This window comes from Nicotiana tomentosiformis, chromosome 1 (genome assembly GCF_000390325.3).
Source record: "Nicotiana tomentosiformis chromosome 1, ASM39032v3, whole genome shotgun sequence".
In the NCBI taxonomy this organism is placed as follows: Eukaryota; Viridiplantae; Streptophyta; class Magnoliopsida; order Solanales; family Solanaceae; genus Nicotiana; species Nicotiana tomentosiformis.
Genome location: NC_090812.1, coordinates 1,481,741 through 1,625,919, shown reverse-complemented (window position 1 = coordinate 1,625,919; position 144,179 = coordinate 1,481,741). Strand labels below are relative to the sequence as shown.

The following is a 144,179-nucleotide window of genomic DNA, read 5'->3' as shown; positions in this document are numbered from 1 at the left end:
ACCATGGGTATGGTGAGTTATCAAATGTTATATTCTATGACATTGAGCTAAGTGGGGGAGTCCGCTATCGACGATTTGATTGCATGGTTATGTGTTGTATTGGTTTTGGTTGGAGGCACACTTGTGGATCGGTTATGGCTTGCAGAGTTTGGTTTTGAGGATGACTCGAGTAAGGGAATTTCTGGATACGGGCTATACTACACTTTATAGGTATATGGAAATCATGTAAAGATTGGAGTTGTTAATCGTGACGGATGTAGTGTACACGGTGTAGGAATTAGCTCGGTTGCGTTAAGGTGTGGATTGATTCTTTGGGTGTTGTTGAGCTAATGGGGCACATGTCGTTCGACCCGTCTGGGCGGTGCAATTGAGATTTGAGCAGAGTGGATGACTCCCAAGAAAGTTCTAATGGATTCAATATTTTTATGTGGCAATTGTGAATTTTTTTTCCGGATTTGTCTATGACTAGGATCTAAGATTTGCATTGGATGGTGTCGAGACTCACTGTATTTTTTATAGCATTATGGATTTTATATTTCGGTATGTGGAGGAAACGACTTTAGATTCACATAAGGTTTCTTCAGAGTGGGTGTCTCAGTTGTGATTCGTTTGGGTGCTTAAGAGGGAATACAACGGCCTATGGGCCTTAGGGCGGTGTGATTTATGATAGTATCTCTTGTGGGGAACTTTGGGTAAGGATCGTGGTATTGTAGCAAGGAGAAGTGTCAACTTGAGGGTAATTCGGAAGAAACTCGGAGAAAATAGGACATCATGGTAGTAGGTTGGATCAGTACGGTAATGGATATGATCGGTTCTTGGGGTACTTATGATGTGGTGAGGCTCTACAGGTGTTTTGGTGTCAATATTCATGGGTTTGGCGACCTGCGTGGATTGGTTGAGTTAGAGATATTCAATTCTAATGGCTTGGTTATGTGCAAATGGATTTCAAAGTGTTCTCAATGGTTTCTACCACGGTTCGAGGTGTATATTTCCTGATGGCGTGGGGAGCATGTTGCATGTTGTGATTTTCTCTTGGATGAGATCAAATAGAAGGTTCCTGGCTAATTGACAATGTATTCTGCTGGTGACTCATAATTGCTTATGAGATTCTCATACTTTTCATATGATGGCATGATAGATGCGATGTGTTGTGTAGGATTGAGATTGCATGTGCAAGGTCACAATTAAGTTTTGATGGGAAAGTCATGAATTCTTAGACAACATGGATGCTTTCAGATGACTAGATGAATGTTGTATGTACTTGGTAACTCCTGAGAAGGGTGTGCATTTCAGAAGGCGCACTGTGTGTCGACTTACAGATGCTTCAATGGTATTGTGGTACTAGCCTGGTTGACCGACTGCTGATATTCAAATTTTTCTATGTGGCACGGGAGAATTATAAAAGTATTCCCCGTGGGATGATCGTGTATGAGAGATGTGTTAGACATTCGGGCGGTGGAGTTGGGATCAGATCTATTTGTGGGTGACCAGAGTGGATTTGGGGTCTATTGGTAGGCCCAATGAGGATGTATATTCTACACTGGGTCGGATTAGTTGACTATGTACTGTTATTATCAAGGGATGTGCAATTCGATTAGAGATGAGCTTATTCGTGTTCTGATATGTTCTATGGGTTACCCTTCTATGCCACAAGGGGTTGTGATATGTTGGTTATAAGCACACATGGTGCGGTTCTATTTGAGTCTTGTAGCGGGATTTGAGCGAGATTGTTATTGGGGTGTGAACTGTTTGATGGCACCTTGGTTATGGTCTTCCCGATCTGTGGTATATTGAGTTGTTTGCTTCTCCATAGTTATGGTCATGCGTTTGTGTACTTGGTGTCGAATTGCCTATGGTTGTTGATTTTGAGCATTAAGTCTCGAGGTATTTTATGTGGATCAGCATTTGGATGGGGTCACACATTGCAGCTGGTTATGTTGGGATATCACCATTTTGTGTTAGATTTGTGTGTATTTGTTCTACTATGTAAGATGGGTTTGTAGCATTGTGGTTGTGGTGGTACTTGTTGGACTTGCGGGATGGTTCTCTCGTTTGAGTCATTTTCCATGAGTTAGTACATTTGGGTTGTTGCTTATTGGTGCAGGAATGGCGTGGGTTGTGTTTTAGGTTGTATTGATGTGGCATGTGACTAGAGTGGTGGTGTGATGAGATAAGGTCACCGGACTTAGAATGGGTGCTATCAGATTTATTTGCGGTATATTTGGAAGGATAATGTCGTTGATCAGCTTAGATGGAGCTCTATGACTTGTTGATATGATAAGTGGTGATGAGTTTCTGCGTGCTTATTTCATCATTGGCAGTGTACGAAGGTTTTAGAATGAAGTTTTGTTTGATATGAGGGTTATTACCGGTCAGCGATTTTTGCTTTTGCAAACCTAGGGCCGCTTCTGCGGCGTCGCTTTTGCGATCACAACTAACAAGACGAACTCTCGTATCTGCGGAACAATATCCGCTTCTGCGACATCGCATGTACGAGCTCCTTTTCGCTCCTGCGCAAGACCCCGCTTCTGCGCCCCAATGCACCATACATGCGCCTTCGCAGGTGCAAAGAAACCTCCGCTTCTGTGACTCCTGCTCCCAGCAGCATTCCCGCCTCTACGATTCCACTGCCACTTTTGCATCTCCGCACCTGCGCCCATAGCTCCGCAGGTGCAGTCACACCAGAAGCCCAGCCACACCAGCCTAGCAGAAAATGATCCAAACGAATCGAACGTCGTCCCAAACTCCTCCGAGCCACTCGGGACCCCGTACGAATATACCAACAAGTCCCGTAACATAACACATACCTACTCGAGGCCTCAAATCGCATATAACAATATCGAAATGATGAATCGCACCTCAAATTGAACTTAATGACCTCTTGAACATTCAACTTCTAAAACTCGTGCTGAAACATATCAAATCAACTCGGAATGTACTCAAATTTTGCACTCAAGTCCCAAATGACATAACGAAGCTATTAAAATTCATGGAACCACAGTTTGAATCTGATATCATCAAAGTCAATTCCCGATCAAACTTATGAACTTTCCAAACCTTCAAATTTCCAACTTTTGCCAATTAGCACTGAATCTTTCTAGAAATATCCAAATACAAATCTGGGCATACGCCCAAGTCCAAAATCACCATCCGGACCTAACTGAACCCGCAAAACTTCGTTCCGGGGTCAAATTCACAAAAGTCAAACTTTGTCAACTCTCCCAACTTAAAGCTTAAATCATGAAATTCATTATTCCAAATCGATTCTGAATAACCTGAAAACCAAAATCGATGATTCACATAAGTCATAATACATCATACGTATCTACTCATGCCCTCAAACTACCGAGCGAAGTGCAAATGCTCAAAATGACCGGTCGGGTCTTTACATCCTCCCCCACTTAAACATATGTTCGTCCTCAAACATGCCGAGAGTCGTTCCAAAGCCATCAAACCACCGTGTAACCTTACCACGCACATACTCGGGGGTGATCCCACGTCACCCTATTCCATATAGGCCCGACAACACAACATCACTAGAGATCATTACTTCGACCTTAGCCCGTAAAACTAAGAATCAAATTTACAACATCCGTGATTTCATATAAGACCTAAATCCCTCATCTACACACTGTATAAGCCTGAAAAAGATGTATCAAGCCATAACCATAGCCCAATATGCAATCACATGATATACCACATAACTCATATGGTCATAGCAATAATTTTCGACCATAATAACTGCTCGAAGCAAACCCACTGAGGTCATTTTTACTGTCCAATTATATGTTAAGTTGAAATTTCACACTCTATCATATACATTCACTGCATATCATATCTCAGTCTCCGTTGTTATTTATTGATACATCATATCATCATTTTGGGCTAGTTTCATGACATTGTGAGCTTGAGAGACTGAAGAGATTGATGACTGAGTGAGGTCGAGGGCCTGATTGTGAGGTTATTGATATTATAGCATGTGAGTTATCCGTGCGGATTCAGATATTGATACTATGGCATGTGAGTTGTCCGTGCAGAATGTGAGTTATCCGTGCGGATCCAGATATTGATACTATGGCACGTGAGTTGTCCGTGCTGATTCATGCCACGATTGGCTCATTATAGCACTTGGACTGAAGGAGCCCCTCCGAAGTCTGCACACCTACAGTGAGTGTAGGTACCTATATAGTGCGAGTGCCGAGTGATTGGGAGGACTGAGTGGATTGATACTCCGTGAGTATGCATATGGTTATTCACTATGTTGTACTGCATTCGACATGCACACTTAACATATAGGCATAGATATGCATTTTTCCTCATGTTGTACGGTATCAATCATTCATGACTTCTCATACACATTGACATGTAGGCATAGAGATATACTTTTCCTCATGCCATTTGATAATGAAACGTTTACATATTGAAAAGCTTTAGAAATAAAATCACGATTTAGGGTTTACTAAAAAAGAATCACCATCTCCAACACCCCCCCCCCCCCCAAGTTGGAAAGGGGGAGCACACTCCCAACTTGCCGATGATAGAGTGATGGACAGAACCAGAAAGAGCTTTCGTAAAGACGTTGACGAGCTGAGAGGTTGAAGGCACAAAGTGAAGGGAAATCAAACCGACCAAAAATTATTGCCGGACAAAATGGCAATCTAGTTCGACATGCTTCATCCTTTCATGGAAGACAAAGTTTTTAGCTATGTGAAGCGTTGCTTGACTGTCAGAGTAAACGGCCACCGAAAGAGATGGATGAACAGAGAGATCTTGTAGAGGACGTACCAAGCAAGTGACTTCGGAGACAACTCTCATCATAGAGCGGTACTCGGCTTACGCAGAAGAAAGGAAAACCAAAGCTTGCTTTTTAGGTTTCCAAGAAATAGGAGAACCTCTGAGGCTGATAAAATACCCACTAACGGAACATCTAGTGTCTGGACAAGACCCCCCAATCAGAATCGCAAAAAGCCAAAAGCTTTAAAGAAGGATCTAAGTTGAAAAGAGACTAGGCCCAGGAGTAGCAAGAAGATAACGAAGACAGTGAATCCGTGCATCAAAATGCGATTGGAGAGGAGATTGCATGAATTGACTGAGCCACTGCACTGCGAAAGAGATACTTGGGCGAGTATGGGTCAAAAAATTTAATTTCCTCACAAGATGTCGATAGATGGTGGGATCTGAAAGAAGCTGGCTAAAATTTGCCTTTAGCTTTGTATACGGATCAAGTGGTGAAAAAATAGGCTTTAAAGTGAGGCAATCAAACTCAAAGAGAAGCTCCAAGGTAAAATTCCGCCGACTCAAAATTAAACCTTGTTGTTCCCTTATGATTTCCATTCCTAGGAAGAAATGTGCTTCCCCCAAAATCCTTAATTTTAAATTCTGAATAAAGAAAAGTATTTAAAGCAAGCAATTCAATAGGATCATCACCAGTAAGTAGTATATCATCAACATAAACAGCAACAATGGAGATACCAGAATCAGTCCTTTTAAAAAATAAAGAATAATCGTTGAGAGAATGAGAGTATCCTTTGAAATTGAGGGGGGTAGTGAGCCTGGCATACCATTTTCGGGAAGCTTGCTTCAACCCATATAAGGATTTTCTTAACCTGCAAACATGATTAGGACTAGGACTAAGCATTCCTTGAGGTATTTTCATGTATACTTCTTCCTGCAAACCACCGTGGAGAAAAGCGTTATTAACATCTAATTGAAAAATAGACCACCCTTTTTTTACTGCCACTACCATAAGGCATCTCACTACGGTCATTTTGACCACATGGGAAAAGGTTTCTGTAAAATCAATTCCTTCTCTTTGAACATCACCCCGGATGACTAGCGTGGCTTTGAATCTCTCCACAACACCATCTGACCTATATTTCACTTTGTAGACCTATTTACAAGGCAAGGCCTTCAAACCCTTGAGCAATTCAACTACCTCCCAGGTTTTGTTAGCTTCTAAGGGTTCAAATTCCTTGGCCATAGCTTGCTGCCAATCAGGATGTACCATTACCTGGCTATAGGAATTAGGTTAAGAAATATGGGAAGTGGAATTCAAATTGTAACTAAGGGTAGAGAAGGGGCCCATTTATTGTGCAAAGCTGGTTCAAGAGGAGCAGCTAAAATAGAAAAAGTGGCCTGATTGGTGCACAATGTAGAAAAAAGGAAAATATTCTCATAGAAGACCACATCTCTGGAATCAAACAACTTCATAGTGCTAAGATTTAAAAGCTTATAGCCTTTCTTTCCAAAATGGTATCCCAAGAAAACACACCTAACATACCTAGGATTAAATTTAGGCATGTGAGAGTTCAAAGTAGAAGAATAAGATAGACAGCCAAAGGCCCTAAGAATGGTAAGATCAGGATCCTTTCCAAATAATATTTGGTAAGGGGACTCAAGACCTAAGACCTTAGAAGGAAACCTGTTTATGAGAAAAGTAGCAGTTAAAAGATATTCCCCCAATAGATAATAGAGAGATGTGATTGAAATAATAAAGCTCTACTAGTTTCTAGGAGATGTTTATGCCTTCTCTCGACCACTCCATTTAGTTGTGGGGGTGTTGACACAAGATGCTTGATGTAGGATCCCTTGGGAGGAGAAAAAATCAGAAGAAGAGGAACTACTCCCTAATTCTAAGGTATTGTCAGATCTAATCATCTTGACTTTAGTGTGAAACTGCCTTTCTACCATAATAAGAAAGGTTTTAAAATAGTGAAAGCCTTGATTTTTGTTTTGAGCAAATAGGTCCATGTTCCCTTGCTAAAATCATCAATAGTAGTAAGGAAGTACTTGTATCCATCATAGCCGAACATTACCGTAAAACTAAACTTTTGGCGACCTCCAACAATTGCTCTAAGATGAGCTAGCTTGAATATTACCATAAAACTTCCTATCCAATATATTTGATCATGGGATGATGCTTCTTATTTGACATGTTTGAACCTTCAATCCCCATAGGTTACTACCAATAGTGCTGATATGGTTAATCATTGTGATGACATCATTGATTCGACAAATGAGGCATAGAGTTTCCTAGTAGGCATTGGGGGCTTTTGTATCTATACCCGGTTTTGGGGTCACAATTGAACTTATACCCATTTTGCAAAAATATTTGCAAGCGTACCCACTTTACGATCAACTTCAGTCTTATCAGGTCTGAAGTTAAAAAAATTAGTCTGAAGTGAAAAAATTATACTTCAAATGCACTTAAGGCCAAATAGGTCTGAAGTGCAACCAATGGTTTAATGCACTTAAGGTTAATAAGTTTGAAGTGAAAAATTACACTTCAGATGCACTCAAGACCAATAAGTCTGAAGTGAAAAATTGTACTTCAGATGCACTTAAGGCCAAAAAGTATGAAGTGCAACAAACGTTTTCATTCACTTAAGGCCAATAAGTATGAAGTGAAAATTTGCACTTCAGATGCACTTAAGGCCAAATAGGTCTGAAGTGTAACCAATGGTTTCATACACTTAAGGCCAATAAGTCTGAAGTGAAAATTTGCACTTCAGATGCACTTAAGGCCAAATAGGTCTGAAGTGTAACCAATGGTTTCATCCACTTAAGGCTTATAAGTCTGAAGTTAAAAATTGCACTTCAGATGCACTTGAGGCCAAAAGGTCTGAAGTGCAACAAACGTTTTGCTACACTTAAGGGCAATAAGTCTGAAGTAAAAAATTACACTTCATATGCACTTAAGGCTAAAAGGTCTGACGTGCAACAAACGTTTTGCTTGACTTAAGGCCAATAAGTCTGAAGTGAAAAATTGCACTTCAGATGCACTTAAGGCCAAAAGGTCTGAAGTGCAACAAACGTTTTGATACACTTAAGGCCAATAAGTCTTAAGTGAAAAATTATACTTCAAATGCACTTAAGGCCAAAAGGTCTGAAGTGCAACCAACATTTTTATGCACGTAAGGCCAAATAGGCCCGAAGTGCAAATTGCCCAGAAATAGAAATTTGTTCTTCGAATTATAACAATCCAATATACGATGTAATAGCTAAATCTACTCTAATTGAGCTCAAATTTGAAATATAACCTCCAAATATCATCAGGAACAAACCCCAATCATCTATTTGTCAAAACAACAATAAATCTAATGAACCCATTTTTCAATTAAGAAAAAGAAAAAGAAGAAACCTTAAGTAATAGTAAAAAATAAAGTATCATAACAGCTCACCATTTTAAAATATCATAAACTACATTGAAATATGTTCTCAACCATCATATAAAATTATTGTCACCAGAAGAAGAAGAAGGAGAAGGAGAAGAAGGAGAAGAAGAAGAAGAAAACGAAGGATGAGAATGAGGAGGAGAAAGAGGCATGAAGTTGTTTAAAAAGTGGGTACAAGTTAAAACTTTTTTTAAAAGTGGGTATAGATTAAATGGGGGCAACCAAATAGGGCGCCCCGTGCAATTTTTACTAGGCATTGATAATGTAGGGACCATGTTCATGATTCTGAGATTTAAAAGAAATGAGTCATTTTAGACATGTGACATATGTGAGGCATGGTCGGGAGGATAAAGACATTAGCGTTAGTTGTTCTTGGAAGACTATGAGCCATGAAAGGGATAGTAACAATTGTTTCATTCCATATGTGCCTTGTTCGGCAATAGTCGACCTCAAAGAGAAATAGCCAAGTACGTGACACCAGTCTCCTCTTGGAATGTAGGGAAAATAAGTTTAACTCAAAATGAGAATAGTCTGGCACCCTGAATGTGATATGGATTTCAAAATACATGGAGTTGCATTACACTCTTAAACGTAACTAACACAAGGAGTAGATATGCCACAAGCCCATGAGAATGTAAAAAAGAAGTTGAACACTTGTGAGATTATTATCATTCTGATAGCTTAACCCTTCACAATAGCTGATCCTATATGAGAGGACTAGAGATACAACAAACTTGTCTTTCACATCAATATGGTCATGATATGTGTTAGAATTTTAATCATCCACCTGAGGTTGGAAGGGAAAGGTCGCGATAAGGCTACTTAACTTTCAACCACACGCGAGCAAAACCATGTAGGTAGGACATCTTAACATTGGGATGAAATCATGTATTGACTAGAGAGAATGAACACTTTGCTATGAGCTAGACATGTTTCTACCATAACAACTTTCAAGTTGCCATATCATGCCACTTCATGGGCAACTACAATACTAGGAAAAAAGTGAGTTACTCACCGATGCATGCTCTAGGTGGACCTGAAAATTATATTGAGTTGGGCGAACAAAAGATCTTCTTGTGACAAATTCACGAAAACCTCAAATTCCCAAGAAAATTTATACAGACAAGTGACCATTTCAATTGACACATACATATATGATAGCTGCTAAGATATGCCCTTATGTTACTAAACAGTGAAAATGATTCATGATAATAGTAAAGTGACTGTTTAAACCATATGAGTCAGAAGGTTCTGTAAGAAATTCATCAGGTATAGTCCTTTGTTGGGAATTTATGGAAACAAGTGGAAAGCATTAGCCCAATTCAAGGAAATCACTATAGAACTCAATTTCTCAAGAGCATGTAAACATAAGGAATCGTGATAAAGAGGCTTCACAAATGATAGGTTTCATTCAAAGGGTAGACAAAGAGAACGACTCATAAAGTTGTTCCGGTTCTATCCCAAATTCCATAGCACTATAAGGAATGACATATGACAAGCTAGAACCAGGATCAATAAGGGCATATACATCATGAGATTTGAGAGTCAATATACATGTAACCACATCTAGAGAAGCCTCCAACTTTTGACGCCTCCACATAGCATAAAATCTGATGGGCCCTCCCGAGCTCTGAATACCACCCCTAGCCGCTCCACGCCCTGCGGATGGTATAGTGTCTCTAGCTGGGGAGGCGTTGTGGATGTAGTAGCTGCATAATTGGATGGTTGTGTCACACCCCCGCCTATGCTCTAGCGAGACGAATGACAATCTCTCTGAAGGTGACCCCTCATACCACACTTGTAGCATACATTAGTACCGTAATGACATACTCCTGAATGACTTCTCCCACACTTCACACAACGGGGATGCGGTCCGCTAAACTGACTCGCCCCACTAAACTGATATTCACCTTTTTTGCATACATCATAAGTATCCCCCTTATCCCTCCTCCAAGTTTCCAATGCGAGAGTAATAATTCCAGCACCGGATTGATGTGTGGGCCTTTGAAATTTTCCAAACCTGCCACCCCTAATATGCTGTTGAGCATACTCACCACACGATGCCAAATATTCCTTCCCGCACATCGAGCAGACCGGGATGGGTGTACCCAACCTAGGGAATTTGTTCTTCATGTGCCCCCACTTTCCATAACCATAACATATTTCAGAAGTCATCTAACATCTCCCCAAGTGACGCTTCTTGCAAACCAAACAATCCGTCTCATTAGTACCAACAACCCTTTTTCGTTTCTCAGACACACTCACCACTCGATCTGGTGGTGCGGTGACATTGGTAGGAACAATGACGCTTCCCCTAGAAACAAGTTCTTCCAATCCCTCCACTGCTCGACGCATTCTCCTAACGAACTCTTGGGTAATCTTCCCCAGATTCAATGGCGGGGTCATTCCCTCATCGCTGCTTCGAACTCATAGATTACTCATCTAGAAAGTGAGACATAACGAGGAAATTAGCTTCCTAACTTGAGCTCTATCGCACGATTGGAGTATCAAAGAAGTATGAAATTCCTAAATGTCCAGGTAGCCTCCTCATTATAGATGTGGTCGACAACACATCGATAAGAAGGACTCTACTAGACACGGCTCTGAGACATCCTAGGACACTTTAAAACCTTAGGCTCTCATACCAAGTTTTTCACGCCCCGAAATCGGGGAGCGCGATCGGCTCTCAACCGAGTGAACCCGGCCGAGCAAGCCTGTTAGATTTCCTTCTACCCAACTCATCCATGAATAAAGAGGAGATGAACTCCATTAATCAAACATTTAAAAGATTTCATTAACAACTCTCATTTCATATCTATTAGCAACTTCATTCATAATTTCCAAAGTATTATAAGTTTATAGATATAATAAAAAATATTTTTGCCAAATACCAACATTTCTACTTCAATTCCCTACATCAAACACCACCCACAACCTGTCTACGGAGCCTCTAAGTACAACAAAAGAGTAATATGGGAATGCCGACAACAAAGCCCCGGCTATACCTCAAAATACAAAGTACAACATCAAATGATATTAGGCCCGGAATAAAGTATGGCTCACCAAAAACCTGCTGAATTGGGAGTAACTGCTAACGAGGACCAAAGTTTCCCGCTAATGAATCGCCCGCATCCATTGAAGATGCAACACCCCATGCAAAAGGGACATTAGTACATATGGAATAGCACTAGTATGTAAAACTAACTGTCCTCTTTCAAAATAGAATGCCAATTTAAGAAAGGGGAAACCATAGAAGCAGCAAGTCACAATCAACAATATCTAAATGCCAGTTAAAACATAACAATTTTCAAAATACAAAATTAATATATATTTTTGGTTGGAAGATCATTAACATAGATATACCACCGTATTTTTAGCACGGAGTCCGATCATGCCCGATCGGCTAGGCCATCTCCCCACGAACAATGTGGTTTGACATATGATGCAAAAAAAAGGTGTTACCAAGAGTAGTACCACCATGTGTGCAACATGGCGTCCGATCTCCACCCGATCAGCTAGGCCGCCTTCCCACATATGTCGTGTGGGTTGACTTTTCCAATTCACAGCTAATATCAACCTCATCCCAATTAAGGGGAGTAACCACAATCACATCAATATTTCAGTCTCATCCCAAACAAGGGGAATAATCATAATCTCCCCTACACCGGCACATGTAGTTTCGGGCATGGGCCTTATGACCCGCCCTTCCTCGGTTTGCTAATGATACTTTTGCACACAAGGTAACATAGATACAAATATATTTACCTCATCATATTTCACATTGTATAAATCTTCACTAGTATTTTCAACCAATCACAATAACAATATTTCCTTGGCTCTTTTGGTCATTCACAAGATTCTTTATTCATGGCACGATGGCCGTATTTCATATTCCACACTTTCATATCTTCCCTTCCATGGATCATCATCATAAATATCAACATATATAATATTCCAGAAATCACAACTTTAAGTTCATTAGTAATGAAGGCTTTAAACATATTATATTTTCTTTCCAATAAATGGAGTAAAATGATTGGCAATCGAAGCACAAGTTAAAATCATAAACAAGTAGCATATCATTTATTCTTGAAATACTTTTCCCCAAAAAAAGGTAATACACAATTTCCACTCACGAATATGTAAGAATGCAAAACACATTGAAAATACTTACAAAGCATAACATTAGTTAAAATAGCCACATTGGGGCACGACTTGAGTACATAAGCTTTTAGGCACTTCTATTTTCGAAGTCATTTTAAAACAGTTGAATCAAGGCTTATTTCTTGGCACCACTAGCCACAAGTATAACTTTCATTCTTGGCATGTTGGCCACACTCTATATCCCCAATTCACTTATTTCATTTTCAAGAATCTTTATAGATTATCAACAACAAGACATTTCCAATCAAGACTTTAGGTACACATATGAGCAATTAAGAGTCTTAAGTATATCGAGTTTTTCTCACTCAATTTGGCATACTAGCTTTCATTTGAAACACGACTCAAAGCCATAATATTTTAATACGCAACCCATACTCTGAATATATATCTTTCGACATAAGGCTCATTCAGAATAGTCAAGTTTGTAAGGAATAACTCGAAACAGAGGAATTAGGAACTTGAGCCAACCATGTTTGAAACTTACGGGAACATCATGGAATTCATTTCTAAAAGAGTGGTTTAGCCAACATACCTGGAATTCGCCCCTTAATAATACTATGACGTTCCACCACACAAAACAACTTCAATCTACAACAATGCAACACAATTGCACCAATATTAGCAAGATTTCTAAACTTTAAGTCATTTAGACTTTTTATCAAACATCTAGTGTGCATATCTTTCTACAACCCCCTTCAATGGAATTTTTTCACCTACCAACCACCTTCCACACCAATTATTCACCTCATAATCGCCTCTAGGCCATCCACAACTTCCATTAACACATGCATGCACAATAATTTAATACCAAACCATCAATATCATCAATTAAACCATTTTACAATCTCTACAACACCAACACAACCTAAGTTAGGCACTTATGGCTTCCAATCACCATCCCATAAATCATAACACATATTTTATACATAAATAATCACCATAGACTAGTTAGATATGGTGGACATACTTCTTGTAGACCAAATTTTGAAAGACAACTTTTGGGGTGTCCTTGAGATTTTGAAGAAATCCTATGCAATCCAATCAAAACCTTGATGTAACTAGTGATTGAGAAGTGAAATCATCATAAAAACACATTTAAAAACTCACCTTAGGTGTGTATTGGAAGCCTTGGTCGGATGGGTGATGGAGAGAAAGCCCTAGTCTTGAAGAAATGACTTAGCCCCTCTCTCTACCCAGTCTTGGGGGTATTTAATGGGCTCCTATGTGCGCAGTCGTGCACCTGGGCAAGTGACCGCGCACCTGAGGCAGAATACCCTCTAATATGCGCGACCATGCATATGGCATAGGTCCGGTATAATGGCCATAACTTTCCATAGAAACATCCAAATGACAAACAATTTGATGTGTTGGAAACTATACTCAAAGGGTTTTAATTTGATAGGTATACCACCTCCTAAGTATTTATAGTTTGGTATCAGCGTACGTTTTAAGTAGGACCTTGTGCGAATTAAGACATCCTTTCCATTTAATATATCCAACTTGTTCCACACTACTTCTTGCAATTCACAAAACTCCTTAGTAAGTTCCAACACACCTTAAACATACATTTTTATTTAAAAATGATGTGACTCTATACCATAGGTCTCCTTTAATACTAAAATACGTTATTTCCAAATACCGCAGGCGCGCTTTAAAAACTTAAATCATTAGGAAATTTTTAACGGGGCCTTGCATTTCCTCCTCAACTTCTAAATTTGGTGGATGTATTGTTGTTGTTGGCGGTGGTGGCGCATCTATGACATTTGAACCTTGACGAGACCTTTCAACAAGAACTTCAACCCCTTCTTCAAACTCATTTTCAGTCACAAATATCTTCAAACAATGCCACACCATCAATTATAACATCAAGGAGGTACGAATGCAAATCATCGTCATTCTTAATGAAGGAAGGAGGAACCTTGTCCCTCTTTGGCACAGAATTAAGCATATAAGTAATATTCAAATGCCTCGGGGAACATGTTAGTTTTTCATGTTTAATGACAACATCAACAAATTCGTCAAATGTACAATTGCTAGGTATACATATAGGTATTGTAACCTTTTGTATAGGAATTCCAATTCCAACTACTTGGCCCCTCAACCCATTCACTAGAATATATACCGCATACTAATATATAATCTCCCATCAGTCTATACTGAACCCGCGGTCTAATCTAACAGTGGTCTTGTGATGACCTGATAGGTCATTTTGAGTTTTAGCCTTTATTTTCGTATTTCGAGATCTCGATTAGATCCGTTTAGCATTCCTAGATTTGCATGCATATTCCATTTCTTATTCCGAATTTTTTTAATGTGAAAAACTGAAGAAAATATGAATTTTAGCCTTAAAATAATTTGAGTTGACTACAATCAACATTTTGTATAAACATACCCGGATCAGTATTTTGAAAATTTTAATAGGTCTATATTGTGATTTGGGACTTGGGTATATGCACAAAATTAAATTCGGAAGCCCCTAACTTGTTCTGACATAATTGTTTGAAAGGTAGTAATTTGAAGGTTTAAAGAATTTCAAAGTTTTGACTGTAGGTTGACTTTATAGCTACCGGGTCTGAATTTCTATTCTGAAACTTGGTATAGGTTTATTTTATTATTTATGACTTGTCTGCAAAATTTAGTACAAAACGGAGTTGATTTGATATGATTCGGACGCTCAGTGATGAATTTGAAAGTTCTTAAGTTTCTTTGAAATTTTTATGCATTTTGATGTTCGATTCGTAGTTCTACGTGTTATTTTGATCGTGCGAGCGAGTTTGTATGATATTATTACACTTGTGTGCATGTTTGGTTTGGAGCCCAAGGGGGCTCGGGTGAGTTTCAGATAGGCTACAAGTTATTTTTTGACTTATGGGTTGCAACTTCAACTGTTTTTCTGGTGTATGATGCACTGTACTTCGCGATCGCGAAGGGGAAGTTGGGCTGGGGGCGGATTCCTTCATCGCGAATGTGAAGCATGGGGAGGGGGGGAGTTACTCTTCGCGAACGTGACCAATCTCTCACGAACGCGTAGGGTTATGAGATTCTAGGGGAGATAGTCAGATTCTCTAAGCGAATGCGAGCCCAGGCTCGCGAACGCGAAGGACATGGGAGACATGCCATCGCGAACACGAAGGCCATTTGGGATACTGCTTTTCGCGATTGCGTCAGGCCCTTCACGAATGCAAAGAAGGCCTGGCGCCCAGTGATTTAAAAGTCCCAAAGCCGGGATTTATCCCATTTTTCACCATTTCCAAGTTTGAGCTCGGTCTAGAGGCGATTTTGAAGAGGATTTTCATCCCAACTTCATAGGTTAGTAGATCTTAACTTGTTTTCTTCCATTTTCACAAACACTCATTGATTTTAATCTTTAATCTATGCCTTTTCATGGTAGAAATAAAAGATTTAGGTATAAATTGAGGTCAGATTTCGAAACTAATCACATAACCGGGCTTAGAGATGAATGAGTAATTGAGTTTTGGTCAGAATCTCGGGTTTTGATCAAGCGGATTGGGAATTGAATTTTGTTAATTTTTTTTAAAATCATTAAAGATTAAATCTTTTTCATTCGTGGGTAGTTTTTAACGCTTATTTTAAATTGCTTGAACTATATTTGGTTAGATTTGATTGGTTTGGAGGTTAATTCTAGAGGAAATGCCTCAGTTGAGTTTTGATTTACTTGTGAAGTGAGTAAGTATTGGATTTAACCTTGATTTGAGGGAATTAAAAAATTTTAAACTATGTATTGTGTGGATTATGTGAGAAAACAGCGTATATGCGAGGTGACAAGTGTATATACGCTGTCAAGATATCTGTTTTCCCATGTTTTTCATTATTTCATGAATTATCTTGTTCCATGCCTTAATTGTTACATGCTTTATTTGACTTTTATGCCATAATTGTTATTTGTCATTTAATTATTCTCGTACTAAATTGATCGTCCCTTCCATGACTCAATGCTTATTTGCTACTTACCTTTAATTGTTTTACTTGCACATTTTGATTGTCACGTATTTTACTTGTCCTATTATTTTTTGTAATAATTATTGCATTCTATGATGTAGTTTCATTTGCGTTTCGTTTAGTTTGTTAGATACCGATAAACTTGTAAGGTTAAAACTTCGAATTTGTGAGATTTTTTTTATTATTATGTGATCCTTTATTGCCTTATACCTTTACTCTCTTGATGTAGAAATTCTCGTAAATTGGGCTATCAGATTGTTTATGTTAATTGAAATTATTTGTGGAGCGGGTTGCACGCCGCAACAAAAGTTAAAAGGTAATGAATTGAAATGGTGGAATAAGGACGGATTTTAACATTGATAAATAATGATATAGTAGGATCGGGTTGCACGCCGCAACAGATTGTATATATGGTACTTGACATTGATAAATGATGATATAGTGGAATCGGGTTGCGCGCCGCAACAGCTTGTATATGTTGTAGTTATTGTTATTTTTTAGTTGGCCTCGACATTTTTATATGATATTATGAGACTGTTATTCTGGGATTTCTAATAATGAGGTTTGAGTTCATTTTCATGAGTTAATTGCTTCACTTTCACTTCCTGCTTCTTTTTTTGTTGTTGTTGTTGTTATTATTATTATTATTATTATTATTATTATTATTATTATTATTATTATTATTATTATTATTATTATTATTATTATTATTATTATTATTATTATTATTATTATTATTATTATTATTATTATTATTATTATTATTATTATTATTATTATTATTATTATTATTATTATTATTATTACTGCGTACAGGTTATTGTAAGTGGCCCGTTTTAGCCTCGTCACTACTTCATAGAGGTTAGACTCGATACTTACTGAGTACATGGGGTCAATTGTACTCATATTATACTTTGCACTTCTTGTGCAGATACCAGAGTTGGTCCTAGCGGCGCTCAGTAGCTTTTGCTCGGATTTAGTCACTGTCGGAGACTTGAGGTATAGTTATACGGTATCCGCAACCCTTAAGTCCCATTCCCTTCTATCTTTATTGTTTTATTGTGGTTCAAAATATTGTATTTTGTTCATACCTTGTTTGTAGCACTCTAGATGTTCATGTACTCGTTACTCCAGGTTCTGGGTTATGTTTGGACTTCGTTGTTCGATATTATTTTACTCTACTTCAGACTTATATCGTTATCATTGATAATATTTTGTTATCAATGGTTAAAATCAGTTAATTTTTTATTTCATGTCGGCTTGTCTAGCAAGTAGATGTTAGGCGCCATCATGACCCCGAGGTTGGGATTCTGGGTCGTGATAAGTCTATTGTACACTAGTGATCGAGCACTGTACAGAATTTTTTTACAAAAATCCAAATTAACAATGACAAAGAAGATGAGATGAAAACACTTACCAGATGAAGGAGTTACATAATATACTACCTAGCATGAATTATCAATCTAATGTATTGGCACTTTTATCCCCAAATTCAACAAATCCCCCCTCTCCCCCCAAAACTCCCAATTTTTCGATTTCTTCTCCGTAAATGATAAATCAAAAGAATGAAACTTTGAGAGGAATGGAGAAGAAGGGAGACGACCTATGTGTGTTGAATGCAAGAAAAACAAGCTACAATGGAAGAATAAGCCTGAGAAATGGGGATTGGGATGGCAGATGACGCGTGAAGGGATGGAATTATTTTTTAAATCTGGTAATATTAGAATTATATAGGTTGAGATCAAAGTGTAATAAGTGAAACTTTAAGGATAAAGACCGAACTTCCCCCTTTTATTTTATAGTCCCACTTAAGCATGAAGGTCAATCATACAGAAATTAAAACTTGAAGGTCACTTGGCCAATTTAAGTTTGAAATGAGGTCACTTCGCTAGCTACCCATAGTTTCTTGCTGTAGAGGAGATGTGGTTCCTTGAGCCACTCACCATCATGATTGAACCTCATATCAACACTAACTATTTTAATAACCTAAAAATAATTAAGTAAACAATATTAATAATCTGGATAATATTGAAAAGAAGAAAGCAAAATACTAAATAAAATAACTGAAAATAGGAACCACAGGAATAAACAAAACCAACAAGGGACCCCATCTAGATAGATACATCATCAATTGAAAATAAATAAAACAACAAGGAGCCACTTCTATAAAGATACATACAAGTACTTTAGAACCAACAAACCAACAAGGGGCCATATTAATGATTGGTGCATATTAAATTTTTTGAAAGGGAACCATATTTTTACACACATACCCGACATAAATCAAATACTTGTTGACAAACAACATGTACAAAGGGAGCAAAGAACCCATCTTCCTACTTATGAAATAATTGTTTAACATAAAGGTGTCCAAACTAATAAACAAAAGCCGAAATGCACTAAACCCTAGCCACCATTTCGGGACCACATGTTAAAAGCACATGCATACAAAATAAATACCAAAGTGACACAATAAACAACAAAATATTAGGAATACACACATCCAAACACATAAATTTTTATTTGAAATAATATTTAAAAACCCTAAAGTCAACTAATAGTGGTTTAAAAAGGATACCACTAACCCCAAAATATTGAAATAAATGACAGATGTAAGAGAAAATGACATAACCAGCCGAAGATTTTACCTGAAAAGCCTCGTGCCTTACTAACAAGCCGACATTGTAGTGAGAAAGAAGAGGGATTATTTTTGGTTCAGGCGGAATGTTAGGTGAAAATGTGATATGATTTGTGTGTGGGTATAATTAATTAAAAGGGTATTGGGTCGAGTAACGAAACGATTCACGGAATATATAGGTTTATTTTGTTTGGGGTGAGTTAGTCGTTCAGGAATATTTGTGACTGGAACTATGACGGTAGGGACCCTAGAGGCCAGATAGTGAAATAAATGGTTCTTTTACACAATATTTCAAAGTAGAAAGATATAAATATCCCTTTTCCGTTATAATTTTATCGATCTTCTTTGTCGTACTAACTACTTATATAATTGATATTGTTATGTTTTGTCTTTAATACTTTAGTTTATTAATAAAAGCCAATAAGTAATGTGTGAGTGAAGCACACTGGTGGTGGAGCCACATGCAACTAAGGTGTGTCAATCTTACCCCTTCGTCGGAAAATTACACTGTTTAGTTCGATAATATTTTTTAAAATATGTATATATACTATATAATGATACCCCTTGACTTCTTGATGAGCTTATTTCCTTATATTTTGACTCCCCTTAATAAAAGTTCTGGCTCTGCCATTGAAACACACATTATTCATTCGAACTATGTGCAAATAAAGTCAGATATTATCCATCAATATTCAGACTATCTGGCTCTGACCATCGGGAAATTGGACTATAGAAAAGTAAATATATTTAGGGTGTGTTTGGTATGAAGGAAAATATTAGAAAATTTTTTCATAGAAAATGAGTGGTTTTATCACTTATTTTCCCTTATTTGGTTGGTGAATGAAAAATATTTTCTAGTGTTTGGTTCGAAAGTAGAAAATATTTTTTGTAGGAAAATATATTTTTATGCTACTCTCCTCCCTCCCCCCCCCAAGTCTCTAAAAATTCACACAATCAAAAGAACTAATGTGTTATTTTACTTTTTAACGCAAAAATAACGTTGAAATTTGTGCTTAATAACTAAAAAGAAAATACTCCTTTTTTGGTTGAAAAAAAAAGTATTCTTTCTACAATATGAAAATAAAGTACTCATTTTATTGAAATAAAATAAAATACTTTTTCTACATCATGAAAAGAAAATACTCATTTTGTTGAAATGAAAAAAAAAATAAATTTTTACATCATGAAAAGAAAATACTCATTTTGTTGAAATGAAAAAAAATACTTTTTTTACATCATGAAAAGAAAATATGTTTTTGTTGAAATGAAAAAAAAAATACTTTTTCTACATGAAAAGAATTTCTTTTTTTGTTGAAATGAAAAAAATACTTTTACTAAATGAAAAGAAGGTACTTTTTTTTGTTAAAATAAAAAAAAATACTTTTTTATATCATGAAAAAAAATACTTATTTGTTGAAATGAAAAAAAAAATCTATCTATAACATGAAAGAAAGTACTATTAATAATATTTTTATTTAGAGTGGGGATGAGGTGGGTAGGTAGGGGTAGGACGGTTTTTGGGTGAGTGGTGGTGTGGTGTGGGGGTGTGTTGGTGGGGATGGGGAAGATTGAGAAGAGTTTTGGAAAATGTTTTCCCTTCTCTTAATAGGGAAAATATTTTTCAAAACATTTAGGTCAAACAAACATGAGAAAACTGGAAATTCCTTCATACCAAACACACCCTTAGTTGTTTCATTTTGTGCTCTTCTTCCATCTTCATCATATTTTTTTCGGAAAAGGGCCAAAAATACCCTTAACGTATTAAAAATTGCTCAAAAGTGCCATCCGTTAACCTTTTGGTCTAAAAATACTCTTAACGTTTTATTTTTGGCTCACATATACCCTAACGTTTTATTTTTGGCTCACATATACCCTTGAAACTAACAAAACATGGATGATAAATTTTTGGCTCACCTTCCATCAATATACCATATATTTTTTATATGTATTTTATGCCACATATATAAATTATATATATACAACATATTTTCATTTTTTATTATAGCTAATTTTACTTTTTCATTTATTTTTTTAATATATTTTTAAAACTCCAACTTGAAACTACTCCCCAATTTGAATGAGTAGTTATTGTTTTTATATTTTTGTTTTTTTAATATAGCTAATTATAAGATATCTATATTTATTAATTATTAATTCAAATAGAGTTACCAATTAATTCAAAATTTAAAAAGATTTTTTAGTTAAAAAGGTACTAGTTTGTTTTGTCTTAATAATGCCAATTGGCTTTTTGTGGTTATGTCACTTGTCTTAATAATTTGCTTTTGTCTCTCCTTTTATTATATATAGATATGTGATAAATTATATAATAGTAGTATATATAAAGTATAAAATACACAACTTTAAAGAATATGTATGGTATATTTTGTTTGTTTACATATATTATGATGTATATACGTAATTTATATATGTGGTATAAAATACATATAAAAAATATATAGTATATTGATGGAAGGTGAGCAAAAAATTTACCATCCTGTTTTGTTAGTTTCAAGGGTATATGTGAGCCAAAAATAAAACGTTAAGGGTATATGTGAGCCAAAAATAAAATATTAAGGGTATTTTTAGACCAAAAGGTTAATGAAGTATATTTTTGAGCCATTTTTAATACGTTAAGGGCGTAATTTTAGCCATTTTCCGTATTTTTTTCTCTAGGGGCTGCATGTATAAATAAAAGAAAATATGGGAGGCAAATAAGATGAAAATAACCTTTTTACATATTAATCCCCAAATTTCAACTTTATTAACGCCCAAAGGCTCGTCCTCTCGTTTAACAGACGTTGCTTTCTCCCCCCAAATTACGTACATGCGCCCCTTATTCATTACCAATTATTTCCGCTATCGATCTTCGTTTTTAGGGTTTCAGTTTCATTTGCTTTGTTGAATCAATCCGATTACGTCCGGTTGCTGATTTCGGGATCAACTTTTCATTCTTGATTCCTCAGGTAGATTTACTGAGGACGAATGTATTGAACGTCTTCGTTTTTTTTTGTTACTTTTATCAGTTGTTCCACCCCCCCCCCCCCCCCCCCCCCGCCCGAAATTGTGGATTTTCTTTTTTGTGTGATTCTCGGAATTTGTTTTTATTTTATCGCATGTCGAATTTTGAGTTTGTTGGATTATGGTTGATGACTTTAGGGTTTCAATTAACAGATGAGCTTTTCGATCAAGACTATAAATTTATTCATGTTTGTGCTTTTCTGTCACTCCGGGTGGCGATGCCTATGGTAATTTGTTGTAAAAAGTAAAGTTATTTATTGGAAGATGGTGTTTGATGCAAAAAAATTGAAAATATATCTTTAGGCAAAAAGTGATTCTTTTTTTTTTATTGAAGTTGAAGAGTTGTTGAGGAGTTACTGCTCGTTGCTATTGCTTTATTTTCATCTTTTCATCTTTCCTTGAGCCGGGGTCTATCGAAAACAACCTCCCTGCCTTCAAGGAAGGGTAATGTTTGCTTACACACTACCCTCCCCAAACCCCACTGATTATAAATAACTGTCATTCACTTACTAAGCACTAACAATACTTCAATAAACTACGACGAGCTGAACACCACTCTTATCCAAAAAAAAAAAGATGTTTTCCAGACAGGTCCAAATGAACTCTTTGAAGGAGATGGAACTAACATTTAACTGGTTGCGACACCCAAGTGTGTGGCGTAGTGGTCAATGAAGTGGGTTGAATTTCAGGTTCAAATTCCTGCAGAGACAAAAATGTTAGGTGGTTTTTTCCCATCTATCCAAGCCTGGACAGAGTTACCTAGTATCGGTTGTGGGAGGTAGGTAGGTATCCCGTGGAATTAGTTGAGGTGTGCGCAAGCTGGCATGGACACCACAGTTATAAAACAAATCATTTAACTGGTTGCGTCTATCATTGCCTAACTGTTTTTGCTGTTATGGTTGCGAGTATAACGCAATTGTAGATGACAAAATCTGATTATTGAAAATAATCTAAAAATATGAAGTTATAAGAGAAATCAGTCAGATCATTTGAAATCTAAAACTCTCTATTACAGCTTGTAAATGTAAAGCTTTTTGGGCAGGCTGGCCGTTCCCTTCATTTATTGAGTTAGATTCTCATTTTCATGCACCCTTATAATCTATTGAATCAATTTCGCATTTTGAATTTGCTACGCTCTACGCATTAAATAGTGCACCACTAGATGTCCTCATTTGAAGATATGAAGCATGTTCTGGATCCAAAAAGTGCATAGTTCTCTAGAATGGCACTGAACTTGTGAATATCATGCCAATACACTTGCGTCTGCAGGGCAGTTTCCTGATACCTGTAACTTCACATTTCCTCTTTTCTTTTTTACTGTCAAGTTTTCCAAACAGGCTAAAGGGATGTTATTTAGAACATGCTGACAGTGAGAGAAGTATCTGAAGAAAAGGCCCATTACTTTACCGGGCTAAAATAAGACTAATCTAAGTCTGTCTGATAGTGTTAATACTTACCATTTCAAAAGGAAAAAAGCTTGTCTGTTAGTGTCACACTGGTTTATTCTAGTGCTTTTAGCACAGGACATATGAGTTGACGAAAACTACTCTTCCCGTGCTTTAGTATTGTTTCTGTTAGGGAAGGTTATTCAGCTGATTGCTATATTAGATCGATGATGTGTTTTTATCATGCGTTCTATTAAGTATCGGAAGTAGATTTTGTATAGGTTACCTATCTGAATCCATATGAATGTCTGGAAGGTTGAAGAATTTTTCTTCTGGATAAGTACACAAAGGGAGAACAAAACAATCTAGCATATGTTTGCTTGAAGTGGTAAATGAATTTATTTTTAAGAAGAATGTTCGTAGCTGTATGCTTATATCTTTCTTCTGAGTCTTGCAGTTTTACTGAATGTGTAAGAAAGTGTGGGATCCATGACCTTCTATAAGTTGAGTGAAAGGAAATTTTACTTTTTCTGTCTCGACTTTCCTTTTCCAGTCTACCAAACACGCCTTAACCCTCCTACAAGGTCTTGATGCTGATGCGCTCCTTAGGGGAGTGGAAGAGAAGGAAAAATCTGCTTTTTTTTTATTATATTAAATTTCCTGATGCCATGATGGATTTGAGAATGCTGTTTGGAATTCAAAATATTATGATCACTTACAGAACAGTCGAGAAAGAAATGATAATAAAGCAGCCATTTAGTATCTAAATATATACTTACAGAAAAAAGAAACCATTCAGTGTCTGAATATATTGTAAGATTGCTTGTTGAGCAGTTACAGCTGGCAGAAAACAATAGTTGGCTTTTTGCCAATGGAGAAGGCAACGGATTCTAGCTTATTTGTCAATGATGGTTCTTTCATGGAGAGGTTCAAACAGCTCCAACAGGAGAAGGAAACGGAAAAGGTGAAGATTGCCTCTTCAAAAGAGTCTAAGACAGCCTCCAGTATATTGGGATCTTCAACTCCGAAGGCCGTCATTAATAAACCAAGCTTTGAATTAAAAGCTAATGCATCACGGAAAACTACTACAGCTCCTTCAGGTGGGAAACTTGCATTCAGCCTGAAACAGAAGTCCAAAATCGCTGCACCTTCTGTTAAGCTAGGTGACGATGAGGATGAGGATGAAAAAGATGCTGGGAATTCTTCAGGAGATGGGCCAATTAAACGGCAGAGGGTGGCTGCACCTGGTGCTCTGCACCAGCCTGTTAGACAAATTGATGTTGGTAAATACTTCTTACAAAAATTGGAACTTTTTGATGATATCCCCTCTCTCCCTCCCATCCCCCCTCCCTCTCTCTCTCTCTCTCTCTATATATATATATATATATATATATATATATATATATATATATATATATACACACACACACACTCCCATCCCTCTCTCCCTCTCTCTCTCTCTCTCTCTATATATATATATATATATATATATATATATATATATATCTTTATTTTTATCTTTTGCTCATGGTATCACATGTTGGTTCTTGGAACAGCATTTCCTAGTGGCGGTATATTTCCTTTTCTTTAATTTTCCGTTTGTAGGGTGATTTAGGCAATCCGACTCATTTTTCATGCACTTGTGATAGCTTAGGAATTTCGATAATTTATGGAGTCATCTTAGTTCTTGTCCGTTGGAGAATTTACTAATGTGCTTATTTTGCTTTCTGTTGGTGGTCGCATATGAGGTGATTTCTATTTGGTTGGACCACATAATCACCTAATGTCTTGTGCAAATTGTGTTATGGCTCATCATTTACTACTTCTCTGTCCTTGTCAAAAAAAAGAAAAAAAAGCTTTACTGCATCACTGTTGTTGAAGCCTTATGTTGCAAATCCTTTAAGCCCTTCACTAGTCAAGATTGTACCATTCTATTTTGTACTATGAGGATATTCTCTAGGCATTGTGGATAAGGAGGTCCAGACATTCTTGAGTTACTCTTGTCTGATCGTGCAGCTTATACCTTAAGTCCCTACAAACATTGGTGGAAAGAGATGTTCAATGAAAGATTTGGAAAATGCGGCTACAAGAGTAATTTACATTCACTTGTTCATGCTCTTGGTATTAATCAGTTATTTAAGTGACATGCAGCACCAAATCCTCCAAGTGATCCAACAGTGAAGAAAGTTGCAGACAAGTTAGCAAGTTTTGTGGCCAAGAATGGAAGGCAGTTTGAGCATATCACACGCCAAAAGAATCCAGGAGACACTCCATTTAAGTATGAATCAGAATCTCTGTGGTTTCTGTGTGTGTGATAGTCCATTATATCATAAAACATTAGTTCTTTTCTTTCATGGCCTTTATTGTCATGGTTTATCCTGTCTTGTCAAAGCACATAGGTACAATTGTGGATGTATGACCTCGCATCCATGATTTTTGTTGCATCTATTGTCTTCTATTGTTGTCCCCTCACCCTCTTAAGAACTGGTTTCATTTCTTGTTCTTCCTTTCTTCTTGTTCGTTTAATTGTCTATTTTGTGTTGGCGTCTAGGAGCTCTTTGTTTGCCAAAATCATCAGTCTCTTTTAGAGTTCAATCTGATGAGTTTACTTTACTGTATATTTATCTGTAGCCTATAATGTTATGGGTAATGGTCAATCATTTGATTTCTCTCTCTCAAAGAAAAAGAAAATTCTTTTTTTAATATTGTCTACTTGCAGGTTCTTATTTGATGAAAGCTGTTCTGATTACAAATACTATGACTATCGACTTAGTGAAGAGGAAAAGGCTCTATCACAGACTACGGATGTCCAAACATCACTTAGTGGTTAGTAAAAATTCTCTTCATGCTTTATATTGCTTGCATAAATCTAGTGCTTTCCATGTATAGGACTGCAGGCTTTTACCAGCTTTTTTGTGTATTTCTCTAAGTATTTATGCAGTTTGTTTTTTGGCAGTGGTATACCTGAATTTTATGTATGTAAAAGTGTGACTGGGTAGTAAGAGTTGTCTTTTTCTTTTAGGAAGCTAGATGTAGTTGCTCTTTCCGTTCTTTTCATATGCTTTCGCTAGGTATTGGCCATAGGTGCATCCTCTTTTGAGGAACAAAATTAAGCTATGAGCTAAATTATGATTTAGAGTCCTATGAGTCTGAAATGATTGAAGTTTACAATATTTTCAACCTCAAGGCTTTCAGCTGGCCATATTTTATATGGCATTTTATGTACTGTGTGTATATGTGTGTGTGTGTGCATGTGCGTGCCTTCAGCGGAGCAGCTTGAGCCTTATCTAACTAAGTCGCCAACTTCATTTTGTTTGCATCTAGTGTCTAGTTCATTTGGCTTCACTTGATTAACGTAATATTTGTTTGCTGTGATTCTTCCGTTATTCACTTGATTAGCCTTTTGGTGCTGTAGGAGTTACTAGTACTGCTACTCCTAGTTCAACGAGTAGTTCTCATAGGTCACATCAGCAGCATTCAAATTACCAAATTCCTGCATCAGCATTATATGGAGCACCGGAGAATACAAGTTCTTCAGATTCAGCTGGGAAATCTGGTAATGTCATTTATATGTGATTCAGTGTATATTCTCTTGGAATTTTGTTTTGATTATTCACCCTACTGGATTTGGGTGTAATGTGATGGCTAACAATGGAAATCCTGCTTTTGTACCTGAATTTGTCAAAATAGGTTAGCATACACAAGTTTATTGAGGCAGATAAGCTTTCTAGTGAGGTTAGAGTACGTGAGGGCAGAAAATAGTGCTTGAATTTATTGAAACTGGATCATTTTTCATCACGTCTCTTTTCCCCTTGAAAAGCTTAGAACTTCAGGCATCCGAGCTTAAAAAAAACCATTTAAAAAAAAACTCAAGACTGTTTTGTGCCTCTAAGCTACAGATTTTGAAGAACTGGTTTTGTCTGTGGGAAAATTTAATTTCATTTGGGCCATTATTTGTGCACCTTCTGCACTGCATCAGACTGTCATATTATCAGAAATTCAATGGTTGATGAACTTCACGAAATTCCGAAAGGTTTTCAATTATGGTTGGGCTTGTACTGATATTTTGTCTTTTCAGGTCATCCAAGCGGTCCATCGGGGTCAGATCCAATATCGATGATGGAATATTACATGAAGAAAGCTGCAGAAGAAGAGAAGCTGAGGCCATACAAATCTTCAAAAGATGAGATGCCTCCGCCTGCTTCTCTCCAAGGTTTGTCGCTGATTTTATTCGATTCTGCTATATCTTTGTTCTGATCATCCTATTAAAGCTTAGAACTTCAGGCATCTGGGCTCAAAATAGATCCAGTAAAATGTTTATTAAAATATATCTATGCAAGTCTTCTGATATCTTATTTTGTGTTGCAGCTCCAGGAAAGAAGGGGCATCATATGGGAGACTATATCCCGCCTGAAGAGCTTGCTAAGTTTTTGTCTACCTGCAATGATGTAGCTGCTCGGAAAGCTGCCATAGAGGCTGCAGAAAGGTCGAAAATACAAGCTGATAATATTGGCCACAGACTTCTGTCTAAAATGGGTTGGAAAGAAGGTATATCATCCTCCCTTTAGGAAAACGCTGACGGGGTTGGCTGCAAATAACTTGGACCTGTAAATTTTAGAGATAATATTCGCCACTAAGATGTTTCATTTTTTTTGGTTAACAATATTTACTTAATCTCCCAGAAGGGTACTCCTTGTTGGCTATACTCCTCATTCTCCACTATGATAATGTGGCTGACTGAGATAGCTACACCTTATAACTTGATCTGGCAATCTGCATACTTATCTTTCTCCCATCCCTCATTGCAATATAATATCTCAAAGAACTAAAGACTCGGGATGTTTATTGTTAATCACCTTTGTAGTAGCTAAGGAGTCTCCATCTCTGGTTATTATTCATCTTGGAGCACATAGCAAATTTTTATGCTTTGTTTTTTGGGGAAAGGAGGGTTCCATTTTCTTATAGACCTTTCTTTAGGAGCAGGGCGGTTTAACCTTAAGGGGTCGTTTGGGTTGGAAAACAAGTTATCCCAGGATTAATTGAGCAGGGATTAATTATCCCGGGATTGTTATCCCACCCTCCCATAGGGATAGAAATAACACTACAGTCCCAGGATAACTAATCCCGTGATTAGTTATACTGCGATTTTATCCCAACCAAACGTTGGATAAACTCATTTCAAATTTAATCCCGGGATTAATTATCCCTTATCCATCATACCAAACGAGCCCTAAGAGTCTTCCCTCGAGTGTTGAAGGGGCAATGGGATAGGGGATGGGTTTGTTCTGCACTTGATGAGGTTACCCTCAGGTCTGAGGCGCAACCCCCATGCCATATTGTTTATTTAAATGGATAAATACACGATGTGTAGCAAGTTTTTGTGGTAACTAGGTTGCTATCAAACTTTCCTGGACTTGAAAGTTTTGAATATTGTATATCTCGTGTTGCCAATGCTAGAAATTCTTGAAAACTTTTGCCATGATATGCAAGTCAAGCACATCTGTCGAGGTAGTTTATAGGAGTTCGTACTCGGAAAATACTAGCCTTTGAAATGCAAATAGTTCATGTTTTAGGATGACAAGTGGTAAATTCATATGGAGTCTACATCTCTATGTGAAACTGCAGGTGAAGGACTAGGGAGCTCTAAAAGTGGTATTGCAGATCCAATTACGGCCGGCAATGTAAAATCAAATAATTTAGGAGTTGGTGCTTCCCAACCCGGGGAGGTAACTCCAGAAGATGATATCTATGAGCAATATAAGAAACGAATGATGCTAGGCTACAAGTACAGGCCAAATCCGTTGGTACGACCTTTATCTCCTCTTTAACTGAACCTTTTTGATGGTTGGTAACTTCTCTTTGCTGTTTAGTGTCCCTTTTACTGAACCTTTTTGATGGTTTCTGAAATTTGATAGAATCCAGTTTGCATAAGGGAAAATAAAAAGACAACAGTAATATGAGAAGAAAACTCAAAAGGAACCATCTCGACATCACCTTCTTTGTGAAGCAATAGAAGCTTCTATGAGTCGAGATAAAAATTATTTCCTTCCTCTATCTAGGGAGAGTATCAAAGGTAACATTGACAACAGAAAAGTAACTGTCACCTAACAGGAGGGAGAACCTGCTTGGGCAGTGTCTTTGTGTAAAAACTATCGCATCACGATTCTTGGTTTGAGGATAGGTTTCTCGGTTTGGAGGGGGGGGGGGGGTGTGGAATTGGTGTCTTAAATTTTTATTATAATTGTAAGTGAGGTTGATATATCTGTTTTCTCAGAACAATCCTCGGAAAGCATACTACTGAAGCATTTTGTGGAATATTTCCAGCTGGCCATCTAGAGGGTGCAGTGCAGACAAGGCAATGACTCAACCTCTATATTGGAGTATCTTGAGTTTGTTATAGTTTACTTCTGGAAGACGAATTGTTTCGAAATTGATGTTATTTGGTCTAAATACTGCTCCTACAAGTTTGAATTCATTGTATCTGATATATTGTTTGAACTCTTATATATTGTTCTGCGCCTCGTTTCTATTCAAAGTTTTCAGTTGAAACATATCTACAGCGCAATATGAAAGCCAGTGTGTTTCGTGTTCAAAGTACCCTATGATATTCTGCTCTATTGTTCAAAGGGAGGTCATATATTAATTCCTTATTTTTTTTTTTTTTGAAATAATGGTTACATTTTCAGAAATTACATGGAGTAATAAGTGGTGTAAACCATAATTTCCAAATATTTAAGAAGATTTAAAACTTTTTTGAAAGATCGCCTGTTGAAGAAAATTTTCAAACTTCTAAACTTTGCGATAGTGCGATATCAAATGTGACAGATGGGGTTAGGGTTACTGGTATAGTATCATTTTTATCATGCAGATATGCTAGTTTACGATTTCCTAACAAGGCACCAAATTCTTAAATACTTTGTGGTATTAATTATTCAATTATGCTCCAATTTCTTATCCATATCTAATTCCAAATTCGTTAAGAATCCATAAATCAAAAGGATAGAAATTCCTGTTGAAGGAAAACGGGGAACTACAGTTTAAATTGCCAAAAGATATAAAAAAAAAACGGCAAAGGGCCAAATATACCCTTCTACTTTTGAAAATGGTCTAAAAATACACCTCGTTATACTATTGAGTTATCTATACCCCTGCAGTCATACTTTGGGTTCAAATATACCCCTCATTTAAACGGAGGGACACGTGTCATCGTCTTGTTGGTCAATTCTAAATATCTTTTAATTAATTAAAAAGACCCATTAATCATACCTGAAAAGCAATTTTTTAAAGCAATTTATTTTTTGTAAAAACTGAAAAAAACTGAAATTATTTTTACTAAAAACTGAAAAAAACGAAAATATTTTTTTTTTCCAGTTTTCCAAAAAAACTGCTTTAGAAAAAACTGAAAAATATTTTCTAAAACAATGTTTTTGAAACAACTGAAAAACAAAAGCTGAAATCAATTTTCTAAAGCAGTATTTTTTGTAAAAACTGAATTTCTTTTTACTAAAAACTGAAAAAAAGCGAAAATATTTTTTTCCAGTTTTTACAAAAAAAACTGCTTTAAAAAAATCTGAAAAATATTTTTCAAAACAATATTTTTGTAAAAACTGAAAAAAAACTAAAAAGAAAATTTCTAAAGCAGTGTTTTTGTAAAAACTGAAAAAACAATTATTATTTTTTTCCAGTTTTTAGTTAAAAATATTTCAGTTTTTTTTCAGTTTTTAATTGCTTTAAAAAATTGCTTTTCAGTTTTTACAAAAATATTGTTTTAGAAAATATTTTTCAGTATTTTAAAGCAGTTTTTTGTAAAAACTAAAAAAAAAATATTTTCGTTTTTTTCAGTTTTTAGTAAAAATATTTTTTTAGTTTTTTCCAGGTTTTACAAAAAAAAAATTATTTTTCGGTATGGATAATTGATCTTTTTAATTAATTAGGAGATATTTAGAATTGACCAACATGACGATGACACGTGTCCCTAAGTTTAAATGAGAGGTATATTTGAATCCAAAGTATAACTGCAGGGGTAAAGATAACCCAATAGTATAACGAGGGGTATTCTTAGACCATTTTCAAAAATAGAGGGGTATATTTGGCCCTTTGCCGAAAAAAAAAAAAGGGATTAAGAGGTGCCAAGGGACACCTTCTGGCTGTCTTAATTTTTGTTTTAGGATTTAAACGAGATTGTAGGTTCCTTAAAGCTTGTTTTGGGCTCTGATTCGTCGAAGTCGAGCTGCTCCCATATTTTCCCAAATTAATGACAACAATTGTGACTACAGAAAAACCAATTTGCTATGTTTTCACAACCAGTAAACTAAAGGAAAGAAGTAGATCAAAGTCTTCTTAACTAGAAAGCAGAAAATAAAATGATAAGAAACGAAGAAACTCAAGGAAGATAGACATAATGAAGCTTTAAAATGCATTTCACTGGATTTCCCTTAGGATTACATGTGAAATACATAAAGGCTAAAATCATCCAACTAGACCTCTTTCCTAACTGCCTCAAACAAGTAAGGTAGAAATAGCACCAACTTCGGGGGTGGGGGGTCTAAGTATGAATTAAAATGGAAGAGTTGACCTAAATAGCCATACATCTAAAGCTTATACTAAAATTAGCTAGCGGAGCCGCGATGATATTTGCGGGTTCGGCCTAACCCAGTAACTTTTGTTCAAACCCTTTGCACTTAAGGATTGGTAAATTCTGAACGTTGTTGGCTTAGTTCCTGGAGTTGTAGTTATTTCTTGCAATTTACTGCTTTATTCTATTCTGCATTTCCTTTTCTGCCTTTATTATATATATATTGCATAAAGGTTGTAGTGTGAGTGACCCGCCTTAGTCTCATCACTACTTCGTCGAGGTTAGACTCGACACTTACAGAGTACACGGGATCGGTTGTACTCATACTACACTCTGCACTTCTTGTGCAGATTTTGGCATTGGTCCCAGCTAATCGAGAGGCGTAGCAGCTCGAACTAGTTCATCAGAGACTCAAGGTAGATCTGTGGGCGTTCTCAGACCTTGAAGTCCCCGTCTATCTTTTCTATTTTTTTTATTGGTTCTTTCCTTCAAACAGTTGTATTTCTTTCAAACTTTTACTTGTAGTATATCCTAGAAGTTCGTGAATTGTGACTCCAGATCCGGGTTGTAGTAAATATTGAGGCTGTTATATAATTCCGCACTCACTTTAATTTGTTTTACCTTAATTGCTGTTATTAATTGAATTGAATAAGGATTGGCTTAATAATCCTCTAGCGTTGGCTTGCCTAGCAAGTGAAATTTTAGGCTCCATCACAGTCCCGAAAGGTGAGAATTTCGGGTTGTGACAAGTTGGTATCAAAGCACTAGGTTGCCTAGGTCTCACAATTCACGAGCAGACTTAGTAGAGTCTGGAGGATTGGTACGGAGTCGTCCGTACTTATCTTCCAGAGGCTATGAAGTTTAGGAACAAATGTCACTTCTATTCTTCTCTGTCGTGCGATTTTTATTCTCTCAATGCTAATTGAACTCTTCTACTCTTATTCTCTCGCAGATGGCGAGAACACGTACCACATCTTCAGCTGAGCAGAAGCCAGAGCCTCCAGTAACAGCTCTTACGAGGGCCAGAGGTCGAGGCCGAGGGCATGCCAGAGGCCGAGGCCGAGGCAAGGCTCAGCCTAGAGCCCGAGCAGCAGCCCCGACAGTGGAGCCTCAGGTAAAGTTTGACGAGGAGGTTCCAGCCCAAACTGTTCCTGCCGGGCCAGCTCAGTTCCCGAAGGGGTTCATTGCCACCCCAGTGCTTCAGGATGCGTTGGTCTGTTTGGTGGGCCTTATGGAGAGTGTGGCCCAGACTGGTGTATTCCCCATGGAACCAGCCGTCTCTCATGCTGGAGGAGGAGCACAAACTCCTGCTACCCACACTCTGGAGCAGATGGCTCCCTAGTATCAGACTCCAGCAGCTCATCCAGTCATAGTAGTTCAGCCGATTATTGTGGCACAGGCCGGCGATGGGTCAACTATGTCTTCTGAGGCTTTATGGAGATTGGACAGGTTTACCAAGCTCTTTCCAGTTCACTTCAGTGGTGCTTCTTCAGAGGATCCCCAGGAGTATCTTGACAGCTATCATGAGGTGCTACGGAATATGGGTATAGTGTAGACCAATGGGGTCAATTTTGCTGCATTACAGATGTCTGGTTCCGTCAAAAAATGGTGGAGAGATTATTTATTGACCAGACCAGTTGGATCGCCTGCTCTTACTTGGGACCAGTTCTCTCAGCTCTTCCTATAGAAGTTTCTCCCTATCACATTGAGAGAGGAGCATCGTCGTCAGTTCGAGCGTCTCCAGCAGGGCAGTACGACTGTTACCCAGTATGAGACCCGTTTTGTGGATTTGGCCCGTCATGCTCTTCTTCTGCTTCCTACCGAGAGAGAGAGAGGGTGAGGAGGTTTATTGATGGACTTGCTCAGCCTATCAGATTGCATATGGCTAAGGAGACTAGGAGTGAGATTTTTTTTCAAGCGGCTGCCAATATCGTCAGGCGAGTCGAGATGGTTCTTGCTCAGGGAGGTCAGGGATCTGACAAGAAATCATGTCATTCCGGGGGGTTCAGCGGTGCCTCATCTGGAGGCAGGGTACTTTTGGTAGAGGCCATCCTCCCAGGCCATTTCATTCAGCGCTTCAGGCATCCCACAGTGCTTCAGGGAGTCGTGGTCCTTATGTACCTCATTCTGGACAACCAGCCTACAGTGCACCACCAGCTCCTATCAGTGCACCTCCTATTCAGAGTTATTACCGTGGCCATCTGGCCCGTTCGGGTCAATCTCAGTTTCCACAACCACAGTATTCTGATGGATGTTTCGAGTGTGGTGCTTATGGGCATATCAGGAGGACCTGTCCAATTTGTATTAAGAAATTCAATGAATATGTATAAAATATTTATTTAGAACTCAGTACCTTAAAAAGATTATAATCTCAAACCCATAATGTTCAAATTCTAGCTCTGCCTGTGTGTATAACATATGTATAACCCTATATAATCAAAATATACTCTGTGTCGAAAATACTTTATTCCATTGAACCCATTGATTATATACTAAATCCGCCTAGACCGCCTCTACCCACAACGTCTTGGCTAATACTAAGCAATGAATGTCCCTAGCTCTGACGGCTTAGGCACTTATGAAACTACTCATGATTCTTGAATTGCCACTTAATTCTAATTATTAATATTGTCAATTTGGTGTATATTACTTAATCTTTTTTAAATTATTTACCCATATGGCAACAAATTCTTAACAAAGGGAATGTTCTTTATTGTATTAATTTTTCAGCTTCCAATTATGGAAACAATGAAAGGAAGAAATGGATACTCATGGATTATAGGCGAAAATAAGATAAGAATTTAGAGGTATAAGATGCCCCCAATTCCCCAAATCTAATTCCACATCCATTACGAATCCAGAAAAGCAAAAGGTAAATCCAGTTGAGAGAGAAAGAAAGTTTGTATTCCTCAATTGCCAAACAAATAAAAAAGGATTAAAAAAAAAAACCAAGTGACACTTCTGACTAATCTTAAGTTTTGCTTTAAGATTTGAACGAGATTTAAGGTTCCTTAATGCTTGATTTAGGTTCTTTATAAAATCTAAGTTAAAGAAGATCTTTAAGTAAAAACTTAAAGTGAAAATTCAGAGATAATAGTTCCACCAATGATTGCTAATATATAAATTGCCAAGTTGCCACTTCCTGAACCCAAAAAAAAAAAAATAAAAAAAAATAATGTTTTCTTCTTTCGTTTCACTTCCATATAGGAGTATGTTATTTAATCAACTATTATGTGGAGGGTGTTTTTGTAAATAAATATTTTTTTTTAAAATTATGCAATGCATATTATTTTTAATACACCAAATCAAACCGTCGATAAAAAATAATCTCAATATTACTAATACAATTTATTTAGTATTATTTTTATACACCCGAGCAAACGACCCCCAGCAGTAATAGCATGATATTCCTATTTCATCTTCTGACATGAACAAATTCCAAGTGATATGCTTTATCTCAGAAGAATATAAATATAGTAGTATTTCCAATATATATAGTAAAACTAGTACGTCATACTTCGTTTATATGAGCTTATGTTCTCACCTTTAGTCAATTAGATCCAATGACATCCAAACAACCCCGACCCCACCACTCTATGTTTGTCGACTATATGTTTCATTTTCAGAGTTATATATTAAAATTCAAAAATTAAAGGTATATATATATATATATATTTCATTTTCATAGTTATATATTAAAATCCTAAAAATATGAAACTAATTCATGTATGTGCGTATGAAGGCTTGACGCATGATTGACTGAGGATGTTGTCATACACTAGTACACTAGAAGAAATTAGTAATGTATCTGTCTTATTTAGTATGTGTTTAAATTTTATGTATTGATAGTGTAAACAATATTTATATAACTAGGTTATTTATTAGTTAATTATATATAAATATTTTGATAGTTGCTATGCATAATTTCTTTTTTACACAATTAATATATATAACTTAAATTCATTTAACTTTAATCTGACTGACATATAGATTAGTCACACGATGTTTTTCTGTTAAAACGCCTTTTTGCTGAAAGATTCTAACACATTCTTTATCATTTAGGAGTAGTGGTTATTTTACTTTTAAAGTTTCTAATGTTTATATTTTATTACAAAAATGAAAAGGTTCGATCTTTGTATTTCAGTGTCATTATTCATTTTGGGATGGAGAAGGTAGTTAAGGAGATATCAAATACAAAAATAAAGTTTTTAATAGGACACCTTTAAATTAGGCAAGTTTTGTAAATTATAATTTCTTTATTTATTTTTTAATGTTAGGACACCATTCGTTTAGGATAGTGGAGTGTACATACAAAATAAGAATTTGGAGAACCTTTTAATTCGTTGAGAGGAAGTAGTTAAGGAGATATCAACCACACAAAGTGAGGATGGCAAATGAAATGTGCTTTTCTAAACATACTACTATATACTATTCCTACAATAATAGCTTATCGGATAAGGAGAATAAAATGTAGTGAGTAATATATAGTCCTTCCTATTAAAAAATTCATTCCTTTTAATTTATTCCGAAGTGGAGAGCCTTTTATCATCGATTTACATGGGTATAAAAGATTACTGGATCCGGCTTTAATTTTTTTTCAAAATTAGTTTTTATAACTATGCATCATCAATTATAATTTTCTTTGCATTTTTTTTTATTTAAAGTTTCTTTTGGGTGGGGTTGGGATGTCGGTAGAGCGTGGGTGGGTGGGGAAATGGTTTATAGTTCAGGTGCTAGCCGCCATGGGGCTCAAAAGTAGTAGGGCTAGCGCCTAACAGTTTGGAAGTTTCATGTACCATGCACATTTGCATGTGTCAATTTTGATCTTTAAATAATATTGAATGGTCTCCAAAAAGAAGTAGTAGTACTTTTTTTTTTAATTTTTCGGTCTTTATTCGGTATTCGGCGTTGAGGTCCCGACTAATTCGGATTCGCACCGATTTAGACTCATTAAAAGGAGAAGCACTTCGTACCGATTTTTTTCCCCTCATTCTTAAAGCTCGAACCCGAGACATCTAATTAAAGATGAAAAGACCCAATCCATCGATATTCCACCACAAAAGTTATTGTTCCAAAAGAAATTCAAGTAACTATAAGTCACATCCAAATGGCAATACAAGAACTTGAAACTATAAAACAAACATATATTGGAACTATTAATTTTCTGCAATCTACATATATTCAGCTAAGTCGTGGAGTGTGGGTAGTAAACTTTCTGGGTGTTGTTGATTCCTTATTGTCCTCATCCTGATTAGAAGATCCAAAGCAACAACTTGGTGATTGATTTTGTGTTTTTTATAAGTATGATTGTAGTGTGCTGTCTTTTTTAATTTTTAGTTTAAATTTCAATGAAGTTAGTAATTTTCTATGATGATTATTGTTGGTGCGGTGACTGAAGATGAACAAGTAGGTGATGAGGGAAATAAGAGAAAGAGGAAGGTGGTGGGTCTGGTCTGAAGAGTCAATGTGTATTTTTTTTAGTGATGTGGTTTTCTTTTATTGGTTACATTGCCATGTAAGCAGCGCTTGATTTCACATCCTTGTTTTTTTGTGGGTATGAGTTTTTTTATGTTCAATAGGTACACTTCGCCAATATTTTGAGTGTCCAATAGCTAATAGGTTCAGTTTAAGTGTCTAAATGAAAAATGATGACAACTTTAAGAGGCTGCATATGTATGTGGCCTTTAATTAAGTACATGTGGTTTAGTAGTGTTAACCCACTTAGGGTTGCCTCATAGGTTTATGAGCATTCTTAAAACTATGAGGCAACTTGGCGCATTCCTTCTTATAATTAATATGTTAATATTATTATATACCCATCTCAAATCAAATTTATTTGAGTTTAAGAGCTTGATGATGTAGCTTTGAACCAGATTATAAGAAAGAATTATTAGTATTTAAAGACCTATTATTAACTCCAGTACAGAGAGTAACCACTGTAAGAAACTGCTACGTAAATAGTCCCAAGCAAGTGAAGATATAACTAGGAGCAATTATATATGGGGAACTACGTACTACCATTAGTGTGGTGGACCAATAAATTTAAATACCAGATAATTATACCAAACAGGAAAAAAAGAATCACATTCAACTCGTTCATCAAAGACGTCCATACACATAATAAAGGTGAGAGTTTATACTTAACTATGATTAAGGAACAAGTGTTCATATACAAAATACTTAATTTCACATTAATTGATTTTTATGTAAATGCGAAGAATTGTTTATCCCTACTTTTGTCATATTGTGAAGGTTTGGGATACATCTTGATCGGTCATTAATATTGCAAAAATAGTTGTTTTTTCTCCATCTTTTTAGGAAGGAAAAATGATGGTTTGAAGTGTTCTAATTAATGAATTATTAAGGAGATGGTCACCAGAACTGAAAGTCAACTATCAAGCCAAACATCCTATCCGATTTTTGAAGATAAGGGTTGACTTTTTTACACAGTTAATTACACACTAGCTTTAAATATGTACTAATATGTAATTTGTCTAAACTTGGCAAAGACAAATACTCACTCCGTTCACTTTTACTTGTTCACTTTTGTATATTAAGAGAAAAATAATTTATTTTTCCTATTTTATCATTTATATTAATTACTCATTCCAAATTATTTTTCAAATCCATTAAGATTATAAACCAATTAATATGGGGTAAATTATGTACTTTATTTATTATTTTTTAAAAAGTACACAAAGTCAATAATAAACAAGTAAAAGGGAAAGGAGGGAGTAGCTTATTTCAAGTCCAAGTATGCCAAACTAGGAAGGTATGATGAACGAAGTCAATAACAATGCACATGATCAGGATATGGCCATCTTATATATATATATATATATATATATATATATATATATATATATATATATATATATATATATATATATATATTTTAATTTCAATCTATATGAATAATATTTGATTGGATATAGAGTACGTTTAAGATGTTAATTTGACTTATATATAGTGGTTGTTTAGTTTAAATTATATAAGGTCGCAAAAATTTATGAAACAAATAATCTTTTCATTGAGGGTAATATAAATAATTCGAATGTAACATATACTCTATATAATTCTATTAGAATTGGTACAAAATTGCCCTTCATCCACTTATTAAGCCAAAATTGCCCCTACCGCTAAATTTTTGGCTCAAACCTACCCTTAAAACTAATAGCCCAAAACTAATTAAAAAATATTATAAATTTTAATGGCGTGTCTCATTCTTATTGGATGAATTTACACTCACTCCAAATCTATTAAACTCACCCATATAACCTGACCCATTGGATCAACCCCACCCAAAACTGGTGTAGCTAGTTGTCGATTCTGTCTCGCGAATTGGTTTTAGATTTCATGTCTATTTTGTTTGAAATCTGCTGCATCAACCTTCAATTTCATGATATTTTACTTCTTTGCTTATTTATTACTTTGTTTATCTGTTTTACTTTGTTGAAAACATAGGAAATGCATCTAGTTTAATTAAATTTTGTTAGGTACTCAAACAAAGTATAATTGTTGCAAACTCAAATAGGTTACTTTATTTAGTGTCTTAATTAAGCCTTCATTCCCTGGCACGACACAAAGGAGAGGTTGAGCTTATTGGCTTAATTGTCACTCTTTAGAAAATAAGTTCAATGAGGCGGGGAAGATATTCATTCTTACTCATTAGATGGTTGAGCTTTTGCTATATCTTGGTTTGGCATCTTACGACGGTCTAACGAGATATGGGAGCTATTTAGGTTTCTTTGTCTCACAAAGGCTTATAAATGATGTTGGCCATATTTCGATATGTGTTGATGTTACTTTACCCATGTTTTAATCGCTTTTTGATGCTATTTAATCTTTAAAATGCCCAATATGGTTTAATTATTGATCTTATGACTAATTGAGTTGTGTGTGATGATTTAGGGTGTTTGGAGTGCAAAAATATGAAGAAAAGGTGCTCTAACTAGAGGAAGAGGGGTTGGATGCGTCGCATCCAATCTAGAGAAAAAATCAGATTTCGTGCACCCTTAGCAGTGAAGTCGGCACATAGCATCCGCACCTGGGCAAAGCTGAGATGGAGGAACAAAGCATCCACCCTAGCATGCGAAGCTGAGAAGTGGAGGACGAGGTGGATGCGACGCATCCACCCTAGCATCAATCCCTGAAGGTGATTTGGATTAGGAATAGGAGAACTTTGGCCCACGACTTTTGTACGCAATATATAAGCCAAAAACGCCTCTTTTAGGGCATCTAACATATTAGGAAGGGGGAAAAGGCCACGACAAAGCTGAAAAACCACGGAATTCATCTTGAGTTCTTATTTTTCCTTCTTTTATTGATTCTTATGCACTCTTGTGAATTATTTGATGATTGCATGAACATGAGTGGCTAAGAACCCTATTATTCTAGGGTCATGGGCGATACATGAATGTTGATGTTTGAAGTTTAATTTGACAAAGTAGATTTTATCATATTGAGTTATTTATTTAATTCTGTTTTTAATTAATTTGCTGAGTAGCTAACAGTGAATTACTATCTACGAATCTAGAGTTGAACTCGAAAGTGGGAATTCTAGATTGCATATAGAATTAAATAGAGCAAGTTCTTGAACCAGGACATCGGGGAACGGATTCGCAATTAGGATAGAAATATACCTAATTGTCTTGCTCGGTTGAAATACAGGAAGTGTAAATGCATTCTTGTTAATCTTAATTCCATAGACATATAGGTATTAAGTTAGCTTAAATAGGCGAGTAAGGACTCGACAGATTCTTATGAGCAATATCAACCCTGTCAATCAACAATCCAGATAAATCAATTAGTTATTTTAAGCTAAGAATGCAACATGATTGTTAGTTAACCCGTGATCCTGAAATATTATCTCCCATTGATTGTTATTTAAAACTATTTAAGTGTTGTGTTGATTTCTAGTATTTCATTAATTGATGGTTTTTAGGTAGTAAATTAGACAATTATCTATTTTATAAGAAATCGCTTGAATCGATAAGCTATTTGAGTTTGAATTAGTCAAAAGTTAATCATAAGTTTTCGTGGGAACGATACTTTATTCACTACTCTATTACTTGACGACCATATATACTTGCGTGAGTGTGTTTGGTCGCAACAATAAGCTTATGACCAAGAAAAAGCTAATTTGAGCTTCCCATATATCTGTTTGCGAGAGACATCATCTTCAGAAGAAGATTCAAACATTTGAATCTGAAAGTAGATGGAGGAAATCTAAGAACTAGTATAATTTTTCGAGTTGGGAGAGGGAAGAATATAAACAACCTTAATTAATAAAGGAAGAAGACCAAATAGCTACGTCGTATTTTAAGAAGAGAGGGCGGGTTCTTCTTTTTGGGCCGGGTTGATGGGTCAGGTTATACGGGTGGTTTTGATAGATTTGGAGTGGAGTTTAATTTCGTCCAATAAGAATGAGACACATCATTAAAATTTATAATATTTTTTAATTAGTTATGGGTTGTTAGTTTTAAGGGTAGATTTGAGCCAAAAATTTAACGGTAGGGGCTTTGGCTCTGTACCAATTGTAATAGTTCAGGGGTAGTTTTGGCCCTTTTTCATTTTTTATTACCTTTTCTCGAAAAGAAAATTTGGAAACATTATTTGTTCATGGAATTTGATCAGTTTAAAAACAAAAAAAAATTAAAGAAAAAAATTCAAGTTCTTAACATTAGCGAAAATCTTTTCTTCCACTCACAAAACTTTAATGTTTTTGAGGGCGGACCATAATGTTGTAGCTAATAAGGCTTGTGCCTTAGCCCCCAAATTTGAGGGGGGGGGGGGGAGGGGCATTTTCTTTTAGAAATAATACGTATATAATTATTTAATAAAATAAAATTTAGAGTTTTTAATACAAAAGTAGACTTTTTCATATAAAAGGAAATAATTTTTTTAATATGCAAATAAAGTAACCGTTTGACTTACTTAAAAATAGGTAGTATGCATAACTTTTCTAACGTGTGAATTAAAATTAATTTGACAAAAAAAGAAATAGTACAAATAGAAGATGCTATATACTCAATCAATTAAAAGGGCTTGATTCTTTTTCAAATATTTATATTGCTTATAGAACAATGTTAACAGTTCTTATAATAGTTTCCTCAGCGGAAACAAGTTTTTTAAAATTAAAATTGATAAATCTAAGCTAAGATCAACAATGTCTCAAGAAAAATTAAATATATTGGCTATAATATCAATTGAAAATGACTTATTGGAAGAAATCAATTATAATATAGTTTGGAAGAGAGATTACCTCGCTTTTTAATTTCTTTTTAGACTAACTTTAAGGGACGTATTTTTTTTTATACAGATTCAAACTTATAAAATGCATTATCATTCCTATTCTAACTAAAACTCAACTAGCTTTTGATACTAACAGTATACCGAGATACCAGTAGCGTAATTATCCATTTTCGAAATTCTACTTTACAACTTTGATTCCCTAATCGGCAGTGTCTTCTAAATATGTAACTTTATTATGATTAATTATCATCCATTTCTAGGGGTGTCAACGGTTCGATTCGGCCGGTTATTTTATAAAATTTGTACCACATCAATTTTTCGGTTATTCTATTATGTATAACCAAAATTAGACCTTTTAAAATCGTCCCAATCATATCGGTTTCTCTTCGGTATCGGTATCAGTACAGTTATGTTAATTTTCGATATTTTTTTAAATATCATGTAAAATTCACCAGTAGAAGTAGAATGCAATAACGTATGTTCTTTTATAGAACTTAACAAAACTTTCTAGATATTTTCACTGTTTAAAGGGTGATGAATTAAAAAAAATGAATGATGACTAGAGTATAGATCCATCAACTATTCTACAATAACGTAAAAGAAATCAAGCAAAGGCAAAAAAAATATAAATCACACGAGTGGAAAGATATTAACCAAATTGGGACTCGAGAATAAAGCCTATAGAAGATTAAATATTCAAAAAGATAAATCTAAATTATATGAAAGGAAACATATTCAATACATTGTAGTTTGTTACTCATAATCGTTAAAATACTTTGTGTCTTGCTAATGAAGATACTTGAAATAACTTAGTTTAAGTAAAAGTAGCATAATAGGTTTTAAGAATTAGTAATTTGAGTTTAATTACTTGTTGACTTATAACAGTTTTCATAATTCCAAGGCCCAAAGAAAAATTTAATGCATTATTATTTTTAAACTTACTATATAAATATATTTTTCACATATAAAATTTAGTCGGTACGGTTCAGTATTTTTTCGGTTTATTTTCCTAAAATAAAAACCTACCCTAATTATCGGTGTGTTATAGATTTATATAAAAACCTACGGTTTCTTTAAAAGAAATCTAAAAATCGATTCGGTACGGTGCGGTACGGTTCGGTAGGTATAGTCGATTTTCGAATATCCATTGACACCCCTATCCATTTCCATTTTCAGTCATATGATTTTTCTTTGACATGTAGGTTTCAAGATGATATGAAATTTTAAAGAAATTTCTAATACAGCTTTATAAAGTTCCTAAATAGAGAAAATATAAACTGGTCGCTTTAAGTTACTTAGTAAACTTTTTGTATCAATATAATCTTGTTCTTTTTTCCCTCTTTTTTTTTTTTGTAGGTTTCAAGAATGACCCTTTCCATTCCAAAAAAGTTTGCAGATATGAAAAGTCAAAGTTTGAAAATTTTCCTTCTTTGACTGAAGGGATTTCTGTAAAATAATACTGTGCAAAGACATGTGATTAATGAACTTTGTTTTCCTACCTGGTTTTCCTAAATCCAGGTACTCTGCTGATTTTGTTTGGTAAGCTGTTTTTGAGTCAACCCTTGTTTGATAAAATGGGAAAACAAGAAAAGAAACTTTCTATTCACAACAAACTTTGGCCCCAAAAGCCATATCTAATAATGGCTTGGCCAAAATAGTAATAAATCAAATATTTCCTTAGGAAAGTTTTCAATTTTGGCATCTTTTATTTTTTGAAATTTCTATTAAAAATTCTCAATCTTACAAACGTGATTTAGATTGAAGATAAGATCGTATACGTGTTATATTTCATCATAATATTAAAAATAAAAATAAAATCTCCGTTCATCAAAAAAATAATGATTAGATTAATTATGGATAGACAAAAGTTGATACAACATAAAGGTTTACGTAAATCAGTTTCGACATTTTCTTTACCAATACTTATTGAGGGTTACTATTACTTTTTCCCTCTCAAAGTATATATATATGGAGTATTTATTTATTTTACATCAAAACACTAAAAATTAAACTCTATTTCTCGAAAAACAATATTATTTGTCTCACTATTGGGTAACCTTCGATAAAAAGTAAAATTAAGTACAAATAACTACAAGTTGTGATGATACGATGATAAATCACATGTTGCCTCTTCTCTTCCTCAAAGAACGCTCCAAATCTCCATTTTTACGTTTGTAAGAGGACAGGACAACGACACAGCTAATCTCACTTTATCCTTAAGCTAAGCTTCGTAAGCTTCAATAAATATATTAAGATAACTTAAATCAAGGGTTAATTAAATAAACCTAAAGCCATTCCCTTTGAACCAAAAAGACAAAAAGGGTAAAACGGTAACCGAATTTGTCAACTGAGGGTATTTTGGTCATTTTGTCCTCACGCACACACTAGTCACCATCAAATCAGCTCGATAAATTGCTTGCTAGCTCATATGCCATTTTCTGCTATTTTCTTTCTTCTTCACTAAATTTCATGAAAGATTTGAATCCATAGATCCTTAACTTTAGATAAAAAATTGTACCTTTTTTGTTCTACAGATTTTTGAAATTCTTGTCAAAAAAAGAAAGAGAAAATCTTGATCATGTTTAGTAGCACAGAGCCAATTTCAAGAGAAATGGATAAATTCAATAGTTTCTTATTTTCAAGTGGCGGTGGTAGTTCTTCAAATTTTAAGAATGGTGGTGAATTACAAGGAATGGAAACTGAGTTTTTAAGGAACAAAGAAATCATGTGTTCTGATTATTTTCAACAACAGTCATCACAGTTCCATCAGCAGAGTAATAATAATGGTGGGGGGTTAACGAGGTACAGGTCAGCTCCGAGCTCGTTTTTCGCCGGAATTCTTGACGGAGACGGCAATAATTCCGGTGAAAATTTTATTACTCATGATGGATCTTCGAGTTCGGATTCTGAATCCATGTTCACTGCCTTGTTGAACAACAACGACAACAACAACGTTAATAATAATAATAATAATAATAATAATGTTACAGTTTCTGGTACTCGGGATCTGAATGATCAGATCAGCAAAAATCAGCTGCAGTTTGGTTCTTCGTCTTCTATGAAGCAGGAGATTGGAGAGGAGATAAAATTTGCTTCTTCTGCTATGGGATCATATGGTGTAGGAGTGCAAATGCAAAGTGGAGTGAGGTTGAGTAATGGAAATGGTGGTGGCTCTAATAATCTTATTAGGCAAAGCAGTTCACCTGCTGGATTTTTCAATGGTATGCTCATTTGCTCTTTTAACTTTTTGTTGGTTAAGTTTATGACAACTTTTTCAGCTTAATTTTGATGTGTAAGTGCTAATTGGTTGGTTTTTCCTGATTAATTATAAAGTTGATTGGCTTTTAGGGAGGATTTGATTGGTTTAAACTTTTGGGTTAGTAGATTATGTGACTTTTGTGTAGTACTTAAGGAGTTGACTTTTAGCTAGTTTTAGATCTGCCGCCTAGTGCACAAGGCATCCTGTGTTCGCACAAGGTTCGGTAAGGGCGGCAGCCTAAGGGGTGTAATATCTACCCTAACCGTTGCTCCAAGGTTCCCTTCCGGATCTACAGAAAATAGGAAAAATTTGCCTTTGTTGATTTGATCCCAACCACTTAAGGTAAAAAGAGTAGGGAACTTTTCGTTATTTTGGGAATAGATTTGAGGGATTCAAGCTTTGTTTTTTCTTGAATTTGAAATGTACTGAATGATGGATGTGCTATTTTGATATAGTTTTACTATTGTAATCAAGAATGGGTAGATAAGAACTTTATTGCATAATTTCAGGATTTGATATAACGAGAGAAGTTGGGAATTATAGAGCAAGTAGTGGGGCTAATATGAGCTTCTCATCTGCTCAATCGTCTACCTCAAATTTCATGCCTAGCATTGCTGAGCATGAATCTTGGAATGACTCTATCTTCCATTCTTTAAAGAGAAATAGAGATGGTGATCTCAAAGTGTTTTCTAATGATTTCAATGGAATGACTAGTCAGGTACCTATTCTATTTTTTCTTTTCCTTTTTCTGGATTTGTTGTTATTCTCCTTGTTTTTGTTTCTTTTACTAATAAATGCTAATTTCATTTGTCAGAATGCTGAATCAAGAAACTTCACTACTTCTGGTTTAACTCACCATATAAGCTTGCCTAAGACATCTTCTGAGATGGCTGCTATAGAAAAATACCTGCAGTTTCAACAAGATTCAGTACCTTGCAAAATCCGTGCCAAAAGAGGCTGTGCTACTCACCCAAGAAGTATTGCAGAGAGGGTAAAATTCTGTCCTGTCACCTATTTCTTTCCAATTAATCATGTTTATTCTTGAACTGAACACTATCATACAACTTGTTTTAATTTTAAGTTGGAGTAAGGTTTAATTTCCTTTTCTTCTTGACAATTTTTAGATGAGACGGACTCGAATTAGTCAAAGGATGAAAAAACTTCATGATCTTTTTCCAAATATGGATAAGGTAGATTCTTGTGACTTAGAATTCATTGTATCTTTCTGTTTTTCTAAAAGAAGGTAAGAACTCACATGTTTTCTTGTTTTATGAAATGAAATGGCAGCAAACCAACACAGCTGATATGTTAGATTTGGCAGTTGATTACATTAAAGACCTTCAGAAACAAGTCCAGGTAACTACCAAGAAAATAAAATTTGCCTCTTCTCCATCAAACACTCACATGAATTTCCCACCAGCATTTTTATTTCCTCACCAAATTTACACTTCTTTAATGCAGACATTGACTGATAAAAAGGCGACATGCTCGTGCCCGAGTAAACAGCTGCAATGTTCAAATGGAACAACATGAACTTGATTTCTGTACAGATAGTAATAGGTGAAGTTAGATGGGAAGAGGGAAGAGAGTAAATTACTTTCTTTCTGCCCCAATATGATGGAAATATGGTTTATTGTATCATTAGCAATAAAGCAAGTGTAGTTATTTTTCCTTTTTTTAATGTATAATTGAGATTGAGTAGAACTAATAACAGTCTAGTGGGCAATTCCAATGTAGAGCAAATATGCTTATTGTATTATGCTGTTGTTTATTGGAATATGACCATGTCATTAGTTCAGAGATCTAACATGCTTGAGACAAGTCCTAAATTGCATTTGCAACATGTGTTTGAGATTAAGATCTTGAATCTGGAATTATTTCATGTCCCTATAACTGTCCTCTGAAAGCACTTCCGGTTTTCACGGGTTCAAGACGTGAAAACGCTTCTTGTGAAAATGCAATGTTAGATTGGCTACAATATATCCAATATGATCCGACCCTTTTTTAGATCCAAGCGAAAATGTAATGTAAGATTGGTTATAGTAATTCCAATATGGTATGACCCTTTCTTAGCAGGAGCTTAGTGCATTCCTTTCTCGTTTAAAAGCACCATAACTGCACTCCTTCTATATAGAAACACTCCAGTGGGGTCATGCATTTTGGACATAATAAGGAGTAGTAGTATATTGTATTTCCATTGTTGCTTGATATGCTGGGAGTAGAAGTGATTGATATGATTAGAATATGACTTGGCTGGTATGATATTTTAATGGAAGTAGATAAAGTTTCAAATCTGGTACAACTATATGCATCTCTATCTTTTGAAAAATCTTGTGGACTATTCTACCCTTAGAGACAGGGAGTGCAGTTACTTATTTAAGAGGGCATTCAATTAGTCAAAGAAGCATTAAAGATGACCTCACATCAAAACACTTTCTTTCTGCTGTTTCCTGAGAAGCTTCACTCATGTAGCAGTTTTATGGAATTTACCAACAAACTAGTAAATTCAGAAAATATAATATTTTGATTAGTTAAAGTAAAATAATAAAATGTTCAAGAATATAATATCGTCGACTTCTCAAGTTCATCCATTTTCAAATTGGAATTGGATTCAATTGATCTACTTTTTACTCGTGTGGTAATTCTACTTTATGATAGACTTAGAAGCTGAGTGGCGCGATAGCAAAGTTGTTATTCCTTCTGTTTTAATTTAGATGACACACTTTCTTTATTAGTCCGTTAAAAAAAAAATGATATATTTTTATAATTTGAAATAATTCAACTTTAAACTTTTTATTTTATTCTTAATGAGACGTTTAAATAACTACACAAATGTCATGGTCCCACAAAGCTTTTACCCCTTAAGCTTTTTATACCACAAATTTCAAAAGTCTCCCTCTTTTCTCTTAAACTCTATGCCGAGTCAAACCATCTCAACTAAATTGAAACAGAGGGGTATTATTTTTATTATGTTGAACGCAAAACTAAGTTCAGAAATTAATGGTATGAGTAAGTAGTAACATGTTCCTTCTAATCAAATGAATGTTAAATGTCAATAGAAAAGTCATACGTAATAAAAAAGAAATGAAACATTTTTTCTAAGTAGAAAATTAAGAGGGGTCGGAGTGATCTCATGATAGCAAATTAACTAACTAGTTAATGATAATTAGCTTATGGATTGACTTAACAACAATAATTAACATTAATTAGCATGTCGGCTGTTTGATGTGTTGTTTTCACGTTCACAATCACATTGATGTTTTTGGAGGCTACTTAATATGTACTGTACTTCTCTTTTAAACAAAAAAACAATTACATTGATGACAAAATTGGACCAAATATTTGTATGAGGGCCCAAGAAAAGATAACGTATTTGTTCAAACCTTATCCACACACGGAGTCACAAGTGGATAAGTTTGGCAAAAGAAGAAAAGGGAAACGAGGGAGTAATAACGACTTTTCTTGATTAGCAATCCATAAGTTTCCTTTAATAGTAAGAAAAGATTCTAGTCATGCTTCTAATCAATCCAACCAACCCTCCAAAAAGAAGGAACAGGAATTATAAGGTTCACAGTATTTTTCTTTTGAGAATAAATTGTTTTCTACAAATTGTCTTGGTAATTTGTAACAAGTTTTTTAGTTTATTTATCATTGATTAATGCAAAACATTTGAATCAACTCCGTGTTAGTTATTAAATTCTAAGAATATGCTCTAGTAAAAAAAGTTCTTCTATAATATACTCTCACCGGTCTACTTTAATTGATTTTTTTAACCTTTTTTATGGTCCATAATATTTAATTTTTTCAGATATCAAAAGAAATTAAATTCTTTTTTTCAAATTTGCCATTGGAGTAAAGAGCCTAGGAGTATTGTTATATTTTCAAGGAACAAATTAAAGTTAATATGATCAATTTCATTGTTAATTAATGCTAAAAGATGAATTCCTTAATAAGTATAAAAACAATCAAAAAAAAAATACATTAAAGTGGATCGGAGTGAGCAATATATTAATTGCCTTCTTATAAGTTACCTACAATAAGCTTATGATTTGATTCCACTTGACTTGCACGAAAAATATTCTGTGTATTGCATTTTTTCGAATAATGATTCAGATAACACTTTTGCTATCTCTAGCTTCCTTTTCTTTTTGTCAAGGAATTTTTTCCAATAAAAAAATGACTTTAATTATTAATTACATAGATGTAAATGCTGAAACAAACCTTTTTATTATTTTCTCTTCAATTTCTTTTAATGTGGTAGGGTAAATAGGTAATGAAATGGAGTTTTTAAGGGTCTCTGCTGAGGAGTCTCAATACAGTGATGCTGAATTGAGACATGTAAATGGAACATATATCACTTCTATATTGAATTTTGGTTAACGTCGTTCACTTACTACATCATGCGTAAATGTAGTAATAAAAGAAGCGCTTAAGACTAGACAAAATTAATTTAATATTTGGTCAGCTCAGCCACCACAATTGATTTACACCTAAATTGGAGAGGAAGTAGTACAAGACTTCAACATATTGACTTTGTTATGGGTCCTTTTTGTACAGAGAAAAGGCACGTTTTCTCAATTGATTACCCTTTCTGCTCACTTTAATATAAGGATTTTCAAAATTGTTAGACCTTCAATTATGTCAGCAGCTCCTGTGCATTCAAAGTTTTGGGAAAAGCCCTTCACATTACTCTCTTTACTTCAACTCAACGCGACCATTCTTGACTTTTCAAAGGTCCACTTAAACTTGATTTGGACAGAAGGTGCATCACAGGCACAGCACATCATATACGACTGTAGATAATGATCTTTTTTAAAAAATTGGAGTGGGACGCGGTTGGCACTAGAAAACTCCTAGATATAAGGATATAAGTGTGATACACGATATACCCATAACTAGAACACTACTAGACAGGGGCGAAGCAAGAGCTTCAGACGCGGGTTCGGCCGAACTTGGTAACTTTAGTCCAAACTCTGTATTTGTCTTAAAAAATTCGTTGAATATATACAAATTATTAATTTAGAACCCATTAACTTAGAAGAAATAGAATCCCGGACCTATTAACTTCAAATCCTAACAGCGCCTCTGCTATTAGACATGACTCACGACTCTCTACAACATACTTGAACCACCTACATGGGTTGTGATGGGATGGATAGGATTCCTCCACCCTTAACCAGAGGTTTCGGGTTCGATTTCTGCGTATGGAAAAAATCTTGTTAGGGAGCGCTTCCCTAACAATACGGCGCGAATCCGAATATAATCATGCTCCAATACGGGTACCAGACACCGGGTGGGAAACCAAAAATAAAACATACTTAAACCTGATTCTAATACCAACTTGTCACACCCCAAAACTTGGGTGGAACATGATTGACACCCAACCTGAACTATCCATCGAACAAAGATAGTATGTTGTCATGGTATTGGAACCTGAGTTTTATTTATTCCTTCTTTTTGTTACCAGGGTTAACCCCTAAGCCATAATGTCTTAAAACAAGGACAGCATAGAGAAACCCTTACGCATGTCATGAAGATTATGACTGTCTTAGGACCTCCCATTGTTGTATCATTTATGAGAAATCGGGTATCAAATCTAAACAAGGTCGACATAGCAAAACCTTCCTTGCTGTAATAAGGACTATTATTTCTAAGGACCTTCCCTATATTTGGTTCCGAGTCATGATGCCTCCTAGGAGACATTGGAATCGACATTTTCTTGTTTCTGTCACTCAGCAAACAGTGAGAGTCCTCTCTTCTTAGCAGAAGCACCATGTACAGGCACTAAAACAACGTCAAAGAAAGAAAGATGAATAATGCTTTGTCCCATCTCTTTATATTATTGTGCTAAGCTCAATTTCATCCGGATCAGGTCAGCTTGCTCCAACGGTTAAGACAGTTGAAATTTCGTTCATGCTGCTTCTATCTCTCTCAAAAACAAAACTAAAAAAGAAAATTTTACAACATAAAATTCCTATGCTAAACATTCCTAAACTGGTGCCTCTTCAGAAACCCACTCTTTAATTTGATAATAACATGCACTCTATAACATGTTTGAAGCATGAATCAATGGGAAGAGAATTATTTCTAATGAGTAGAAAATGATCTTTCTCGTATCAATTGGGCAAATGTCTGATGAAAAGATCTTACCAACTAATAAGGGATCGCTGGAGAAGGTATGCCTTTGGGATTTTACTCTTCATCTAGATGGTCAAAGAGTTCTCTCCAATGAGACGCGGCTTCTTCTGGGGTTCGAAATGACCACAGGTGAGGCTTTGCTTTCTCACGTGTTTCCAAAATTTCCTGCTTCACAAGATCTAATGGTGAGTATGACAAACAAAACCAACAAAATAGTACAGGAAGCAGCAGTTATGTAGGAAAAGCAACTAATTTAGAAAAGCCTCTGCATCAACTAATCACATCTTCAGAAAAGCATCCAACCAAAAAGATAACTTTTGTAGCTCAGCGACCCCATTTAGAAGCAAATGACATAGCATAACTGCCTCGGTCAAGAATGTGGTTGGCGAATGAAATACCGATTCATTTATCAATCAGATTCACAACTGTGGATGGGATTGACTGTTATCACACAGATTTGCGACACAATGAGCGTAAATTTTTACTACTTAGATTTGAAGCACACTAAGTGTCCTGCACTATGCAGGATAAATGTTTAGCATGGATATCAAAATCAAAGGACAAGCCTACTACCTAGGAGCTGTAGTTAGATGCTTTTTTTGTAGTATTTAACATATCAAAGACCTATATTTCTTTGACGACTTTGAAGGCCTAGATCGATTTGGTTTTTGCCGAAATACAAGCATGGCACTTGAGTAACTGACTTCCAGTATGGTTCTCAAAGACTAATCAGAAATTTTTTAATTCTTTATAACTGAGCCAAATGTCATGCAAGTCAAATTTCCTGATATCATGTAAACACCGACTGAAATGTTCTCAACCGAACTGAGAGATGGAATAAGGTTTAGGGAAAAGATGAGCTAAAACTTCAGCATCTGGGGAAAAAAGTGGAGGTGACGAGTCCACCAAAGGTAATTTATTATTGTATCTCATTCAGTCATTTGCTAACATAATTGAGCTTCTAAGCCAGTCAACCAACTGTGATTCAACTTGCAAATAGAAGCAGATTTTCTGTACTGTAAATTGCACTCAAGATTCTCAAGAGAGTGGAAAGTTCTAGGATAACATGATACCATAGTAAGTACTTTTGTTTAATCCCAAGGCAAGCACATAAAAAGTTGAACATGAGTATACCAAAAAGGGCAGTTTAGTATAGCAGCAACAAGGCATGCTGAAGCAAAGAATGTAAAACCAGAGTTGTGAAGCAAACTTCAGATGAGAAAGAAAGAACTATAAGAAAAAGGGTGAATAAGTGAGGCATCACCTCTGGTTTGGCAAAACTAAATTAACCTTCCCATAGTTTGTGAAATATCTAAGACTTACCCTCTAGTTTAATGTCATTACAAAAATCTCCTTTACTGCCAATCTCCAGAATTCAAACAATTAAATGCAAATATAAGCATATTAGAATTGTTTTCAACATTACCCTCCGACATGATTTTATTTCCCTAAAACAACAATAAAGTCAAAAAGGAAAGATGCACATTAGAAAACCTTGTATCCTAGACCTTCCCCATTTGAGAAGTTTCTCCTTAATATACCTCCTCTTCAGACATACAAGTTTTCTAATCAAAGAGTTGATAAATTTGGAGAAGCCTAAGACTTACCCTCTAGTTTAATGTCATTACAAAAATCTCCTTTACTGCCAATCTCCAGAATTCTAACAATTAAATGCAAATATAAGCATATTAGAATTGTTTTCAACTTTACCCTCCGGCATGATTTTATTTCCCTAAAACAACAATAAAGTCAAAAAGGAAAGATGCACATTAGAAAACCTTGTATCCTAGACCTTCCCCATTTGAGAAGTTTCTCCTTAGTATACCTCCTCTTCAGACATACAATTTTTCTAATCAAAGAGTTGATAAATTTGGAGAAGCCTAAGATTCAATAGCCAATGCATCTAAACAAAGGAAGTTATATTCCTCATCCTATACTTACCTTTTTCTCATCTCTATTTAATGCCTCCTGTTTTTTATACAGGTTCAAAATATATTACGAATTTTTTATGCTGATTTTATTTTTCAATCTACACTATTTCTCAACAAAAAAAAGGAGACAGAGAGAGAAACAAACAAGTATGAAAATGTTTTTTACGGGTCCAATGCACAAAGTTTGAATGAAAAGTTTAGAGAATTGAATCTTGTAGGTTAAATGTCTGCAGCATCACCATGTACATTTGTAGTGACAACTCATGAAGAAGAAAGTTTTCACCAGCTTACCCCATATGAATTCTCCACATGTTAGAATGCTCATCAATTTACAGCTTCTATGAATTTTCCCAAGTCAAAACGGAAGAGAGGAGAAGAGACAGGGAGGAATTACTGATCTTGGACCAAGTTAGCTTCAGTCAAATCCGCAAAGGGGAGGTAATCTTCTAGGCAACAGATGTTATATGTGTGGAAAGAAGATGGAAGACACAGACCATCTATTCTGTGTTGCTAGATTGCTACACAATTGTGAAACCTACTTCTAAACCTTTGAAATTGACAATGCCAAAGACAGCCAACAGTATCTAGACAGGTAGGAACAGAGTGTCAGGGAGCAAATGAAACAAGGAAAGTTGAAGCATACAGGACAGTATTTGTGCAAGTAATTTTTTGGGTTGTTTGGAAGGAGAGAACCAAGCAGTCCTTTGAACATAAAGCAGTTTCAAATACATATGCTTGTATCTTTTGGTTGTTTTGCTGTACAATGAACAATGCTCATAAAAGAATCTTTATTTGACTTTATCAATTCCCAACCTCAATAAGAAATTGAGCTTCCTCACTGTATATAGCTAGCACACACTTGTTGCTGTGATATAAAGAACAGTACTCCCTATTTTCCACTTTATATAATACTACTACTATTTGGGGAATTAAACAGCCTTTTTTTTACTACAACTTTTTGATACATCCCTCAAATACCTTTAAGATATAAAAGTTGCAATTTAGAGTACTTTTTAACTAGTTTCTAATTATCTAAATTTTATTTTAAAAACTATAGAAATCGATGTTTGAATTGAGACCTAAAATTAAAAGGTTTGACCCTTGTCTCCGAACCCTTTCATTCTTTTTGAAAATGTAATTCAGGAGAAACATCCCACCAGCCCGCCAGTCCTCCCTCCCCTCTTCCCGCCTCCCTCTCGATCTCGATGTTTATACAATGTACATACCTGACACCAACTTAGTGTTGTTACATGAATAAAATGATATTTACTTATCAAGAAAAAGGCTCAAAATGCCATTCTAGAAATGACAGGTAACTCCAGAAGCAACAGCTTGAAATAAAAAAATATAGTCCCATAATTGATAGCTGTCAACGCCAGGGGTTATCTAATTGGTCAAGGATCAGAGTAAAACCTGTACTTCCTAAGATCAAATCATGCTATCATCTCTTCTCCTATTTTATCCCTCTTTAGCAAGGAGAAACGGACATCTATGGTGGTTAGTGAAGAAACAGCTTCTCATATGATTGCTATCATACAGTAAGTATTACTGGTTCTCATATGCTTGCTATCATACAGTAAGTATTACTGGACGATTCAAAACTCACCAACTATACACGCCACATGCCCTTTCAAAAAGGGTAACAGGCATAACTCAAGAAAAACATCAATGTGCCTTCTCCACATATTCGTTTCTTTCCATAAGTTTATTTTGGTTTTTGGTTTTGAGTTCTATCAGAAATTCAGAATGTCAAGCAACAAGCAGATATTGCTTATTAGATCACTTTGATTGATGCCACAATAGAAAACATAGTTCAGGCGAGTGTTGTGCTACATTGTAGAAAACCTATGACGAATAAAATATTGAATAAAAATCAGCATAATCAGGAGGAGGAGCCTTGCAACCTTGTAGCATATCCTGTATGAATCTAGACTTCTAGACATCTGAGATTGGTACCACCGTTCTCAAAGATAACATTAATAACTATTCAGGTTATATTTCAGTTTGTAAACCTTATCTGATGATCTCTATGCTAGCTATATATCAATTCGGATACATCATGCTCTGAGTCAAGCCTCCATACTGGTCTAAAAGAATAGCTTAACAAGACGGTGGCGGAAAAGGGAAATAAAGTATTCAATGCACAAGCAGCAGATTAAAGTTGAAACAAGTTAATTGAAAAATAAAAACGGACAAACTGGGGAGAGGCCACCCAGAATTTGGATTTTAGTTCGGCTGGAGACAATCATGGTACATCAAGAAAAAAACTGTTCCATAGCCACCAACCATAGCTTACGAGTAAGTGAACAATGATGTCCAAAATAACTCCAAATCTATGACTTTAAGTAATCTTACAAGCAACACAAGGTTTATTATCAACAAGTAAAATTTACTCTATTAGCATATTTGAATAAGTCAGAAGAAAAAAGGAACATCGTGAAACAATCCAGACTATGATGCAAGAGAGCACTGTACCTCCACTTCAGAGGACCTTTTGGTTTTTAAAGTAAGACAATCAAAAAGAGCACTCCACTTCTGACTACAATTATCAAGGACACCAACTCTATAGTACTGCTGCACCTGATGGACTGGAGCTGCCACAAAATAATTCTACATCAGACTAAGAAATTCTCAATGAAGAAATTGCGCGTAAGAACAAAAGACAAACAGATCTCGTATCAATCCCAGTGATATCAACTTTGGTTTCGTTCCTTTTGGGCTATTGATAAATTCATCTAGATAGTACAACCAAAAAAAATATGTTAACAACAGCAACATAACAGAAGGTATGGTGGTGAACCTTCTACTCGGAATCTAGAGTTTAGAAGCTTCCAGGCATTTCCTTCCTTAATAAGGATGGAAAAAGAACAAAAAGAAAAGGGTGGCCAGGTGGAGAAAACTGAAAATAGTAGCAAACAATATCATAAGTGTTCAGAAATCACAGAGCAAGACTCACATCACTTCAGATAAAGCGAGTTACCAGTAGTCTATGATACTGTTGTTCAATAGTTCACCTCAGTTGCAGCGGATTGGCTAATGCTACTAAAGGCAAGGATGAGCACATGACTTGTGTTTTGAAGCCCCGCTTAGCTAAACAGCAGTCTAGATCCTTGAAGAACCTGAGCTTGCAAAGCTCTCTTTGACAACCCCAAGAGCAGTCTCTATTTTGCTAGTATCGTGCTACTAACTAATTTATATAAACAATTCACCAGCCTCCTCGGTCTACCATTTGTTTGATCATTCACTAAATACTTATTTAAGGCATTCACGTGTTACAAACAGTAATCCTTTCAACGGAAAAGATAATTGAATGAAATTCTGTAATTGTTTGGTCATCTATCCAACTTTTCTCCTTTCGTCATCTAAAATAACCAAATGGTGAGATCCTATTAGTGGATATTGGCATCTCGAAACAATGTTATCGACTAATTGAATCCCGACATAAAAATTAATACCAAAGGGACAAAACTATTGTGATCCCTAACAATTAGGTTCTCCAAACTTCCCCCATTTGGTTACTATTATTAAGTCATGATTAAGAGGATTTTGATACCTTTAACAGAAACCCCAGCACCCTAAGCCTATTTTAGTTATGAGATAAGAAAGGAATGATTTGATTAAGAATAGAAGCAATTAAATACTGTGAAAATATATAAATCAAGCAAAAGATTGATGCAAACAAAGATACAACTCAAGCCACACAAATAAAGATTAGAGCTTATAAATTATTTTCTTTTTAAAATGCGGGGAACAAATGAATAAATCTAAGGGGAAAGGCAACATACAGTAGCAGAACCAGAGGGCATCAAAGTAAGGGGCGCATGATACTCGTCGTGGTTGCTTTTCTGAACTCATCTGAAAGGTTTGCTGAATTCGCCGGTAGAAACGTTGATGGCTGTGTTAAGAGAAGAAAAGAAAAATATGGTAAACTCGGAAGCCCCTAATCTATTTAAAAAGTCGTATTTGCCTCACTATGTATTTTTATTTTCAGTTTTCACCCTCCATAAACCATTTTAGAAGGGGGAATTATTCAACTGTGGTAAGAGCTTTATTATCAGAAACATTAACACAAAGTGATTAGCCGTTGGCAAAAAGCATTCATAAAATAAGAAAATATAATATAACCTATATCTATCAATTTATATGTATATAAATGAAACTGTAACACGCTTCACTATTGTAACAAGTAGCTCGAATGGAAGTTCTGACTAATTCACCATTATTTCCTAGCTAGGTACGGGAAAAGGGCAAAGAGAATAATAAATTTGCTTTTGAGAACATTCATATAGGCCCTTAAGAAGAAGTATAATCCAGCTTGGACAAGAATTTGTAATCCAAAATAAAAGGTTTTCTCCATCTGTCAGACCCAGTTCTAGTTACTTTTGGACTAATTCTACTTTAACAGAACGGGAAGGTGCGGAGAACTTCGATTAATAGATGGTCTCGGAAATAGCAGAATATCGCTGCGAAATCGATAAAGAACTTAAATAATGCCAAATAAACTGATTGAATACTGATAAAAAAATTCAGTACTGACTTGATAGACACCTCGAATTTGGTCTGAATGGTGCAGTTTTTAAGAAAATCATATTAGGTGATTTCACGGCTGTGACTAAAATCTACTTATTGTTTTACCCTAGAAGTAATTGAATTGAACATCCCAAAGCTCCCTTTTTCTCACACCTCCTATGTTCCTTTTTCCAACCAGAAAAAAGAGAATGAATCAAGACAGATTAGTTTTTCCTTTTCTATGTAACTACCCCCCGGTATACACTGAATAGAAAAATTACTCCAATAAAAACTACAAATTACAGAAATCATAAAAGACGTATTCATTCAGAGGACAATAAGGGAAACAAAATCAAACCAAAGAAGGACCCAAATAATTACCAAAATAAGTATAAAGAGCTCCGATTAAACGGTGATGTCGGAAGTAGCAGCAAAATCGGTAAACTTGAGATCAAAAGAGGAGAAAGAAAGTGGATGAACACTGAACAGACGCAGACGGCACCACCCGTGGTAAGAAATGACGAACCTAACCTGCTTCCCAAGCGATTTCATATGTTAACAAAGCTAATTTTATTATTCAAATGTTACTTTGTTATACTAGAGGTTCAAAATTTTAATTAATTAGTATACTTATTTACGAGTTAACTTAAATTTAGTATCATCATAAAAATGAACATAACTAATTAATGTCTTACTTAGTTTAGCAAAAAAGTTAGTTAATAATCACCAATTAAAGAGTTTTTTAACTCAAATTTTTTAGCATAATACAAATTGGACTAAAAAGATTCCAGCTAAAGTAAGAAAAGGGAGAAAAATGTCATTTCATAATATGCATTTTAAAGGACAAGAAAAGTTTACCGCAACAATAACAATAACAAATATTATACCTCAGTCACAAATAAGTTGGGGTCGACGATATAAATCCTCCTTCCTTTCGTTAAACTCAACTCATTAATTTATGTTTATAATAATAAATTATGTTTGTTAAAATTTTCAATATATTTTGTACGATCTTATTTTGAAAGAAAGCTTACAAGCATTTCGATATTAGAATCTTATTTTTAGATTATCGAGGTTATGTTTATATTTAATTAAGTTCATTACTTATTTATTTATTAATGCAAAAAAAATTGTTGCTTATTATACTTTTGAAGTTTCTTGAATATCGAATATTTTTGGTGAAGAAAGGCATAAGCAAGATTTGATTAGTCTAGAAAGGAAAGTTCAATCAATGTACATTTTAATTTGGATTTAAAGAATTTTTCGAATAATATATTGAAACTCCAATTAAATAAAAGAGCAAAAGAAACTTTCTTCATACATTTGTTTGTTCAATAAGCTCTATATGGGTTCCAAAATCTATCTTAATATATATTTAGTTAGAAAAGTTTCAGTTAAACGAAGCAAACTGGTAATTTATAACTTTCATTTTTTTCAAAATATATAAGTGTAAAGTGAAAAAAGTATTTCCCATTATAATTATATTTATGTTAAGTTGTTAATTGGGAGGGTCCTAGGAAAAGAAAAGGGAGATGTTAAAAAGAATGGAGAGAAAAAAAAGTAAACCCCCCAAAAAAACAGCAAAACCTAAAAATAAATTAGGGAGGAACAACCGAGGAAAGAAAGTTGCTTCCATGATTATTCTTACTGCTCTAGGACAAAGCTACTGAAATTTAATTTCCTATTAAGTGTATTCAGTATAAACCTTTGCTCGAAATTGGAAGAAATAAAACAAGCTCTTTAAAACAAAGACAATAGCAAAATGTATTACTATTAGGAATTAGGGAATGCACCAATATCCAACATACAAACGAATTATATCAAAACTAAAATTGTTGGGCCCGTAAAACACCGGCGAAGCTTATCTAGTATAAGATAAATATAGTAATATAAAATCTAACATATGAAACCTCCGATAACCTATACTTTCTTTATGGTGTGGAATCTGAACGGTAAGTGTGGAATCTGAACGATAAATAAAGGGTTGAAAGAATCAAATTGAATTTGACATTGATCTCGTTTATTATAAGTCGTATATAATTTTTTCTTCTTTTATTTTTCGGACTATCGTTATCCTGAATCCATGATAAAGAATAAGTTGATCAAATATTTATGTAAAGAGTTTTGTATGGAAATGAGTACGTAATAAATAATAGTAATTGAAATTGAGTATATTATAAATAAAAGTATGTTTTCTCTGTTTACTCATTATAAATGTATTATCTTTTACTCCTAATATTTAATGAATACTTTCTCATCTGGTTTTTAATATCTCTCTTATTTTTACTTGATTTTACTTTAAATTCCTTGGCCCTTATATTGTGTTTCTCTGTTTTTTTTTTTTTTTTTTAATTTAACCTTGCTATTAACATTTATTATATTCAAGAACTTATATGTTTGATATTAAATTTTATTTTATAACTGAAACATATTTCAATGATATTTATTATGTAATTTTAAAAAAAATATACTTAATGACTACAAGTTTTAAATCAACTAAATTTTGTACATTAAAACCTTCTTTAAATCATATAAGTTCTAATATTAAATATCTTATGTAATATAGGTCGGCACTCCTTCGATCTTTTTTATTCTTAATTATAAATTTATAAGTGATTATAGAATTAAAACTAATTAATTTTATATAACTTAATTCTCTTAATAGAGATAAAAAGGAGAAATATAGAGAAAACTTTTTGTGAAAATTTATGTTTGATTCTGGTTATAAAATAGTATAGTAAACACTCCTTCTAAAAAACTTATGAACCAAATACAAATAAATATAAATCCTACTAAATACTATATTAGATATAACTTATCCCAAAATTCATAAACTCTTTAACTCAATATCAAATTCTAAAAATACTATTGAATGACACTTAATAATTGCATGTAAGACATACAAAGTTTAATTATATTTAAATTAATTTTTTAAAGTTTTATACTACTTACATGGGATACACGCGTAAATCGCACACTCTAAGACTAGTATAGTGCAATATGAAACACCGAGGTAGAATAATTCTAAGAAAGTAAGCGAGAGCAACTCAATAGGAGGCTGATATATATTTCGAGACCCAGAATTTTTTAATAATAAATTTTATAAATCTGTTCTCTTAGACAATATTAAAGTTTGTATTAAAAATATATAAAATATTTATAAAATAAATAAATTGATAAAGACTGCCAACTTTTTAATTGTAGAATTTTTTTAAGATCTTGAATTAAACTACTACAATCTTTGTATACGTAAATAAACTTTTTTGCAATAATATCCAAGATAATATAGTACAAATACATGACTAACATCTTATCAATTTAAATTAATACTTATTAATATATAAGTAATAATATTATTATGTGAAGTTGAAGACTTTATGTAGAGTTCTACTACAAACAAGAAATGCGGAAAAAAAAAAGGTCAAACTAACTTTTTGCACATTTGTGTGTTTGTGTATATAATATATATTCGACTAAAAAAAGGTTAAGGCCGCTTATTAAAATTTGACTTTAGGTTCCTAACTTTATCTCAAATAGTTTAGGGATATGGTTAAACTAGCAGATGACAATCATAAACTAAAATATCCTTCCACTCGTGGAGTGTCAATTGATTTGGCCATATTTAATCTCTTTTATGGAAGAAAAATTGAAGGTGCGGGTGTCAAAATGTTGTTAAATAACAAGTATATTTTTCTCGCGATTCTTATTTTAATAAATACTTTAGAATATGAAAATATGTAGTTAAGAAATATAGAACTCTTAAGATGAAGTATTGTTTAGAGGATAAGAATGATAAGAAGTCGAATAAAAAGATTCATATTATTCTTGTGAAGTGATGAGGTATGTGAAGAAATACAAACACCATTATGACTATGACTACAATTGTTAGAGTGCATTTGAGAAGTTCCTTAGATTGTTTTTGCACCTGGTAGGAATTGCATATTATCGAATTTCTGTATAACGAAGGACCAAAAAGACAAAGTTGCCGATTATTTTAGATATACCAATCTCTTTTCAATTTGGATGAACGTGGTAGTTGGGTTGGCTACCATGAAATTTGTGAAGGTAGCTGCATGCATGGATGAAGATCGGGTATAAGCCCCTCCTCAATTCGAGGAAGGATTGCACCAATCAAAAGTTAATTGTAATGATTCGGTCGGTCGTTTTGAGTATTACAGCCCAGTTCCCTCATTTACTGCTCATTTTGTGCTTTATAGTTATTATGTGACTTGTCGGGATAATTGGTTCGGGTCCGGTGAGGTTTCGGAATGAATTGAGATATTAGGACTTAGGAGTGCGTCCGAATTTTTTTTTTTTTGAAGTCCGTAGTTAAATTAGGCTTGAAATGGCGAAAATAGGAAATTTAAGTCTTAGGAAGGATCTTCCCCTAGGCTGGATTGGCCTTATACAGTACTGATTGACTGATTGTAAGTTGATGTGTATATATACGAGATGGATCTTCCCTGGACTGGGTTATCCATATACAGTACTGAGTGATTGAGTATTTTGAGATTTGTGAATGCACGAGGTTTTCCACGGAGGTGCATCACATACAACATGTACATTGGCATGTAGATATAGAGATGTCACATTCCTCTTATCATTCAGAATTGATCTATTTTATTTGTACTGAGTTAACTATTGAACTTGAAAGCATGCCTACGTTTATGTACTGTTATTTCTATATTGGACTGTACATGTGGAGCTCGTCTCTACTTTCAGACCAAAGGTTAGTCTTGTTACTTATTGAGTACATGGGGTCGGTTGTACTCATACTACACTCTGCACTTCGTGTGCAGATCCAGGTACTTTCGGACACGACAGATGCTAGTTTTTGGGAGATTATATGTTGGAGACTATCGATGTAGCTGCTTGACATCCGCAGACCTTGACTCTTTTTCCTTTCGATTATTTGTATTGTTCTACATTTTCAGACAGTGTTGGTATTAGTCAGACTATGTTATCATTTAGATGCTCATGTAGTCAGTGACACCGAATTTTGGGAGTGTATTTTATATTAGAATGTGTGGGGGTTTTCTATTAAATTTATGTAATATATTTTTGAACTTAAGGAAATTTATAGTTTATTGAGGTTGTCGGCTTGCCTAGTATTAAGATAGACATCATTACGTCATGTGTGATTTTAGGTCGTGATAAGTTGGTATTAGAGCCTAGGTTATATAGGTCTCACGAGTCATGAGCAGGTTTAGTAGAGTCTCGCGGATCAGTATGGAGACGTCTGTACTTATCTTCGAGAGGCTGCCGAACCCTAAGGAAAATTTCACTTTCTTGTATTCGGTCGTGCAAACTTGTTGATTCCGAAAACTAAATTTATGTTATTTTATTCTCTCATAGATGGTAAGGACACATACTACCGGATCGTACGGTCAGTCACCAGTTAGAGGTCGAGGTGTAGCTCGTGCAGCAGTTGGAGCAGCACCTGTAGAACCACCAGTTGCTCCAGCACCTGTAGAACCACCAGTTGCTCCAGCTCAGGATAAGGTTCCAGATATGGTTAAGCATGCGGGTCCAGCTCAGGCACCAGCTGTGCTTATTATGATTCTAGGCCTTCAGGAGGATCTAGCACATATACCAACTGTTTGCACTGGCCTTGCTCAGGTGGTTTCGGCTCAGGCCGCACCAACCACTTCTTAAGACGGGGGAGGTATTCATACCCCTGTCGCCCGTACTCTAGAACATGCATGGACTTCTGATACTTGGGGCACTACCAGTCCATTCGGTTGCAACTGCTCAGGCCCAAATGGGTCCTATTATGAATGACGAAGATGAGAGGAGATTAGAGAGGTTTGGGAGACTCCATCCTCCAACTTTCAATGGAATTGAGTCAGGGGATGCTCAGGATTTCTTGGACAGATGCCAACGGGTATTCTGGAGACCAGTGGGGTCTTATTTACTACTTTTCAGCTGATTGGAGCAGCCTTCAGATGGTGGGAGACTTATGGGAGGAGCAGACCAGTTGGTGCAGCACCACTTTCATGGAAGGAGTTCTCCGTATTATTCCTGGAGAATCTTGTGCCACAGACCCGCAAAGAGGAACTGCGCAGACAGTTCAAGTATTTACGTCAGGAGAACCTGTCTGTGACTCAGTATGAGATGCGATTTTCCGAATTGGCTCATCATGCAGTTTGGTTGGTTCCCACTGAGAGGGAGAAGATCAGGAGGTTCATTAATGGCCTCAATCATCAGTTCCGTTTTGTTATGACTTTGGGAAATATAGCAGGTGCTAAATTCGACGAGGTGGTTGATAGTGCTCGACGGCTAGAGATGGTCCGTATTCAGGAACTTGAGGAGAGGGAGGCCAAAAGGTCTCGTGGTCCGGGTAATTCCAGCGGTGTTCCTTCTAGGGGACAGCCCTATCACAGCAGGGGTCGTCCTTATAAGCCCACTCAGATGGCTCATCCAACTCATCGTGGCGCATCAACTAACCATGGTTCATACAATGGTTGATAGAGTCAGTCTTCTCTTAGTGCACTTCTAGCACAGAGTTTATCTTGTGCACCATCGGTTCAGGTTTCATCTGTACCAGGTTCTTCTGGTAGTTATTCTGGTTCTCGAGGTCCACCTCAGTACTTGCCAACATTTTCAGAGAATGGTTGTTTTAAGTGTGGAGATTTGGATCATATAAAAAGATATTGCCCCCGCCTTACGGGAGGTTCAACTCAGTAGAGGAGTCAGGCTACGACTTCAGCACCAGTTGCTTCACCACCCGCCCAACCAGCTCGAGGTGGGGCTCAGTTAGCTAGGGGTCACCCAAGAGGGGAAGGCCGATCAGGTAGAGGTCGGGCCCGATTCTATGCTATTCCTTCCAGTCCAGATGCCATTGCTTCTGATGTAGTGATCATAGGTATTGTCTTAGTATGCCATAGGGAAGCTTCTATATTATTGGACCCTAGTTCCACATATTCGTATGTATCATCATATTTTGCTCGTTATCTGGATATGCCATGTGAGTCCTTAGTTTCACCTGTTCATATGTCTACGCCGGTGGGCGATACTATTATTGTGGACCATGTGTATCGGTCGTGTGTGGTAACTATTGGGGGATTGAAGACTATAGTTGATCTCTTATTACTTAGTATGGTTGATTTAGATGTGATCTTGGGTATGAATTGGTTGTTTCCATGTCATGCTATTCTGGTCTGTCACGCAAAAACTATGACGTTAGAGATACCGAGATTGCTAAAAGTCGAGTGGAGAGATTCTCTAGATTATGTTCCCAGCAGGGTAATTTCTTACTTGCATGCCTAACAGATTGTTGGGAAGGGGTGTTTGTCAAATTTTTCCTTTGTGAGAGATGTTGATACAGACACTTCTACCATTGATTTTGTACCGGTAGTGCGAGACTTTTTGGATGTATTTCCTACAGACCTGCTTGGTATGCCACCCGACAGGGATATTGATTTTGGTATTGACTTGGTGTCGGGCACTCAGCCCATTTCTATTCCTCCGTATCGTATGACACCAGCTGAGTTGGAGGAATTGAAAGAACAACTTCAGGAACTTTTTAATAAGGCGTTTATTATGCCTAGTGTGTCATCTTGGGGTGCACCGGTTCTGTTTGTAAAAAATAAAGATGGTACTATGCATATGTGCATCGATTACAAGCAGTTGAACAAAGTTACAATCAAGAACAAGTATCATTTGCCTCGTATTGATGATTTATTTGACCAGCTTCAGGGAGAGAGGGTGTTCTCTAAGATTGATTTGAGGTCTAGGTATCATCAGTTGAAGATTCGGGATTTAGATATTCTAAAGACGGCATTCAGGACCCGTTATGGTCATTATGAATTTTTCGTGATGTCTTTTGGGCTGACCAATGCCCCAACAACATTTATGCACTTGATGAATAGTGTATTCTATCCGTATCTTGATTTGTTTGTCGTAGTATTTATTGATGATATCCTGGTGTACTCACGTAGCTAGGAGGAACATGCACATCACTTGAGTATTGTATTACAGAGGCTGAGGGAGGAAAAACTTTATGCCAAATTCTCTAAGTGTGAGTTCTGGATTAGTTCGGTGGCATTCTTGGGACACATAGTGTCTAGTGAGGGAATTAAGGTGGATCTAAAGAAGATAGATGCAGCTCAGAGTTGGACAGGCCATCTTCAGCTACTGAGATTCAGAGTTTTCTCTGCTTGGTCGGGTATTATCGTCGCTTTGTGGAGGGCTTCTCGTCTATTGCGGTGCCTATGACTAAATTGACCAGAAGGGTGCTCCATTCAGGTGGTCGGATGAGTGTGAGGAGAGCTTTCAGAAGCTCAAGACTGCCTTGACCACAACTCCAGTTCTAGTTTTACCTTCAACTTTAGGCCCTTATACAGTGTATTGTGATACTTCTCGGATTGGTATTAGGTGTGTCTTATTACACGAGGATAGAGTGATTACTTATGCTTTGCGCCAGTTGAAGCCACATGAAAAGAACTACCATGTTCGTGATTTAGAGTTGGCAGTCATTGTTCATGCATTGAAGATTTGGAGGCACTATCTCTATGGTGTGTCTTGTGAGGTATTTACAGATCATCAGAGGCTTCAACACTTATTCAAACAGAAGGATCTAAATTTATGGCAGCGGAGATGGTTGGAGCTGCTAAAGGACTATGATATTACTATTTTGTATCATCCCGGGAAGGCCAATATGGTATCTGATGCCTTGAGTAGAAATGCAGTGAGTATGGGTAGCCTTGTATTCATTCCTGTTAGTGAGAGGCCTCTGGCAGTTGATGTTCAGGCCTTGGCTAACTAGTTCGTGAGATTAGATGTTTCGGAGCCCAGTCGGGTTCTAGCTTGTGTGATTTCTAGGTCTTTCTGATATGACCGCATCAGAGAGCGCCAGTATGATGATCCCATTTGCTTGTCCTGAAGGACTCAGTTCAGCACGGCCATGTCGAAGATGTTACTATTGGAGATAATGGGATATTGAGGATGCAAGGTCGAATTTGTGTGCCAAATGTAGATGGGTTGCGTGAGTTAATTCTTAAAGAAGTCCACAGTTCGCGGTATTCCATTCATTCGAGTGACGCAAAGATGTATCAGTACATGAGATAACACTATTGGTGGAGAAGAATGAAGAAAGATATAGTGGGGTTTGTAGCTCGGTGTTTAAATTATCACCATGTGAAGTACGAGCATCAGAGACTTGAAATTCTGGAGTGGAAGTGAGAGCGTATTACCATGGACTTCATAGTTGGACTCTCATGGACTTTGAGGGAGTTTGATATTGTTTGGGTAATTGTGGATCGGTTGACCAAGTCTGCGCATTTTATTCTAGTTGGGACTACTTACTCTTCGGAGCGGTTACCTGAGATTTATATCCGCGAGATTGTTCTCCTTCACGGTGTGCCAGTGTCCATCATTTCATATCGGGGCATGTAGTTTACATCATAATTGTGGAGAGTAGTGCAGCGAGAATTAGGTACACAGGTATAGTTAAGTACATCATTTCACCCTCAGACGGACGGACAGTCCGAGCGCACTATTCAGATATTGGAAGATATGTTACGCGCTTGTGTTATAAATTTTGGGGGTTATTGGGATCGGTTTCTGCCACTTGCAGAGTTTGCCTATAATAACAGCTACCAATCGAGCATTCAGATGGCTTCGTATGAGGCTTTATATGGGAAACGGTATCGGTCTCTGGTGGGTTGGTTTGAACCGGGTGAGGCTAGGATATTGGGTACTGATTTAGTTCAGGATGCTTTAGAAAAGACTAAATTGATTCAGGATCAACTTCGCACGGCGCAGTCTAGACAGAAGCGTTATGCCGACCGGAAGGTTCGCGATGTTACTTACATGGTAGGAGAGAAGGTACTACTCTGAGTTTCACCTATGAAAGGTGTTATGAGATTCGATAAGAAGGCAAGTTGAGTCCTCGGTATATTGGACCTTTTGAAATACTTAAGAAGATTGGAGAGGTAGCTTATGAACTTGCATTGCTGCCTAGTCTATCGGGTGTTCATCCAGTGTTTCATGTATCCATGCTCCGGAAATATGTTAGAGATCCGTCTCATGTTTTGCATTTCAGTACGGTTCAGTTGGACGGGAATTTGACTTATGATGTGGAGCCGGTGGCCATTTTGGACTGGTAGGTTCGAAAGTTGAGATCAAAGAACATAGCTTCAGTGAAAGTGCAGTTGAGAGGCCAGCCAGTCAGAGAAGATACCTGGGAGATTGAGCGGGAGATGCGGAGCAAATATCCACACCTATTTGAGACTCCACGTATGATTCTAAACCCATTCGAGGATGAACATTTGTTTAAGAGGGGGAGAATGTAACGACCCAGCCGGTCGTTTTGAGTATTACAGCCCTGTTCCTCTATTTACTGTTCATTTTATACTTTACAACTGTTATGTGACTTGTCGGGGTAATTGGTTCGGGTCCGGTGAGGTTTCGGAATGAATTAAGACACTTGGTCTCAAGGATGAAAACTTAAAGTTGAAAAGGTTGACCGGATGTTGACTTTTGTGTAAACGACCCCGGAATAGAGTTTTGATGATTCAAATAACTCCTTATGGTGATTTTAGACTTAAGAGTGTGTCCGAATTTTTTTTTTGAAGTCCGTAGTTAAATTAGGCTTGAAATAGTGAAAATAGAAAATTTAAGTTTTGTTGACTTTTTGATATCGGGGTCGTAATTCAGTTCTGCAAATTTTCATAGGTCTGTTATGTCATTTATGACTTATGTGAAAAATTTGAGGCCAATCGGACTTGATTTGATAGGTTTCGGCATCAAATGTAGAAGTTGAAATTTTTTAGTTTCATTAAGCTTGAATTGGGGTATGATTCATGTTTTTAGCGTTGTTTGATATGATTTAATGATTCGACTAAGTTCGTATGATATTTTAAGACTTGTTGGTGTATTTGGTTGAGGTCTCGGGGGCCTCGGGTGAGTTTCGGATGGTTAACGAATCAAATTTGGACTTAGAACAATTCTGGAAATTTTCAAGTTCTTGTGCAATCGCACCTGCGATGGAATTGGTCGCAGGTGCGCGACAGCAGAAGTGACAAAATGGTCGCAGATACGGCCTAGTCTAAGGAGGGCAGTGGTCGCAGAAGCGGGCAGATAGACTTTAGAAGCGGGTCGCACTTGCGATGGGACGATCGCAGAAGCGGAGAAAGGGAAGGGGAGTTGGCTTCGCATAAGCGATAGAAATGTCGCACATGGGACTCCGCAGAAGCGGCAGGTCCGCAGGTGCGAGGGACAAGACAGCATAAGCGATTAAAAGGGCCGCAAGTGCGAAAGCACCGGGCAGTGTACAAAGACAGAGGGGTCCGGTATTTTCTCAGTTTTGGACATTTCCAACACGGGTTAAGGCGAATTTTGAGCGAGAATTCATGGTAAAGCTTGAGGTAAGTCACTTATGATCATTGTTAGTCAACAATATTGAATTATCATCGATTATTCCGACTAGATTACATATTTTTGAGGTGTAATTCGAGGATTTGGGCCTAGGGATTTGAAAATAAGATTTGAGGATTTGAAGGTCGAGTTGATGTCAAAATTTAGTAAATTTGGTATGGTTGGACTCGTGGTTGAATGAGCGTTCATATTTTGTAACTTTTGTCGGGTTCCGAGACGTGGATCCCACTGATAATTTTTCAGTGGAACTTCGAATTTTGTTGAAAAATTAGTATTTTTCATATGGAATTAATTCTTATAGTTTGTGTTGACTGAATCGAATTAATTGTGACTAGATTCGAGGCGTTCGGAGGCCGATTCGCGAGGCAAAGGCATATTGGAGTAAAGAATTACACGGTTTGGGGTAAGTAACACTTCTAAACTGAAATTGTGACTTAAATAAATTCTGTGGAGTTGTATAATTAGAGAATCATGTCATTATTTGCATATCCTCCACGTATTAGAGGAAATTGAGTTGAGACTCATGTTAAAGATCATGTTTAGGCTATGTGCCGATATTTTGGGACCCACATGATCGTGTTGCTATAGATTTATTTGTTTGAATTGTAATTTTGTACTCAGTTACATTCATCATATGCATATCATATCTCAGTCTCTGTTGTCATTCATTGATACACCATATCATCATGTCGGGTTGATTTTCATGTCATTGAGAGTCCGAGAGACTGTAGATTTTGAGTGATATTATATGGGATCGGACTGCACACCGCATCATATTTTATTTATTTATGCCTGGATCTGGCTATTAAAGTGCTTGGGCTGAAGGAGCCCCTCCGGAGTCTGCACCCCCCACAGTGAGCGCGGTTCATTTATATTGAGGCATGGATCTTCCTTGGACATGGATCTTATCCGAATCATTTATATCTGGGGATGGATCTTCCCCTAGGCTGGATTGACCTTATGCAATACCGATTGACTGATTTTCAGTTGATGTGTATATACACGGGATGGATCTTCCCTAGGCTGGATTGGCCATATACAATACAGAGTAATTGAGTATTTTGAGATTTGTGAGTGTACGAGGTTTTCCACAGAGGTGCATCACATACAACATGTACATTGGCGTGTAGATATAGAGATGTCACATTCCTATTATCATTCAGAATTGATCTATTTTATTTGTACTGAGTTAACTGTTGAACTTGAAAGCATGCCTACGTTTATGTACTGTTATTTCTATATTGGACTGTACCTGTGGAGCTCGTCACTACTTTCGGCCCAAAGGTTAATCTTATTACTTATTGAGTACATGGGATTCCTCGACTTGTGTGCGCAGTCCGTAAAATTTTTTCGAAAAGTTTTCAGGTGAAAAATGGATTAAAATATGAATTAGAGCTTTAAAACTCAACTGAGTTGACTTTGGTCAATATTTTGAGCAAACGGACTTGGATTAGTGTTTTGACAGTTCTGGTAGGTCTGTATCGTGATTTGGGACTTAGGCGTATACCCGGAATCAAATTTCGAGGTCCCTAGCCCGAGATATGGAATTTTGATAAAATAATTAAAAGTTTAAGTTCAAATAGTGACCACATGTCAAATTATGTGCAAACGACCTCGGAATAGAATTTTGATGATTCGAACAGCTCCGTATGGTGGTTTTGGACTTAGGAGCATGATCGAAATTTTATTTGAAAGTCCGTAGTGGAATTAGACTTGAAATGCCAAAAGTTAAATTTTTGGGAAGTTTGATCAGGGGTTGACCTTTTGATATCGAGATCGGAATCTGATTCTGGAAATTAGAATAGGTTTGTTATGTCATTTATGACTTGTGTGCAAAATTTGAAGTCATTCCGAATTGATTTGATGTGTTTCGGCACAAGATATAGAGTTTGAAAGTTCAAAGTTCATAGATTTTGATTTGAGGTGCGATTTGTCGTTTTGATGTTGTTTGATGTGGTTTGAAGCCTCAACTAAGTTCGCATTGTATTTTGGGACATGTTGGAATAATTGGCTAAGGTCCCGAGGGTCTCGGGTGGATTTCGGAAGATAAACGGAATGAATTTCGGACAAAGAGGGTTGCTGGAAATTGTTGTTGCAGAAATTTTGACAGAAATTTCTGGTACGTGGAGCCAACTTTGGAAGCTTATATCTCGCAATTCATAAGGAATCGGAAAATTTTCAAAACATGAAAGTTGTAGTCGTTTGATTCTAGTTTTCAGAAAGTTAAACCATTCATTATTTGTACATTTGTACAGAAAGTTATGATGGATTGAATAAAGGCTGGTAGAGTAGTTTCGCTAGAAAGTTTACCAGAAATTTCTGATGCGTGGAGCCGACTTTAGAAGCTTATATCTCGCAATTTATAAGGAATCAGAAAATTTTCAAAACATGCAAAAATTGTAGTCGTTTGATTCTAGTTTCCAGAAAGTTAAACCATTCATCATTTGGACATTTGTACATTTGTACATAAAGTTATGATTGATTGAAGGAAGGCTGGTACAAGTAAGTTCTTGTGAACTTTTAGTGACGGAAAATGGACTTTTAGTAACGGATGAGCAGAAACTTAAGACCAAAAATGGTCATTTCCTTCATTTCGTTTTGGATTTTTGGAGCACGGTTCTTGGGCGATTTTCACGGAAAAATATTGGGGTAAGTGTTCCTTATCCTATATTGATTATATTTCATGATTCCATACTCATTTACATCATGAATCCGTGAATTTATGGAAGAAAAATCAAGATTTTTGCAAAATCTTCAAAAAAAATAAAAAATTAAGATTTGGAAGTCGAGTTGTTATCGGAATTTGGTAAAATTGGTATGGGTGGACTCGTAATTGAATGGGTTGTCGGATTTTGTAAGTTTCGCCAGATTCCGAGATGTGGGTCCCACGAGCAAATTTTGAGCTAATTTTAGATTTTATTGAAAAATGTAATATTTTCTTATGAAATTGATTACTATAATTTTTGTTGACTGTATCGAATTAATTATGACTAGATACGAGTTGATCGGAGTCGAAACATCGAGGAAAAAGCATAATACTTGGTTAAATTGGAGCAAGTGGAGGTAAGTGACTTGTCTAACCTTGTGTGGGGGAAATTCCCCCTAGGATTGATAATTGTAATGTGTGAAAAGTCGTATACACGAGATGACGAGTGTGTACACGGGCTAAATGTGAAAGATTATATTTTAAATTGTGTAAATCACTGTTGCGCATTAATTAAATTATTTCATTTTGTTATATTCTTCACTATTGATTTAATATTTATATTTTAAATTTGCTTGACCTTTTCCTGCTAATTGTTTTATCTGTTTAGTTAGAACTTGGTTTCTTTTATTCTGTGCATTATTTGAAGGTTGATTTTCTTTAAATTAAATATTATTAATATGAAGTATTTGATATTTTTTAAAACTTGATATTGAAGAAATGTATTAAAAATTTTGAAATATTATTTTTCTGAATTATTTACTCCTGAATATTTTTGTAAGATTTTCGTACTCATTGTGATGGAGCAGTGAGCTCTTTATTGTGAAAAAATATTATTGTTAAATTATTTTTAAATGAGCCGTGAGCTCTTTATTGTAGAAAAATATTATTGTTGAATTATTTTGACATGAGCCGTGAGCTCTTTATTATAGAAAAATATTGTTGTTAAATTATTTTGGAAAGTTAAATTATTTGAGCACCTGAGGTACAAATTATGATATATTGTGATATTGATACGCATGCGGTGGTATACGGTCTGGGTATTGAAATGCATGCAGTGAGATAAGGGTGGCTTGATACGCGTGGCTAGTAGAGGGGACTACTAGAAGTCATGCAGTGTGATAGGGATGGCTACAACACGGGATGCTATTTCGGAAAAAATATTTTCTTTAAAATAAATTGTGAAGGCTCCCGCGATGAGATAAGGAAATGAAATATTGTGAATTTGTTTATGATTTGGGACTACGAGGCGGTACCTCGGGAGTGCCCTTGTTGATATTGATTTATGGTCGCAATTGCCTTTGATTATTGTTGTGATTTTCTTAAAGTTGAAAAGAATTTTGTTTTGTTTCCACGAGGAATTCTTTTCCATTATTTGATGTGATTAAATGTGATATACTACTTGATTCATTTTCATTGTCATTTATCTTATAATATTGTTTAAATATTTTACCATGCCATTATTTATTCTCCAGTAGGGCCTGACCTAACCTCGTCACTACTCTACCGAGGTTAGGCTTGGCACTTACTGGGTACCGCTGTAGTGTACTCATACTACGCTTCTGCACATCTTTTTTGTGCAGATCCAGATACATCTTATCAGACCAAGCATCAGTAAACTAGCTGTACGAGGAGACTTCGAGGTATATTTGCCAGCGTCCGCAGACTCCGAAGTCCCCTTCTATCTTACTATGTTGTCTTCCTTATTTGCTTTAGACTCTGATGTATAGAGACATAGAGAATAAATTCTTAGAAACTTGTGACTTATTTCTACCGGATTTTGGGAGTTGAAATTGTTTGAATTATAGTTTATTTATTTCAGATATTTATTATTATTCTGTATTGATAGGCTTACCTAGTCTTAGAGACTAGGTGCCATCACGATATCCTACGGAGGGAATTTGGGGTCGTGACAAAATGATATCATCTTGACATGGGACAATTTTGTTGAGATTTCAACCTTAAAGCAGTTTTTGGATAGTGATTTCAAGATCAAAGAACTGGGTCTTCTACATTACTTTCTGGGCATTGAGATCACCACTTCTCCTAGTTAGATTTGAACTCTAAATTGAAGGCTATTTTTGGGGAGTTGTTACCACAGCCCGAGAGACACAAGAGTTTGATTGGAAAACTGTTGTTTTCGACTCATACCAGACCTGATCTCTGCTTTAGTGTGCAACACTTGAGTCAATTTTTACAAACACTTCGACTGCCTCATATGTCTGCTACTTTACACATGTTGGGGTATCTGAAGGGTATCATTGATGTTGGACTATTTTGCTCTAACTCTCCTGGCTCCACTCTTACAGCTTATCTTGATAGTAACTATGTAGCTTTCCTTGATACACGCAGATCTGTGTCAGGTTTTTATGTCTTTTTTGGTGACTGTTTGATGGTCTTGAAGTCCAAAACACAACTAGTTGTTTTCCTTTCTTTTACTGAAGCTGAGTATTGACTGACATTTTTGTTGATGTTTCTCATCTTGTTTCTACTTTTTATGATAATTAGGCTGCAATACACATTGCTAAGAACCCAGTTTTTTATGAGCTAACTAAACACAGAGGTGGACGGCCACTTTATCCCGAAGAAGTTAGCAGAGAGTTTGATCCAGTTGTTCCATGTGTCCACTTCCACTTTGCTTGCAGACATCTTTACCAAGCCATTGACTGTAGTGTTTCACTACTCTTTTTGTCCAAATTGAAGGTGTCTTCCCCCTCCAACTTGAGGGGGTGGAGGTGGTGGAATATCTAACTACTTAGCTTCAGGTCCAAACAAGAAGCTTTGAAGGCATGATCCAATTTTATATTATTTGTAGATAGTCACATATCAGTTGTATATATTTTAGGCTTGTTTTCTAATTTTAACATAATAATTATTAGTTGTAATCGGACCGGATGTAAATAAGAATGCGTCGCTGGATATTTTCTTTGGTCGAAATATTTTCTCTCTCTCTAACCTTAATTATATTTTTTCAAATCCAATTCGATTTAGGATGTTTACAACTTGTAATAGAAGTATTGATCATCAAAATATGATTCTTTTTCTTCATTTTCCGTCTGAGTCGAACTTCAAATAATATTAGAGCATATTTTGATATATCTATATTGAGTAACAACAATTCCAACAATTCCACATCAATGAGCACCACCGGCTTTTGATGTGCATTCTAAATGTTAGATTTTTGGTGATAGGAACCAAGCTGTAACGACCCGATCAGTCGTTTTGAGTATTACAACCCCGTTTCCCCATTTACTGCTCAAATTGTACCTTACAATTGTTGTGTGAATTGTCGGAGTAATTGGTTCAGGTCCAGTAAAGTTTTGGAATGAATTGGAACACTTAGTTCCAAGGTTTAAAGCTTAAGTTAAAATAGTGACCGGATACGGACTTATGTGTAAATGACCTCAAATTCGAATTTTGATGATTCCAATAGCTCAGTATGGCGCTTTTGGGCTTAGGAGCGAGTCCGAAATATTATTTGGAGGTTCGTAGAAGAATTAGGCTTGAAATGCCGAAAGTTTAATTTTTAAGAAGTTTGACCAGGGGGTTGACTTTTTGATATCGGGGTCGGAATCCGATTCTGAAAATTGAAATACCTATGTTATGTCATTTATGACTTGTGTGCAAAATTTGAGTTCAATCGAACGTGATTTGTATTGGGGTAGAAATTAGAAATCGGACGTGATTTGAAGTCTAGAGTCGATTGTAGAAATTAGAAATTTCAAAGTTCATTAGGCTTGAATTGGGGTATAATTCATGGTTTTAGCATTGTTTTAGGTGATTTGAGGGTTCGACTAAGTTCGTATGATATTTTAGGACTTGTTGGTATATTTGGTTGAGGTCCCGAGGGGCTCGGGTGAGTTTCAAATGGTTAACGGGTTGGATGATGGACTTGGAACTCTGCTGAAATTTTTCTGATGCACCATCTGGTTTCCTTCATCGCGTTCGCGAAGAGGAACTGAGAGGCTGGCAATATTTGCTCTTCGTGTTCGCGAAGAGAAGAACGCGTTCGTGAAGGGTGGACTGGGTGTACATCGCGAACACGAGAGGTGTTACTCGTTCACGAAGAAGAGAGGAAGCAGCTGAGGACCCCAGGCAATTGGTCTACGTGTTCGCGTCGGGGGTGTCGCATTCGCGTAGTGAGGGGGAACGAAGCATCGCGTTCGCGTAGGAGGCATTGAGGCAGAGGCATTTCGTGCTTCGCGAACGCGAGGGTGATGTCGCGTTCGCGAAGGAAGAATTTGGACGGGAGCTATTTTGTGCTTCGCGGATGCGAGGCACTGACCGCGTTCACGAAGAAGAAAAGCCTGGGCAGTGAGTTTAAGTTCTGAAAATGGGACTTCGTCCCATTTTCAGTTTTTGACGATTTGGAGCTCGGTTTGAGGCGATTTTTGTGTGATTTTTAGAGGAAACGACGGGGTAAGTGTTCTTAACTCAATATTGGTTAAATTACCCGAATCCATGGTTATTTTTATCATTTAATTGGCGAATTAAGTTGGAAAAGTTTGAAACCCCTCTTAGTTTAAATTGAAGATTTGAGGGTCGGGTTGGAGTCGGATTTTGATAAAATTAGTATGGTTAGACTCGTGGTTGAATGGATTTTTGAATTTTGTAACTTTTGTCGAGTTCCGAGATGTGGGCCCCACAGGCAATTTTTGAGCTAAAATTCGATTTTTTATGAAAAATTAGCATTTTCTTATGAAGTTAATTCCAATAAATTTTGTGGGATGAATCAAATTAATTGTGACTAGATTTGAGCCGTTTGGAAGCTATACGCGCAGAATGAAATTTCTGGAGCATTGCTTAGCTTGCTCGACATTGGATTTGGCTTGTTCGAGCTAAGTAACTCTTCTAATCTTGGAGCTGAGGGTATGAACCCTGAATATATGTATTATGTGAATTGTTGGGAGGTGACGCACATGCTAGGTGACGGGCGTGTGGGCGTGCACTATAGAAATTGTGACATAATTATTTCTGTGGAATTTTGTAGTTAAATAATCTTGGCATTTTCCATGCGATTTTATGTGTTAAAGAAATTTAGCTGAAAAGCATATTAAAAATTATGTTGATGCTATGTGCCAGTATTATTGGGACCCATAGAGGTTATATTGCTGTGAATTATTGGTTATGTTGAAAATTCATACTCAGTCATATTCATTTCATTACATATCATATCTCATTCTCTGTTGTTATTTATTGATACATCATATCATCATATTTGGGCTACTCTCATGACATTGTGAGCCCATGAGAGAGAGACTAGAGAGATTGATGACTGAGGGAGGCCGAGGGCCTGATTGTGAGGATATTTTTTTGGGGATTGGGCTGCACGCCGCAGCAGGCCATATTGGCTTTACATATATTATTACTATTATATGGATCGAGGCTACCCGCCTGCAGCAGGCCTTATTGGATTATTATTGCACGTGAGTTGGCCGTGCAATACGTGAGTTAGCCGTGCGGATCCTTATATTATTATTGCACGTCAGTTGGTCGTGCAGCACGTGAGTTGGTTGTGCGGATTCAGATATTTATATTATGGCACATGAGTTGTCCGTGCAGCACGTGAGTTATCCGTGCTTATAGCGCTTGGGCTGTAGGAGCTCCTCATGAGTCTGTACACCCCCAGTGAGCGCAATCGACTATAAACAGGGATCGGACTGCACACCGTAGCAGGTATTGTATAGCGCTGAGTGATTGAGTGTGCTGAGCACAGTGAGACAGAATGCGAGACAGTGAGATTGAGTATTCTGAGAGTGTGAGTACATAAGTACAATCTCTGAGATATATTGCATTGCCATGCACACATGACATATATGCATAAAGATGTGTTTTTCGCATGCTGTACGGTATCACATTGTTCATGATTTCTCACACATGTTGATATATGGGCATAGTGATGCATTTGTTTTACACTGGTTATCTGGAAAGAAAATGAGATATTTTATTTATTATTGAAAGAATTTTGGAAAAAAATCTGTTTTCAAACTTATTCACATTTTTGGTAACTTTGGCAAAAGATTTGGATTTTCACTGATGTACTTGAAAGGAAGAACTATTATTTCTGAAATCACAATGTGGCTGAGCATTTATCTCTGAGTTACTTCTGGTATTATTTGCTTTATGTCGTTATTAACTGTTGTGGATTAGTGGCTTTGGACCCGACCTTGGTAGAAGCTCGTCACTACTTTCAACCTACGGCTAAGTTTGTTACTTACTCAATACATGGGGTCAGTTGTACTGATACTACACTTCTGCACATTTCGTGCAGATGTTGGCTGCTGTTGTTACTGTGCTCGAAGGTTGCGGGATCTGAAGATGTACCTGCGTTCCTGTTGTAGCTGCCTCTTGTTCAGGGTAGCCTCAGATTTATAAAAGCTCTGTTTATGTATTATTCAAACAGACTACGTATTTATTTCATTTCCGCTTTGTACACTCTATTCTTAGAAGCTCATGATTTGTACTACCAGTTCTTGGGGAGATGTATTGGTTTTACATATTTTCTTTTAATTAATTTCATTGGAATTGGATTGTTGGAAATTGGCTTACCTAACGGGTTGTGTTAGGTGTCATCACGACTAGTGGGATTTTGGGTCGTGACACAAGCTGGTTATGAAAACTAATAGTATTATACTACTATTCAGTAAAGAGATAAAATTCTAGTTATTTGATTGGAAAAAAAGTGCATGATTAACCTAGGTTATTTCTTTAGCTTCAAGAACTTCAAATTTGAAGTACAAAACAAAAATGGATCGTTTGCGGACAAGCAAAAATGAATGTTTTAGCACGTAGAGAAATCTGCCTTCTATATTATGCTTGTTTAATATGCTCTTGCAGTCATGCTATTTGTGTCAATTGAATCTGCTTGTTTAGTTCTTAATAAAATAAAATAACTAATCCACAAAAAAATAATTGGAAAGATATGTTAGATTACACGCTTATTAATGCAACGAGTGTTTTTTTTTAAACTCATTAGTAAGCTCTTTATAATTCTACTCCTAACACTAGATTTTGCATTATTCTGATTGATAGTACTAACTTTTTTCTCCTACTTAATTTTCTTGTTTTTTCATCTAATTTTCATATATTTAGTTACTTTCTGTGTGTTATTTTGTCCTTCTTCACACAATAACGATAATAAATTTTTTGCTAAGAAGATTCAAAAACTAAAATAATAAACATATGAAGAACTCTTGAATCATGTTAAGAAAATTCAATCATCTATCAGTCCGGTACACTAAGCTCCCATTATACGTGACCGGACCGCAAGGTTATATATATAATTTTACTTATATATATACAATAAAAAATTTGGAAACAAAGTACTTGCTCCTTAAAGAAATAGGTAGTTGGGAAAAGAAAATTAAAAAATAGTTAGAGGGGAGGCGCGAAGCCGTTAATGATTGTGGAGGACGCGGTTCATTCCCTCCAACCTGACAACCACCGAACAGCCGATTCCCTTTGCCTATATGGCCTTTCCCAACTATTGATTAATTTACTCAGTCAAAAATCTATATATAAACCCCTTTACAACTTGCATTTTCATTTCTTTCCCATTTTCCATTAAACCCTAACCCCCCGAACTTCGATTGTCTCTCTGTTTTGTCTGTATATTAAATCGACAAATTGAACGTCTTAAGTTTATGAAATAGCACTGCGAGTTCATTTTAACCGATCGATTTGATCGATCGGGTTTGTTTACAATAAAGAATAGTGGAAGCTTAGGAAGATGTCGAAGTTGTATGGAGGGGATTTCAATCAGAAGATAGATTACGTGTTCAAGGTGGTGCTGATCGGGGATTCTGCGGTTGGGAAATCGCAGCTATTGGCCCGGTTTTCGAGGAATGAGTTTAATCTTGATTCTAAGGCCACCATCGGTGTTGAATTCCAGACGAGGACTTTAGATATCGATCATAAGACTGTCAAGGCTCAAATTTGGGACACTGCTGGTCAAGAAAGGTAATTTTGAACTTCATATCTGTGTAAGATCTGTTAATATTTCGCGGTGATAGTGATTTATTCCAAATTGTCGACTTTTGATCTGTGAATTATATAATTGGTATTTGTTTGATATGGGTTTGATCAAACGGTTCTGTTATGCTATACAGAGACTTAAAAGACTGTATTCTGATATGTTCACTTAGATGTGTTCTTTTCGAGCTATGATCAGATATGTTTCTCTATTTGATAAGAACTTTGTCTTTTAGAAGGGATATACAAGTAACTGTGAACCCCAAAATATGGAGTATTGGAATGAAACGGGTTCAAATTGAGCAAAATGATTACTTAGTCCCATTTAGCTCGGAATTGTCGATATTGAGGAATCATATAATTGACCCCAATTAGATTAGCATTGTTTGAGATTGTAAAGGAGTGCCCCTTTTTAATACATCTAATGCTTCGCCTCATATTCTGCGTTGGGTCATTTGATTCTTTATTATCTTTTTCTTACTCATTTTGTATCAATCCGTAGTTTGATTTACCTTCCAAATTTAGTTCTTATGTTGATAAAGGGTGCATTTTATTGATTTAATTGGGGATAACTCCATATAAAATGACATGCAAGAGTAGAGGATCTAGATAAAAATGTGATCCTCTACAAAAAGGTCCCAATCATCTATACTAATTGGAATTTCATAGGTTTTCGAGAAATTTCTACATAAAACGTAAATGATCCTCTTTTTTGATAAGTCCGGAAACATAAATGATCCTCTATTATGTACAAAAGAGTTTTCAACCTCTTCAACAGGTATTTTCTTCCTTGCTTTCTAAATCTTCCAAGTGAGTGCCAAAGGAACCATTTCCTCCGCTCTACTCATCCTCCTTTTTCTTCTGAATACCTAACTTAGTAGCAAACTTATAACAAAATATGGCACTAATCTTTCGATACCCAACATATTCCAAATTACTCCACAATTTGCGGCTGTCCGATGCACAAGGCATCCCGCGTTCACGCAGGGTCCGGGGTGTGATGTAGACAACCTACCTTAATGTAAGCATTAGTTGCTTGAAATTCTAGTTAGCAAGTCATTCACATCTTCACTGATTTCTTGCACACAAAAACCAACTTATATGAGTTATATCCCTCTTTATCAAGTTCTTGGATGTCAAGAATGGCTATAGTCAAGAATGGCCGTCAAGAATGGCCATAGCTATTAAATTAAGAGCATATATATCATTACCTTCATTGCCATCTCCATCTTTATGGAGTTGAGGCAAGAATTCCTTTTTTATTTCTTTGACTTGTTTAATTTGGTTGTTGTCAAGTTCTTTACCATTTTCTTTGGTTATTTTAAGTTCTCAGTTTCTGCTGCCCTGGTTTTAGATTTATGAACTTCATAAATTTCTCTAAAAGGTAGCTATTAGTAGGTTTCTTTTCCAAACACAGAGTGGGCAGGTGTTTGGGCTACCTAAAATTCTCACATAATTTAATGTCATCCTGGGAACTCCTTCCCCTGGATTATAAGTTTTGCATTCGTAAGTCAGGTAAATGGACTGTAGCTAAAGACAATCTGTGCTGGTACTGAACGACAACTCCATGCATAATTAAATATAACCACAGTGACACAATCCAACTTTGATTCTGGGGAAAATGGTAGTTATAACTTCTACTTCCCTTTTCTTTTTAGGACTACAGGATAGCTGCAGGTATCATTGTTATCAGCATTCCATATCACCTCGAAAGGAGAGAATGTATTTGTGCCTTGAGGGGCTGTGAATACATGACATCTGGTGTAGAATGTCTAAAAATCAATTTTTTTTTCATAAAAAAAAGAAGAAAAGATAATACAACCATATGTGGAAGACTGGAAGATATTTCTTTGTGAGACCAGTCAAGTGCAATGAACATCAGAATGCTTAAGAAGTTCAGTCCTGTTTGTAGGTTTTGTATTCGTGTGTGAAATGAGTACCCTCCTAAGAAAGAAAAGAAAGAAAATGGAATTTCAATATGCAGCCGAAGATATAAAACTTTAATATAACTGCAATCTCATACTGAATTCAGGAATGTAGAGAGCTGAACTGAATGTACTAAACACTTATGCTTGGTGCAGTTTAAAAATCTGGACTATGATCCCTCTGGGTGTTTTCTTGTTAACCATTTGATTATAGGTTATGCCCCCCTCAGGAGAGAAATTAAGAGTCCCAAAGGCAATATGTGTGGTGATTGATGACTGAATGCCCGTAGAAATGCTTTGATACCAAACATGAATGTGAAGTGAGGAAAGAGTTGCAAAAAGGAAAAAAAACTGAAGCACAATGTATTCCTCTAAATGATAGTTGACAATTCGACATAGTCTGGTAACTACTAATCAGATGTGGGACACCCTTTACCTATTAATAATATAAAAAGATGTCCTCTGCATAACTTAGTAGTTGTTCTATATACGTGCATTATTATGGTCATGCATGATTATGCTTGTGCCTGTCGCAAGAAAATGGCTGCTATTTTCCAGATGCTCTATGTGCCCTTTTGGGTCTCAAAACTTATGTTTGGTGTGTGGCTCCAGATATAGGGCAGTAACAAGTGCATACTATCGAGGTGCTGTTGGAGCAATGCTGGTCTATGACATCACCAAACGTCAATCCTTTGATCATGTTGCTAGGTGGTTGGAGGAACTGCGGGGCCATGCTGATAAGAACATTGTCATCATGCTTGTAGGCAACAAGACTGACCTGGTTAGTCTTCGTGCTGTACCTACTGAGGATGCCAAAGAGTTTGCTGAGAAGGAGAACCTATTCTTTATTGAAACATCGGCCCTAGAAGCAACAAATGTTGAGACAGCGTTTGTTAATGTCTTGACGGAGATATATAGAGTTGTGAGCAAGAAATCCCTTGTTGCCAATGAGGCAGACTCAGCTGGGAGTTCAGCTCTCCTCAGGGGAAAGGAAATTGTTGTTCCTGGCCAAGAACCTGTACCAAGTGGGAGCTCATACAGCTGTTGCAGATCTTCATAGGATTGATCTTTTCCAGGAGGTTTATATGTGGGTATTATCAGGTAATCAGTTTTTTTGGTCACTTGTAGCTCTCAACGGCTTCCACTTCTTGATGTCTGGTTCCCTTTTTTCTGTGACATTTATACTTTTCTTTCCCTTCATGTGGGACTGATGAGCAAGAGAGATGTACTGATCCCTGAGTTGGAACAGTATTGCTACAGTAGAATTAGATAGTTTTCATTCTTCATGTAGGTTTTCACGAGCTTACAAGTATGGCATTGTCTTCTGAGGGGATATAAGTTTGATGTGTTCCATTGTGTATCATAATCACATAAGATTGTGTTTCTTTCTTGCTTTTACTTCCTGATACCTGAAATTGTAACTTGCAGTTGAAAACGAACCAAAAACATTACATACTGATCAATTAAAGTACACGCGTCCTTTCACTTTCTTAAGGGAGCACTGGAAATCTTTTTCTTACTTCTCTATAGTAAGTGTATACATCTTGACTTCCTGCAGTTATTCCATGCATTACTACTTCCCTGCCTTGGAGACTCCTGTCATTTTTTTCGCTATAATTGGCATCATTTGAATAGGGAAGAGGGAGTGCTGGGAGAGATGATGACTTTTAGATACGGTGTTTAAATGACGGAATTAAATTAGCTATAGTAAGTTTTTAAAAACTAAAGTTTAGAAAATTTCAGACCCTTCTGCTTCAGAACTTAGGGTATGAAATTTTAAACTGCTATAGAATGTTTGAATTTTGATCTGCCAAAATTAAATTTGACAGTTTAAACTTCTTTGAAACTTCAGCCCCACGATTGAAATTTTCAGACCCGAGGTTTGAAATTTGATTATAAGATAGCTAAACTTTTTAAAAATACTTTGTAAATTTTGACTATTCTTTAAATATCGGTCTTAAAAATGAAAATTTGTGCACTTTGCCGCATTGAACTTGAGGGCGGCCCATTCGATAAACTTGGGCTTGTATTTGGTTCAGTTAGGTGGGCGGGTCATTGCCTCTAGCCAAGTTTAGGCTTAGCCCAACTTGTAATGTAACTTGATGAGTCGATGTGGAAATGACTACACAGTTGAGCAGAATGAACATCTGTTGATATGTCAATAATCAATACCTATTTGTTGGAATAGAAAAGGCAGACTAATGAATTTGCTTCCACAACACCATTTTGAGTGCAAAGTTGTCATATACCTAAACTGATTGACCTTCTTAGCCACCCAAATAATTCTAAATTTTTTTAGTTTTCCAGTCTTTGAACAAAAGAAGGATAATCCTTGCAAAAACAAATAGTGGCTTTCAGTTATGACACAGAATGAAAACTTCATTTTATACTTCATTATACACTCCATCATTTTGATCAAACTGGTATACGTAAATACTATTATAAACTAAAATATTTTTTTAACGATGAATCTGTATACAAAACAACAGGAATATGATTTTCTCATTCCACTTGTGAACCCACAAGATTTTCATGTATTCATTATTACTACTACCCATAATTCATTAATTCATCCATATATTGCCCTACCAATAGGGTATATTTTGAATCCACAAACTTTTCAGAAAATTTTAATAATAAATACATAAATAAATTGACTTGATATAGATTGTCAACAGAATGAGATGAGGTAATCAGCTCCCTTACAGGTAAAAGTACTTGTTGCATCATCATAAGGATAACTATAAGCATCTGGACAAGCCTTCTTGAAAATTTCTGAGTACTTTGTAGGTTTGCATATGTTGGGATCATTGAATTCCTCAGTGCAACAATACTCTGGTTTATTAAAAGCAAGGCATGCACTTTTACATGCAATGACTGTATCATTATTTGTTTTCACTTGTAATTCAGGAGGACATTGTAAGTTCAAGTCTGAAACACACTGGACATTTGAACAATTCCCAGATCCACCTAAAGGGTAAATTGATATGGGGATATTGAAACCATCCACAAAACTAACATCATAGAAATCCATAGGACTATCAAGGGTGAACTCTGCAAGTGAGGCAGGTGGGTTGCCACCTGCACCATTGCATTCGAGTACTCCGCCGCAATCTGCAGTGGCACATGTCCCTTTACCTGCAGTGGCGTACACAGAATTTACAACAACAACAATAATATGCCCAGTGAATTTTCACAAGTGGGGTGTGAGGAGGGTAAAATGTACGCAGCCTTACCCCTACCCTGGAAGGGCAAAAAGATTGTTTCCAATAGACCCTCAATTAAAGAAAGAATGAAAAGAAGTAATGACAACAAGTAGTAACAAGAACATGATAAAACAAAGTCGAAACAAAATGATAGAAATCTAAGAGTATAAAGATATCAAACTAGCACTAAAGCTAAAATTTAGCGCATGTATAATTCTCCATTTTCTAAAAGTAACCTAGCACGTAAAAACTATGAACAATTTTGTCTTTCACTCTTTCCATCTCTTAGTCAAATGCCTCTCTAATTAGTCAGATCCCTCACTATAAAAGCTGCAATGCCCTTCTTTTTCTATCTCCCTTTAATTTCTTCTTCCATATTTGTACCTTTCCTCTAGTAATTGGGACCAACAATTCACATGTCAAATAAGAAAGTGCTTTCACATAATTATTTGGCTCAAATTTAGAAAGTGCTTTCACACACGCGCACGCACACACATATATCATTTCCAGGGGCGGAGCCACAACGTTGGTTGCGGGTTCGGTCGAACCCACTAGCTTTTGTTCAAACTCTGTATTTATACTAAAAATCTAATAAATATATATAAATTATTAACTTAGAACACAGTAACTTAAAAGGATTATAATCTCGAACCCATAAAGTGCAAATCCTAACTCCGCCTCCGATCATTTTGATACCCCTTACTAAAGGGTGTCATCGTCACTCGTGTTTACCTGAGGTGTCAAAGTTGCATTGGCTTCGTGGCCAGAATCGACCTGACCAACCAGTAGGTGCTTTGATTTCTGCAGTCTCATTTGGTTGTAGCTGCAAACCTCCATTCATTAGTAAGGGATGACCTCCTCCTGATAAAATTCCAGGCCATATTTTCATATTACATTTGTTTTTTAATGTGAAAACTGCAGCATCTCCACCTGTATGTAAGATCATATATAAGTATTGAGAAGATAGTATATTTACATTTTAAGAAACAAGAACTATATATATATATAGAGCGTTAAAGAATACTTACCAATGAAAAAGAGAAGGAAATAAAGGATAAGAACTAAGAAATGTGGTTCCATATTGATTTCCTTTTGACTGTTTTTGAGTTCAAGGATTTTTTAGATTTTTGGATCTTGAAATTGATGGTGTATATATAAGGTTGAGATGAAGTTAGGAGTAGTTGTATACTCTATTTATGAGGAAGTTGAGAAAGGTTGATGTGAGAAAGGTCAATTAATATCTATCAATCATAAATGAATTAGAGGGAGGGTTATCTTCACATGCCTAAAATTAAATCTTTAATTGTAAATTATGAAAAAAGGAAAAGAATGGTTGAAAAAAAAATAGAAGAATTATAATTTCAATGATTTTTCTACCTAAATGAAATGGGTAGTCATGAAAAATAGATGGTGGTTTGAGAAAATGAAGGAAAAAATTAAGGCTGGTTTCTCCCCCTAGCTTTAGACTCGTTCTAGTTTCAACATCCTTGGTGTATATATTATATATGATGAAATTAAAAAAAAATTGTTTGATTTACGTTATCAATGATTTCTTTTTCTTTTGTGTTTATATCATACCGAGTGGATATTATGTTGTTTCTTCTATGGACCTCGATTAACAATGTCAAAGAAAAGTTTTTGCTCATAAAACTCAACAATGTTATGTTAGTACAAAATATTGTTACTAAAATTTTGGTGAAAAGTATATATCTTTAATCTTTAAAAAAAAGAACAATATCATGTAAAATGGAACTAGTTAAAAGTAAATTATAATTCACGGAGATAACATAATTTGAAGATGTCAAAATCATTTCGTTTGTCACAGAAAACCCTCCAAAAATATTGTATTCCTGAAATACTGAAACAGCAAAATCATGTTGTAATCACTTCACATCATTACGTTTCTCATAGCTTTCAGCTGAACTTTCTCCTCTCATGGCCAAATGTTCGTGTTAAACAATTGGCACCTCGATGGAATTGTAACAACACTAAGATTTGAAGAGAGTGTATGTGTGTATAATATGATATTTTTCTTGTGGTTTATATATTTCATAAGTTTTAGTTTTGTGTAAAATGATCAGTTTTATCCCTGTCCAATGTCACTGTAATAATTAATTAAATTGACACTCTCAAAAACATAAAGTAATGGTCAACGAAAAAATGCAAACACGGGAGATTAATATTTAATATCTCCATATGTAGCCACAAAAAACCCAGTTCGTTTCCTTTACGAAATTATCTAACCCTGAGGTGAACGAAGATTTTAATATCAATATCCTACTATCTATAAAATTTCTTTTACATGATTATAATATCTAGAAGAGTATAATCATAAAGATGATTATAGGTAATTAACACTATTCATAAAAAGTGAGATTGATAACTTAAAAAATAAAACATATCATATGCTACAATATATATTAAAATACACAGATAGTGTAATTTATTTTTACACAATTAGTATATATAAGTTAATCTTTCGAAGCAACTTGTTCAAAGTTCAAAGTGCCGTATAAACTCGACACATTGTTTAACGATTTGGCACATGAGTAGCATATGGCTTGTCTTTGCATTTTTTATTTTTCTCTCCTTAATTCGTTTAGACCATAATTGTATTTTTTATAACTAGAAGGTCATGTTATGAGCCTATGCATCTGCAAGAGGTTACCAGTAATAGAAATATTGAACACTAAATTCAAACCATAGATAAATTTTCAAGTTAATTAAGCGAAGCCATGTGCAGTGTTACAAACCTTTTTATTGTGTTCATCTTCCCTTGCGTACAAGTAATTCCATGGTTAGGACTTAGGAAGCCATGGTCATTGTCCGACATTTGGAACGTGCTATTGAAATTAATCCTAAGATTCTTACCTCCCGTAATATTTTATTACTATAAGTTTTGGCACGTGTTGTTTTGTAGGGTTGTAGGCGAATTACCATTTTGTTACTGTATACAGTCAAAATCGGGTTCGCCTCTTGTGCGACTAATCGAGACTGAAAAATGATAGGTTAAAGTTCAACCTCGAATTATTTCAAACCGAGGTGCGAAGCTATATCGTTAAACTCGAGACCATGTCATCGAACAAAATCGAGACTAGACGAGATCGAGAAAAATTTACCAAGCCGAATAATAGAAGGACGAAATATCTGTGATCGGTTATAGATCACAGCGGAAATCTCAGCACGTATCAAGGATAGGCCGATTGATTAGCAAATCATGAGATTTCTTACCTTGTATAGAATTGTATCGAGAGTAGGACTCCCCTACTATATAAAGGGAGTCTGAGCATTTGTAAAGGGATACATTACGCAACATAAAGCAATATACTGTTATTTTCTAGCTTTTATCATCTTGTTATTCTGTTCATACATTAGTTGAGACATCTCTCCGATCAAGGGTGATCGAACTCGAGGGCCAAAGCTGTTTGATTTGATAAACAGTTTGGCATAAGGCTGCTCGATTCGTGTGGTTTGCATTAATTCTTTTATCATCAATTTCAATTTTAATCTGTGTTCCTTAATTTGTATCAAGTTATATCACGTATCCATAAAATCGCGTATAAATTCAATTGTTATCCGATTAGGGTAAACAGTTTGGCGCCCACCGTGGGACTAAGGATAATAGTGATTACCTGGTACAAACTTTCATCACACACTATTTTACACTTGTTCTTTGGAGTATCTTTGATTCTAGAACCAAAATGTCGAACTCTAAGTCAACACCTCTACACGTGGACAATGATTTTAGTCACCACGGCGAAAATGATAACATAGCACCAGGGAACGACATACCTCCAGTTGGCCTTGATAGAGTTCCGGCTGTAGATCCAATTAACGTCAGCTCGCATGTTGCCATCAATACAAATTTGGCCGTTGATCCCGAGAATAGCATCCGTAGAGACATTCGATCAGCCGCTCAAAGTACACGTTGCGGCGAAGAGGGCGGGATTAGCCTGCGGGTGATCTTCGAAATGTTGCAGGCTCAACAAGCAGCGATAGCCCAGCTCCAAAACCAGAATCACCCAGCGAGCAAGATCGAGCCCGAGCCGTCCCAAGAAGTTGTCCATAGGGTCGAATCGGTTTCAAGGAAATCGAACGAGAAGGAATTGGAGTCCGATCGTGCAATCATAAAGATGCTCGAAGAACTGACAAAACAAGTTGAGTCTGGGGAAAAGAAGATCGAGGCAAACGATAAGAAGGTGGAAACTTATAACTCCAGGGTCGATCAAATCCCGGGGGCACCACAAATATTGAAGGGTCTGGATTCCAAAAAGTTCGTGCAAAAACTCTTCCCCTTGAGCGCGGCTCCCAAATCGATTCCCAAGAAGTTCAGCATGCCCGAGATTCCTAAATACAATGGAACGACCGACCCAAACGAGCATGTCACCTTTTACATATGTGCTATCAAAGGGAATGATCTAGAGGATGACGAGATCAAATCTGTCTTGCTAAAGAAATTTGGGGAAACCATGTCAAAGGGAGCTATGATATGGTACCACAATTTACCACCTAACTCTATTGATTCGTTTGCTATACTTGCAGATTCTTTTGTAAAGGCACACACTGGGGTCATCAAGGTCAAAACCAGGAAGTCGGACCTTTTCAAGGTAAGGTAGAAGGACAACGAAATGCTCAGAGAATTCGTGTCTCGATTCCAAATGGAACGAATGGATCTGCCACCGGTCGCCGATGATTGGGTTGTTCAAGCTTTCACCCAAGGACTCAATGTTCGAAGTTCAGTGGCTTCACAACAGTTGAAGCAGAATTTGATAGAATACCCGCTATTACTTAGGCCGATATGCACAATCGGTATCAATCAAAGATCAGGGTCGAAGATGACCAGCTTGGAGCTCCTTCCGGGTCCGTTTATTCTATCAAGGACCGTTGATAGAATCAAGAGGGACATTGACCGAGAACCGAGGTTGAACAGGGATCAGTATCAGTCGTATAATGGAGATCGTAGGAGCAGCGGATCTGGGCAAAATCCTGTATGAAATGAAAGGAGGGGTGATCGAGGCTAGAGCTCTCGAGGGCTTATGAGTAAGAACAGCTTCGACAGGCCTATCGTACCTAAAGAGGCACCACGATTAATAGAATATAACTTTAATGTTGACGCAGTCGGCATCGTATCGTCTATCGGACGCATCAAAGATACCAAATGGCCTCGACCTTTACAAACCGATCCAGCCCAGAGAAATCCCAACCAAATGTGCAAATATCATGGCACCCATGGCCACAGAACGGAAGATTGTCGATAATTCAGAGAAGAAGTAGTCAGGTTATTCAACGACGGGCACCTTCGGGAGTTTCTAAGTGATTGAGCCAAGAATCATTTCAGAAACAAGGATTCCAATAAACAAAACGAGCAAGAGGAACCTCAACACATCATCATATGATTATCGGAGGGGTTGATGTTCCCCAAAGTCTGATGTTCAAACGTACCAAGGTGTCAATCACGAGGGAGAAACAAACTCGGGACTACATACAAGAATTATCACTATGTTTCTGCCATCTCCCCTTTTTGTGAACAGAGAATGATCATAGGCACTTTGAGAGTATCCAACAGTGAGCAATGCATTAGACAACTTGATGTTCCATTGTCTTGATGCCTGCTTTAATCCATATAGTGATGTCAATAGCTTGCATACTTTGGACTCCCCCTGCCTATGGAATCCCTGTGGCAAGTCCATGTATACATCTTCCATGAGGTCTCCTTGCAAAAATGCATTATTGATATCCATCTGATAGAGAATCCATCCTTCAGAGGCAGCTGAGCTGATGACAGTCCTGACTGTAACCATCTTGGCAACATGAGAGAAGGTCTCATGGTAGTCTAGACCCTCTTGTTGTGTGTAGCCCTTTGCCACCAATCTAGCCTTGAACCTGTCAACTTCCCCATTAGCCTTATATTTTATCTTGTAAACCCATTTTGAGCGTATTGGTTGTTTCCCTGATGGCAAGTCAACTACTACTCATATATTGTTGTCCTCAAGAGCATGTATCTCTTGCTTCATAGCACCAATCCATCGATTAACTTGTGATGCTTCCCTGAAAGAAGATGGCTCAATGTTGTTGGAGAATTCTGTCAGGTAAGATTGGTAATGACTTGGTAGATGGTCATATTGAACATGATTGGTGATTGAGTGAACGAGATTCCTGGAGGGAGTGACAGGCTCTTCATGTAGTTCTTCATGTATAGGTACTTCAACTGGTGCATTGGCTCAATTTTCCATCTCTGAATCCAATTCTACATCTGCTCCATTATCCATCTCTACATCCATTACATGATCAATTTCATCTGTTGCAATCCCATTGTCATCTTCTTCCACCTGGGCAACTCCCTCACCAGTGATAGTGTTAGATTCTGTTCCTTGTAGTGATTGACCAGAAGTTGGTTCACACATCTGCTGAGTTGGTTGGACTGCACACTCAGTATGTTCTATAGATGAAGAGAGAAATAGATCCTCAGAAGACTCTGCTAATTGCTTGAAAGGAAAAAAATTCTCTCTGAAACTAACATCCCTGCTAACCAGAAAGGTCTTGGAGTCCAAATTAAACAACATATAACCTTTCTGAGTTTCTGAATATCCTATCAGCACAGTTCTTCTTGCTCTTGGTGATAGTTTATCGCCCTTGGGCAGGATGCTTGCATAGCATATGCATCCAAAGACCCTCAAGTGTTCAATCTTAAGAGGCTTCCCATGTAGCATTTCATAAGGTGATTTACCATCTAGTACCCTTGTAGGTAGTTTGTTAATGAGGTAGACTGCAGTTTTTACAGTCTCCCCAGAACCTGGTTGGTAACCCACTCTGAAACATTAGTGCTCTTGCCATCTCCAAAATATGCCTATGCTTCCTCTCAACTACCCCATTTTGTTGAGGGATATAGAGACAACTACTCTGATGTATAATGCCAAATGAAGACAACAATTCATTACACTTTGCATTAAAGAATTCAGTTCCATTGTCGAATCTCAGAACCTTAATCGTTGTCCCAAATTGATTCTTTATTAATGACAGAAACTTTCTTAGTACAGTTATCACCTCACACTTTGAATTCAGTAAGCAAATCCAAGTATATCTACTTTAATCATCAACTAATGTAGCAAAATAGTGCTTTCTATCATAAGTGGTAGTCCTATATGGACCCCATACATCAATGTGCACAAGCTGGAAAACACAATTAGATTTGCTGTTACTAGTAGGAATTTTAGTCTACTTTGCTAGGCTAATGGACAGATTTGATAGTCTTCTTGTACTTTTTGATTCAGTTTGTTCTTCAAAGCTGGTAAATGCTACATTGCCATTGGTGATGAATGCCCTAACTTTTGATGCCATAATGTTGTATCTACAGACTCTTTTTGTATTGAAACTGCTGCTACTACTCTCTCCCTCTTCAGTATGTATTGGCCATTGTTCTCCTTACTAATCCCAGTACCTTGCCATTGAAGAGTCCCTGAAAGACAACAAAATCAGGGTAGAAGCAAGCTGAACAATACAGTTCTTTAGTCAACTTTGACATTGAAAGCAAGTTGAACTTAAAATCTGGAACACGAAGAACATTGGTAATTCTCTGTGTTTCCATTACTATTGCATCTCCTGTATGTGTGATTTCAGATCTAGAACATGTGGGAATTTGTACTCCATCATTGTTATCTTTATCTATCTCCTTAATACTTTCCAGAATGTTCTTGCAAAAGGTAATATGATGTGAAGCTCCTGAATCCACTATCCAATTATATGATTGTGCATTGGATAGTAAAGATATAGTACCTGCTAGATTTGAAGAACCAACAAAGCCTGAAGTATTGTCACCAGCTGTAGACTTTGTCAACAGGCTCAACAATTGTTTGTATTGGTCTTCTGTGAAATAGTTACCCTGCTGATACTGATTCTTCGCACTCACATCCTCATCTGTGTTTGCAATGTTAGCATGTGGTTTCCTTGGATTGAATTGCCCTTTCTTCTTGCTTTTGAAATCAGGTGGATAGCCTATGATCTTATAACAATTCTCCTTCAAATGCCCTTTGTATCCGCAGTATTCACAGACCAGTCCTAGCTTTTTATTTTTGAAAGCCTGACCTTTTCCTGCTAGCATTGTTAAAGGATCCCTATTGACCTCTACCACACCAAGTTTTCTTTGACTTTCCTTTTGCACCACTACTGAATAGGCTTGATTAACAGTTAGCACTGGCCTCTTCAACAGGACATCACTCCTAACATAACTATAGCTTTCATTCAATCCCATTAGGAATTGCAACAGCCTTTGTCTTACTAGATGGTCCACATAAGGGCTAGATTGTTCACAATCACACGAAGGCAAGGGTGCTAATATGTCTAACTCATCCCAGAAATCCTTTAATTTCGAAAAATAGCTAGTTACAGAATCAGTACCTTGTCTTAGAGTTGCAATCTCTGTCCAAAGCTGATAGATCCTAGTCAAGTCGCACTTATCGAACCTCTCCTTAAATTCATCCCAGATCTTCTTCGCACTTGAAGCATACATGATGCTTGGCACCAATTCTGTTGAAACATTGCTGCTCAACCACGATAATACCACTGCTTTGCATCTCTCCCATTGTGTTGCCAAGTCTCCTCAAAATGAGCTTTTAAGGCAGGTTCCGTCCACAAACCCTAATTTGTTCTTAACCAATAAAGCAACTCGTATAGATCGGCTCCACAGGGTATAATATTCTGCCCTGTAAGGTTGAGCGAAATAAGCGCATTTTCTGGTCCATCTGAATCCTTTAGGAAGAGTGGATGATTGTGAGGAAGCTTCGCGATTTCATCATCCGCCATTGTTGAGCTCGATTATTCTTCAATATTCCTAATTACTGAGAATTACGCTTGATCCAGCAATTGCTGCTGTGATACCATGTTTGAATGTTGAATTGCTGTGAGTTTGTGGAAGTTCTAGTTCATGCAGTGATCAATTACAGAGTAACAGCTAGAGAAAGAAACTAGAGAGGAGAAAAACTTCATTTCATTTTCATGTATGTCTAAAACTGTATAAAACTGGAGGAGGTGCACTATTTTAACTAACTCACGTGTACCTCTCAATCGACTAACATTTTTATCCCTAAAGTCTAGATAATTACACTTAGGTCCCCTTACTCTTCTAATCTCAATAGGTTGAGAGTTGTATAAAACTTCAAGATTTAGCATCTGTATGCCTTTGTTAATTGTTTTAGTAGTATTTAGAACTCAAATATCTAAAAGTAGATTTTATATCTCCGAGAGCAGATTGGTTTCCAGTTTGGGAAATATTATAAGCTCAAGGAGATGTTTAACAGGCTTAACCATTTGGGAAAGTGCAGATTAAATTTTCAATTCCTAGTTGCATTTAATAGAGTTTGCATAGTATCAAGAGTTACTAACAGCAACTTGTTGAAGATGCCTTCAAGTTATCAGGATAAATGGTTCCCTTTACGTCTAAAGCATGGGATTTGGAACAGAAGTCGCATTAATCTTCCACTTGTTTAGAGTACTAACACATGAAATGTAGTAAACCTCTCCAGGGATAATCATCTAACCATGTATAAAGTGAATATATCAAGTCTATGCAGAACCAAGGAGAAGGCCTCTTAAGAAAAACACAGAAACTTCATATGCAGTGCAGTATATTTCCAAACTACAGGGCAACATTAGTCTCCTAATTGCGCAACACTACCAGTAGAAAAATAAAATTACACTTTCAAAATGTCCGAGAAAAGAGACCCTTAAACATACTTTAACATATATCTCAAATATATTGGGGTAAAAACAAGTGAACAACATGGAAGACAAAACTTTGTACAATGCCCAACTCTAGTAAATAAATATTATCAAGCACATTATGAAGATACAATAGTGACTTGAGGAATAACCTACACTACGATGTAACTTTGTCTAACTTAGATATCATTTTGTGTGAATCATTTCTGCATTAAGCCACAAATCAAGACAATTAAATATCAGATTCCACAAAAAAGAGCAATAACAAATGATTTATTAGTACTAGACATGCCAACTGATTTGTAGGTTCTACATCTGTTAATTGACAATTTGCAGGGTTCATAGAAGTACATTCTAGACATTTTTGTTGAATATATTTTGATAATACGTTACTGTAAGTTATGGCTGGCAAGTGGGCCGGTCCAGGCGCGGGACCGCGGGCCAAACGGGTCAAATGGGCCAAACGGGTCAGGACCGGTTTTAGTGGGCCTGGTCTGATCTCGTGGGCCGGTCCTATACTTTGAGCCCGCCACGACCGGAACCATTTGGCCGGTCAGGGACCGGTCCCGTCGCGGGCCAAACGGTCCCACCGGTCAACTTTAAAAAAAAATTAATATGTATACATATGTTGTTGGGGAAGAAGGCCAAGGAAAGAAGAAGAGGCATGCAAATAGACAAAGAAGACATAGACAAATTAGGATATGCTTTTTGAAAAGTGATATGCTTTCTTCTTGAAAAGTGATATGCTTTATTGAAGAATGATATGTTTTCTAGGTCATGACAAACTTTTTTGTGTCGGACCCACTACTATCTAACTTTTTATATTTGATTTACTCTTATTTATACATTTCAATTGACCATAAAAGTACTAAGTTTTTCTTTATCCCAAAAAACTATACGTGGAGCTTGCTTTGAAATCTTTAAGCTTTTGATTCTTTTGAATATGTAAAAAACTTTTTATATTTGTTTTACAAAACATTGCGTTAATATTTTTTTAACATACTTTTGTCTCTAATTTCTATTTAATTTTTTTTTAAAATCTGTTGGGCCCATTTAACCCGCAGGTCGGAACCGTTTAGCCCGGGCCCAAACGGTTCCGATCCCTACAAAAAGACCATTTAGCCCGGACCCATTTGGACCGTTTAATTTGGAACCGGCCGTGATCGGGCCCAGGACCGGTGGGCCGGCCCGTTTAGGCCCGGGACCGGCCCACTTGCCACCCCTACTGTAAGTGAAGTAACACAACCAAAAATGAACTTAACTTGGATTAACCGACCAAGGATATGGACGCCGGACCATTGAGTCATTTACCGCAAGTGTGTAGAGTTAAAATGCTGGAAGATGTTAGTAACCTAAGGAATACTAGGTCAATCCACATTGCGAGCATGGCTCTGATGGTTGTTCTCCATTGAGAAGTTGCTACTATTAGTATATTACTGCCATTTAGAAGAAGCTTTGTTTTTTGCCATAAGATCAATATCATTCAACTAAGTCAAACTTATTTGTAGGCTGCACTCTTTATCATTGTCATATTTTCTTGGCTAGTCGAGCCACATGATTACTAAAACATCAGGAGAGTCAACAAACGGATTTTACTATCACTGCAGAAAATTCAAGAAAACTGACCTATATAAGCAACAAAAAAGAAAGTAAAGGGTCTTTCTAATCTGTAACTAGTAACTATCACATTCCTTTTTATAGCCGTATGTTCACAAACTCAATCAGCTCTAAGTTTAATTTTGTTTAAGAAAGATTGCAGGAGACGAGATGTCTGAAAGTAGAATGGTTCATCTAAGATTAGAAACGAGAAAAGTAATACACAAGGGTTATTTTGCCAGACAATAAAACTGAACTTACCTTCTGATTATGAACAAGTAAATGCAGAGGCTAGACACTGCTGACTCAACATAGCAAGGCCTATCACATCAAAGTTGAATTAAGAGTAGAAAATCTTCGGAACAGCAGAGCGACTGAGCCTTGTTTACCAGATATACGAAGAACTAGAATGAAACAGTTGCTCTCCTAATACCTGTACATTTGGCAGTGGTAAGAAGTGAATTAGAGGACAAAAGTGCAACCATTTCAATTCTTAATATACAATCAGAAAGCAACTATGTTTAGAAGAGCTGCACTCCACAACATCAATATGCTAAAGCTGTGTATTTAAGTACAGAAAAAAAGATCCAAATCTCATTCTTCAATCAGGTTGTGTACATCTTGTTTTAGCTTTCAACCATTGAAGTTTTTAAGTCGCAAAACGAAGTTTAAGAAAACAGAAGTATTGGAACAAACAAAGCAGCTTCCCATTATAGATGTAAGAAAGGCAAAATCTTAACTTAACTATTTTAAAATACACCACAGACACGCAGGCACACAAAGAGACATTCAAGTATATAATATTCATGGAAACTTTAAATTAAAGCAAAATAAAACAGATTTTACCAACTTCAGAGAACTAAAAACTCAACACTTCACATATATTCATTGTTCAAGATAATGAGATTTACACCAATGACCCTAACATCCCACCATAATCTCCCAAAAAAATCGAGCTCTTCAATTTGCTAATTGGATTGTCCAAATTGCCTCATCAATGAATATATACCTGGTTCATACCGCAAAACTTTGAATATGTTGCACTAGTTACAATAGCTCAATCAGTTTAAATACTACAGCTGCAGCACCATGTTACCAGAAGTTAAAGTCAAAATAACTACCACTTCAACATTCAACGGGTTTAGGTAAAATAAAAATCAACATCATCCCAGCCCTGCTACTTATAGTATCGATGAAGGATCTGCAGATCTGCACAATGTTGATGCTAAGAAATGAGGACTTAAGTCACTATTGAACAACGAATACCTCTAATATTAGGGAATGCAGAGTAATGAGGTTCCATATTCCTACGAGAAAAAACCCCTTTTTGGTTTACTTACATATATTGCATTACATAACTGTAAAGTCCTAGCAGTTCTTTCTCATACTAACTGGGGATCTAAATGCTTTTATTCCCATGCTAAGTAACAGTATACTAGGCAAGAACTAGTCAATCACCCAGAAACAAAAAAGGAAACTTTTATGACAGGCCTACAATCTGAAGAACCAATACGACAAATAGTCAATCGCCGAAAAACAAAATTGTAATCAAATTTTAAATTATTGGCAAAATTCTAAAAAATTCATATGAGAAGCACCTTTGATTAAAACAAAATGAACTACAGATTTCATTAATCAAATACTAGTAAACCAGAGGTTTACATATATTTTTATTAAAACGAGTCATTTGATTTACATCACTAACCCTATCATCCAACAAAAGATGCAAACAAAACCCTAAAACAGAGAACAGAACATTAACCATAACCATAAGCATAACAAATCATCTTTCTAAGCCCTTTCTCCACGAATCCTCCTGGCCAGCTGAATGTCCTTCGGCATTATAGTGACCCTCTTCGCGTGAATGGCACAGAGATTGGTGTCTTCAAAGAGTCCAACAAGGTAAGCTTCGGCTGCCTCTTGTAGAGCAGCAACAGCACTGCTTTGGAACCTCAGATCTGTCTTGAAATCCTGAGCTATTTCCCTCACCAGCCTCTGAAACGGCAGCTTCCTTATCAACAACTCAGTAGACTTCTGGTACTTCCTGATTTCCCTGAGAGCCACAGTTCCTGGACGGAAACGGTGAGGCTTCTTCACTCCTCCGGTCGCCGGTGCTGACTTTCTCGCAGCCTTGGTAGCTAGCTGCTTTCTTGGAGCCTTTCCACCTGTTGATTTGCGAGCAGTTTGCTTGGTACGAGCCATTTCGAATGTTTGATAATAATATGAAAGTTTTGTAAATTGGGAACTACTTTGATTGTTAAGAAATAATGGTGAATTTGATTGATGTGGAATGGGGAAGTTATATAGGAGAGAAGGTAGGTGGGAATCGTGAAAATTTTGGCGAAGAGTTTGAATTTTTTTGGCGTTGTGCTGATTGTGCTGATTGAGAGTGAATGAAGGCCGTTGATTGGTTGAGATTTGGTATTAACGGTGGAGATTTGAGAAGAGATGATAGCTCGGATAGTAATCCATGTGTTACCAAAGTAACAAATCTATAGTCGCCACGTGGATAAGCTAGTTACTCCCTAATTTGTTTCCCTTCCGGGTTTTTTAAACATGTTTTCTTTCTGATTGTGCTTAACGTGTTTTACTTGTCGTTTCTATGTGTGCCACAATTTAAACTCATCTGACAAACTGAATTAAACCCATCTAAAATCTTTTCTATTTAATTCAAATTAAACTGCTTATGAATCAAATCAGATGAGCTGCGTCATCCCATTTTCAGTTTTAAATTCCGAATGCCATTTGCATGTACAAATCAACAACTATTTTACAAGCATAATAATCGTGATATAGCTAGTAGAAGAGTAGTTAGCTCATCGAATAATGAAATTAGCCAAGTAACAAATCTTCCTATATATATTATACGTACTCTCACAACAATGCGAGTATACACCAAAAATAATATCTGACGTGTTTTGTAGTCCAAATTAAGAGGATGAAGGTTTCAAGCAGAAACACTAGTACTCTAAAAATGCTTGTTTTATTTTTGGCCATAAGCAGTTTAGTGATAAAAGAAAGCAATGCTCATCCTTGTAGTGCAACTTTCTTTTCGGCATTGATTCAGCTGATACCGTGTAGGGCAGCAGTAGCTCCGTTCAGTCCGATCCCACCAAGCGAGGCGTGTTGCGCGTCGATCAAGGCATTAGGGCAGCCATGTCTTTGTGTTCTTATCAATGGCCCTCCTATTTCTGGTGTTGATCGAACCATGGCCTTGCAGCTTCCTGATAAGTGCACTGCCAACTTTGAACCATGTAATAAATGATCTCTTTTATATATCTCTATCTAAAATATTTTCCGAGTTTGGCCGGTGAGTGAAAAATATTGCTTGCTAGTCGGGATTAATAAACACATTAGCATATCGGATAGTCTTTTGATGAATACTTTTGAGTATTAAGGCTAAGGAAAATGACTTATGAAACTCGAAGAAAGCCATTTGTCCTTTTTGATGGAAAATATTCGTAACCAAACACCAGAAAATACCTTTTTATGAAAAAACTTATCAAACAATCTACTCATAATGTATGCATATCCTAAGGAACTACTACTCCTTGTCATTTTTTCTTAACAAAACCTAAATTTTTTGTTTTAATTTTTTTTTTCTCTTTTGCAGGTGAATTTGCAAAGTAGGAGTACTAGATCTAGTAGTTGAGGTCGAGGAAGCAGTCTAGAATAAATGTGCTGGAGAGATAGGCTTATGGTGTTACTCTGAAAAATTACTAGCTATATTATGAACAATTAATGAAATATGTATTAAATCAAAGTGTTTAAATTATTATAGTTTATTTAACTCGTCTTAATTCTGTTACAATGTTCAATATAAGTACTATGTAATGCATAAAGTTCGATTTGGATCTCAGATCAAGAATCTAGCCACTTTATTTGACATCTATATATTTTCAAGGATTGCAGATTAAAGGTCTTCATTGTGGTCAAGTTTTAACATTCATTTGTTTGTGTACAACCATTAATCAAGTTAAACCATCTTTTCAAGGTCCATATACGAAAATTTGAACGCAACTCACGCCAGTTAATTATCAAATGAGAATTGAGTTATAATTCATTGGTAAAAAATTCCCTGAATTTTATTGGTGTAAGACTTTAACATTACAGCCCTCCATATTCCTACTCGGCCTCCCTTATTACCACCATTTTTTTTTTTAAGAAGTCAGGCAACATTGTGCTTTTTCCGTTGGAATTTAAGCAAATAAAGGCGGGCTAATTAAATGATGATTTAAATGTGAGATTCACGATTTATTCTTATAGATACATTGCAGGCTAATTAAATGATGGTTTGAACAAGAGATTCACGATTTATTCTTAAAGATACATTTGCATTGGTCCATATGTGGAGAAACTTTCAAAAAGGGTAAAAGGAATATAATGACACTAACTCGACTTATAATATTCTTTTGTTGCGTAACTGTTTACCCTAAAAATCGGATAACAATTGAATTTATACGCGATTTTAAGTATATGTGATATAACTTGATACAAATTAAGGAAACAGATTAAAATTGAAATTGACGATAAAAGAATTAATGCAAACCACATGAATCGAACAGCCTTATACCAAACTGTTTATCAAATTGAACGGCTTTGGCCCTCGAGTTCGATCACCCTTGATTGGAGAGATGTCTCAACTGATGTATGAACAGAATAACAAGATGATAAAAGCTAGAAAATGACAATATATTGCTTTATGTTGCGTAATGTGTCCCTTTACAAATGATCATACTCCCTTTATATAGTAGGAGAGTCCTACTCTTGATACAATTCTATACAAGGTAAGAAATCTCATAATTTGCTAATCAATCGGCATATCCCTGATACGTGCCGAGATTTCCGTCGTGATCTACAACCGATCGCGGATATTTCGTCCTTCTTTATTCGGCTTGGTAAATTTTTCTCGATCTCGTTTGATCTCGATTTTGTTTGATGACATGGTCTCGAGTTTAACGATATAGCTTCGCACCTCGGTTTGAAATAATTCGAGGTTGAACTTTAACCTACCATTTTTCAGTCTCGATTAGTCGCACAAGAGGCGAACCCCATTTTGACCGTATACAGATAGTCCCCTCGTTTCTCGGAGAGAAGGTGACGAGAAACGATATGAACTTTCGAATCACCTCTCGATGGGCTATGACGTAAGCGACAAATGGATATCGAAACGTCCCGTCAGCCCAGTTACCAAGGCATTAAATGTCTGTCAGTTGCTGGTCGACCACTACGGGTTCTGAACCATCATCAACAAGCTATAAATACCCTAACTTTCATTTATTCAAACTATACATTCAAAGCTCCTCCTATTCTTGTTCTTCAAAAATCCCTTTGCTCTCCAACTCTTGCACCCAAATTTCTTGAGTTTTTAGTAAACTGCTAAACATGTATTCCTAATTTCCTTTTCTTCTGTTCTACAATAGCGAAAACTTCTAAGACTGTCCCGCAAAAGGAGGATACCTCTTCATCACAGCCCACCGACGACGGGGCTGCAACGGAACCATACCCTGAGGAGTTCGTTCCTGCAGGGTGCCCGACCATTACCGATTTTAAGATTGAAAAAACTTTCTCGGTACCGGGTCGATACGAGCCGGTCTCGAGGTACATATGTACAATCACCGATGATCTCCTCACCAAGGTTAAAGAAGATTGCAATTGTGGGCCAATAAACATGTGGTGGTGCCTTCGCCTGAGGAGTTAATCACTACCCATGTTGAGGGTTTTTTAAGTATTTACACTTACCCCTTCACGTTGGGTCCCTTAGACCCAATCATTATTGCCTTCCGCAAGAGGTACGGTATGAATCTTGGCTAGATCCACCCTTCATTCTGGAGAATAGTGATTCTCCTTCGATTCTTCGTAAACAAAATCCACTACAAAAAAGGCTTAAATTGCTGCTGTTTAATAGCTGGGGTCAGTTCCAACTCCCGCAAATTTCGTTAAATAGCAGAGGTTTACTTAACCGACACAATATAAGCAAATAGTGGCGGCTCGAAACCTACGCCATCTGGAAAAAAAATTAGTGCGCTAACATTTCCCACACTTTTTTTGGCTTTGCTCATTTTTATGGCTGAAACAAAATACAAATATTGAGAGATTAACTCAAATATAATAAAACCTCAAAAGCTCCACCACTTCTCACTAACATTTTTCCACAACTCAAGGTAATGGTCTTAATTTTGAGAGATTAACTCAAATTTCATGCTTCTTTCTACTTTCATTTTCTTAAAATCGGAAGTTTTGTGTGAATTTCTCATTCTGTTTGTAAGATTTTAACTCAATCCCCGTTTCCCCCCTTTTTTTCCTTCGATTTTCCTCACTTTTTTCCCTATACAGTGGCATAAGCATCTCTATCACTCACTTTGGCATAGCAATCGACAGGTATCTTCAATTACAGTAAGTTTTTCTACCCTATTTTTGGTTTTGTGTAATGTTATTTCTACAAAATGGGTCTTTCATCTTCCCCATTATTGGGTTTATATAATCTGTAATTTTGGTGTATTTTTCAATTGCATGTGACTTTAGTTTTGTTTTTGCTGGTCAAGCACTTGTTAATTTTAGGATTGTAATACCAAGTTCAGACGGTGCTGAGCCATGTGGCTGGAAGGGCATGAAGTGTGACCCGAAGTCGAAGAGAGTTGTATCCTTGTAAGTATCTACTGAAATATTATTGAAATCATCTGTAATTGTGGTGATATTGTCTTGGCTCTAGCTATTGGGCAAATTAATGTCACGACCCAAATTCTCCCTCTGTGAATCGTCGTGACGGCACCTAGTCTTTACGACTAGGTAAGCCTAACACTTGCGGAAATAAAATAAAAAACATGAAAATTTAACAACTAACAGTAACATATATTTTAATAAGCAATTGAGATGTCGCTCGGCATATACAATAATCAACTCTCGAAATATACACCCAAGACCCAGAACACCATAAGTCACAAGCTTCTATGAAGTTCTAACTGTTCTATACATCAGTGTCTATAGAAATAAGAAAAGAATCAACATAGGGGGATAGATGGGGACTTCGAGGATATGCGGGCGCGGGCATATGTACCTCGAAGTTCTCCAAAATAGCAGCGACTGCAACTAAGGACGAGGCTGGTAAAAGGAACCTGGATCTGCACACGAAAAACATATGCAGGAAAGGGCGTGAGTACACCACAGCGATACCCAATAAGTGCCAACCCTAACCTCGGCCGAGTAGTGACAAGGCTAGGTCAAGGCCTACTGGTGTATAATAAATAAGCAGGAGAGTATAATAATATAATAAGAGACTGGAATTTAAACAAGGAGAACATAGCAAAGTAGCAACGTAAAACACATGGATAATAGCAGGGGATCTCCCGAGATACTGTCTCGTAGTCCCACAATAAAAGTGCAAGGAGATCTCCCGAGGTACCGCCTCGTAGTCTCAAAAGTAAATATGCAGGGAGAACTCCCGAGGAACCACCTCGTAGTCTCAAAAGTAAATGTGCAGGGAGATCTTCCGAGGAACCGCCTCGTAGTCTCAAAAGTAAATATGCATAAGGGATCTCCCGAGATATCGTCTCGTAGTCCCAAAGTAAATACGCAGCTCAAACAAATAAGTATAACAATTACATCAAGAAACCTATAATTTAGACTAAGTACAAGTCAAGAAAGAAGCGAGATTTACTAAACATGCTGCAAAGAGCTTAAATATGCAATTAGGACACGTAGACATGCTATTCTAGGCTAACCGGATAACTACACATGCTAGTATATTCAGATAAGATGAAAAACATGCTATTACTCGATAAAAATCAGGTTTTTCCACAAATAGCCCGTGTACGCACTCGTCACCTCGCGTACATGGCGCTCACATATCATAACAACACCAAATCCTAAAGGGATTTCCCTCACATAAGGTTAAGCAAGCCACTTATCTCGAACCAAGCTCAATCAATCGGTAACAATGCCTGTAATGACAGAGTCGGAAGTAACTGCCTTTGTACGAGCCGTAAGAGCATAATACCTAGCCTGGCCTCCCCCTCTACGGTGAACTCGACCACCCCAACCTCCACCTCGAGCTGGCTGAGCAGGTGGGGCGGTAGCTGGTGCTGGAATCATGGCCTAAGGACCCGGTGGAGCATGTGGTGGCTGAGAAGTCTATGAAGGTGCAACCCTCCTAAGTCTGGGGCAATCCCTCACCATATGGCAGGTGACGCCACACTCAAAATAACCCCTCGGAGGGCGTGGCTGTTGCGACTGACTCGGTCCAGGTCTGCTGGACTGGCCGCTAAAAGACCCCGAGCAGAAGGCACACTAGATACTGGCGGTACATAATAAGGCTCATGGGCCTAGAAGGGGTTGGAACACCACTGGTGGCTGGAAGAGCTGAATGAACGGGGCGACGCACATAACCCCTACCATGGCGAGCTTTTGGGGCACGAACTCTAGAATAAGAACCAGTCTCTCGAGACCTCTTGGCCTCTCTCTCTTCAAGGTCCCGGGCAAGCATGCCCTCCAATCTCCTGGCAATACTCACAACCTGCTGATAAGGGATATCCAACTATAACTCCCGAGCCGTGCTGAACCTAATATCATGTATGAGCCCCTCAATGAATCTACAGACACGCTCTCTAACTGTAGCGACCAAAGCAGGTGTATGTCTGGCCAGTTCACTGAATCTAATGACATACTCTGACATTGACATAGTGCCCTGGTGCAACTGCTCAAACTCCGCACGCCATGCATCTCGAAGGGACCGAGGTACAAACTCTCTCAGGAACATCTCTGAAAACTGAACCCATGTAAGTGAAGTTGACTCGGCCGGACTACCCAACTCATATGCCTGCCACTACTGATAAGTTGCTCCTCTAAGCTGAAAAGTGGTAAAAGAAACCCACTCGTCTTCGCTACGCCCATAGTACGGAGAATACGATGGCCCTCCTTCAGAAAACCCTGAGCATTATCATATTATGTGTATTGACTTACGTGCGTGGTTGAACTCAATTACCGGGTGATTCGGAGTGATTTGGGACACTTAGTCCCTAAAAATGAAAGCTTAAGTCTTAGAATTTTTTGCCATAGTCAGAACTGTATGGAGACGACTCCGGAATGGAGTTTTGTCGGTTTCGTTAGATCTGTTTGGTGATTTTGGACTTAGGCGCGTGTCCGGATTGTGTTTTGGAGATATGTAGCTCATTTAGGCTTGAAATGGCGAAAGTTAATTTTTTGGAGATTTTGACCGGTAGTGGACTTTTTGATACCGGGTTCGGATCCCAATTCCAAGAGTTAAAGTAGGTCCGTCGGGTTGAATATGACCCGTGTGCAAAATTTGGGGTCAATCAGACGTGGTTTGGTTGGTTTCGGCATCGGTTGTCGGAATTAGAAGTTTAAAGTTCTTTAAATTTGAATCGGAGGATGATTCGTGAATTTAACATTGTTTGATGTGGTTTGAGGACTCGACTATGTTCGTATGGTGTTTTAGGATTGGTTGGTATTTGTTCCTTAGCACTTGTGCGGGTCGTTGTTGTGGAGACTCAAGGTAAACCTGTTGCTGTGTTCGCAGACTTCGGAGTCACCTTCAAGTTTTCGTTTTGCACTGTTTATTCTTATTTCTGGATAGTTGTATTTAGAAATTTTATAGCAAACACTCTGTAGAGCTTAGATGTTATTTATTATGGTTGTTATTTAGTAAATGTTAGACTTACCTAGTCCCTAAGACTAGGTGCCATCACGATATCTAACGGAGGAAAAATTGGGTCGTGACAATTAAATATTTTGGAAACAAATATGTTTACAAAATTATCTACATTGGTAGGATATCACGTGCTATTGACTCTATTAGTTATTTGTCTCTGTTAATTTTGACTGCTATAGGGGTTCTGTCTCGCTATAGGATTTTTGTTATCTTGTAGAACTGATGTTTTTTCGCTTGATTAGGAAAAGTTGATTAGTGTTTTTTCCAAAACTTACTATCTTTTGGCTAAGAAAGTGATCTTTATTCTTTATGAAATTTTTATGATTGCTTGTTACTCGGGTTCTTCTCAGAATTCAGTAAGTATTTGATAAGCTATTATAATGTGGATTTAATATGTTCAAACATTTTGAAAGTTCACTTTTTAACCATATTGGTTTCTTATTTTGATATTCTCAGTTACTACTATTTTCAGAGCTATAATCTATCTTAACTTGGTATTGTGGTATGCAGAATAATGTTTTGATCCTTAGAGACTATGCAATCATTCATGGTGTTGTTGTATTTACTAATATTGAGGTAGCCTTTTTATGTGAGAAGTCTTTAGGACAATTGGCAGGTATCAATACCTTACTGGAAGTTCTTAATTTTTTTGGTTTATTTGTTAAAACATCGTGGCATTGTTGAATGTATAGCGATTGCCTATATATCATTTTCCATGTGGTTGTGAGAATGCTATAATACCAGCTATGAGAAAGAGAACTTCAGTAAATTTATGTGTATATCTTAAATTAGATTCTGACTTGCACAACATTCTTCTATCTTGAAGTTTTTGTGGATCTGCTTTGTATGCTTATTAAATTTATTCTTCATGCTGCAGGATTCATTATTGAATTGCAGATATGCCAAGGTTCAAGTGTTTGTAAAAAAAGCAAAATCCAGATCAGTCAGTACCTACTTCACAAAGTACTGAATCAACACCTTTTTTTCTGCAATCAACGCCATGCGTGCCAACACCTCCTACCACGTCATTTTTTGCCACAACACATCTGGCCCCATCATTTCAGCCCACATCGCAGGCGACTCCAACATTTCAGTCGGCATCATAGCCGCCTCGAACAGTTCACTCAACATCTCATCCTGCTCCGATGGATCAACATACATCGCAGGCGGCTCCAACATTTCAGCCGGTATCACAGCCGTCTCGATCAGTTTACTCAACATCTCATCTAGCTCCGATGGATCAGGTCAAATCACAGTCGGCGCCAGCAGTTTACTCTACATCACAGCCATCTCGGTCAGTTCACTCAACATCACATTCGGCTCCAACAAATCAGGAGTCATCACAGCCAGCTCCAACAGTTCAGACCGCATCTAGAAAGCATTTTGGGAGCCATTGGACTGTAAAAGCAATAGGTAAATACTATTGACTATTAGCACATATTCAACAGTCCTTTTTAACCCATTGTTCATCTCTTTCACAGCTTCATCTGATCTCTTTTCTTATACAAATTCAGAAGAAAATGTCAAAAAACTCAAAGTCAAAGTCAAAGAAGTGCTAAATTTAACGTGTGAAGAACGTATTATGGTTGATTTTGATTACCTGGATAAACCATTTGGAGATGCACGAGGCCTACTTTCAGGATTTTGTGGAGTTTTAGTGTATGATTGCACTTTATTTCCAATCCACTGTGAGAAATGGTCGAGTTTACCTATGCCATACTTCAACCGCGTCTTCGATGAAATTATAAAGGTATAAGCTTTATATTCTTACAACTATATCACTGTTTTTTTCTGGAGAAGGACAACTATATCTCTATTTTGCCTTTGAACTTTATATTTGCATGTAATAGATATGCTAACCAATATTTTATTCTTAAAGCCCAAGTTCTTCTTTAAGACAACCGAGTCAGTTGCGCGGCAATATGTTTATATGTCTATTGGAAAGAAGTGGGCTGCAAATAAGCTTAACTTGTGGAGTGCATCTGAAGACCCACTTAAAAGTAGAGCTGAGATTATTAATAATGTGTCGGATAGAATTCTGCGGGATCAATGGATTTCTTTTGTTGATTACTAATATGAAGATTCAACAAAGGTACTTATGTAACTGCTTCTACTAGTCTTTGTAATTATATTATTATTTGTTCTTCTAATTGAGATTCAAGTATATTTTACAAGTAATTAGTTGCTCTTCCTGGTTCCTGCTATTTTAATTTCTCATTTCATCCTAGGCATCATTGCTTAAATGTCGTTTCTAGTATATAACTGTGAGTTGTAGGTGAGAATTTGGTAAATAAGTTTTTTTTGCGCACAAGATTCTGGATAGTTGCAACAAGTGTTTGATTCTTTCATACTTTTTTGGTCCTTCTATAGAATATTATCTCTCTATGCCTTCGAGAGATGACACGTGAACTTAAGTAAATTAAGTGGAATTCTTTGGGGATAACAGAATCACTAAGAATGCCATATGCCATATGCCCTTATATTTTATGACAATATTTTATGGTTTTTACGATATGTTATTGATTTCTCTTAACTTTAAAATGTTATTTCTTTGCTTTGATTATGATTTACACCTTAATTAGTGAATTTGTCAATAATATATGAATTAAAATAATTCAATGAATCGCCGAGGTTATGACTGCTAGGAGATTTAAATATAAGATTAAAAAAATTAAAAAATTATTTTGCAGAGGTTTCAAACCGCCGCAATTCGTAACTGAAAATTATTTTAAAAAGATATAATTTTAGATTTATAGGGGTCAACCGCCGCAAAGTAACCGCCGCTACTTAGTTTTGGCGATCAGCAAAAAACTGCCGCAAATTGATTACGGCAACTCTTATTGTGGGGGTTTTAACGACTGCCGCAACAACATATTGCGGGAGTTTCAAACTGCTGCAAACCTTTAAAATAACCCCCGCAATTAGGCCATTTTTTTGTAGTGATCGAAGAGTATTCCTTCACTCTCGATCACCTTATGCGTCTCTATAGTCCCTGACTCTATCGAGTGGGGCTAGTCAAGCTTGCTCGCCGGGCCAGTAGGGCCCCGTTCTCGATATCGATGAGGCTCGGGACCGAGGTTGGATGGGCCGTTTTGTTCTAATAAAGACTTCAGATTTGATCCCTGATGAGGACATGCCATTTTCCGAGAAATGGAATATGAAACGTAAGTATTACTTTGCCTTGAAGATTTAATCTATTATTTCTCCTCTTATCTCCTTTTTTATGGGTGTTTTTGGTGCTGCAGTTGTGGACCAGATGCCGGATGTGGTTCCCCAACTCAAGGAATAGGTCGAGGACCTTATGTCACAGAGACCGTACTCCAAGCGTGCCGGATGGAATTATCGAAGGGTTGGTGGGAGGCCCGTAATCATGGTAAGTTTCCCTTCTGGTTTGATAAGGTTTTGAATTTCTCCTTGTATTGTCGAATTCTTATTGGCTCTATTTTTTTGTAAGTCTCCCCAAGGACGTTGCTATGAGTCCTCTATCTGAGGGCGAGGATGTGCCTCTCAAGTCCCCTTCTCCGAGGCAAGGTGTCGAGAAGAAGAGGAAAAAGGCCCCGAGCCCTCTAGACTCGGAGAAAAAAAAACCAAAGAGGAGGTTGGCGCGTAAAGCTAAGGAAAGTACCAGCGCCCTCCCATCGGACTCGATCCGCCGACTGAGGGATGAGTCCAAAGAAGAAGAACAAGAAGATAACTCTAAGCTAGTGGATCGGGTGCGAACCGCTTTGCCTCGAATGGAGGAGGCCGTTAAGAATGCATTGGCTGGTACCTGTGAATCAGAACGGGGTGCGGCTGCTTTGCCTCAGGTCAGGGAGGTCGAGAGAGAGACTGGGTCGACACTTCTCGAGAAGAAGAAGGTGTCCCGAGGGATGAGCTTGGGGCTATCGACCTTACCGGGTCCCGTTAGATCTCAGACGCCAGGATACGTGAGGCCAGTATGCTAGAAGGTCGTTCTTACGAGGGGCCTCAGGGGGCGACTAATATCCACAACTTCTTGGATGGGTTAGAGTCCACTGCCTCAAAAGATGTCACTAGGCTTGGTGACTTACCGGTGCTAAGGAAGGTACCATCATCGGGTGCCGGTGGGTCTTTATCGTGATGAAGCTGGTGGATCGGTTCCCTGCCCCAAGTGTTAACCCTAACCGCAAGCGGTCAATCGATTTCTCTATCCTGGAGGATGCCCGGGTTGTTTTTGCCTCCGTGGGGGTTGCTAGCTACCTTAGTTGCTTGGTGACCAAAGAGGACCAATCCGCGATGGATACGGTGGAAACGCCTTGCCTATTCAATGAAGCCCAACACGCTTTGAATCGGGTAACTTTGAGTGTCACTCCATTATTTATTTTAAATTTGAAGTTGTAAATAATCCTAACACCTTTCTTTACGCTTGCAGGCCTCGGTATTGCACCATGAGGTTTTCCTCTAAATCCGGGAGGAGTTAACCCACCACGAGGTTGAGGTTCGGGAGCTCACCAAGAAGAGGGATACTTATAAGCTTCTAAGTGAGAAGCTTCAGACCGAGTTAGAGGCGGCTCGGAAGGAGCATATCGAGTGGGCCGAATAGGTAAATTGAGTAATTGAAGATAGGGACAACGAATTGGACTTAGTGGCTAACAATCCGATCCTGCAGGTTCGACAAAGGCTTGAATAAATCGGGTAGCTCCAGGCATAGATAGACACGATACAAACTGAGGCCGAGGAGTTCAAGAAAAATATGGACCTCATAACCTCGCAAAAGGAAGCTGTCCAAACACAACTAGCGTCGGTTGAGGCTCAACTTTGGGCTGCAAAGGAGAAGACCTCGGTACAGGCCAAGAGGATCGAGGAGCTCCAATCTGAGCTTAACTCGGTTGTTTCTGGCCAAGAGAGCCTGACCATGGAGCTTGAGGCGGCCAAATCTGAGGTGGCCGTGGCCAGTACCAAGGCCGATGCTAAAGTGGCACAATTCAAGGTTGACGTCGAAGCTATTCAGGCACAGGCCAAGAGTGGTGGATCATGCAAGGCGGGGAAGCTCGAAGGGAAGCCCTCGAGGGATTCCATGCTCGGGGCTTTGACATATTGGCGGAAATCGAGAATGTCAAGGTAGAAGAAGCCAAGGCTCGGAAGCTGGATTTTCCCAAGAAAGACTCCGAGAGCTTAACTGAATCTGAAGGTGGAGAAGACCCTGAGGATGAAGATGCTACCCCCGATGAGGACCAGGCCTCTTAGGCTACTTAGGTCTTTAGATGTTTTTATTTTTTGCTTTTTGCATCTTTTTGAGGTCGCTTTGGCCATTGTACATTTTTATATCAGGCCATTATGGCCTTTGTAAAAAAGATTATTTATACAAGGCTTTCTTTCCCCTTTGGCTTCCAAATTTTTCCTTTACTTTATTACTTGTATTCATAAGGGCTGAAACGCCTTAACATAAAGTAATTTAGGTTGTGTTCGAAAGTTCAAACAAACCTTGCCTTTGCCCTATTTTGTTTTAAGGCGTCTTGGGGGTTCGGTGTTACCGGAACCTTTTCCCTAAGTAGGTAGCCGAGATTGTAGTTTGCCAAGGGTAGCCTTTAGAACCAGTTGTGAAAAAGTTTCTTTTTCGAAGGCCTAGTTATTGTTACGGGCTTCGGACGTCTCCGAGACGTATTAATTTGGCCATAGCCTTTTAGTTCGGGAGCTGTCCATTGGACTTATTTTCCCGAGCTATCCGGGCTTGCCCAAGATAACAGTCCCCGAGTGGAGTGGTCGTGGATTTTAAAAATCGGGGAGTTGCCTAGTAGGTCTTATGCCCTCGAGGCCTAGTGACTTGGGCATGCTCGAGTTTTTTGGACGGCGGTCCCCGAGTGAGGGAGTGGTCGTTCGTATTCCGGTTATAGACTGCCCTTGGGCTCGTTATTTTCAGGAGATCGGAAGTACGAAACTCTTTAAGGGATGTAAAGAGAAATGTTTTTAAAACATAAGATGATTGCAAGGAAAGTACTTCTGTTTATTCTTGTGCAAAGCAGTCATACATGCGTACATGTTTTATGCCACGGTTTGAGTAATCAATGTGGGCACGGTTCGTTTGACCATTTGGCCCTTACAATAAATCCTACCTATCGAGACCCTTCCTTTATGAAGTAATTTCCTCGCTAAAGTTGATATTCGAAGTTAATGCATATCTGAGGGTAATACCCCCAGTATCCGAGGTTGATTGTAGAGGGACCTCGGATATTGTTAAATTGACCTTCGATACCGATTCGTGATCGGACTTGATTCTAAGTTAGCGCGAACCATTGTTGTCTCGTTAAAAACCTTACCGAAAAACCCATTTGGGACAAAACCAATCTAAGGAAAAAAGAGTGCAATACGTGCTTTCAGAATTAAAAACTTCGTGCCGCTTCTTGTTGATCACCTGCAAGTGTTAGTCCAAAATAAAAAGGAAATGAAATGGGCCATACCTTAGCAGTAATATCGTTTTAAGTGTGACATATTCCAATTGCTCGGTAATTGTTCTCTGTTCATCATTCCGAGCTTATAGGATCCTTTCCGGTGACCTCGAGAATCTGGTACGGTCCTTCCAGTTCGGACCCAATTTCCCTTCATTCGGATTTCGGGTGTTTAGGGTGACTTTCCTTAGCACTAAGTCCCTGACATTAAAGTATTGAAGGTTGGCCCTGAGATTGTAATATCTCTCGATCCGTTGTTTTTAGGCAGCCAATCGAACAAGGACGACCTCACGCCTTTCATCTGATAGTTCCAAGCTCGTATTCATGGCTTCGTCATTTGACTCCTTTGTCGCATATTGGTATCTGATATTTGGTTTCCCGACTTCAACCGGTATTAAGGCTTTGGCACCATAAACCTATGAAAACAGAGTAGCCCGGTACTGGATTTCACAGTCGTGCGGTATGCCCAAAGGACTTTGGGTAGGATCTCCTTCCATTTCCCTTTGGCGTCGGTTAACCTCTTCTTAAGGTTTTGGATTATGGTTTTGTTGTCGATTCGGCTTGCCCGTTCCCTCTAGGGTGATAAGGTGTCGATAAGATTCTTTTGATCTTATGATCTTCGAGAAACTTGCTCACTTTGTTGCCGATAAACTATTTCCCGTTGTCACACAATTTCGGATGGCATCCCGAACCGACATATGATGCGGTCCCAAATGAAGTCGATGACTTCCTTCTCCCTAACCTTCTTGTATACATGTGCTTCAACCTATTTAGAAAAATAGTCAGTCATAAATAAGATAAATTGAGTCTTACCCGGTGCCCATGGAAGAGGGCCAACGATGTCCATTCCCCACTTCATGAATGGCCATGGTGACAAGACTGAATGCAGCAGTTCCCCGGGCTGATGAATTATTGGAGCATATATTTGGCATTTGTCATATTTTCAAACAAACTACTTCGTATTTTTTTCCATGTCGATCCAGTAATATCCGGTTCTGATTACCTTTTAAACCAATGATTCAGCGCCTGAATGATTTCTGCAAGTGCCCTCGTGAACTTCCCTCAGAACATACTCAGTATCTCCTGGTCCTAGACATATTGCTAGTGGGCAATCGAACATTCTTCTGAATAAGGTTCCGTCTTCGGACAAGGTGAATCGGGCTGCCTTTCTGCGCAGGGCCCTCGATTCTTTTGGATCTGAGGGAAGTTTCCTGGTCTTCAAATATTCTACGTATTTATTTCTCCAATCCCAGGTTAAGCTTGTGAAATTTATCTCGATGAGACCTTCTTCGACTACCGACCTTGTGAGTTGCACAACAGTCCCTGAGTTGAGCTCGTCCTCCTCGAACGACGACACTAAGTTTGTGAGGACATCAGCCTCGCTATTTTGATCTCGAGGCACGTGCTGCAAAGTCCGTTCTTTAAACCGATATAATGTCACTTGTAACTTATCTAGGCACCTTTGCATTTGTTCTTCTCTGACTTTGAATGTTCCGTTAACATGATTCACCACAAGGAGGGAGTCACACTTAGTTTCGATCACCTCCGCCCCAAGCTTTTGGCTAGCTCGAGACCTGCTGTAATGACCCGACCGGTCGTTTTGAGTATTACAACCCCGCTTCCCACTTTACTGCTCGAATTGTACTTTACAGTTGTTGTGTGAATTGCCGGGGTAAATGGTTCAGGTCCGGTGAGGTTTTGGAATGAATTGGAACACTTAGTTCCAAGGTTTAAAGCTTAAGTTAAAATAGTGACCGGATGTCGACTTATGTATAAATGACCTCGAAATGGAATTTTGATGATTCCAATAGCTCTGTATTGTGATTTTGGACTTAGGAGCGTATCCGGAAAATTATTTGGAGGTCCGTAGTGGAATCTGGCTTGAATTGCCGAAAGTTGAATTTTTGGAAAGTTTTACCGGGGGTTTGACTTTTTGTTATCGAGGTCGAAATCCGATTTTGGAAATTGGAATAGGTCCGTAATGTGAAATGTGACTTGTGCGCGAAATGTGAAGTCATTGCGGATTGATTTGATGTGTTTCGGCACAAGATGTAGAATTTGAAAGTTCAAAGTTCGTTGATTTTGAATTGAGGAGTAATTCATCGTTTTGATGTTGTTAGGTGTGATTTGAGGCCTCGAGTAGGTCTGTGTTATGTTATGGGACTTGTTGATACAATTGGTTTAGGTCCCGGGGGCCTCGGGTGAGTTTCGGACGATTAACGGATCAAATTTGGACTTAAGGAAATGCTGGAAGTGCTGCTTACTGGTGTGATCGCACCTGCGAAGCTTTTGATCGCAGGTGCGAAGCCGCATGTGCATGAAATAAGCTGCAGAAACGACCAAGTGTGGAACTGGGCAGTGCTCACATGTGCGAGGAATTTGCCGCATCCGCGAGGCCACATGTGTGAAGGTGTTGGTGCAGATACGGACTGGGGCTGGCGTGAGGTGACCGCAGGTGCGAAGGGGAATGCGCATCTGCGAGCCCGCAGATGCGAGAAAAGGGCCGCAGATGCGAGGTTTTGGAAGGCTGGCTATTTCCGCAAGCACGTATTTTTGTCTGCAAATACAGATGCGCAGGTGCGAGCCCAGGCACCGCAGGTGCGGAAATGCCTGAGCAGTGTTTAAACGAGGGTTCCGAGATTTTTTCTCATTTTGGACATTTTGGAGCTCGGTTTGGGCGATTTTGGAGAGGAAATTTTCCACACAACTTGGGGTAAGTGTTCTTAACTCCCTTGTGATTATATTCCATGAACTTATCTTCATTTTTGGTGTAAGATTATTGAATCTTCAAGAGAAATAGAAGGAAATTTCTATAATGTCACAAAACAAAATTTTCAAGTTTGAATACCGTTTTGGGGTCGGATTTGAGTGAAATTAGTATGGTTGAACTTGTAATTGGATGGGTTGTCGTATTTTGTGAGTTTCTTCGGATATTTGAGACATGGGTCCCACAGGTGATTTTTGGGGCGTAATTTCAGATTTTATGGAAAATATTAGCGTTTTGATATGGAATTAATTCTTATAAATTGTGTGGACTGAGTCAAATTATTGTGACTAGATTCAAGCCGTTTGGAAGTTGATACGCGCAGAATGGAATTTCTGGAGCATTGCTTAGCTTGCTCGACATTGGATTTGGCCTGTTCGAGGTAAGTAACTCTTCTAATCTTGGAGTTGAGGGTATGAACCCTGAATATATGTATTTCGTGAATTGTTGGGAGGTGACGCACATGCTAGGTGACGGACGTGTGGGCGTGCATTATAAAAATTATGACATAATTGTTTCTATGGAATTTTGTAGTTAAATGATCTTGACATTTTCCATGCATTTTATGAGTTAGAGAAATTAAGCTGAAAAGCATATTAAAAATTATGATTGAGGCTATGTGCCAGTATTATTGGGACCCACAGAGGTCATATTGCTGTGAATTATTTGTTTTAAATTGAAAATTCATACTCAGTCATATTCATTGCATTGCATATCATAACTAAGTTTTATGACTCTATTTTGATGCATATAAATGTTTTGGTCTGAATGCCCTGTTTTACTAAAATGCCCGAGTGGCTTGAGAAGTTTATGACTGAGTGAGGCTGAGGGCCTGATTTGTGAGGATATTTATGGGATCGGGCTACACGCCGCAGCATGTTTGATATCGGCCAAGGGCCTGATTGTGAGGATGAGTGTGGATCGGGGCTGCCCGCCTGCAGCATACTTTATTATTATAGCACGTGAGTTGTCCGTGCAACACATGAGTTGTCCGTGCAGATTATAGCGCTTGGGCTGAAGGAGCCCCTTCGGAGTCTGTACACCCCCCCAGTGAGCGCAGGTACCTACTGAGTGCGAGTGCCGAGTGCTGAGTGACTGGGAGGCATGAGTGATTGTGAGGTATGCCCGAGTGGCACGAGTGACTGTGAGGTTTGCCCGAGGGGCTATATATGAGTGATGTTCTGCCTGAGGGGAAGTTTATGATTTTATCACTGAGTTGCATCGCATTGGCACACACACATGACATACATGCATAGAGATGTATTTTTCCTCATGCTGTACAATATCACATCATTCATGATTTCTCACACATTTTAACAGATGGGCATAGTGATGCATTTGTTCTACACGGGTTATCCGGAAGGAAAATAAAACATATTATTTATTATTGAAAAGATTTTTGGAGATATTTATTATTTTCAAACTATTCATATTATTGGCAACTTCGGCAAACGATTTGGGTTTTCACTGATGTATTTGAAAGAAAGAACTACTATTTTTGAAATCATTATTTGGCTGAGTATTTTATCCCTGAGTTTCTTTTGGTATTATTTGCTTTATGTTGTTTTGGATTATTGTGGACTATTGGTTTTGGACCCGACCTTGGTGGAAGCTCGTCACTACTTTCAACCTACGGCTAGATTTGTTACTTACTCAGTACATGGGGTCGGTTGTACTGATACTACACTTCTGCACATTGCGTGCAGATGTTGGCTGTTGTTGTTGCTGTGCTCGATGGTTGCGGGATTTGAAGATGTACCTGCGTTCCTGTTGTAGCTGCCTCTTGTTCAGGGTAGCCTTAGATTTATAAAAGCTCTGTTTATGTATTATTCAAACAGACTATGTATTTATTTTATTTTCGCTTTGTATACTCTATTCTTAGAAGCTCATGATTTGTACTACCAGTTCTTGGGGATTGTATAATATTAAGATCTTTATTCACTTAAATTGCCTTAATAACTATTATTGGAATTGGATAATTGAAAGTTGGCTTACCTAGCGGGTTGGGTTAGGTGCCATCACGACTGGTTAGATTTTGGGTCGTGACAAGGTGGTATCAGAGCTCTAGGTTCATAGGTTCTACAAGTCATGAGCAAGTGTCTAGTAGAGTCTTGCAGATCGGTATGATGACGTCCATACTTATCTTCGAGAGGCTACAGGGCATTTAGGATATATACTTCCCATCTTTCTTTCCTTATCGTGCGAGATTGATTCAGCTTGAGACATAAACTCTTTGAATTCCTTCCACGTATTCGTATGCGCACATGAGCGCTCAGTATCAGCTGTGCATCGCAGGCTTGTGATTCTATGAATGAGATTCGAGGTGAGTATTCTGTGTTTTGGTGGTGGGCCAGTCTGGAAGACTTGAGGCCATGGTTAGACCGCAACTTAAGCTCGATAGCTTCAATTGTAACCTGTACAGTTGGACTCATATGTCCGGTAATGACCCTACATTGGAATTTGTGGCTCGATGAATGGTGAAATGGCTTTGTGATGAGTATGATGTAACTGCGGGATATGTTAAGACGATTTGAATGTGACAAGAAGTGTTTCATTAAAATGTAAAAGAAGGCCAGTGGGTGCTTGATTTTCATTTTGATGTGACGTACAGTCTCGAGTGTGAATGTTTTGAAGGATCTTTCACGATTGTTAAATTTTGGGACAAATTAAATTCTCATGTCTGGTTAGTAAGTTTGGACTCAGATAGACTAAGTGATTGCATAGTAATTGTGACTGCGAAAGGGTATATCAAGATACTAATTTGAGGTTAAGTAGGTGGGTTATTTACTACGGAGTGATCTATGTAAGTGTATTCCTTATAATGTGAGTGGAGAGTTTCTTTTCTGCCAGTGGGGTGTATGTGTGGAGATTTAAATTCGAATTTGGCTGAGAAAGTCGACCTGAGTATCAAGAGAATGATTGCGATCTTAGCGGATGATTTGGGTTATTTTTATGGTTGGCATTGCATGAACTTGAGAAGAATTTTGTGGCACTGACTAGGGTATTATGACAGTAATAGGGTATGAGTATCGTGAATTATGGAGTATTTTAATATATGGCTTTGAGCCAAGTGGGGGAGCCTGCTATAGACGAATCAATTCATGGGTATGTGTCAAATTTTGTTTGGGTCTAAAGTATACTTGGGAATCAGTGATGACTTGCAGAGGTGGAGTTCGAAAATGACTCGAATAAGAAAAATTCCTGGTTACAGATTATATTGCACGGATGAGTATATGAAAAATCGTGGGATGAGCGAGTTGTTATTTTCAAAATATGTAGTATGCACAGAGTATGAATTTGATTGGGGGTATTAGAATAAAGTTACTTCTTTGAGTGTTGTTGTGCTAATGGGGCACGTGTCTTTTGGCCGGGGGTTTGACTTTTTGATATCGAGGTCGGAATACGATTCTGGAAATTGGAATAGGTCCGTAATGTGAAATGTGACTTGTGCGCAAAATTTGAAGTCATTCCGGATTGATTTGATGTGTTTCGGCACAAGATGTAGAATTTGAAAGTTCAAAGTTCGTTGATTTTGAATTGAGGAGTAATTCGTCGTTTCGATGTTGTTAGGTATGATTTGAGGCCTCGAGTAGGTCCGTGTTATGTTATGGGACTTGTTGATACAATTGGTTTAAGTCCCGGGGGACTCGGGTAAGTTTCGGACGGTTAAAGGATCAAATTTGGACTTAAGGAAATGCTGGAACTACTGTCTACTGGTGTGATCGCACCTGCGAAGCTTTTGATCGCATGTGCGAAGCCGCATGTGCGTGAAATAAGCAGCAGAAGCGGCCAAGTGTGGAACTGGACAGTGCTCGCAGGTGCGAGGAATTTGCCGCATCTGCGAGGCCACGGGTGCGAAGGTGTTGGCGCAGATGCGGACTGGGGCTGGCGTGAGGCGACCGAAGGTGCGAAGCGGTATGCGTATCTGCGAGCCCGCAGATGCGAGAAAAGGGCCGCAGATGCGAGGTTTTGGAAGGCTGGCTATTTTCGCAAGCGCGCATTTTTGTCCGCAAATGCGGATGTGCAGGTGCGAGCCCAGGCACCGCAGGTGCGGAAATGCCTAGGCAGTGTTTAAAACGAGGGTTCCGAGATTTTTTCTCATTTTGGACATTTTGGAGCTCGGTTTGGGTGATTTTGGAGAGAAAATTTTCCACACAACTTGGGGTAAGTGTTCTTAACTCCCTTGTGATTATATTTCATGAATTTATCTTCATTTTTGGTGTAATATTATTGAATCTTCAAGAGAAATAGAAGGAAATTTCTATAATGTCACAAAACGAATTTTTCAAGTTTGAATACCGATTTGGAGTCGGATTTGAGTGAAATTAGTATGGTTGAACTTGTAATTGGATGGGTTGTCGTATTTTGTGAGTTTTGTTGGATTTTTGAGATGTGGGCCCCATGGGTGATTTTTGGGGCGTAATTTCGGATTTTATGAAAAATATTAGCGTTTTGATATAGAATTAATTCTTATAAATTGTGTGGACTGAGTCAAATTATTGTGACTAGATTCAAGCCGTTTGGAAGTTGATACGCGCAGAATGGAATTTCTGGAGCATTGCTTAGCTTGCTCGACATTGGATTTGGCCTGTTCGAGGTAAGTAACTCTTCTAATCTTGGAGTTGAGGGTATGAACCCTGAATATATGTATTTCGTGAATTGTTGGGAGATGACGTACATGCTAGGTGACGGGCGTGTGGGCGTACACTATAGAAATTGTGACATAATTGTTTCTGTGGAATTTTGTAGTTAAATGATATTGGCATTTTCCATGCATTTTATGAGTTAGAGAAATTAAGCTGAAAAGCATATTAAAAATTATGATTGAGGCTATGTGCCAGTATTATTGGGACCCACAGAGGTCATATTGTTGTGAATTATTTGTTTTAAATTAAAAATGCATACTCAGTCATATTCATTTCATTGCATATCATAACTCAGTTTTATGACTCTATTTTGTTGCAAATAAATGTTTTGGGCCGAATACCCTGTTTTACTGAAATGCCCGAGTGGCTTGAGAGGTTTATGACTGAGTGAGGCCGAGGGCCTGATTTGTGAGGATATTTATGGGATCGGGCTGCACGCCGCAGCATACTTTATTATTATAGCACGTGAGTTGTCCGTGCAGCACATGAGTTGTCTGTGCAGATTATAGCGCTTGGTCTGAAGGAGCCCCTCCGGAGTCTGTACACATCCCTAGTGAGCGCAGGTACCTATTGAGTGTGAGTGCCGAGTGCTGAGTGATTGTGAGGTATGGCCGAGTGGCAAGAGTGATTGTGAGGTATGCCCGAGTGGCACGAGTGACTGTGAGGTTTGCCCGAGGGGCTGTATATGATTGATGTTCCGCCCGAGGGGGTGTTTATGGTTTTATCACTGATTTGCATCGCATTGGCACGCACACATGACATACAGGCATAGAGATGTATTTTTTCTCATGATGTACAACATCACATCATTCATGATTTCTCACACATTTTGACAGATGGGCATAGTGATGCATTTGTTCTACACGGGTTATCCGTAAGGAAAATGAAACATATTATTTATTATTGAAAAGATTTTTGGAGAAATTTGTTGTTTTCAAACTATTCATATTATTGGCAATTTCGGCAAACGATTTGGGTTTTCACTGATGTATTTGAAAGAAAGAACTACTATTTTTGAAATCATTATTTGGCTGAGTATTTTATCCCTGAGTTTCTTTTGGTATTATTTGCTTTATGTTGTTTTGGATTATTGTGGACTATTGGTTTTGGACCCGACCTTGGTGGAAGCTCGTCACTACTTTCAACCTACGGCTAGATTTGTTACTTACTCAGTACATGGGGTCGGTTGTACTGATACTACACTTCTGCACATTGCGTGCAGATGTTGGCTGTTGTTGTTGCTGTGCTCGATGGTTGCGGGATTTGAAGATGTACCTGCGTTCCTGTTGTAGCTGCCTCTTGTTCAGGGTAGCCTTAGATTTATAAAAGCTCTGTTTATGTATTATTCAAACAGACTATGTATTTATTTTATTTTCGCTTTGTATACTCTATTCTTAGAAGCTCATGATTTGTACTACCAGTTCTTGGGGATTGTATAATATTAAGATCTTTATTCACTTCAATTGCTTTAATAACTATTATTGGAATTGGATAATTGAAAGTTGGCTTACCTAGCGGGTTGGGTTAGGTGTCATCACGACTGGTTGGATTTTGGGTCGTGACACCTGCAATCATGGCCTTATATTCTGCCTCGTTGTTAGTCAGCTTCACAGTTCTAATGGATTGTCTAACCACGTTGCCCGTGGGTGCCTTCAGTACGATGCCAAGTCCGAACCCCTTTGCGTTCGATGCACCGTCCGTAAAGAGGGTCCAGATTCTCGAGGGCGTTCCCGAGTTTACCAACAACTCTCTTTCGACCTCGGGTATTAGGGCCGGCATGAAGTCGGCCAAGAAATCTGCCAAGATTTGAGATTTAATAGTTGTTCGGGGTCGATATTCGATATCGTATCCACTGATTTCCACGACCCATTTGGCCAATCGTCCCGAGAGTTCGGGTTTATGAATTATATTTCGCAATGGGTAAGTTGTCACAACATATATAGGGTGGCATTGAAAGTACGATTTCAGTTTCCTAGAGGCGCTTAACAAAGCGAGCGCCAATTTTTCTAGATGGGGATATCTTGTTTCGGTCTCACCTAAGGTCCGGCTAACATAATAAATCGAATGTTGCGTAGCTTGTTCTTCCCGAACTAGGACTCCACTTACCGCTATCTCTGATACTGCCAAATATAAGTACAGTTGTTCGTCTTCCCTCGGCGTGTGAAGCAGTGGCGGGCTCGACAAGTATTGCTTAAGTTCATCCAGAACCCGTTGGCATTCCGGAGTCCATGTGAAGTTATTTTTCTTCCTCATCAATGAGAAAAATCGATGACTCTTATCGGAGGACCTCGAGATGAATCGCTCAAGGGCGGCTATGCGCCCGATTAGCCTCTGCACGACCTTCACATTGTCCACTACCGTGATATCCTCGATAGCTTTGATCTTGTCGGGGTTGATCTCGATTCCTCGGTTGGATACCATGAATCCGAGAAATTTACCTGACCCGACTCCGAACGCGCATTTTTCTGGATTCAATTTCATGTTGTACTTCCTCAATATACTGAAGGTTTCCTGCAAATGCTTCTAATGGTCCTCTGCTCGTAGGGACTTAACTAACATGTCATCAATGTAAACTTCCATAGATTTTCCTATTCGTTCTTCGAAAATCCAGTTTACTATGTGTTAGTAAGTGGCACCAACATTTTTTAATCAAAATGGCATTACATTATAGCAGTATATGCCATACTTAGTGATGAATTAGGTCTTTTCCTGATCATCCGGGTTCATTCGTATTTGGTTGTACCCGGAATAGACATCAAGAAAACTGAGGATCTCGTGGCCGGCCGTGGCATCGATCATGCGATCGATATTAGGCAAAGGAAAAGAGTCCTTGGGGCATGCCTTATTTAAATCTTTGTAATCTACACACATTCTTAGTTTGTTCCCTTTCTTAGGGACTACTTACTATGTTTGCTAGCCATTCGGGGTATTTGACTTCCCTGATGGACCCTATTTTAAGGAGTTTAGTTACCTCATCTTTGATGAAGGCATGCTTGATCTCAGACTGGGGTCTCCTTTTCTGCTTTCACCGGATGGAATTTCGGGTCCAAGCTCAGTTTATGAGTGGTGATCTCTGGTGGGATTCATGTCATGTCGAGATAGGACCAAGCAAAACAATCCATGTTAGCTATAAGGAATTGAATGAGTTTTTTCCTGAGCTCGGGAGTTAACCCCGTGCCCAGGTATACCTTTCAATCGGGCAGATGTTTGATCAGTATGACCTGCTCCAGCTCTTCGACCGTTGATTTGGTAGCGTCGGAATCATCGGGGACTATGAAGGATCAAGGTACCCCATAATCATCGTGTTCGTCAGTCCCCTGCTTATCTAGTTGGGTCGAGGCTGACGTCTGTGATTGCTATTTGGCTTCTTGTTTTGCTTTCGAATCTGACTCCTTTGTCGATGAAAGTGTCGATATTGGAATTAGTTCATCGATGGCAAATATTTCCTTCACGGCGGGCTGCTCCCCGTAGATTGTTTTAATCCCTTATGGTGTTGGGAATTTTAGCACTTGGTGAAGGGTCGAGGGCACAATCCTCATGTTGTGGATCCACGGTCTCCCGAACAGGGCGTTATATCTCATGTCCCCTTCAATCACATAAAACTTGGTCTCCTGGATGGTCCCGACTGCATTCACTGGTAATGTTATTTCTCCCTGAGTAGTTTCACAAGCCATGTTGAATCTGTTTAACACTCGAGCCCCGGGCAAGATTTCGTCCTATAGGCCGAGTTGTTCTACGACCCTTTATCGAATAATATTGGCCGAACTACCTGGATCAATTAACACACGCTTAACTCGAGTTTTATTAATTAGTACGGATATTACCAGTGCATCATTATGGGGTTGTATGATTCTTTCTACATCCTCGTCGTTGAAAGATACTTGATTACAGGAAGCAACGGTACTCTGGTGAATGAAGCAAAGAATACTTTGCATAAGAATTTTAAAATGAAAGACCTAGGAGAACTCAAGTATTTCCTAGGAATAGAGATGATGAGGTTTGACAAGGGGATACTGCTTAATCAAAGAAAATATGCTCTTGAACTCATTTCTGAGTCAGGCCTAAGTGGAGCAAAGCCAACTAGTTCACCTCTAGAGCAAAACTTGAAACTGACTGCAATAAATTATGACAAACACATGCAGCAGACAGGAGATAATGAACTGCAGGATATTGAGAGCTATCAGAGGTTGATTGGGAAGCTGATTTACTTAACAATAACCAGACCAGATATATGCTTTGCTGTGCAGTTGTCGAGTCAATTCATGCAACATCCAAAGCAGTCTCACCTAGAAGCAGCTATGAGAGATGTAAGGTACATAAAAAGATCACCTGGGATGGGAGTTTTCCTTAAGAAAGGAAGAATTACACGAGTCACTGCCTATTGTGATTCAGATTGGGCAGCATGTCCAAACACAAGAAGGTCAGTAACTGGTTATGTGATCAAACTAGGAGAGTCTCTGGTGTCTTGGAAATCAAAAAAGCAGCAAACAGTTAGCAGAAGTTCTGCAGAAGCAGAATACAGAAGCATGGCTGTTGTTACTGCTGAAGTAGTCTGGCTAGTTGGGTTGATGAAAGAACTGAACATAGAGGTAGAAGAACCTCTGAAATTATTTTGTGATAGCAAGGCAGCTATGCAGATAGCAGCAAATCCTATCTACCATGAGAGGACTAAACATATTGAAATTGATTGCCACTTTGTAAGGGAAAAAATGAAGGAAGGCCTGATAGCAGCTGAGTATGTTTCTACCAAAGAGCAGGTTGCAGATATAATGACTAAATCTTTAAGTGTAGCACAACACCATCCTCTAATATCCAAGCTAGGAGTGTTAGATATATTCCACCCTCCAGCTTGAGGGGGAGTACTGAGATTAGAATAGTAAGGGGACCTAAGTGTAATTGTCTAGACTTTAGGGGTAAAAATATTAGTCGGTCGAGAGGTGCACGTGAGTTAGTTAAAACAGTGCACCTCCTCCAGTTCTATACAGTTTTAGACATACATGAAAATGAAATGAAGTTTTTCTCCTCCTCTCTAGTTTGTTACTCTGTAATTGATCACTGCATGAACTAGATCTTCCACAAACTCACAGCTATTCAACATTCAAACACAACCACACCTGTAATTGCAACTACATAAACTTACTAACACCAACAAGAAAAGATTGTTTTTTGTCAAATCTTAAATAGGTAAGAAGATAGTTTAGACCAAAGACAACATTTTCCATTTTAATTGCATACACTCCTGCAAGAAAAACAGAAACAAGAGCTTAACTTAAAGGATAAAGTCAATAAAGCAACCCCGAGTTGTCAATAAAGAATGATACTTTATAAGTTAAGCATCCATTCAAACGAAAGAGGCCAGAAAAGTAGGAAAGGGGCCAAAATACACACGAGAAACCACATCAAAGCCACATAATCTACATATATATTCTGAAAAGGGAATGACTACGTGATCCGTCGAGCTTTTTTTATGATTGTAACTTTTTATTTGAGTAAAAGATCATTCAAACATATAAAGGAAACACATCAAGCACTCAGTAAAAAATAAAGTGAATGATGATACTCTATACAATTACAAGCCAAAAAGGAAAACTTAAAGATTCTCGTGTACTACAAATGGAATCAGAATCTCAAAACCTCCTCCTCGTATCCCAGCAGCATTTGGGAGCAGAAGGATCTTTAGCTGGTTTCAGCATATCATGAAAGTCCACCATTATGATCCTTCTCTTGGCATTTTTTTGCTCAGCAACCCTTTCCTCAAATTTTCTTTTACTTGATTCAAACTTCATTCCGGATTGTGTTATTTTTTCCATTAATGGTCTTGCAACTGTAGAGCTTTGTGCTGCTTTTTGCATTGGTTTTGCAACTGTCGAGCTTTGTGCTGGTTTTTGCATTGGTTTTGCAACTGTCGAGCTTTGTGCTGGTTTTTGCATTGGTCTTGCAACTGTAGAGCTTTGTGTTGTTTTCTGATTTGGTCTTGTAATTGCACTGCAGTTTCTCTGTTTCTGTAACTGCCCTCCTCCCTCAAGCCTCCTCTTGATCTTCTGTGAGGAACAATCTTGTTTTTCTTCCACGCGGTTGATATCCTCCTTCATCTTCCTTAAACCTCCAGGAGAATTCTTGGTTGCCGATCCCGTGACACAACTCATGTTCTTGCTTTCTGTACTGTCGGACAGACACTTCCCTACTTCTGTCTTCTTTTCTTTATCACTATCAACATGTTTGTATTGAAGCTTGTCGTCAATGTCCTGAGTCTTCTTTAAACTTAGTTTAAATACAGTAGATTTGGCCTTACTGACGTTGTAGTTCCCTTGTCGCCCAAGAATATGGCATGTTTCTTGAAACCTAGAAGAAGAACTCTTCTCCGTTTGGTGGAGATAATCAACAGAGAACTCAACACCACCACTATCGATTTCTTCATCACCAACACTGTCAACGCCGCCTGGTTTTCCGGATTCAGCAACATTATCAGTATTTCATCTTTGTGCTTCTTAAACTTTGTAGGTTACTTCCATGTACCAACGTCTATGGCTGCTTTAATCAACTTAAAAATATTTGGCTTCCTCTCTATGCCAAAATAGTTTAGAAACAATTCTTCTAAATCCATGCCTAAACTCATATTTCAATAGTTGTGATAAAAAAGTAGTAAGAAACAAGGAGAACAAAGTCGTGGGCTTGAGTTCGAAAATTAGCGAGTTAACTAGAACAACCTAATAAGAGTATAAATAGAGACATATAAGGATTTTGCCTCAGGGAAACCTATATTGATTAGGAAAAGGTTTTACAAGTTGGTAATATTTCCTAACGTGTTTTCTTTTGGAAATCATAAGTCTGATCAAACCAAGCGGGTAAAAACATGTGAAAAAATGAATGCGAAATATGCGAATAGACTTCTGAAAAATGACCGCCAAACATTAATTAATATCTAATCACCTTCTTCACAAATGAAATTTATAATCCACATTTTCAAAATGCGTCGTATCTCAAAAATGCTATGTTTTCATAAAGGAGATTAATTGCATTTCCTAAATGAGATTTAACATAATATTTTCACTTAAACATGTATAATTAATGAGAAATAAATATTGAAATCACAAAGTTTCTATATAATGAACAATATATACACCAAAAGATAATGTATAGCTACTTTTATATTAAATAAAATATATACATCAAATTGTAACCTGCAACTACGGGTGTTAATGATTCAGTTTGGCTAATATTTTATAAATTTGTACCATACTATTTTTTTTTATTCCATTTTGTATAATTAAAATTAGACTTTTCGAACCGTCCTAATTATCTCGGTTTCTCTTCGATATACGTACGGTTCGGTTAATTTTTCGGTATTTTTTTAAAAACGTCATGCAAGAGTCGCTAGTCAAAGTTAGAATGCGATAAATGTGTACTTGCATAGGATTTTGACAAAACTCTCTAGACATTTTTAGTGATGATCAAAGGAACATGAAAGATGTCCAAAATAGAGATTCATCCCACTATTCTAATAGTAGCGTAAAACAAATTAAACAAAGACAAGAGAGCACCTATGTACTTTGCTAACTTATTTTTCTTATTTGATTCTATTTTATTTAGTTCACTTCAGTTATATTTGTCACATGAAATCTATATGTTCGACAAAGTAATATCTCACTAGATCCTATTGTACGAATCACATTAGACCATCATAATACGAAGGATGTATGAGCTTTAAGCTAGCATAACCTATTTGTACTTACCAAACAATAGTTGCAACATTCTAAATGTCAAATAAAATTGCACAACATATGATTTCACATTTGGATAAGTGAAATCAATTAAGAATTTTTTCCCTTTCTCTTCTTTCAGCTTCCTTCATTTCTGCTCAGTAACACTAGCCAGAGTGTAATATAACTCTTTCATTGCAATTGTATTCACGTGAGAGGTAGTAATTGTTTGGTTTGCAAAATAGACATAAAATAAAAAGAATTGACACATGCATAGAAGTGTAAAATTCGACCAAAAAGCTGAAAAGACTTTCAGTTTTTCAAGTTTAGAACTACAGATAATACCACTAAAAATCAGAAAGATTATTAAGATTGAATAATAAATCGACTCCAATTGATACAAACGAGAGCTGCAAACTTGATACAAACAGCCTACTTAAAATTGCATGAATTTACAATCGCACAAACTTCATATTTTTACATATGCAGTACTCTAACACTGAATATTTTAAAAGAAAGTGCATACGCGCAGAGATTGCAAAATTGCACAAGGTTAGTATGGCATCATAATGCAAATCTGAGAACTCACAAACTCTTTGAAACGAATAACTGAAAGTAGCACCAGTTACAGATTAAGTTCAGTTTCGCTATGTAAAGAGAACATTACAAATTTATATACAGCTATTTAACAACATGAAAAGTAAGTGTTTTCAATTCTCAAGTCTAATGAAGGAGCAGAGAAATCTTATGTACAGAAACTGGAAGGAGACTAAGAAGCTGAGAAAGCTTATGTACATAAATTGGAAGGAGACCGAAAAACGTATATACAGAAACTGGAGGGGGGCTGAGAAGCTCTTCAAGCAAACAAATAACCCTACAGCGAATTTCGCCTTCCATAGGTCCTAGTGACAGCTCCAAAATGGCTTGAAATCTGATTGTTGCACTTCTCCTTTAGTGAATGTACCCTCCAATACGAATAATATACTTCAGGAATATGTGAAACTTTTCCAGAATCAGCACCTAGTTTGTCGGGACGCAATGTCATGATAAATTCATCAGACATGCCAAAAAATTCAAGAATCTTCAGACTTAGGAGGCATTCAATTCCTATTGGCACACTTTCCAGCAGAGTACATCTCTGGATAACCATCTTCTCCAAATGAGGTATTGCACCCTCTTTGATTGTCACCCGTCTTAGTCCTTCCAACTTGTCCAAATTTAACAACTTAAGCTTCTGAAATTTACCTTGCTCAAAGTATAGTTCCTCTCCAGTGTATCCTACAAGAAATTCGAGATGGACAAGATTGGGCAAATCTTGGAGATATTTGAGCGGATCATCTGTTAAATGAGTCCACCTGAAGTATATTTTGACCAAGGAATGAAGATCTTGAATCCACCTTGGAAACTTAACAATGCGTCCTGTCAAATACAGGCGCTGAAGAAGAGGTGGAGGAGAAGACATGTAAGAAAGATCAAGGATCTCATGTTCTTCGACTGATTTAAGATTTAAAGACTTAAGCTTGCGGAGCTTTTCAATTGATGAGCACACAATCCTCCCATCTTCTTTTCTCAACTTTAGAATACAAAGTCTTCTCAGTTCACTCAACATCCCTACTTCTCTGAGTATGTCACTGCCGGGGGTTGCCTCAATATACACAAGTTTCTGCAAGGCTCTCAAAGTTCCAAATCCTCTCAAAGCCTTAAAACCCGGTGAACAATTATAAGGAAGATACGAGTAGGAAACGTGGCTATAAACTAAAAGGTGTCGGAGATTTTCAAGTTTCAAAATCTCCACAGGCAACTCAGTGACATATGTCTGCTTCAGATCTAATATTTCTAGCTGTTTGAGTCTTTCAATGGATCTTGAAAGCACCCTCACACTGGTATTCCTCAAGCTTAGATACCTTAAATGAAACAACTGAAAACTGTTTCAGGAATCATTTCTAAAGGGGCTCTTCTCAAATCTAAAACTCTGAGCATCCTGGAGCTACCAAGCACTAGACTCATGCATGATAAGGACTGTGGATCTGCTTACACCAAATGTAAGAAAAGACCGGAGTTTAGTGGCTGACCTTTTCACTTGTAGGTTCCCTAGCGTGCCATGGATTGACAGGCGTCGAGTTTTTTCAGGCCACAATGTAGTCTGCTCATTAACTGTTGCAGTAAAGTTATCATCTCTTGATTTTGAAAGAATAAGCTCGCGATATAGGTCATGAATCCGTCCCAATTTCATGCTACCGTCATCATTGTATTGCACCGGATGGAGCAAGCTTCTGTTGATGAGCTCATTGAGATAGCCTTCTGCAACGTCTTCAACTGTCCTCCCCTCTTTTTGTTTTACAAACCCTTCTGTTATCCACCGGTAGATCAGCGTATTGCGCTCAATTAGATGATCCTCGGGATAAATGCTCAAATACAGGAAACATGGCTTAAGATAGTAGGGAAGATCATTGAAACTGAGTAACAAAACTATTCTCATACTCCCAAATTTGTCATTGCTATCAAGTTCAGGACCAAGGCTGTGATTAAGCATTCCCCATTCCCTAATATTAGTCCAGCTCTTTGTAGCCAAAACCCCACCAATGGCCACAATAGCCCGCGGCAATCCACCACATTTTTTTAAGATTTTCCTACAAATGCTCTCCAAGTGTGAAGGGCACAAATTACCATGAAATGCCTTTTGGCAGAAAAGACTCCACGTCTCTTCTGCAGACAAGGGTTTCAGCTCATAAACATAGCCATTGCACTCTATGCTACAAAAGGAAGCCACGTCGAAAAGACGTGTTGTGACGATAACACGACTTCCATTATTTACATCAGGCAATACATATCTAATAGCTTCCCAAGCTTGAATAGTCCAGACATCATCAAAAACTAGTACATACCTTCTCGATTGCAGGAATACTTTTGCTAGTGCTTTTAGTCTGTTACTGCTCATGGTGCTTAGACCTTTGGGGACTGGCTGCTTCACTTCATCATAGAGTTGTTGGATCATGTCTATCAAAACTTCCTCAGCCTTGAAGGACTGAGAAACTGTTATCCAAGCAACGCTATTGAAATACTTCTTAACTGCTGCATCCTCATACACTTTCTTGGCCAGGGTGGTCTTTCCCGAACCTCCCATTCCCACCACCGAAACCACTTTAAGCGTGGGATCATCCTCCACGAGCCAACTGATTAGCTGCTGTCTTGGATTCTCAATGCCCACTATCTCACCTTCTTCTAGCAATAGCGCATCCCCTCTGCGATCATGCGCAGTATTATAGACATGGTTAGAACTTGAACCTTGCTCGGGGACATTAAATTTGTAACGGTATCTCTTATGTCCCTCTGCAATATTGCGGACTCTTGTTTTGAGTGTTTGGATTTCGACGACAAGTTTATGGTTGGCTTTGATGTTTCTGATTGAGAAAACCAATTTAGAAATGAAACAACAAGAAGCATGGAAGTGATGATCATATGACAAGAGCATGGACTCATCAAGAACATCCTCAATGTCGTTGGCAACATCTCTCACTTGCCTAACCCATACTTTTACCTCTGCATCTCCCTCTTCTAAAGCATCGGCCACGCCAAGGAAGGCTATCATTCTCTCCAATTCATCTTTGATATACTGGATATCATGCTTGACTCCTCGAAGCAGTGTTGCTTCTTCCGCTAATAAGCTTGTGATTTTGTCAAGTACAAAAGTGACAGCAGAGTCTGCCATCTCCGCCTGATCTTCACAAGTGTCTATGCTCATTTCTTTATGTAATAATGTAAACAAGAACAGCCCCATGTTCCTGGTAATTCTTATGAAGAGACCAGAATCAAAATAAAACAAGTCAACCAAGGAATATATATATATATATATATATATATATATTGTGGTCCCTAATTAGTCACTGAAGCTGGACTCCTTTATGAATTAAGTAAAAGCAAACACGCTTGTCTATGGTACCAAACCCTTTCAATATATAGCAGTGACCTTGAAAGTAGAAATTTCAGAACAATTAAGCAATCAAATACAAAAAGTCAACTAAAAGGAAGTTGCTAGAAACTTTCTAAATTCTAACTAATTTCTAAGCTTAACTTTCTTCTGCTTTAGCCATAAGGTTTGAGAGTGATCAGGATTTGACTCAGGTGAATACAAAAGGATAAAATTCTATGTCAGGGGGGCAGTGGAGAAATAGGAAAGGTACAAAGTTTAAAAGGAAAACTTACACTAATCTGATGGAGGAGCTCTTCTAGTTAACCATAAACTACAACAGGAAGAAGAGATTCCAAATATGATGTTATTCTTCAAATTTGACTTTTCTACTTTGTGTTTGAAATCCTATCATAGGTATGTGGCTCCAATTTTCACCATAGTTGGTTGTCAGTCACCAAGTCAATGCTAGTCAAATGGAAAACGCAACTATTGTTTTGGTGAGTACAAAATTGTTTTGTCCCTAAGGTTTGAGTTGAGGTCTAAGATAAGTATAGGCCTGGGAAGCTACGTTGCGACTCTCCAAAATGAGGCAGCACCCGTGTCGGATCCTAAAAAAATACACTATTTTTAGAGGATCCGACACGTACCTGATAATATTTTCGGAGTGTCCGAGCAACATAGTTGGAAAGTTTTACTGCGTAGCTTGGCTCACTTCTGCATTCCATCAATATGTGGTCTGTAGCAAAGGCGGATTATGGCTTTAAGTAGGCATTTGGACATAAAAATTCTGATTTTTGAAAAAAGATAATATATAGAATTAAGTTAAAAAATAATATTTGGAATTTAAAATTGTGTTTGGGCAATGTATTTCACTTGAAAAATATTATAATTTTGTGAGTATGAAAAAGCTTTTTTTACGGAAAGCTTGAAAAAATGGTCATTGACTATTTTTTTGGTTTTTGAAAAACTTAATTTCAAAAAATTTTCAAAAGTTACAAGTTTAAATGAACAAACACGTTTTAAAAATAATATTTCCGTAAAAAAGGGAAAAAATATATATATGGACAAACGGGTCCTTAAACCTAATATTTGTTGAAATTCAATCTGTTTTCACATGTTTATCTCTACCTCATGTGAGAAATACTAGATTCAGACGAACCATTAATCTTGAGTCCAACTCAAAACATAGTATAGGTCTAGACTCGTTGAATCCATCTTTAGACGTTTCCATTTGAGGTCCATATTTTCTTTAAATTTAGGTCTTAAAACAGTAGGTATAACGTGGGCTCAATTTACTCTATATTGTTTGGGGATGAGCACATAGGACATGTTTCGTAAGTCCCTCACTTTAAGAAAGTGCAACCTGCTTTTATATTTTCTTACTCCCCGTCTCATATTATCTGTCATGATTCTCTTGTACGCGTCTCTTAATAAAAATTAATTCGGATGGAATTTTGACTACTTTACTCTTATTCATGTCTTAATATTTAATCTTTCTTCATTGGTATTTGAACAAAGTTAGATATTTATAGTTTTCAAGAATAATTATTACTAAGGATAAAAAATGAAAAAGATAATTAATTTTGTCTCGAAGGAGAGTATTAACACATTTCCTTCTATTTTTTCGGTTACCCTTTATCCTCTCATTCAATGTATGCCTTTTCCATATATATGGAATTATCCCAAAAGCTACATATTTCTGATATTGGCCAGTCAAAAGTTACACATTTTGAGGAAAATTCAAACGAAGCCACCCATTATCTAATAAAATTAAGCAAGAAGTAGCTGGAAAAAACTAACTTCAAAGTTCCAACAAAAATCAACCGAAACAGAATGAGTTAATGAATTAGGTATTATTAATTAAAGAACTAGTATTAGCACCCGCGTGGATGCGCGGATACTAATCATGTCAAATATTTAAGTTATTTGGATTATATGTAAATAATCTTAAAATTTAAACTTTCTCGGTAATATAGATAGTCATTGGATATTAATAAAAATACTACATGAAAAAAATTAACCATTTCTTCTATTTTTCTTTTTTGATACCATTCTCGCCGATGTCATTGGATCTTAAAAATAGTCATGAAGATAAATAATAACTCATATTTATGGCAAAACAATCAAATGTTACGACTATGAATGACTCTTTAGATACGACTTGACTTTTTTACTACTACTTGAACTCTTATTTGGTGTGTTGATATCTCTTAAAAAAATATTTCGTTTTTAAATTTTCAGTTTTTAAAAATTTATTTTTCAATAATAATTATTTTTATAATAATATAAGTGAAAATATTATCCTTAATTCAAACTCATTTTAGTTGGCTATCTAAAAATTTAAAAAATTCTTTAGCCAGTGAATTTGTTTTTACCAGTATGACTCCATTTTGATATTTGACATTAACCATGTTAAATATATGAGTTATTTGAATTATATGTAAATAATCTTAAAATTTAAACCTTCTAAATAATTATAGATAATCCTTAGATATTAATTAAGAAACACTACATGAAAAAAGACTAATATTTTTTCAAATCTCGTAGTGATAATTTTATTTTTACACTATTCGCATTGGTGTCATTGGAACCTAAAAATAGTCACAAAGCGAAATAATAACTTATATTTATGGCAAAGCACAAAGGTTGACACAATATAAATGATTCTTTGATTACAACGTGACTCTTTTACTACGACTTGAACTCTTATTTGGTATGATATTATCTTTCAAAAATATTTCTATTTTGAAATTCCAATTTCTAAAACTTTATATATATTTCAATAATGATTATCTTTATAATGATGTGAGTGAAGATATTATCATTAATTTAAAATTCACTTTAGTCGGCTATCTAAAAATTTAAATAATTCTTTAGCCGGAAAAACTTTATTTTAGTATGACTCAATTTTAAGTTTAGCAATATCTCTACCCACAGATATTGAATTTTTAATACCATATATATACAAAAATTTTGTTCTTTGAATCATTAAATGTTAAATTAGTTGATTGTTATTATATAACATTGCATATATTGTCTTAAAATTATCAAGTAGTTTATTTTTCGACACCATACTTGGCTTAACCTCAATTCAAACTACTCAAATTATATTTAAATTCAAATTCGAATATCATATCAGTTTGTTAGTAATAGTGATTTTTTAAAAACGACACACAATGTAAATAAAAAAAATATTCTAAGATACCCTGATCTTATAATCTATGTATTTGAGTTGAAAATAATATTTGAAATCGATGAGATTAACTTCCAAATTTTTTATACTCAACAAAGATGAAACAAAAGAAGAAATTCGTTATCATCTCTTATTTCTATTTTTTAGATCTTTCATAATATTTATTTTCTTTTATCTTATTTTTTATGTCATTCTTTCTTTTGTTACAAAAAATTAATCTATTTCACTATAAAAGTATGAGTTTTAATAGAAATTGTCTACATAAGAACTTTATTTATATTTTTAGTCTTTGGTTGAAATTGTTTCATATTTTTCTTTTGACTTTATCTAATCAGCCTAAATAGGTGCTCACCCGACCACTTAAATTAAAAAAATGAAGGATTTATAATTTATATATAATCCATATATAATATGTGTATAATCGTGTGTTGTCGGTATATCATCTATTTATATTAGCTATAAAAGGTAAAGAATAAATCTGGCCGGATATTTATGTAAATATTCCATAAGATTTCATTCTTTTGAGTTTATACATGATATGACTTCTATTATAATAATTTTAAAAACTCTCTACTAATATTAAAAAATATCTTATCTTTTTATTATCTTTGAAGTAGAAAAAAGTAAAGAGTTTTTTCGAAATAATTTGTTTACATTTTTTTTAAAAACTATTTCACGTCATACCAATTCTTTTTAAAAAATATACTCTTTATTACACTTGAAAATCGCTATACAAACTGTCAATTAGAAACCAATATCTCTCTTGTTAAGTTCGAGAAAAAAAAAACCTTTCACATAATCTAATGATTCAAAAATAATATTCTTCAATGAAAAAAATATTATACCCTTGCAATATTGGCTTGACTGCAGCTAAATAAAGGAGTTTCAGCTATACCCTTCAATTCCTAGAATGTGCTAAATTGAAATTAATGATAGCAATTGTATAGCCAAAGTTTTGTTCTTTGTTTGATGTCCATTTATACACATTGACTCTTCAAACAAATATTCTTCAAAAGAAAAGAAAAAAACATTTTTTTTTTAATATTGACTGATTTTTGTGATGTTTCTTTCTCCAGCATGTATGTTTACTTCATTATATATGTAAGTAAACTTTTATTCGATTTTTAAACTCTTTTTTTGTTATTTGGATAAATATAGACGTGTACCCTATATATTATATTTATTTTAAAAGAAATTCGCTTTATTCAAATCTAGCTACAATGTTTTAAAGAACTATAATTATAGGGCTTTAAATGTGAAAGAATTTTATAGTTATATAGAGTAGTTTTTTTTTTTTTGGTTGCCAGAGGCGAAGTAGTATTTAAATAATTAGAAAAGATAACAAAAATTTCTAACATGATTGCATATGATCATTAACCGAATTAATAGCCTGTTTGGCCAAGCTTCTAAAATCAGCTTATTTTGAAAAGTGCTTTTCTCAAAAGGGCTTTTGGGGAGAAGCAGTTTGTGTTTGGCTAATTAATTTGAAAAATACTTTTGAGCAGTAATTAGTATTTGGCCAAGCTTTTGAAAACTGTTTCTAAGTGTATTTTTCAGAAAAGTGCTTTTGGAGAGAAACTACTTTTTTTTGCTTCTCAAAAACTACTTCTGCTTCTCCTCAAAAGCACTTTTTTTCCTTCCAAAAGCTTGGCCAAACACCTCAATTTTTGGCCAAAAGTGCTTTTGGCCAAAAAAAAGTACTTTTGGCCCAAAAAAAAGCTTGGCCAAACAGGCTATAAGTATGATAACATGATAAAAAAAATGATAAAATTTTATTTTTAATTTAAATTCGAATTTTAAAACTTTATCTATAAATTTAAAATTATCTTTATATATATATATATAATATTTGTATTTGACTAACATAGTCAAATATAAAATAAAGTTACCATATACTATTGACATTTATTAGCTTGCCACTTGGCTTAACCATAATGCCAATTATATATGATACCTTTATTTCTTTAATATATATATATATATATATATATATATATATATATATATATATATATATATATATATATATTCAGATTGAGAATGTTCAAGAAGTAAATCATGAAAAAGTTTAATTGTCCTAAATCATAAAAGAATAAATCATGAAAGTTGTGGTTTTTTACCCCTTTATTAAAAAAAAAATAGTGCATTCGAGGGGTTTCAAAAAATAGAATAAACAAGGGAACAACATATTTCTTCATATTTGCTTGGTCACCCCACCATCTATCCAACATGAATATTTGGCAAACTAATTGGATCCCCAATATAAAAAATCTTAGAAGCACTATCGAGGGCCCTCTCTCAGTTACCGATCACTCTCTAAAAATTAGGAATATCTATAGCAACCATAATTGGAATTTCAGAAAGTTCTCTATAATAATCCTCGATGATATTAAGGAAAATATTTCAAAGGTCAGGATACGTACTAGGGGTCCGCTTTATGACACTCTTATATGGTCCCTGACCATTAAAGGTTTTTTTACCACAAAGTCATGCTACGACCTAATTGATCCACCCAAAGCAAGACAAATGGATTTCGAATGGCTTTGGAAATTAAATTGTCCAAACAAAATCAAGTTTTTCTTATGGCAATGCCTACATAATAGGTTGCCATGTAGAGCATACTTAGCACGTATAGGTATTAACATAGACCCCATATATCCAATATGTAAAAGGGAAGAAGAGTCCATCACCCATATTTTCTTGGGATCTTTACACAAATAGCTGGCGACATTCATTATTTACTTTTTCTAGCCATATACATAGATTATACACTGATTATACATAATTATACATGTATAATATAAAACTTATGCACATATTATACCTCTATTGGCTATTTTTAGTTTAGTTGATTGGGTGGGCGGCTATTTGGATTAACTCTTCTATTTTCTTCACCTGTAAAACCACTAGTCATTTTTGGGATAGCTTGGGATGGTCAAATTTTTTTATAAGCCAATGGACAGTCACTGGCTTATGCAAGTAAGAGATTTTGATCTCAACCTTAGAGATGAAAGTATTAACTGGAAGTCTTTTTACCCTTTTGCATTATGAAATATTTGGATAAATAGAAATAATAACAACCAAAACAACACTGCTAACCCTATCAATATCGACTATATCAAGCAAAGATCAATAGAATACAAGCTTCTAACAGGAAGTTGTCACAGCACTACGAAGAAAATGCCTATCAATATAAGATGGCGCAAACCTCCAAAGGGATGGTATAAATTAAATATAGATGCAAGGTACAAAAATAACAATCAAAAGAGTGGCCTGGGAGGCGTATTCAGAAACACAAGTGGGAACTGGGTTGTAGGTTTTACAAAATTTACACATACAAACGGTTCATTAGAAGTAGAACTCCAAGCTCTTCTCGAAGGTTTTGAAACAACACAAGAATGGAAACTGTTTCTACTGAAAATAGAAACAGACTCCACTGAGATAATCCATTCTATATATCAAGGCAATAAAATGTATGACGATATTGTTAACGCATGCAGGTTGTTAATGCACCAGGAGAAAAAAAGTAGTTCCCTGGCACATCTTCCGGCAAGGGAATAAAGTGGCTCACCAGCTAGCAAAGGAGACTGATGCACAAACAAGGATGAAAAAATATTATGCGTGGCCTCCGCTTTTTGTTGAATCTTTTGTAATGAAGAACCAAAAGGAACAATGTGTTTTTGTCAAGTATTTAGCAAATGATGCATGTAATGTACTAGCAAGCTTAGGTAACCAATGTGTCCTAAGCGACATGGGCTATGTCTGTAATGTTTTTAAACCCTACATAGTATTAATATAAATATTTCTTTTTGCTCAAAAACATATTTCTTCATAAGTATGGCTTGCGAGCGTTGTGTTGCCACTCATCTATTATAATTGGCTGATTAATTTCACATGTAGACTATTTGGGTTTTTGAATGAAGTATATTTGGAACAATAAGGTATAAAACATGTAGGGTTATTGTTAATTATTGGCCGCCAAATTTTTAACTTTTTCGTTTATGTTATAAATAATTATCTAATGATAGATGTCCATAACTCATAAAAGAGTAATACCCACTACTTTTCTCCATGATCTCCATAACTCCCACTACTCCAATACTTATAGAGTTATGGTTATAACTCCCATACCTCCATAACCTCCCCATGATCTTCCTCTATGATCTCAAATGTTTAATATCATGTTTATGACATTCTTTTGTATACCTCTATATAATACTATAATTAGAGGATGAGAAGTGATATTGTACATACTTGTATACATGGAAGAAATAAGAATCTCTCATCTCTTTCTCTCTATATCTCTTGTTTTTCCTTGTTTTATATTTTTACTTTGAGCTAAGTTTCTTAACACGTTATCAGCACGAGTCCATCACGGCCCAAAATCCACCTAGTCGTGATAGAACCTAACCCAACCCGCCAGGTAAGCCCATTAACAACTATCCAATTTAAATAAGATTTATTGAGAAAAGAAATAAAATACAACTGCTTTTATACAAGAATTTCCCAAGGACTGGTAGTACAAATCATGAGCTTCTAAGATTAAAATTAACAAAGCTGGTATTAAATAAATACATTATCTGTTCGAAATATACATAAATATTTTTTTATAAATCTAAGGCTACCATGAACAAGAGGCAGTTACAACCGGAACGTATGTACGTCTTCAAATCCAGCTCTCGTCGATCACAACAATATCAGCATCTAACATCTGCACGCAAAGTGCAAAAGTGTAGTATGAGTGCAACCGACCTCATGTACTCAATAAGTAACAAACCTAATCTTAGGTTGAAAGTAGTGGCGAGCTGGAATAAAGGTCGGAGTCCAACACCAATAGTCAATAACAGTTCATAACAACATAATAAAAGTGATAAAAGAAGTAACTCAGAGATATAATGCTCAGCTCATTCACAGTTCCGAAAAATAGGCATGCTTTTCAAGTATGTCAGTGAAAACTCAAATCTTTTACCGAAATCACCAAAATAAGAGTATGTTTGTAAAACTGTGATTTTTTCACAAAACTTTCAACGGGTAAATGTTTCATTTTCAAATGGCATGAGGAAAGTACATCTCCATACCTACATATCAACGTGTATGTGAAGTCAGGAATGACACAATATCGTACAACATGAGGAAAATGTATCCCAATGTCTGTATGTCAAGTATGCATGTCGAATGCAATGCAACTCAATGATAAAACCATATGCATACTCTCAGAGTGTCAATTCACTCAGTCCTCACAATCACTCAATCCTCACAATCGCTCGGTACTCGCACTCAGTAGGTACCTGCGCTCACTTGGGGTGTGTACAGACTCCGAAGGAGATCCTTCAGCCCAAGCGCTATAATAAGCCAATCATGGCATAAATCAATAAAACATGATGTGGCGTGCAACCCGATCCCATCATAAATCAATAATACCTTCTGCGGCGTGTATCCCGATCCCATCATAAATCAATAATACTTGTTGTAGCGTGCAGCCCGATCGCATCAATATCCTCACCATCAGGCCCTCGACCTCACTTAGTCATCAATCTCTCCAGTCTATCGGGCTCATAATGTCATGAAAATCAGCCTAAAACAATGATGCAATGTATCAATAAATGGTAACAGAGACTGAGATATGATATACAAATGAATACGTATCAGTGAGTATGTAATTGCAATGTAAGTAAATAACTCAACAACAGAAATGACCTCAGTGGATCCCAACAGGATAAGCATATAACCTAGACATGGTTTCTAACATGGATCATAACTCAATTACTCTAGCACGTAGAGATTTCATAGATACAAATAAGATTAGGCATAGTACCACATAAATAACCGGGTCACAATTCACACGGTGCACGCCCACACGCCCATCAACTAGCATGTGTGTCACCTCAACACCAAACACATAACACGTATAGTCAAGGCTCATACCTTCAGCTCCAAATTTAGAAGTGTTACTTACCTCGAACAAGCCAAATCCAATACCGAACAAGCCAAGCGAAGCTCCAAAAATACCATCCCGCGCGTACCGACCTTCGAACGGCTCGAAACTATACAAAAGCAACTCAAATACATCAATTAATGCCAAAGGAAATAAACTCAATCAATAAAGGTCAAATCCTTAATCAAAATCTCAAAATCAATCCCAAAAGTCCAACCCGGGCCCGCGCCTCGGAACTCGACGAAACTTACTAAATCCGATAACTCATTCAATTACAAGTCCAACCATACTAGTTTCACTCAAATCCAACTCCGAATTGACATTCAAAACTCAAAAAGTTACTCTATGAAGCTTTAGGCTAAAATCCCCAATTTTCTCTTTAAAACTCATAATTCAATTACCAAAAAAAAAGATAAAATCATGAAATATACTCAAAACCGAGTGTAGAACAGTTACCCCAATCCTTGTGATGAAATTTGCCTCTAAAATCGCTTCAATCCGAGTCCCACATCTCAAAATATGATAAAAGAACCCAAAACCCCAATATATAGCTTCTGCCCAGCATTTTCGCTTTTGCGAACAAATGGCTGTTTTTGCGGCATCGCTTTTGCGATAAAATTCCCGCTTATGCGGAAAACCCTAGAGTTCTGCTCTTCCGTACCTGCGCAACAGGTACCGCTTCTGTGCAAGTGCAGGTGCGAGACAAGACATGCTTTTGCGCACTCAACCGCTTATGCGATCACAACTTCCGCTTCTGCGCACACGCAGGTGCGCTTCTTCCTCCGCATCTGCGATGACTCTCCCAAGTAACTGGCAGAACCCTTGTCAAAATCTTCTCAACTTTGTCTTCTTCAGAAATAATCCTTCCAAGAGACTTAAGTTCATTTGTCAGGGTGGTGAACCTTGTTTATATCTCTTGGATGGTTTCCCCTTCCTTCATGGTGAAATTCTCATATTGAGAATATAGTAGTGTTCCTCTGGACCTCTTCACTTGAGGTGTTCCTTCATGGGGCACTTGCAAAGTGTCCTAGATTTCCTTAGCAGTGGTACAACTTTGGATTCTATTGTACTCATCTGGACCGAGTCCACAAACAAGCCATTTTTTGGCTTTAGCATTCTTCTCCCATTTCCTCAAGTCGTCAGCAGTGCAATCAGCTCTTGTCTTTGCCACCTCTTCTCCTTCAGCATTTATCTTCATGGTAGCCAGTGGGCTATCTGTGACAATATCCCATAACTCATAGTCTTCTCCTATGATGTGATCTCTCATCCTATTTTTCCACCAAGAGTAATACTGGCCGTTGAAAAGTGGTGGCCTAGCAGTGGATTGCTCTTCCCAGTTTCCAGGTGGTGCACTCATCTTGATCTTCTCCTAAGGTGTTAGTCTCTTCAAGGATAACCTGCTCTGATACCAATTGATATTTTTAACTTCAATACCACACAAGAGAGGGAGGGGGGTGATTTATGTGGTACCCAATTTTTTGCCTAAACTGATTATAGAAGGACCTGGTTCTTTTATGTGTTCCTTAACCTACTATTGCTGAAATAGTAAATACGAAAAGTAAAGAACACAAGTATTTTACGTGAAAAATACCTGGCTCAAAAGGTGAAAAAACCACGACCTACTTCTTAATAGGATTTTCCCAAACTCTCCACTAAATCACTGAGCCAAAAACTACATTTACAAAATACTTTTGTAAACCAAGGATTAACTCTATTCCCATTATGGCAATCGGCCTCTAACTGTTGCGACAACTTCAAGTTAACTCTTACTTGAATACTCTGAGTACCTATTATAATTGCCTCTATATAAAGCTAAAAGGTACAATATGAAAATACCTACTACAATTGAACTAGAATAAAAGACATACACTTGGAGCTGGTTCTTCTATCTGGTTCATGTAGCTCCTGGTTTGCACACTTGAATCACACACGAATTGCTTGCAAAATGCCTTGCTATTTTGCTCTCAATTCACGTTTAACTTCAACTTTTGTGCATCCCTGTAGAATGAGAACATCCTGCAATATATAGAGTTAGTAGATGAAGAAATAACTAGAGTTCTTATGCTACTCTTCCTTGGTGGAAGAGTTCTAGTTGATCTCAACTTCTAACTCCTCCCTTATCTTGGATAGTGTTCTCTTTGATTAAGGAGTCCTTATCCTTATCAATTATGCAACCTTTTCGATTAAGAGATCAATTTTACCAAGTTAAGCTTATCTCCTTTACGTGCATCTCACATGCTCAAATCTGCCCGTCTATGCATACAAGGGATGGACCTGGTTCATGCCTGAGCTTGCTTTATTAATCTTCAAATCTAACCTTCAGTTAGGCCAACAGGATATCGTGCTCGACTCCTCGAAGCAGTGTTTCTTCTTCCACTAAAAAGCTTGTGATTTTGTCAAGTACAAAAGTGACAGCAGAGTCTGCCATCTCCGCCTGATCTTCACATGTGTCTATTATTATTTTGGTCTTTGGCATGCCACGTTCATTGGTTAACCATTTGTCTTCATTTAGACTTATTATGCACTACTACCACATTCACTTCAAGAATGACGCAAATTAAGTGGGACAAGCTTCATGCTTTTTAATGAAAAATATTTTATTTTTTTTTAGCCATCATTATATAATCAATATGGTGCATTGAGACTCAAACCCAATGACTTACCCACAAAAAGGTAAGTTAGGCCATGATGTGTTGGGACTCGAACCTAACGTCTTATTATCATGGTGCACTAGGACTTAAACTTGGTGTCTTACCATCAAGATGTAATGAGACTTGAACCTACTGTCTTACCCTCAACCAATAGAATAATAGGCCAAAGTGCAACTGAGAACCACCCTTGAGCCTTTAAAAATATTATCACTTTTAATAGTTATAAAAGTAAGCTCATATATGTGTTACACAAGCCATAACAATAAGTATCTATTTACTGGTAACGAAGGAATCAAAATTCTTCAGATCACTTTGCAAAAGCTGGCGTAGCTCCTTAATTTATGTACGTCTTTGGCCACTGGTTTAGTACGTAACATTTGACTGCATCATTATATGCTTCAAATTCTCATATAAGATTTAACCTAAACATGAGCTGAAAGAGATCAGACTAAACTTACAATAAATATTAGAAACAAAAACAGTAGTAATTAGTTTACATCTAAGTATTTTTAACTTTATAAGTAAAACACTTAAGAATATGCATGAATTTTTTAAGAAGAAAATACTTAGTATTGGAAACTTTCATGACAAATAAAGAACCTTTGAGAAAAACGAACAAGAAAATGAATTAGTTAAAAAAGGATTCGAAAACGTATCTTAGCATTATATGCCTTTTCACGATATACCGGTCTCCTCAACCTTGTTATTCCTTCTATTATATTTCATACCATTCCTTGAAGTTGCTAAATAGAAAAGAAAAACTCATCTCTTCCAGAGGAATATTAGGCACAACTTAAATATGCTTTTTC

At 36.9% G+C, this 144,179-nt stretch overlaps 10 protein-coding genes and 3 long non-coding RNA genes across 14 annotated transcripts; 6 read left to right on the top strand and 7 right to left on the bottom strand.

Moving 5' to 3' along the window:
- Positions 1-21,729: 21,729 nt before the first annotated feature.
- On the top strand, positions 21,730-29,890 carry LOC104118066 (SURP and G-patch domain-containing protein 1-like protein). 2 transcript variants are annotated; one of them, XM_009629244.4, is made up of 9 exons: positions 21,730-21,899; positions 24,174-24,622; positions 25,491-25,617; positions 26,059-26,165; positions 26,755-26,895; positions 27,418-27,552; positions 27,708-27,887; positions 28,965-29,143; positions 29,614-29,890. In XM_009629244.4, the coding sequence occupies exons 2-9, from the start codon at positions 24,211-24,213 to the stop codon at positions 29,638-29,640; spliced, it is 1,308 nt and encodes a 435-aa protein (XP_009627539.1). In that variant the 5' UTR covers positions 21,730-21,899; positions 24,174-24,210; the 3' UTR covers positions 29,641-29,890. The 2 variants fall into 2 exon arrangements, with proteins under 2 accessions (XP_009627539.1, XP_009627546.1); XM_009629251.4 differs by having other exon boundaries at positions 21,761-21,899; positions 24,158-24,622.
- Positions 29,891-44,605: 14,715 nt separating this feature from the next.
- On the top strand, positions 44,606-47,234 carry LOC104105713 (transcription factor bHLH130-like). The gene is made up of 6 exons (XM_009614098.4): positions 44,606-45,389; positions 45,937-46,145; positions 46,242-46,418; positions 46,552-46,617; positions 46,715-46,783; positions 46,889-47,234. The coding sequence occupies exons 1-6, from the start codon at positions 44,747-44,749 to the stop codon at positions 46,958-46,960; spliced, it is 1,236 nt and encodes a 411-aa protein (XP_009612393.1). The 5' UTR covers positions 44,606-44,746; the 3' UTR covers positions 46,961-47,234.
- Positions 47,235-51,237: 4,003 nt separating this feature from the next.
- On the bottom strand, positions 51,238-58,565 carry LOC104105712 (uncharacterized). The gene is made up of 4 exons (XM_009614097.4): positions 58,387-58,565; positions 57,282-57,391; positions 55,972-56,090; positions 51,238-51,730 (listed from the first exon to the last, which is right to left on the bottom strand). The coding sequence occupies exons 2-4, from the start codon at positions 57,349-57,351 to the stop codon at positions 51,620-51,622; spliced, it is 300 nt and encodes a 99-aa protein (XP_009612392.1). The 5' UTR covers positions 57,352-57,391; positions 58,387-58,565; the 3' UTR covers positions 51,238-51,619.
- Positions 52,226-55,965, bottom strand: LOC138892221 (uncharacterized). The gene is made up of 2 exons (XR_011408198.1): positions 55,089-55,965; positions 52,226-55,050 (listed from the first exon to the last, which is right to left on the bottom strand). It is a non-coding gene; the product is annotated as an uncharacterized lncRNA (long non-coding RNA).
- Positions 58,566-79,465: 20,900 nt separating the features above from the next.
- On the top strand, positions 79,466-83,478 carry LOC104105711 (ras-related protein RGP1-like). Its single transcript, XM_009614096.4, has 2 exons — positions 79,466-80,047; positions 82,597-83,478. The coding sequence occupies exons 1-2, from the start codon at positions 79,818-79,820 to the stop codon at positions 83,042-83,044; spliced, it is 678 nt and encodes a 225-aa protein (XP_009612391.1). The 5' UTR covers positions 79,466-79,817; the 3' UTR covers positions 83,045-83,478.
- A 980-nt stretch (positions 83,479-84,458) lies between these two features.
- Positions 84,459-86,375, bottom strand: LOC104105710 (pathogenesis-related thaumatin-like protein 3.5). Its single transcript, XM_009614095.4, has 3 exons — positions 86,219-86,375; positions 85,923-86,120; positions 84,459-85,122 (listed from the first exon to the last, which is right to left on the bottom strand). Exons 1-3 carry the CDS (start codon positions 86,268-86,270, stop codon positions 84,656-84,658), a joined length of 717 nt encoding a protein of 238 aa, XP_009612390.1. The 5' UTR covers positions 86,271-86,375; the 3' UTR covers positions 84,459-84,655.
- Positions 86,376-91,411: 5,036 nt separating this feature from the next.
- LOC138907913 (uncharacterized) lies at positions 91,412-93,438 on the bottom strand. Its single transcript, XM_070198708.1, has 3 exons — positions 92,629-93,438; positions 92,129-92,240; positions 91,412-91,983 (listed from the first exon to the last, which is right to left on the bottom strand). Exons 1-3 carry the CDS (start codon positions 93,436-93,438, stop codon positions 91,412-91,414), a joined length of 1,494 nt encoding a protein of 497 aa, XP_070054809.1.
- Positions 93,439-93,535: 97 nt separating this feature from the next.
- LOC138892191 (uncharacterized) lies at positions 93,536-97,692 on the bottom strand. Its single transcript, XR_011408197.1, has 2 exons — positions 96,762-97,692; positions 93,536-94,055 (listed from the first exon to the last, which is right to left on the bottom strand). It is a non-coding gene; the product is annotated as an uncharacterized lncRNA (long non-coding RNA).
- Positions 97,693-98,072: 380 nt separating this feature from the next.
- LOC104105709 (histone H3.2) lies at positions 98,073-98,825 on the bottom strand. Its single transcript, XM_009614094.4, has one exon. It carries the CDS (start codon positions 98,700-98,702, stop codon positions 98,292-98,294), a length of 411 nt encoding a protein of 136 aa, XP_009612389.1. The 5' UTR covers positions 98,703-98,825; the 3' UTR covers positions 98,073-98,291.
- Positions 98,826-99,387: 562 nt separating this feature from the next.
- On the top strand, positions 99,388-100,418 carry LOC104105708 (non-specific lipid transfer protein GPI-anchored 10). The gene is made up of 2 exons (XM_009614093.4): positions 99,388-99,754; positions 100,114-100,418. Exons 1-2 carry the CDS (start codon positions 99,439-99,441, stop codon positions 100,128-100,130), a joined length of 333 nt encoding a protein of 110 aa, XP_009612388.1. The 5' UTR covers positions 99,388-99,438; the 3' UTR covers positions 100,131-100,418.
- Positions 100,419-103,078: 2,660 nt separating this feature from the next.
- On the top strand, positions 103,079-108,248 carry LOC104105717 (uncharacterized). The gene is made up of 3 exons (XR_011410722.1): positions 103,079-103,148; positions 107,045-107,917; positions 108,047-108,248. It is a non-coding gene; the product is annotated as an uncharacterized lncRNA (long non-coding RNA).
- Positions 108,249-123,817: 15,569 nt separating this feature from the next.
- Positions 123,818-124,834, top strand: LOC138907383 (uncharacterized mitochondrial protein AtMg00810-like). Its single transcript, XM_070198165.1, has one exon. It carries the CDS (start codon positions 123,818-123,820, stop codon positions 124,832-124,834), a length of 1,017 nt encoding a protein of 338 aa, XP_070054266.1.
- Positions 124,835-128,253: 3,419 nt separating this feature from the next.
- On the bottom strand, positions 128,254-132,103 carry LOC104088929 (disease resistance protein RPM1-like). The gene is made up of 2 exons (XM_009593699.4): positions 131,885-132,103; positions 128,254-131,472 (listed from the first exon to the last, which is right to left on the bottom strand). Exon 2 carries the CDS (start codon positions 131,457-131,459, stop codon positions 129,669-129,671), a length of 1,791 nt encoding a protein of 596 aa, XP_009591994.1. The 5' UTR covers positions 131,460-131,472; positions 131,885-132,103; the 3' UTR covers positions 128,254-129,668.
- Positions 132,104-144,179: the final 12,076 nt, after the last annotated feature.

Coding starts and splice junctions, on each gene's coding strand:
- LOC104118066 (XM_009629244.4), top strand. CDS start 24,211: ATGGAGAAGGCAACGGATTCTAGCTTATTTGTCAATGATGGTTCTTTC. Junction 25,618..26,058: donor CCAGGAGACACTCCATTTAA/GTATGAATCAGA, acceptor GTCTACTTGCAG/GTTCTTATTTGATGAAAGCT. Junction 26,896..27,417: donor AGATTCAGCTGGGAAATCTG/GTAATGTCATTT, acceptor TTGTCTTTTCAG/GTCATCCAAGCGGTCCATCG.
- LOC104105713 (XM_009614098.4), top strand. CDS start 44,747: ATGTTTAGTAGCACAGAGCCAATTTCAAGAGAAATGGATAAATTCAAT. Junction 45,390..45,936: donor ACCTGCTGGATTTTTCAATG/GTATGCTCATTT, acceptor GCATAATTTCAG/GATTTGATATAACGAGAGAA. Junction 46,784..46,888: donor ACCTTCAGAAACAAGTCCAG/GTAACTACCAAG, acceptor TCTTTAATGCAG/ACATTGACTGATAAAAAGGC.
- LOC104105712 (XM_009614097.4), bottom strand. CDS start 57,351: ATGAGTTCAGAAAAGCAACCACGACGAGTATCATGCGCCCCTTACTTT. Junction 56,091..57,281: donor TGCCCTCTGGTTCTGCTACT/GTATGTTGCCTT, acceptor ATTTTGTGGCAG/CTCCAGTCCATCAGGTGCAG. Junction 51,731..55,971: donor AAAGGTCCTCTGAAGTGGAG/GTACAGTGCTCT, acceptor CTTGTGAAGCAG/GAAATTTTGGAAACACGTGA.
- LOC104105711 (XM_009614096.4), top strand. CDS start 79,818: ATGTCGAAGTTGTATGGAGGGGATTTCAATCAGAAGATAGATTACGTG. Junction 80,048..82,596: donor GACACTGCTGGTCAAGAAAG/GTAATTTTGAAC, acceptor GTGTGGCTCCAG/ATATAGGGCAGTAACAAGTG.
- LOC104105710 (XM_009614095.4), bottom strand. CDS start 86,270: ATGGAACCACATTTCTTAGTTCTTATCCTTTATTTCCTTCTCTTTTTC. Junction 86,121..86,218: donor TTTCCTTCTCTTTTTCATTG/GTAAGTATTCTT, acceptor TCTTACATACAG/GTGGAGATGCTGCAGTTTTC. Junction 85,123..85,922: donor ATGCAACTTTGACACCTCAG/GTAAACACGAGT, acceptor ACGCCACTGCAG/GTAAAGGGACATGTGCCACT.
- LOC138907913 (XM_070198708.1), bottom strand. CDS start 93,438: ATGGGATTGAATGAAAGCTATAGTTATGTTAGGAGTGATGTCCTGTTG. Junction 92,241..92,628: donor AGGGACTCTTCAATGGCAAG/GTACTGGGATTA, acceptor CTGAATTCAAAG/TGTGAGGTGATAACTGTACT. Junction 91,984..92,128: donor TGAATTCTTTAATGCAAAGT/GTAATGAATTGT, acceptor GTTACCAACCAG/GTTCTGGGGAGACTGTAAAA.
- LOC104105709 (XM_009614094.4), bottom strand. CDS start 98,702: ATGGCTCGTACCAAGCAAACTGCTCGCAAATCAACAGGTGGAAAGGCT.
- LOC104105708 (XM_009614093.4), top strand. CDS start 99,439: ATGAAGGTTTCAAGCAGAAACACTAGTACTCTAAAAATGCTTGTTTTA.
- LOC138907383 (XM_070198165.1), top strand. CDS start 123,818: ATGGGGTTGTATGATTCTTTCTACATCCTCGTCGTTGAAAGATACTTG.
- LOC104088929 (XM_009593699.4), bottom strand. CDS start 131,459: ATGGGGCTGTTCTTGTTTACATTATTACATAAAGAAATGAGCATAGAC.